Below are 144,179 nucleotides of genomic sequence, written 5' to 3'. Positions count from 1 at the left end.
GTCTTTGGCCAATGTGTAAGAATATGAACAAATATGTCATGTTTGGTTTTCAGAAGTTATAAACAGCAAAATCATAAAAATTAAGTGAAAGTTTAGAATTCTCAGATGCAATAAAACTGTTAAATACAATTAGTAAAGTGTTAAACACTATGGAAAATGAGGGAGTTATACAACTAAATGTGAAACTTGTCAATGTATTTTTCACTTGTGTTGATAACATTGTAAATAAAGGATGTCTGGCTTTGCATGCTAACCAAGAATGGGTTGCCATCACGGGGGTGTGGTTGTTACAGCTTCGCAGAGGAAATCTTCATCATGACTTATGGCTTTGCCCTTATCTTTATTGTTGTTTAGTAAGAACAGCAAGATACCTGGCCCAGTGTACAACGAGTGATTTTAAATATATGTCTTCCACTATTAAGATACTGCAAAAAATTCTAGGCAAGACCAAATGTACCAAGTAGTTCAATTTAAAATTTTGTTAGTTTTACTTCAAATAAAATAGGAAATAAGAAAGTAAACATCTTTATGCTAATATAAATATGACTTTATATTATTTATTATCTGAAATCAAAATATACCCAGGCTATTTAGTCTCAGAGGCTATTCCTGTATTTTTTTAAAAACAATGTATTACGTATGTACGTAATATCTACTTTTAGTATGTATTAAGTGTGTAGTGTAACAAGTAGTGCTTAGTGGTACAGGTGGGAAAAGGTGAATGTGGCACAGTCCCACCCGCAAGGAGCTTACACTCTAACAGGGGAATAGACACAGAAACCTAACGGTAATACGAAGATATGCATATGTGCATTTCAGGTCATTGATGATGCACAAAGGCCGCCATGGCCAATGTGGAACAGGGGCGTGTTCCAATAACGTTTTATTTACAAACTGGATTTGGCCTGTGGGCTGCTGTTTGCTGATCCTTTTTCTAGCTTGTTACCACATCAATTGGTACAAGTTTCAATCTAAGTAACCTTCAGGCGGGGGAGGCAGCATCATTGTCAGTTAAAAAGAAATTGGGTTTGAATTCATACATGTTTGGATCTAATTTTAGTTCCTATTCTAGCTCCTATCTCATGGGAAAATAAATATGATAATGTGTGTCAAAGCAGCCTACATGCAGCAGGTATTCAGATAATGTACGACGTTTTCCCTTCATTCGGTGCCATAAAGTTCACTTCTTTTTTGAAAAACAAGGTAAAAACAGTATTTACTTCTTTCTCAGGAATATATAATGAGTCTTTGCTTACAGAATCAATTTTGTGTATTCAAAATCACGTTCAAGTGCTTCACATTCAGGTTACCTCACTGGTTTTATTTCCTTCTGTGGTCCATTTGCAACTTTAAACCATCAGAGTGGTCGTGTTCATTGTCTAAATGACACTACACCTGTTAATAAAAACAATAGCAGTGGCAACAATCATAATGACTACTGATGGATTATTAGGATCAGACATTGTGCTAAATTGTCCCTAAATCATCTGTGATATGGTTTGGGTCTGCGTCCCCACCAAATCTCATGTGGAACTGTAATCCCTAATGTTGGAGGTGGGGCCTGGTGGGAGGTGATTGGACCAGGGACCCGGTTTCAGTTTCTGATGGATTAACACCCTCAGTCTTGGTAGAATGATTGAATTCTCATGAGATCTCATTGTTTAAAAGCATTTAGCTCCTCCCCCTCCCTCTTGGTTCTGCTTTTGCCATGTAAGACACTGTCATGCACGTCCATGTGAAGAGACCACCAAACAGGCTATAGTGTGAGCAATAAAGCTTTTTAATCACCTGGGTGCAGGCGGGCTGAGTCCGAAAAGAGAGTCAGCGAAGGGAGATAAGGGTGGGGCTGTTTTTTAGGATTTGGGTAGGTAAAGGAAAATTATAGTCAAAGGGGTGTTGTTCTCTGGTGGGCAGGAGTGTGGGGGTCACAAGGTGCTCAGTGGGGGAGCTTTTTGAGCCAGGATAAGCCAGGAAAAGGAATTTCACAAGATAATATCATCGCTTAAGGCAAGGACCAGCCATTTTCACTTCTTTTGTGGTGGAATGTCATCAGTTAAGGCAAGGCAGGGCATTTGCATTTCTTTTGTGATTCTTCAGTTACTGGATGCGATGGCTTGGCTTGGGCTCAGAGGCCTGACAGACGCCTGCTCCCACTTTACATTGCACCATGAGGAAAAACTCCCAGAGGACCCCCGGGAGTGGAAGCTGCCATGCTTCCCATACAGCCTGAGGAGCCATGAGCCAATGAAACCCCTTGTCTTTATAAATTATGCAGTCTCAGGTAGACCAATATAATTTTATTAACTACTTGAAACTCTCCATAATGGAAGCATTATTGTTTTTATTCAAGAGACAACGGAAACAAGGATAACAGAAGTTAGGTTTCCAAAGGTAGATACCAAGTGAGCTGCGGAACTAGTTTTCAAACTCTTTTTGCTTCTCTGTAGTTTTTTAATTTCTCTTCCCTTGGTTTCCCTTATCTGCTTTTCACTCATCCAAATATGATCTAATTCTCTTAAATCTATACTTTAATAAAACCATTCTAGAATTCTTCAGCTCCCTTCGATTTTCCCGTTCTCTGACAGCTTACATCATTTGGAGTCATCGCTCTATCAGTCTCTGTTTCTGGCATGAAAATGAGCATTTTTATCCTCATGGTAGATGGGTCACCTAACCCCGCTTTGTGTGTCCTGCTAGTTGATGGACATTATGGCCTCGCTCATTCCAAAGTTATTACTGTGCACGTGCCAGATGCCATGTGATATCAGCAAGCAGAAACCAGAAGAGATCAGTTTAAAATGAGAGTGAGAGTAGATTTCTTGGGCATCTAAAGGAGCGTAAATCAAACTAGGAAAGAGTGAACTTAATCTCTTTTGGGAGCCAAGAAAAATGATTCCAGATGAAGAGAAATAACCCAGGTCCTTCAGAGATCCATACTAAAGGCACGAAGGAACCAATAGGAATTGTCCTCAAAGTCTAGACTCTTTATTTTTTCTTCTCTTTCCTTCCTTCCTTCCCTCCTTCCTTCCCTCCTTCCTTCCTTCCTTCCTTCCTTCCTTCCTTCCTTCCTTCCTCCCTCCCTCCCTCCCTCCCTCCCTCTCTTCCTTCCTTCCTTCCTTCCTTCCTTCCTTCCTTCCTTCCTTCCTTCCTTCCTTCCTTCCTTCTCTGTCTCTCTCTCTCTCTTTCCTTCTTTCTTTTGCTTTTTGAGACAGGGTCTCACTGTGTTGCTCAGGCCAGAGGTCGGTGGTGCAATAACAGCTCACTGCAGCCTTGATCTCCTGGGCTCAGGAGATCCTCCCACCTCAGTGTCCCAGTATAGGGACTACAGATGTGCACCACCATGTCCAGCTAATAGCTAATTTCTAATTTTTTTTGCAGAGATGAGGGAGGGGGGGTCTTACTATATTGCCCAGGTTGGTCTTGAACTTCTGGCCTCAAGCTATCCTCCTGCTGAGCTCAGCCTCCCAAAGTGCTGTGATGCTAAGTGTGAGGCACTAGACCAGCTGGATGTTCTTTACATAGGTCTAGTTTATGTAGGTCTAGTTACTTGACATAGGTCTAGTGTTTGAAATTGTAGTATGCTTACTCCTCCCTGATCACAGCAACATAGTGGCAAAAAATAAGAATGCTCATGGCCTGGAGCTCTGTTGTGATGATTTACCACACTTATGAGAATGGTCAGAAGAATTAAGGGCCAGGCCTAGAAAGGTGAGCTGGACTCCCAAAGCCACAGTGATCAGGGTCAGCCATCTTCATCCCTCCACTTGCCCTGTGATGAGCATTTTGTAATTACTTAGAATGCTGTGTGAGAACATGTAAGATATAAGTTCTTTACATGTCATCAAAGGTGCCACTGTTTTAGAGGTTACTAGGTGTCCAAAAATATAGGATGCACTTAATGCAATCTTTCCGTATAATGTAATCAGGGAGTCTGAGGAGTGTCTTGCTCTATTAAAGAACGGTCAAGGGTGGTTCAAGACAGTCAAGCTGTTTTACTGTGTCTAACTGTTCAGACTTCAGGAGGCCTTGGGAAACTGTGGTTGGATTTCATGAGTCACAGGTTTTATTACCTGTTCAACAGGTATTTTAAATAGCACTTGTTTTTCCTTTCATGTCGAATGGAAAAAGAAATAAGCAGCTTTGAAAATGGTTACTTGGAGAGACAAAGGGAAGAGTCATGATGTCATCCTTTCAATTGGTTCAAAGATGTGCTGAGGGCAAACAGAGCCACTTCTGGGAGTCACAGGGGAGCGATAGAGATGAGGCTGTCACAGGAATGCTGTCCCTTGTAGGACAGAATTCAGATTACAGGGCAAGTACTAGATAGGCTAAGTAGACTGCCACTCGATATCAGGCAGCTGAGCTCCATGCTTTAGCACACTGCCTCTTTTAATGGGGTCCCTGGAGAGTGTCTTCATGGCTGACCAAAAGCTAGAGGTAGTACACACTCTCTGGAGGCCTTATTTAATCTCCCTGTGTGATGTAGAGAAATCCATAGGCATTGCCAAGGAAACTAAGATATTTGCAAGTTTCTCCCAGACAGCAGGATTTCAGAGGAAACTATTATAATTGGCATTTCTGAATAATGCTGGGGAAGGGAACAATCACCAGGAATGTGGTGAATTTGTCAACGACTCCTGTGATATCAAGGCCTGCAGAAAGCTGAGGTTTCATTTTTAGTATTGTTTAAAAGCTCTACCCAGGCATTATTAAAAGGAAAGGGAATTCTGAGGGAAAAGCTCCGTTTCTCATTGAGAAATGTTTTAGGATACAGGATTAACATGAAAATGATGATGAGGACAGTAGTAATAATGACAGCTAGAGAATTTATCTATATTCTTTCTTTCTTCAAAATTTGATTATGGAAACCACAAGACAGGAAGTTGAATTCCTTTCCAGTAAGAATATATCAAATCTATGTCAAATAGATTTGATGCAGATTATAACACAAAAGGAAGGGAGTGCACATTAATTAAGCACTTACTGTGTGCTCAGTGCAGACAGATGTTTGACCTGTGTTAATGTACTTGATCACTTTTCTGAATTTGGGATTGTAAAGGGGTTGTCAGAGCGACAGTTATTAGTTAAGATGGACCTCAACATTGAAATATGCTTTTGCCTTTGTGGCTACCCATGAACCAGTGAAAACAATGCCTGTGTCTTCCCTAGCATGGGGTCAAGTTCAGCTACTGCTTCTCATGCACCGGGCAGGATGCCGTGTAGCCTTCTGGTCTACCTCCTTTGAGACCACTGAGCATGAGACAAGACTCAAAGTCAAGGAGAGGCCCGATCTGCAGGAAGGAAACCGCTGGTATGACAATCATCTCCTTCTGACCACGAACTGCTTTTGCAGTGTCATTAGCCTTTGCTCAGAAGGGAAAAAAAAAAAAAAAAAAGAGTTTTTTTCTTTTTTCTTTTTTTTTTTTTTTTTTTTTTTTTACACTATGGACAGACAGAAACATTACAGAAGTTCACTTCTGGCAAATGATCTCCTGAATCAGCAAGTAATCTTGACATCTTTCATATCATTTTTATACAAGATAAAGCTGTTTGAAGAGTTTAAGATGAAAATTGGGTGAAGTTCTGCGTTAAGCTTAGAAATGACATATCCAGAGCCACTGCAATCCCTAGATAATGAGGAAATAATAGGAGTGTGGAGGCAGTAAAGGATCCCAAGATTTGTTTCTTGAGTTCTGGAAAAGACTGTGAGTCTTTTAGGGAGATGGATCAGAGCTCACTGTGGGCTTACGGGCTGGCAGGAGCTGAACCCTCGGAGGTAAGCAGCCTGGACTACCTCCATGTGTGAATACAGAGGCAGGCTTATTAGCACCAGGGCAGGTGGGTGCCACAGGAAGTTTATTTTTTAAATGAAACAAATTAAAATGTTTTCCCAGAAGAACAGACTTCTGAGCTAGGTTTATGGAGAGTGGCTCTGGGTACAGCCAGAGGGGTTACAGACCCCCTTCCCCCGCCCACCACCACGTGCGCCAGGCTGGTTTCGGGACTCTGGCTCCTGGGGTAGAGGAGCTTCTATCGGTGGCAGCAGGCCTGGGAGAGATGGGCTGGGTTGGGCCTAAAGGTCTAAAGCGGGGCTGTAGAGAAAACCCTGGAAGGGGGGTCTGAAGTGTTCTACTGGTGACCATGGGCAGGCAGAGATCAGTGGAGAAGTGGGAGGACAGAGATGGGGACCAGACTTACCTCCCTTTCTGGAGAGGTATTCCAAGCATCAAAACTCCTTCCTAATGAAACTGGTACACCATTACTAATGAGATACTTTATTTTTGGGGGGATAAATTGGGGTCAGAAGAGCTCAACTAATATTAAGAAATTCAAAAAGCAGATTTCTTGGTCGACATGGTGAGACCACATCTCTACTAAAAATACAAAAATTAGCCAAGCGTGGTGACAGGCGCCTGTAATCCCAGCTACTCCAGAGGCTGAGGTAGGAGAATTGCTTGAACCCAGGAGGCGGAGGTTGCACTGAGCTGAGATCACACCATCACACTCCAGCCTGAGTGACAGAGTGAGACTCCATCTAAAAAAAAAAAAAGCAAATTTCTCTGGTAGGTGCAGCTATGTAAACTGTGGGGTGCAATAAAAAAATGAAAATACAGGGCCTGCCTGTTGTTCAAAAAGTGGAAGGAAAGTACTATTATAGGTACTAAAATATACATTTTTCTGTTTAAAATATTTTATTACTTATAAACATAATAATAACAGTGATACATGAGTAACAGCATGAACTTACAAATTGTGAAAAAAAATACTTTCGTTTCATAGTTTTACATAGCATGATAAGTAACAATACTTCGTTAATGTGCTGTTTTGATTGATCATATGATTTTTCCTGCTCTATTTTCCGGAACCTTATTTATTAGATCATTGAAATTTATACTTTTAGTAACCTCATTTTCATTACATATGATTGAGAATGTTATCATTTGCTCTTGGAAAATGCAAGATCACAGATAATTTTTTATTTTAATTTTGAGAAGGATCTTTCTGCTGATGCAATTATTACAGTAGCTGTTAAGAATATTTAGTAAGCTTTGACTCCATTGAGATAAATTTTTTGATAAATCATCCCAAAATACAAATTTTAGCATAGAGTTGATGATTATCTTTAAACAATTTTTCTAAAAAGATTTAACTCTTCATACAGATCAGGTTTTTGCAAATCTGAATTTAAGTGTAAATTTATAAAATAACCATTTTAATGTCATTCTTCTGACATTTTTTGTAATTGGTGGCAGTTGTTTGAGAAACTGATAGTGCCTTCATGACTTGGATGTAATTTAAAATGACTGTTTCTGCCTGGTATTGCTGTAGCTTCGATTATAAAGAAGAAAACATTTGTCTTCCTTATTCATAACTGGTTTATCTGAAGCTCTATAGGAAAGCAGGGTTCTTTTCCATCAAATGTAAACATATTCAAATTTAATTTCTAAGAAAGATTGTTCGTGTTGCATATCTGTAGATATTTGTTTTGCAATGTTGTGCTAACTTTCAAAACCAGAGATTCAAAACTCTTTAGAGTTTTCAAGCTTCACAGTGATGCCCATGCATGCACGTTTACTCTGTAATAATCTACAGGTCTCGCTGGCTGCGGCGCTGGTAGTTCCCGTCGCGGAGCTCAGGCTGGAAAGCCAGTGGCAGAGGCTTTGCAAGGATGGGCTCCAGGGAGTAAGGGCAACCAGCCCCGCTCCATGTGTCCTGGCTCTGCCCTCGCGCACATCACCTCTCCTCTCCTGTGGCTGTGGCTGCCGCTATGGCTACCATCTCTGCCACCAGCCCGGGTGCAGGTCACAGCTCCTCCACCCCATCGAGGGCCGGCAATACCCAGGCATCTCCAAGGGTTGGGGGTTCTGCTGTCTGTGCATGCGTATTCACAGGGCCGTGTGCTTGACCCTGCGCATGTGCAGGCCTCTGCTAGGCCATGGCCACCTGCGTACTTCCCACCACGTGGTGCAGAGGCCCAGCTCAGTTCTCCTTCACTTGCAAAATTCAAGCTAAGATAAGACTAGCTCAAGACAAGGCAGCAGAGCATTCAGTCAAGTATAGGGGCCTGTGCCACTGTATTGATTCCACACTCAAGAAGCCAGCCCTATCAGGCAGGAAGATTACCTGGGTGTTTGAAATAATTTCCCTTTTTGGAGAAACATATTCTTTAAGATGCAGGTAGAAAGCATGGAGAAGGACATCTATGGAGGGCTTTCGAGTGGGGAATTATAAAAAGAGCGTCGGAGAGCAACTCAAGTGAAGAGACTATGTTCAGATACATGGCCTAGGAGCCACTGATTAGAGTTACACTTTTTTTTTTTTTTTCCGTAAACCACAATCACAATGCATTATCAACACTTTCCACTTTGAGTTTCTTAAAAGAGGAGTTAGAAGTTAAAGATATTTCTAATACCTTAAAGAAATTGAGTTTTTCCTTCCCTGATATTTCATACTTGCCTTTTCCTTACCTTATTTCAAAGCAACTATTTTTAGTGACTCAGCTTTGTAGTAATTTCTAGAGTATTCAATTTGGTTTCTGGTGAGTTGGTTAAATGGAAATTGGTTAAGAAAGATTCCACTGTAGCAACCTCCTCCATTGTCTATAATGGGGGAACACTTATACTTATCTCCCAATGTCTTTCTATGAAGGTCTGTGCCCAATAACATTCACAGGTGATTAATTTTAATAAACTTAAAAGATGAACGATTGAGTTAAATAGTCCTCTTGTTCTGTCTTTGATGATTCAGACATCTTTCCTCTTTCATTCTTTCTCATTCTACTTCATTAACTTCCTGAATGCTTAGAAGTTCATCTATGGGAGAGTGAGCCGCATGTGAAACTGCTTTTCTGTTGGAAGAGTGCTCCACTAAGCCTGTGACATCATCCTGTGTGTGTTCCTGCTCTGAGGACTTTATGTTAAAAGGATTTAATTTGGTGATGGTATTACCTGGTATTTGTCTAAGCTGAGTGGATTACAGGCTCTTATTCTTCTAGCTAGTCTAAATTTTATTCTTGAACCAAACCAGCAGGTGAGTATTTAGACTGCATTGTTTTAGTTCATAGTTGACTTGTTCCTATCAAATGGTGCTTTGGTGTCATGTCCTTTGTATAAATTGATTGACCTCAAAAGAAATACTAGCAAACTATTTTTGCATTTATTATAGAGATTTTTTGGGACATGGTTCAATAAACTCTAAGTGTCTTTTTAATAAGGATCCAAAATTTAAATCTCTTTATCATCCTAGTATTGGGAAAAAAAGTTGTATTTATTTCAAGCAACTATTTCTTTGTTATCTTGTCTGCTAGGATACTCAGAGTCACATCTTCTACCATCTTCTTTCTTTTTGAGATGGACTCTCACTCTGTTGCCCAGGCTGGAGTGCAGGGGCATGATCTCGGCTCACTCCAACATTTGCCTCCCAGGTTCAAGCGATTCTCCTGCCTCAGCCTCTGAGTAGCTGGGATTACAAGCATGTGCCACCATGCCCAGTGAAATCTACCATCTTATAATGACTGCATAGAAACACAAGGAATGAATACATTGGTTTCACTTGGTTTTGTCCCTACTTGTGTTTTTTCTTTACTCTGGTTTATGTTTATTTTTAAAAACCTTGCTATTATTTGTGTAATGGTATAAATCATGTCAAACCATTGTTGTAATAGAGTGGAATTGAAACACATAAGCACAAACCCTATGAAGAACTCATAAACCTTTTCATCTACTCACTTCATCTTCATGTGCTTAGTTGGATGATCAAGCATTCCGAAGGAGAGAGGCCTGTTTCCCTGATGTTGGCAACTACAGTTTCTCACAGCCAGATGGTACACATCTCAAAACATGGCCTTTCAAACACTCTTCTCATGAAGCTGAGGGAGAGGAAAGGAAAATTTATTGAGAGAGTCATAGCTTCATTCCACAGAGACAAATGTATTGGTGTCATCAAATGCTGCACAGCCTACAACTCTCTGAGGGCCCACGCGTCTGGCCTGGTGCCACAATAAACCAACCGTTATCGTAGGGGAAATTAAGTGTGTCTGACAACACTTCCCACTCTAGTTCATATGCTCATGGTGTTATTGGGATGGCCATCCAGGCCTCAAGCCAAAATGAGGTTACTCCACTCCGCCACATCTCTTGATAGAATTCAGAGGTTCTGATAAAGTGCGTATCTTCAGTCTGCAGACACCCTCCCTGTGTCACCTGTGGTCATGCAAAGTGCTGTCAATGTATTATGGTTAACATTTTGTGAAGAAAACGTTTTTGGATCATCTGCTGTTACAGGCCCAGCTGAGGCCTGGGCCCAAAGGCTTTGTATTTCAGCATAGCCAGCTTGCTTTAATGCTCTACTTCCCAGCAGTTTCAAACTCACAAAGATGGCCAACAGTGGCAGATAGGACCTGACACTTGAACTTGGGGAGCTTTCCTCCAACAGGAGGAATCCATGGACGATACCAGGCACATTCTCAAAAGAACAGAAGTTTAGCCAGTGGAAATGAGAGTAGGGTGGATATAAGTTAACATTGTTGATAGGTAAATACCCTGATTGGGTATTCCTATCAGGTGCTGCCATAAAAAATCTCTTAAAACACTGAATGAAGTGGATAAATGGATTCCATTTAACAGAGCATTTACTGGGGTCCATTAGCTGACCGTTACATTAATGATTATATTATAGGCAGCAATGGGGCTGTCATCATAAAAGGTGAAAATGATCAAGGAGAAAGACGTATGGGCTCAGAAGAGGATGCAGCAATGTGATCAGACAGAGTTGTGCCTGTTGGGCTCCTTCAGTGAGAAGGCTGCATCTGAAATGATCACTGAAGTAGGAAGAACAACGGTGTCCTCACCCTTTTTGTTTATTCAAAAATGCAATAGTGCACTGATGCATATGGAACCTGGGGCTATGAGAATCGTAAAAATTGACCTGGGATAGTTGTGTTGGGGTTATCCAACAGAATGTTGGTATTGGGAGAAACCTGGGACACATGGAGGTGTTAGATCAATTGGGGACTGTGGACTTCTTGTTTCCAGGTGACCCTTTTGAGGTGGGTGTGAGGGGTTGGTAAAACTTGAACTTGACCTTCCAATGAGTCCAGATGGTTTTGACCAACATGTGGTGGGCAAGGCCTAAGAACAGAGAGTGAAGTAACTGGGGAGCCCCAGTGAAGCGGGAGAGTTAGGTGTACTCATGTCTCGGAAAGTAAGACATTGAGGAGCTTCTAAGCAGGTGGTCCATGGTCTCATGTGGCCAGAGACTCAGAGCAGGGGATGGCATTTTGAAGGAGCAGAGAAAAGCTGAATGGGTTACAGAGACACTGGCAGACAGTGCAGATGTGCCAAGTTGCCAATACATGGTGATATGATTTGGCTCTGTGTCCCCAACCAAATCTCATCTTGTGGCTCCCATAATTCCCACATGTTGTGGGAGGGACCCGGTGGGAGATGATTGAATTATTAGGGTGAGTCTTTCCTGTGTTGTTTTTGTGATAGTGAATGGGTCTCACCAGATCTGATGGTTTTAAAAATGGGAGTTTCCCTGCACAAGCTTCTTCTCTCTTGCCGCCACCATGTAAGAAGTGCCTTTCACCCTATTATGTTTTTGAGACAGAGTCTCACTCTGTTACCCAGACTATAGTGCAGTGGCACAATCATAGCTCACTGGAGCCTCAACCTCCTAGGCTCAAGCAATCCTCCCAGCTTAGCCTCCCAAGTAGCTAGGACTACAGGTACAGGCTACTACACTTGGCTAATTATTATTATTATTATTTTTTAAGATTTTTGTAGATGGGAGTCTCACTATGTTTGTAATGTTGTTCAGTTCATTCCTCAATGGAATTTTACAGATTGCCTTCCCTCTTTTTTTTTTTTCTTTCCTAGAGACTTATACCTGTTTTTTACCAACCAAATTTTATAATTTTATGTTATAATAATTTTTATCTTTTCACTTGAATTCATTTGTAAAGAAAAAAGACTTGAAGGAAATGCACTATACTATGTTATTAGTGATTATCCCTGAAGGGTTAGCATGACGATTGATTCTCCACTCTTCTGTGTTGTTTAAATTGTCATTATAGAACACTTACTACTTTTATGATCAGATCTAACTGATGGATGCTATTTTAAAATTTCCTCCAATATCTTTTTTAAAACCATTAAACTTTCAGCTTCCTTCAACACATGTACATACCCTTGTTGAAAAAAAAAGCTATAAAAATTCAAAGCCTTCAGAGATTTGCCATTTATTTATACATGGCATTAGTGTTCACATTATACCAGAGATCACATACTCTCAGAATCATTCTGTACAGTGCCTAGTTGACTACCTATATTCAAATACCAAGGAACAAAGTAAAATAAATTTCTATTCCTTTTTCATTTCTGTTTTCCATAGACAGCTTTATAAAGGTATAAGCAGTTAAGAATATATGTATATTATGCAAATACATAAAATTTTTAGGATGTGTTTTTGTGTAGTCACCTTACAAGTCTTTGAAGTATTTTTTTCCAGCAATCCTGAATCAGCTCTGTATGGTAACAAAAAGGAAGGAAAAATTTAGGTAAAGCGCTTTAACTCTTCATATGGTGATGCCTGTAGCTCTGGCCCATTCTATAATTGGGCCGTGTACTACATATATCTTAGATACGACTCTTATGTTTCATTGTTCAGGTGCAGTTGGCAATTTCAGTAGCTATACAAATGTCTTCATGTTAGAAACATCTCACATGGAGCTCGTGAAGGTGGTCCTTTGCCTGGTGTATTAGTCCCTTCTCGCATTGCTATAACAAACTACCTGAGACTGGGTAATATATAAAGAAAATAGGTTTAATTGACTCACAGTTCCTCAGGCTGTACAGGAAGCATGGCTGGCGAGGCTTCAGGAAACTTAACAATAGTGAAAGGTGAAGGGGAAGCAGGCATGTGCTACATTGCTTGAGCAGGAGGAAGAGAGAGCGAAGGGGGAGGTGCTACACATTTTTGAACAACCAGATCTTGCGAGATCTCACTCACTAGCATGAGAACAGCAAGGGGGAAACCCTCCCCCATGATCCAGTCACCTCCCACCAGGCCCTTCCTCCAACACTGGGGATTCCAATTCCACCTGAGATCTGGGCGGGGACACACATTCAAACCATGTCACCTAGAAGGTAGGAAATACGCTGGTGTTTGACAGTATGCCTATAGTGTGCAGGGGAACTTTCAGTCATTAAAATCATGAAGGATTCTATACCAGAAAGTGTAATTTACATTTTTTATAATTTGTATTTTAAGAAATTAAATGACTGGAGAAGAAAAAGAGCAGTCTTCTTCAGTATATTAGAATGATAGTATACTGGAGGTGAAGGGAAGTTAATATTTTGTCAAATCTCCTTATTTTACAATTCTAAGGAAAAGGTTGAGAGTTAAGCGAATGGAAAAAGATTGCCAAAATTAGCACATGATATAAAACTGAAGAAATTTAATAAAGTATTCGAAAATTGGAAAAAATGTTTCCTGAGAAAATTTTTCAGAAAAAAACTATTTTAATATCCTAGTTGGGGCTGGGCACAGTGGCTCAAGCCTGTAATCTTAGCACTTTGGGAGGCCGATACAAGTGGATCACGAGGTCAGGAGATCGAGACCCTCCTAGCTAACACAGTGAAACCTCGTCTCTACTAAAAAAAATGCAAAAAACTAGCTGGGTGTGGTGGCGGGTACCTGTAGTCCCAGCTACTTGGGAGGCTGAGGCAGGAGAATGGCGTAAACCCGGGAGGCAGAGCTTGCAGTGAGCTGAGATCTGGCCACTGCGCTCCAGCCTGGGCGACAGAGTGAGACTCCATCTCAAAAAAAAAGGAAAAAAAAAAAAATCCTAGTTAGTGCTTTAGGGGTGTTATTTGAGAAATCTTTTTATTTCCCAAGATCATAATGATATTCTGTTTTCTTTTCCCTTAGAAACATTGTTTCAAGATTTTATATTTAGGTCCCTGATTTCTCTCAAATTATTACTGTTTTTTTGAGACAGAGTCTCACTCTGTTACCCAGACTATAGTACATTTGCACAATCATAGCTCACTGCAGCCTCAACCTCCTAGGCTCAAGCAATGCTCCCATCTTAGCCCCCAAGTAGCTAGGACTACAGGTACAGACCACCACACCCGGCTAATTATTTTATTTTTTAAATGTCTGTAGATGGGAGGCTCACTATATTACCCAGGCTGGTCTTGAATTCCTGAGTTCAAGTGCTCTTCCCACTTTGGCCTCCCAAACTGCTGAGATTACAGGGTGAGTCACTGCTCCCAGCCCTAAATTAATTTTTTGTATGGTGTAAGGTAGGGGGATCGCCATTTTATTTTACATTGAATTAATGGATTTCTACTTATTGAAAAGATCATCTCTTCTGTAATGAATTGCAGTAGAGCCTGTTTCTTAAATCTTGTGATGTATAAATTTGAGACTGTTTTTGACTCTGTTTTGTCTATTACATTGGTCTATTTATCCAGCTTCACCCTAACATAGCACTGTATTGTTATAAGGGCTATATATCTCCAGCTTTATTCTTTGTAAGCATTGGCGTGGCTATCCTAGATCCTTCCAATTAATATATACATTTTAAAATCAGCTTGTCAATTTCTGTAAAATAAATATTGTGGAATTCTGATTAGGATTGCATTGAATCTTTGGGTTCAAATATCCAAAGATTTATATTTATTTTTTGTTACTTCCTTTGCACTACAATTATTTATTTACCATAGTTTGTATGTCATGTGTCTGATATAACTGATCACATATGTGGGTGTATTAACCCGGCCATCCACTTGGACATGTTTAATTTTTTTTTTTTAACCAGCTGTATCGAGGTAGACTTGACAAATATTATATATATTTAAGGCGTGCAACATAGTGTTTTGATGTAGGTGTACATTGTGAAATTGTTATCATAATTAAGCTAATTATATATTTGTATATAGCTATATCTATATAACCTTATATAGTTACAACTTTTCGATTGTGTGATAAGAACACTTAAGATCAACTCTCTTAGCAAATTTCAAGTATGTAGTACAGTATTATTAACGATAGTCACCATGCTGTATATTAGGTCTCCAGATTTTATTCTTCCCACCTAACTGAATCTTTGTATTCTTTAAACAACATTGATTTATTCAATCCATGAATGTGGTATGTCTTTTTCTCTTATTTAGATAATCTTTCCTTTCTCTTAGCTGTGTTTTTGAGGATTTAGTATAGATGTCATGGACATTTTTATTGAAATTATTTAATTTTTGATGCTATTATAAATGGTATTTAAAATTTTACATTCCACATGTTTATGGTTACTATAGAGAAATATATATATTTTTGTATAATTGACCTTTTATTCAACCATATTCTATTCATATCATTTTTATTAAATTGTTCATAGATTCTTTTAACTTTCTACATGTATAAGTTTGCTGTAGGGACAGGGCCCTCATGGAGAACCTCTATTAGGGTAGGGTGGAAGGGAAATGTGGGGTTGGAGCCCCCACCCAGAGTCCCGATTGGGGCACTGCCTAGTGGAGCTGTGAGAAGAGGGCCACCATCCTCCAGACTCCAGAATGGTAGATCCACCAATAGCTTGCACCATGCTCTTGGAAAAGCTACAGACACTCAACACCAGCCTGTGAAAGCAGCCAGGAGTGGGACTATACCCTGCAAAGCCACAGGGGTAGAGCTTCTCAAGGCTGTGGGAACACACCTGTTGCATCAGCGTGACCTGGATGTTAAACATGGAGTCAAAGGAGATCATTTTGGAGCTTTATGATTTGATTGTCCTGCTGGATTTTGGACTTGCACAGGGCTTGTAGCCCCTTTGTTTTGGGCAATTTCTCCCATTTGGAATGGCTGTATTTACCCAGTGCCTGTACCCCCATTGTATTTAGGAAGTAGTTAACTTTTTTTACAGGCTCATAGCAGAAGGGACTTGCTTTGTCTCAGATGAGACTTTGGACTGTGGACTTTTGAGTTAATGCTGAAATGAGTTAAGACTTTTGGGGACTGTTGGGAAGGCATGATTGGTTTTGAAATATGAGGATATGGTATTTGGGAGGGGCCAGAGGTGGAATGAGATAGTTTGGCTGTGTCCCCACCCAAATCTCATCTTGAATTTTATGTGTTGTGGAAGGGACCTGGTGGGAGATAATTGAATCATGGAGGCGGGTCTTTCCTGTGCTGTTCTCATGAGAGTGAATCAGTCTCATGACATCTGATGGCTTTAAGAATGGGAGTTTGCCTGCACAAGCTCTCTCTTTGCCTGCCGCCATTCACGTAAGATGTGACTTGCTTCTCCTTGCTTTCTGCCATGATTATGAGGCTTCCTCAGCCACGTGGAACTGTGAGTTCACCATTAAACCTCTTTCCTTTGTAAATTACCTGGACTTGGGATGTCTCTATCAGCAGTGCGCAAACTGACTAATACAAGTATTATGAAAGCTGTTGGTTTTTTTGTAGATAACCTTTATTAGATTACAGAAGTTTCCTTCTGTTCCTAGTTTGCTGACTCAAAAATAAAAAAACTTAAGTAGTTGTTGAATTTTATCAAGTACTTTGATAAGTTGGGCTTAATTTGAAATCAAGAACTTTTGTTGACCAAATGCATCATTAAGATTGTAAAAAGACAAGCCATTGGCAGGGATCATGTATTTACGAGGCATGTAGCTGACAAAGACTTGCAAGAAAGAACATATAACCCAAACAAAATGGGAAAAAAACACTTTCAAAGAGCTTCCACTGGGCAAAACTGATAGAATTTGTGCAGCAAAAGTTTTTACAAAGACCCAGTTTTACCCAGTGAACAAAATAAGTATCTATGAGCCCATACTGATATCAATAAATGATTAAATAAAAATTAGTGAGAAGGAACAAGTATTTCTCATAGAAGAATTACAAATAATATTCTCCCCTCCCGGAGGTTGAGCTTGATTTCGCTTTCCTTGAGTGTCGATTGCACTTAGTGACTCACTCCAAAGAGGAGATAATGCAAAAGGAAATTAGCAGTGTGGAATCATCTTAACCAAGTGATGAAAGTTTACTCACTAGTGATAAGTCATGTCAATATTAGTTATTCACTGAAATGATGCAATGAGATGGGCATTTCACCTCTATGGTACTCTACTGAGAGAGTTACCTTAGAGATCAAGGTAGAGTTAGCTCATGCAGGAGCTTTGAGACACAATAATGATTGCTGGCTTTGTTTGAAAATCAACAGAAAGGCATTCAGGAGAAACCAACTGAGATGTTTGCAGGAGCACACGAAGCAAACAGAGAGGGCAGGAAGCTTGGCGTTCAGGGCAGGGACCAGCAGCAGGCAAGGACTGAGCAGAGGCAGAACGGATGGTGTCACAGAATTTTCCTCATGCAGGAAAAGTCTCCTGCACCCCTACAGATGCCAAGCTTTGTAATCACAGAGACTAGAAACAAATGCATACTGAAGTAAAAAAGATCTAAATATGTTGTCCAAAATTATTATTTTTTAAATGCCAATTACATATCAATGGAGGCAATATTACTTTAAGATCACGTTTTTCATATGACTATAATATCCATTACCTCCTAAGTAAGCAACGCTAATATAGAAAGTCATTTTCTCAGTACATACTCTATAATGAAGTGACTCTTAGATGGGATTGCCTAGTTGATTTATTACTGCCAACTAGGTGATGGGAAGACTTCCACTGGAAGGCTTTTACAATTTATCAAGTTTTCTTGGCCTAAGGAAGGGTAATTACTTTTCTGGGGTTGATGTGATGTGTGAACCAATACAAGCACTGGGAATATAAGCAATAACCAATCTTTTACTCAGGCAAAATTAAACTGCAATGCATTTACTATATGTAGAATAGATATATACAGTAACAGTTTCAAGGGCTAGTTCCTGAAACATCACAATCTTCAAATTCACAAATACAACATGATGTATACATTTGTTCTTCCATGCATGTGACGGCCAGGGGCTACGGGCACTCATTAGTCAGAGGATATGCTTTCACAACTAGGCTCACATAAAATCGTCCTCTAGAAATTATAAATCAGTGCATGTCATGACTTTCAAAATGACTCATGAATAATAAAAATCACAAATGCTAACCTTTTAAGTCCTAATGTATTTTTAAAATTTGTATGGTGGATCAGACTTCTTTTCTAATCATCAGTCATACGTTTTTTATATCATTTCGTACTAATAAGACATGGGAATATTTAGCCTAAAAGACAGAGGACGATGAGGGCACAAGGTAACTGCCTTCAAATGCTCAAAATGTCACCATGTGGGAGCTGAAACGGATTTGTTGTATAATACTGCAGAAAGCAAAATACACAGCAATAGATAGTGACAATAAGAAAGTAAATTTAGGTCTATCATAAGAAGGGTATCTAATAATTATAGTTCAACAATGGAATGGTTTTGTTTTAGGTTTAGATTTTCTGCAAAGCAATGAGCTTCCCATCACTGAGAGAATTCGAATAGAGGCTCAGTTCAACGTCAGAGAGAAGATGGGAGTGATTCCTACATTAGGTGCAGGTTGGACTAGATTACCTAGGAAATGACTTTAGACTCTAAGCATGTGTGTTGGGTGATGTATAATAGTGATACATCAAAGTTCTAGGTAAGATTTCTGTTTCTGGCACATATAAAATTTATTAAGTGAATGAATGTCTTTATACATTTGTAGTGATACATTTTGAAAAGTCTTATGTCAGAGAGCATTTCTTAGGAAAAATGAAAGATGTTTCTAAACCTCCTGAGCCCCATAAGCATGAAAGAACTTGTTTCAATACCGTGTGTTTTCAAATCCCTCTTTATCCCATCAACATTAAAAATCATAAGGCTGTTAAGAATTGAGTTGGGGTTTAAGGCGATGAAGCCAATTGTAGTGAACAGTTACTGGCTGGTCTATTTGCTATCCTCTCCTCTTTTTCTTTTCTGATAAGAACCTCCTCTTTTCCTTTGTGGAAACTATTTTTTCTCTTATTATATCTATGTGTTTCTATTCCAATCCTAATTGTCATACACAGAATTGAATTGAGAAATGCAATAAAATAGATTGCATTATGTTCCACTGAATGCAATCTATTTTACCAAAGCCCTATTATGTGCCAGGAACTGTGAGTGGGAAGAACTAACAATACAAGAGAACCATGAGAGTCCCTTGTTTTAGTGAACTTATGGTTGGAGACAGAAAAGGTCAAGTAATGGCAATTGAGAGCATGAAAAAGGAAGTCGGGGGTAGGTACTAGATGCTGAGGGAGCACACAGGGAGGCCCTTGGCCCCTCTTGGAGATCAGGGATTCATACAGTTTTGTGGCACAGTTCAGAAAGGCTTATATTCACATGTGTGTCTTGAAATCAAATGTGCCCTGAATAATCATGAAGTGCTAGCCAGATAGACGAGAAGAAAGGATGTTCAAGTTGCTTAGGGGCAACATGGCTAAAGCTAAGAGAACATATTTGGGAGGCTTCAGATATTTGCATTTTCATCTCTCCTGTTGTCTTTGGGTTTCCCTGAGAACTCTTCCCGATTCACTGTTGCTGCCAGAGCTCTGTTGGAATGGGGGTGGAGTGGGTGGGAGGGGAAGTGTGCCGTCATCTCATAATTCCATCTAGGTCTCTAGCAGACGTGTCCCCACCTCCAGGTAATACAGGGAGACTCGCGGGTCGGGAGGAGTGTCTGGGAGATGCTCTTTCCCAAGGTTGATGAAGCTCAGGTAGACTTTTACCCTGGAGAGCAGGCCTTTGTTGTAGAGAATGCTCTGCGTGTATTTCGCAGTGGTTACGTTTCCCCTCCCAGTGCCAGAGCCAGGAGGGAACCTTCAGGACTCACGGTGAGACGTGGTGAGGCTCTGGAAGACTAAATGTGAAAGTGTGGCCCTCCCCTAGGACCACACTCTCCCGACTTTCTCTTTCTCAGGCCCCTCCATACACAGCCTGGAGGAGCTCATCAAAATTACAATATTTTTTTTTTTTTTTTGAGACAGAGTCTTGCTCTGTTGCCCAGCCTGGAGTGCAGTGGCACAGTCTTAGCTCACTTGGCTCACAGTCCTGGCTCCGCCTCCCAGATACAAACAATTATCCTGCCTCAGCCTCCCAAGTAGCTGGGATTACAGGCACATGCCACCATGCCCAGCTAATTTTTATATTTTTAGTAGAGATGGAGTTTCACCATGTTGGCCAGGCTGGTCTTGAACTTCTGACCTCAGATGATCCACCCACCTTGGCCTCCCAACAAAATTACAATTGAGATGTTCCTACCAGTTTAGGACAAAAGCAGCTTTTGTTCCATGTCAGCAGATCCTGGCTGGAACTCTCTGGATCTGTCTGTTCCTTCAAGTTCTGGGACAGTATAGTTTGCCCTGTGAACTCGGTTTTCTGACGTGTTCAAGAAAATGCACTGATTTTCAGTCTTTTTGTTTTTTGTTTTTTTGTAGATAGCAGTGATGAATTGCAATCTTTTTCCATGTCCGATCTGAAACTGAAAAGTATCACAGTGGAATCAAACTAGAAATTTTATCAGGAAAAATAGCAATAACCTTTGCAAACACTTGGAACCTGAGTAACACATTTCTTAAAAATCTACAGGTCAAAGAGAGAATCTTGAGGAAAAATTTAAAAATATATCAAACTTAATAAAATAAAAATAGAACATTTTTCTTCTCTCAGTCAAAGCATTGTTGACAGAAAAATTCACAGCAATTCAGTCATCTGATATCCTACCCCAACAATTGAAAACAAAGAGAAAAAAACCCCAATGGAATCAATAGAAAATAAATACTAAGGTTAACAGCATAAATCAATGATATTGAAAACAGAACTAACAGAGAAAATCAATGAAAAAAAGCTGGTCTTCATAAATATCAATATAATTGACAGACATCTAGTAAATCTAACAAATGGAAAAAGAGAAAAGACACAAATTGCTTATATCTGAAATAAAACTGGGGATATCATTACCAACCCTGCAGAAATCAACAGGATAATAATAGAACACTATGAACAGCTTTACACACAAATTTTGAAACTTAGATGAGACGAACCAAATCCTTGAAATAACACACACACTGTCACAACTCACCCAATATGAAATGGATACTGTGAATAGCACTGTAATTATTAATACAATTGAATACATGATTGAAAAACTCCCCCCAAAATGAGGTCTGCAAGCTCAGTTGGTTCCACTGGAGAAGAGTTCTACACAGACTCTTCTAGAAAACGATGAAGAAGGAATATTTTCTAACTAATTTTATAAACCTAGTATTACTCTGTGTGATGGTTAATATTGAGTGTCAACTTGATTGGATTGAAGGATGCAAAGAATTGTTCCTGGGTGTGTCTGTGAGGGTGTTGCCAAAGGAGCTTAACATTTGAGTCAGTGGACTGGGAAAGGCAGACTCACCCTCAACCTGGGTAGGCACAGTCTAATCAGCTGCCAGCATGGCCAGAATACAAAGCAAGGAGAAGAACGTGGAAAGACTAGGGTGGCTTAATCTTCTGGCCTCTATCTTTCTCCTGTGCTGGATGCTTTCTGCCCTGGAACATCGGACTCCAAGTTCTTCAGCTTTGGGACTCTTGGACCTTTGACCACAGACTGAAGGTTGCACTGTTGGCTTCCCTACTTTTGAGGTTTTGGGACTTGGGCTGGCTTCCTTGCTCCTCAGCTTGCAGACATGGCCTATTGTGGGACCTCACCTCATAATCGTGTGAGTCAATACTCCTTAATAAACTTCCCTTTGTGTATATATCTATCCTATTATTTCAGTCCCTCCAGAGAACCCTGACTAATACACTCTGCACATTTGTTGAAAATCAATTGACCATACATGTGTGGATCTCATTCCATTTCTGTCTTGTTCCATAACCTATTTGCTGTCTTGTTCCCAATGCCACACTGTCTTGAAATCCAGTAGTTTTATTTCATCGATTAGACCCTGCAACCCAATGTTGAACAAAAATGGTGAGAAGCAAATATCCGTGACTTGCTCCAGATCTTCAACCATTCATCCCTAGGTATGATGCTGTTTATAGTTGTGGTTTTTTGTTTTGTTTTGTAGATGCTGCTTATCCAGTTGAAGACGTTTCCTTCAATTTCTAGTTTGCTGACATTCACTTCATCAGTAATGATTGCTGGATTTTGTCAAGTGCTTGCTTTTTCTGCACTGATTGGAACGATTATATACTTTTTTCAGTTTATTAATGTATAAATTACATTCATTGATTTTTTAAATGTTACACCAATCTCATATTCCTCGGCTAAATCCAAAGTGGTCATAATGCATTATGCTTTTGATACTTTGTTGGATTCCATTTTCTAAAATTAACAACTATTTTTTCATGTATGTCTATGTGTTATATTGGTCTGTAGTTTTCATTTCTTGTGATGCCTTTTTTTAAACAGCTTTGTATTGATCTATATTTGATATATACAAAACTACATATTTAATGTATACAATTTGATGAGTTTGGATATAGGTATACAACTGTGAAACCATCACCACGATCAAGGTAAGAGAGATATCCAGCACCCAGAAACTTCCTCCTCTGCCTTTGTTTTGTTGCTTTTTTGTGGTAAAAACACTTAAAAACTTAAGTGCATAATATAGTGCTGTTAACTTACAGGCACTCTGTTGTAGAGCAGATCTCTAGAACTTATTCATCTCGTGCAACTGAAATTTTATGTCCATTGAACAACACTCCCCTGTCTGGTTTTAATGTGAGGGTAATGTCTTCATTGAATGGGTTGGGAAGTATTCGTTCCTCTGGAATTTTTCTGGAAGAGCTTAAATAAAATTGGTATTATTTCTTCTTTAAAAATTGGGAGAATTTTACAGTGAGGCAATATGGGCCTGGGGATTTCTTTTTTGAAAGGCTTTCAATTATGCATTCAATTTGTTTAGTAGATAGAGTGCTGCTTAGGTTTTCTATTTCTCCTTGTGTGAAGTTTTGATAGTCGCATCTCAAAGAATTTGTCCATTTCATCTAAATTGTCAACTTACTGGAGTGTTTGGATATCCACAGGACAAAAAAAAAATACATCTTGACCCAAACCTTATACTATATATAAAAATTAACTCAAAATAGGTCACAGACTTAAATATAAAATGAAAAGTTACAAAGTATTTAGAAAAAAACAGAGAATCTCCATGATCTAGGGCTAGGTAAAGTATTCTTCGACTTGACACCAAACGGAGTATCCATAAAGGGCAAAACTGGTAAATTTGACTCCATTAAACTAAAGAACTTTTGCTTTTCCAAAGACCTTATTAAGAGGATGAAACATTACAGAAAATATTTTCAGACTGAGAATCTGACAAAGGACTAATCTCAAGAATATATAAATAACTACTAAAACTCCATAGCAAAATAAGACAATGCAATTAGGACCTATGCAAAGGACAGGAATAGACATGTCACTCAAGAAGAAATGCAGATAGCAAGCACACATGTAAAAATATGTTTAACATCACTAGTTATTAGGGAAATGTAAATTAAAACCAAAATCAGGTATCTCTAAGTGCCTATCAGAATAGCTGAAATTAAAAATAATGACACCACCAAATACTTGCAAGGATGCTGACAAATGGATCACTGCTACATTTCTGATGGTAATGTAAAATGTTACAGTCACTTTGGAAAAGAGTTTGGCAATTTCCTAAATAACTAAACATACAAGCACCATGTGACCCAGCAGTTATCCAAAAAGATTGAAGGTTTATGTTCACATAAAATTTGTACACAAACATTCATTGTAGCTTTATTCATAACAGCCTCAAATGGGAAACAAATAAGATACGTTTAAATTAGTGAATGTTTAAACAAGCCTTGCTATGTCCAAAACATGGAATACTACTCAGCAATGAAAAGGAATGAGCTGTTGATACATGCATGTTATGTATTGATACATGCAACAACCTTGATGACTCTTCAGAAAATTATGTTGAGAAAATGAAATCAATCTCAAAAAGATGTGTATTGTCTACTACCATTTATAAAACATTCTTGAAATAACAAAATTATAGAAACAGGGAGACACAATTGTGGTTGCCAGGAGCTAAGGACAGAGGAGAGAGGGAGGGAAGTGAGTGTGACTTTAAAAGTTCAACATAAGAGATGTTTGTGGTGGTGGAAATGTTCTATATCTTGACTGTATCACTGTCAACATTTGCAAGGTGTTACCACTGGGGGAATTGGGCAAAGGGTATATTGGATCTCCCTGTATTGTTTCTTACAAATGCATGCATATCTACAATTATATAAAACTTTAATTAGTAGAAACCAAGTTCTTGACACACTTGGTGAGAAATAAAAATAGAGTGTGTGAAAATATGCTTACTATATCACTAGGAACAATGAGGCATAGCCAGGTAAAATAACCTGTCAAGTCTGGGTCAGAACACATCACTGGCTCTGGGGTACTACTTGAGTTTGAAACTGTTATGAAATTGCCTTCTCCCCTGCCCCTCCATAAGACATGCATTCTGGTGGAAATGGACTTTCCATTTCTTCCTTAAGTTGCACTGAGATAAGCTTGAGGGAGGAGATTGAAATATGACTGACCTGATCCATGGCATGAATAGTTTGAGACCCATATGGTTTATTTTAAGGGCATCTCTATTCTTTCTCTTCCCTTGCTGAAAAACAGTCCAACATTAGCCACCCTGCAAATTCTATTCACTTGTCAACCAATGTCTCACTTTTTACAAGACGACTTCCCTCTGAGGTGTGGTCTTATGCTAATGTGTAAGAATTCATTTGAATTCATGGAAAACATTGTTTCTTCTATGCCATTCAAAGTGTTAACATGATTAGCATATAAGTGTTCCTATAGACAACTAATAAAATGATGAATGCAGGTAAGTACTGATGGTATTAGAAGACAATATTTTAGCTTCTTCTCAAGGTGTTTCAAGTATCCTTGAGTTTTAGAGAGCATTTTACCAGGTAGCTTACTGAGGCCTTAATCAAAGTATCCTTTAGAATAAAACAGGAATACTTAATTCCTCCTTTCCTGAAAATTATGAAAATGTGTAATTTCAGAAAGGGAGAAATGGGTGAGGATTGAAATTGGCAATCTATCTTTGAAAGCCCAGGAGACACCCGATACCTTCAACATGTCTTATATGACCCTTGCCTCCAGCCTGTAAGGTGAGTTTTGTTTTCCCCACGTAGCCTAAACACACCTACGATAAATCAAAAGTAGAGTTTACATTCCCGCCTTTTCTGAGACCAAGCTTACTAACGTATAAAGCCCCACAGATTGCTTTTTCAGAAGCTAGTTTATAGGCACTCCACCACAAAGTGTACTTTACGTGGTCCTGAGAGTTCCGGGGAATAAGCAGTACTTCCTCCCAATCACATTTTCAACAGTTTTACTCAGCCCACCTTCAGCCACCTTGTCTTGACGTCAAGCTGTGGTGCTGTTGATGATGGTCACTTTCTCGCAGGTGGAAACATGGCTGGCAAGCCTTGCTGATACTTACACATGAGCCACAGGCTTGCCACTGATGGTCTATTTTCCAGAGCTCATCCTGCCTTTCTCATGCTCCTCCTGAGTTTACCAGGCACCTTTGCCTGGGATGCTGGTGGCCCCAGAAACGGGACCCTTCTTATGCAACACCATTGTTGCTTTCCTGGACAGATGATGATGCTTTGTTCTGCTGCCAGCTCATGGCTTGTCATGCAATAGCCAAGGAAGTCTTCCCGCACGACAGAACCATCCCATGCCCTGCTGGCCTCAGGTGCAGCTTAAATACCCCTCCCTCCCTGTCTGTGTTACGGTAGGAGGGTGACTTTCTCCTGGCATGCCTGCTAATTTCCTGCCCCACATTGGATTGCTTCTGGGGTGCCTGATGCTGACCCATGGTTCTATGAGATAATATCAAAACAATCTAGATTTGGTATGTTCCAGAAATTTGGATTAGTTTGTTTGGTTTGTGGCTGCATAACATGCTTACTGGCCCGTTTACCTTGACACAGGCATGGAGAAGAGATACCAGAAGCACCACCTCCTGAGATGACAAAGACTTTGCTTTGATTTCACAGTTTAGAAAATCACACCACTTCCCTCTGCCTCTTGAGTCATTTCAGTCTGAGCAAGGATAACAAAGTTTAGTGAACGCGAAAGCATATTTAGGAAGCACTATAGTGCTAGGTTGAAGCTGAAAATAAGATTGTTTTATTCAGGGTCAGATCCTATTTACTACAAACCTCATAAATTCTTTGCTTTAGAATAATAAGGAGCCTTGGACAATGGCCCCAGATACATGGGTGTGATCACAGTTGAGGGTTAACAAGACTTCTGGGCTTATTTATTTACTTGTTGAGTAATAGCTTTTGTTTCCTCTTATCTAGTTCACCAATATTAAAAGATAACGGTGATGAATTTATATTTCACTGGATCTAATTTGCTGGATTGCTGGTCCCTCAGGAAATGTTATAATTGTTATAATTATTATTTTCCAAATAATCGAATGCAAACATCTCAAGATTATTTCGTTGGGGGCATGGAATTGAAAGTGATCATTTGGAGACAATCTATTTGTAATACAATTTGCAACTGCATTATGCCACTTGCTCTAGGAGAACATGGGTAAGTTGATTTGCAAGTAAAATATTTGGTAGAATTAATATTAGTGCCATTTTATGTGACTTGTAAAATTCCAGAGTTCCTTTAGAGACTGCTTGTGAATGCTAAAATTACTTGTAACTTTTATTAATTAATGGTGAAGCAGAATTGTTGTAGTTGGTTAAAAACGTAGACTTGTTCATTGTGGCCTATAATTTTTTTTTCTTTTTTTTCTTTTTTTTTTTGAGATGGACTCTTACTCTGTCGCCCAGGCTGGAGTGCAGTGGTGCGATCTCGGCTCACTGAAACCTCCGCCTCCCGGGTTCAAGCAATTCTCCTGTCTCAGCCTCCCGAGTAGCTGGGATTTCAGGCACCCTCCATCATGCCCAGGTGATTTAATTACTTTATAGAGCACGTATAGGAGCAACATTCTTACATAAAGTAAACATCAATATACATCTTCATTTTATGTATTTTATACATGCTTGCCCACGTTGTGTGTTCATGTTTTTATCTTTTTAACTTTTTTATATTGGCATTTGAGAATTAGTGTCCTGAATTTGCAAAACTGGAATTTTAACTTAAGTCCAGTTTACATAAATCAGATTTACACAGTAGCACCGGCTTCTTGTAATTAGAACGATAAGACTGACATTTTCCTTGGAAAACTGCTCATGCACCACGTTCATCTCTAGTTGCCTATTTTGCTTCTGGTAGGGTTTTTACAATTGGAATCCAACATTTATTCTCGTGTCACGTAAAGCTTTGCTTTAGTAAATGCTACACAAAAATTACAAAAAGCCGTCTTTGTATTTAATTTGTGGATGTGTGCAGAGACATGTTATCTCAGGTTTTTAAGGAAAGGCATGGAATCAAACAGAAACTCCTGGGAAAATAAGCTGATTCCACACTGCTGTGAGAAACAAAATGTGACCATAAGTAAATTATGTAGAGTTAAAAAACTCCTTGTGCGAAGTTAGCATTCAACATATAAAATAGACCATTATTATTTTACTGATCCCTTTACATCCCTCTCCGACTGCATTCTTTATAGAGTTATCCATTTCCCTGAGTTTTACATGAATCATTCCTTTGTTTTTTAGTGGTATAATAATCTACATATACAGAATGAACCACAACGCTCTAGCTAATTTATTAGTTAATTTATTGTCACTGCTCTTTAGCATTCCACTGAAAAGGTATTTTGCAATTGATTTGCCAGTGCTACTATGGATAGGTAGGATAGGTATTCCAAATCATTACTTCTTTTTGTTATTATGAACGGTGCTACTTTAAACATCCTCATACACGTCCTGGTATACATGAGCAATATTTTCTCTGGGGGTTTGCTTAGTTATAGATGTGCTGGTGTTCAGCTTTGTAAGGGAATACCAGTGCATTTGCATCAGTTTCCTCTGCCACTGGCATGTATTTGTTCTCATTGCTCTACTTCCTTACCAACGTTGGATATCACCAGACTTACATTTTTTGCTAATTTGGTAGTAGTGAAGTAGATTTTAAATTGTGGATCTAATTTTCATTTTTCTGATAAATACTGTTCTCACGTCATACAGAGCTTTGTTTTAGTAAAGGCTACAGAAAATACAAAAAGATAACAGTGGACTCAACAGATTATTTCCATTTGTATTTAATTTGTGGGTATGTGGAGAGATCCGTGCGTTATCGTGGATTTCTAAGGAAAGGCATGGAATCAAACAGAAACCCACGGAATATAAGTTTATTCCATGCTGTTGAGCCTCATTTCAGAAATTTGTGGGCCTTTCATGTGTCTATTTCTGTCTTTTTTTTGTTTTGTTTTCTGTCATTTAAGCCCTTTTTGGGGGCCAATTTTTCCATTGAGTTGTCTTTTTCTTGTGATTAGTAAACTAAATCTGTATATATACACACACACATGCACACATACTTTCTGTACTAATCCTTCATCCATTTTAAGTGGTGAAAAGTATCATCTCTCAGTGTGTGACTTGCCATTTCACTTTATGGTATCTTTTGAGAAATAGAAACTTTTTCATTTTAATGTAGTTATACTTATCCATCTTGTATAATTATCCATTCTTTTTTTGGGGCTCTTAGTTAAGAAATCCTTTCACTTAGAGGTCATAGGATTTTCTGACTTTTTTTCTGAAGAGGTTAATAGAAATGCCATTATTTTCCATATAAATACCACTTACTATACACTTAATTCTTTCCCCACTCATCTGCCACACACGCGGTGTCATACATCATCTGCGCATATGTGGATCTCTTTCTGGACTCCCTGTATGTTCACCTTGGTCTTAATGTCACACTGTTTTAATTACTACCACTTTACAATACACTTTGATTACTATTACTTGCTTAAATATTTATAGCCTTATTACCATTACTTTATAACAAGCTTTGATATCTAGTAGGGCAGTTACTTCTACCTTGTTCTTTAAGAGAGCTTGGCAATCCTTGGTCATTTATTTTTTCTTCTAAATTTTAAACATAGCTAAATGTTTCTAAACATTTTTACGTTTAGATGTTTGTGAAAAACAGCTGAAAAATGTATTGGAAATAGATTGAACTTATAGAACAATTTCTGTAGAATTGATATATGTTCAAATTAAAAAATTTGATGTAATCTCATTTTATTTAGAAATTCTTTAATATCTGCTTTAAAAAGTCTTACACATTTTTGGTGAGATACTATTTTAATAGAATGCTTAAAATATTCTAGGTTCATTCTAAGGTCATGTATGTTTCTTTTCTATTTAAATAGTGTCTTTTTAATCATTTAAATAACTCTTGTTGTAGAATAGAAATGCAATTATACCTCTGTATATTGATTTTGTATTCATAATTTTGCCAAATTCTCTTATTACTGTAATTGTAATATTTTATCTGTTGACTACTTAAGATTTCTTTATAGATGATCATATTTTCTAAAAATAATGACAATTTGGTTTATTTTATTCCAGTTTTACATTGTAACATTTTGTTGGTGTACTTTACTACATTTGTTTATTTTGGTCCTGATCTTACGAAAAATATTTGTAACTTTTCATTCATTCAACATATAGTCAGACATGGCTCAGCATATGCCAGTAAACAACTAGCAAAACAAAAGCCAGCACAAATCTCGTGCTTCATAAAACTTACATTTCACAGAGGTAGGTGTGAAAAGAGAAAATAACCAATTAGTATGACAAATAACTATATTATATAGCGTTCTAGAAGGTGGTGGTTGTCACAGGGGAAATAGTGCAGAGAAAGGTGACTCAGGTCTGGGGAGATGTTGCAAATTTTAAATTAGGTGATCAGGAAAAAAAGGACACCAAACACAGATACAGAGAAGCCATCCAGGAAGCTCCAACCTTGTAAGTGAGACATGGTCATGGCTCTGAACGTGGTGGTCTGGAGGGGCCCAGATCTTGATATTTTCTGAATACACAGTTAATGAGATTTCCTGACAGTTAGAATGTCAGATGCAAGAGGTAGAGAGGAGTTAAGAATTACTGAACAAAGGAAGGCTGAAGTTGCCAACTGGCCCACTGAGATGGGGAAGGTTTCAGGTTTGAATAGGAATAACAGGAATTTGGCTATTGATTCACTGCTTTTGGTTTTGTAGGGGGTTTTTGTCAGGTTTAAGGAGTTCCTTTCTCTTCCTCATACTAACACACACACACACACACACACACACACACGTATATGACACTTCACCTCTTCACATTTAATGTTCAGAAGAACTCTATGACTGCTAGTGTTTTAGATTCTGGTTCTGACCATTCTGTTTTGCTTCTCAGACATCCCAACTGAAGTCGCTTTCCTTTTGCCTCACAAAAATCCTTGAGAATTTTCTTTAGTGAGAGACTTCTGGAACAAACTCAGTTTTGACTTGTCTGAATATATCTTTATTTTGCCATCATTCTTGAAAGATACGGAAGTCTGGATTGACTATTATTTTTCATCAGCACTTTGAAGATATTAATTACATTGCCTTATGGATTCTTTTTTACTGTTGAGAAGTCATCATGCTGTTTCTTCCTGGTGATCTGTCTTTCCTCCTTGGTTCTTTACTATTCTGCAGTTTCACAACTGTGGTTTTTATTTATGTTGATTGACATGAATATTGATTGACATTGGGCTCCTTGGCTGTAAGAATCAGCAGTTCTGGAAAATGTCCAGCCATTATCACTGTCTTTTGAACATTGAGTCTTATCCTTTATATTTATTTTTATTTATTTTATATTTATATTTATTTTATCCTTCTGGAACTCCAGTTAGACAAATGTTAAAATGTTCCACTTTCTTTCAGTGGCATAATCTCTCCATCGTACTTCTCTCTCTTTCATCTGAGCTGCATTCTGGATGACTTCTTCAGCTCTGTTTGCCAATTCGCTAATTTTTTCCTTAACTTTCTCCAACCTGATGTTTAATTCATTAGCTTATTTTCATATCATTTGTAGAAGATAAAATTTTGATGTCATCCTTTTTCAAATTTTCATGTTTCTAAGTAAACTTATTCTGCTTTCTACTATTTCTAGGCTTTTCTTTGCTTAAACATATGAAATGTAATACATGTATATCCTGATCATTGCTGTTTTGTAACCCTTATGGACTTCCTTCTGCTGTCTGCTGTTATGGCTGGCTTTCGTGCATGCTATGTTTGTTTCCTTCTGTGTTTTACGCTTGTTTAATTGTCAACTACTCATTTTCTTTGGGATTCCATGCAGGAATGTTTTTATTCCTGGGTACCCTTAGCTGGGGACGATTCTGATCTGCTTCTGCTAGTTGCCTGGTGCTCTACCAGACTTTGGGCTACACATATTCCCCGCATACAAGCAGTGCCAAACCTGAGGCCATCAATTCCCTTTTGGACAGTGGCTTTATTCATTCTGGATCCCAGCTTTATATGGGAATGCATCCTGTGAGATTCCTCACATTGGGCAGGCCTAGGTTTTATCTCTGGTTTCACTTCAAAGCAGAAGCTCAAGGCCTCCAAGGTTTGGATGAAATCCCCAGACAAAAGGCAGCTTTTGTTGCGGCAGTTCTTGCTTATTTCCCAGGTTCCCCGCTTTCATTTTCATTTGGACCTCTGAGATTCCTTCTTCTGTGCCAACTCAAAAATATGGTGCAGTATTACCATCTATCTCTCATCTCTCTCTTCCAGCATTTTAGTTGTCTCAATAAAGAAGCAGGATCACCACAGTATCTTGTCTGCTAGAAATGCAGGTCCAACTTAACGTTTTAATAAAAAAATTTTGGAATATCATGACCATTTAGATATAAAATAGTCATAAGTGATATATTTTGAATATTGGCTTGAAATTTTTCATTGAGGTATTTATTTTCATTCTTATACTCACTATAATATTTTATTACTTAAGGACTAAAAACTATATATAGCCTATAAAGTTCCCAGTTTCATATTTTGTATTTCTGATACATATTTTGTTTCTTTTAAAACTATTGAAGAGCCTTAAACTGTAGATTCCAAGAAAAGTTGTTCTATGCTAGTATTTCCTAAGGGGTTGTGTTTATGTGTGGGAGAAGGTAAAAACAACTGTTATTTACATTATTTCTTTTTGGATTTTGTTCTATAAATGTACATAAATTATGCTTTTTAAACATCCACATATACATGTAATTTTCATAATTGAAAGATTTTTCTAATAGTATCCACCAAGCACTTAATGATGCTGCTTGATGAGAAGGGATATTCTAAGCAAATAGGCTTCACAAAAATAGAAAAAACACTCCTAAAATTTGTATGAAACTACAAAAGACCCTGAATAGTCAAAGCTATCCTGAACAATAAGAACAAAGCTGTAGGTACCACACCACTGTCTTGAAAAATATACTACAAAGCTATATTATATAAAAGCATGATATTGGTAAAGAAATAAACAAACAAAAAACAGAGCAATGAAGCAAAATAGAGAACTAAGAAATGAGCACACATTTATAACCAACTGGTTTTCAACAAAGGAGCCAAGAACATGCAATGAGAAAAGGACATTCTCTTCAATAAATGGTGTTGAGAAAAATGGATATCCATAACAGAAGAATGAAATGAGACCCTTATCACATACCATATGCAATAAGCAACACAAAATGTATGAAAATCTTAAATGTAAGACGTAAAACTATGATGCTACCAGAAGAAAACATGGGGGAGATACTCCCTGACATTAGTCTGGGCAATACACTTTTGGATATGACCCCCAAAACACAGGCAACAAAAGCAAAAATAGACGAGTGGAATTATATCAAACCAAAAAGTCTTCTGCATAGCAAGAGAAACAATTAACAGACCAAAGAGATAGCCCATGGGATGGGAGAAAATATTTTTAAACTCTACATCTGACAAAGCATTAACATCCAAAACATATAAGGAACTCAACTCAAAAGACAGAAAAAAAGAGCCCAACAAAAACATGAGCAAAGGACCTCAACAGACATTTCTCAAGAAAGGACATGCAAATGGCTAACAGGTATATGAAAAAGTGCTCAACATCACTAATCATCGGGGAATCGCAACTTTAAAAAACTCAATGAAATATCACTTTACACCTGTTAGGATGGCTATTATCAAGAAGACAAAAGATAACAAGTGTTGGTGAGAATATGGAGAAAAGGGAACCCTTGTACATTGTACATTGTTGGTGGGAATGCAATTTAGCACAACCATTATGGAAAACAGAACCACCTGTGATCCAGCAATGATACTACTGGGTATAGAGCCAAAGGAAATGAAATCAGTATGTGGAAGAGATATCTGCATTCCCATGTTTGTTGCAGCACTAGTCACAATAGCCAAGATATGGAATCAACCTAAGTCTCCATCAATAGAGAAATGGATGAAGAAAATGTGCTACATTTTCTTAGATGTATTCATATATTCTTACATATATTTTTGCTTAAATATAGGAAAACATATTTTCTTATATATGCACAAGGAAATACTATTCGGCCTTGAAAGAGAAGGAAATTTTGTCATCTGTGACAACGTAAATGAACCTGATGGATATTATGTTAAGTGAAATAAGCCAAGCATAGAAAGGTAAATGCCATATGATCTCATTCATATGTGAAATCTAAACAAGTTGAATTTATAGAAGCAGAGAATATAATGCTGGTTACCAGAGGCTAGGGTGGTTTGTAGGGGATGTCACAGAGATGTTAGTCGAAGGGTACAAAAGCTTAGTTACACAGAAGGCATCAGTTCAGGAGCTCTATACAACATGGTGACTATAGTTAATAGTAATATATTGTGTTCTTGAATAATGCTAAGAGAGTAGATGTAAAATGTTCTTATCACAAAAGTCATAATTATGTGAGGTAATGGATGTTAATTAAGTAGATTTAGTCACTCCAAAATATATGTATTTCAAAACATCATGTTTTACATGACATATATAATACATATGATCAAAAATATAAAGCCAATATGTATAATGGAAAAAGTACTAGGAAGTTTATTTTTATAGGAGAAAAAGTTTTCTTGGTGGAAAACCAAGTGAAGAGAGAGTTTTTAATCCTTCTGTTTGAAAGCGAGAAAGATTTAGAAGACAAAAGAAAACTGTTCTTTTAGCTTGGTTAGGGCCAGGGGTACCTCCATGACCCTCTCTGTTTTCTCCTGACACACTTTATTAGGAGATTCAATAGCATGTCCCATATCCAAGGATAAAGCTAGAATAAGAGAGAACTGAGAAGTCCAGAAAGGTGAAAGCCAACGTCCCTGTATATTTACCACAGACTGGGATAATACGTCTTTTTATCACTTCCCTTTTCTTTAAAAAAAAAACAAATTGAAGGAGGCTGGCTTCCCTAAAAAATGGTTTCTATTGAAGGAAATACTATAGATTTGTGGTGCTTGCTGCTGCTTCACTGTTAAAAGGGTAAACACCTACAAACTCCAAATTCCTGCTTTAAGTCAAGGCAGGGACGTTCAGCTCTTCGTCTTTCCCCAAACAAAATTCCAAGTCGTTAAAAGTTTGGAATGAGGAGGATGTCAGGTTTGAGGGAGAGAGGGTAGGCCAAGGAGAGGGTTGTGAGAAGTGAAAAATTTCCCAACGGAGGCATCGTGCAAATATTAAAGGTAAAGGTGACCCTCTAAGGCTGCATGACTTGGAGGATACCCCAAATCGAGTGTTATGAGGCATCTCTGGAATGTCTCGCTTTATCTTAAGTATGTTAAAAAGTGAGAGAAATAGGAAGTTTATATGACAGCTTTTCTGTTTTTTATTTTGTTTGTTTTACTGAAAATAGGTAGTACGGAAAGAAATTATTGTTAAGTGGTTCTTAGTATTACTTAAGCGGTTCTGTTCCTTATATTAAAGTATATAGGGTAAAAGCTAAATGTTGCTAAAGTTTTGGGATGATGTTCTGAATGAAATTCCCAAAGCTTGATTAAGTATGCATGCTTTTCAAATTACATAGAAAAGGCAGACTTGAGCTATTCACACAAAGCAAGTTTTGATACAGGGAGGGGCCGAGGGCTATTGGTAGTGCTTCAGAGACAGGCTTGGGAAGGTTCGCACATTCACCTAAGTTAACTCAGTCACTGGTGTGCTTCCAGTTCCTGATTTTCAGCTCACCACTCCATCCCTGTTCGTTAGCATTGAGCGCAGGGGAAAGCAGAGGTTTGGCCTCTCTGCAGCTGGATGCATAAATCAACAGTGTTTGTTAACTCAGCCTGCCCTCGGGGGCACAGGAGCAGGGCAAGGGGTTCGGTTGGGCAGTTTTAAACCTCTGAGGGTTACTTTATAACACAGATTACCTTTCTCACTAGGCTGTGTTGGTAAATTTCTTTTTAATTTATGCTATTTCAATACTCATGTTAAAGAGTAATTTATAAAAGGAGTAATTTATATAATTCATCTATAGCCTCCTAAATGTATCATGAAAGCAACATACCCTTTCAAGAAGAAATTTCTCCCTAGGGCGCAGGACTGCCCAATTAGGTGTATGAATGCCATCTTTCAAGGCTGTCAGCTCCCCAGGGCAGACACTGTTACTGACTGGGCAGGGCTTTATTTATCAGACTTCTCTATATACATTTATGGTGCCGAAAACATGTTAAATAATAATTATGGAGATTATAATGTCTTTCCCAGAAGCATCCTCCATGGGCCACAGTGGAAGATGGACTAGTTGCCATTTCATTTTACCACAGTTCTTTGTATTTTGCGCAGACTAGAGATTGTCTAGGGTGGTAATAATCTCAATGTGTTTTGCTTATGCCAACATCCATTTTCAAAATTGGTAGAATGCCATTTATAAGACCCAGTGATTTATTCGTAATTTTTAAAGCATGTTGGTCACATGATATGAATTTCTTTTTGTGTTGCTTTGTGGCCCTTAGGTTGATGCACACACACTTTATGTGGATATGTATATATGTGCATATATGTAATTTAATTATTTTTAGAAATCTAAAGCACAAAGATACTATACATTTATTTCAGCACCTTATGCGAATTTGAGCACCGAGATCACAAGAGCAATCCAGTGATAGATAAATAAGTGGGTAAACAAATAAATAAGGGAGGAGGGCTAGGTCTTCCTTACAGCAGCATGCCATGTGGGAAATGTGGAGACAGTGCTGGAGTTTTGCATGTGTCAAAATGAAAATGGGATCAGACAAGAATCATCAATGGATGGCAAATTTAAGAGGAAATTTTGAAGAGAAGCATCAAAATAACTCCTCACAATCTGCTTGTTCAATTCAAAAAATAATGAGGTGGAGAAATTGGACAACACCTTGGTTGAGCGATCAAAATGAACACCACAGATGAGGAAGACAGGAGCACTGAGTGCTTCCAGATGTGACTCCCTGGACGCACCCTCGCCTCTGCAGTGTTTCAGCTGAGAATGCACTTCCTGAATCCAATCATCACGATGAAGCAACAGACAAGCCCAACGTGAGGACCCGCCTGTGAACAAAAGGGGAGGGGCACGATGTTCTTCAACAGTGTCAATGTTGTAGAAGGAAAAGGCTGAGGAAATGTTCTAGATAAAAAGAGACTGAAGATGCGTGACAGCTAACTGCAATATCTGACTCTAGGCTGGATCCTGTCCTGGAGGGGACAGAAGTTATAAAGGACGTTATCGGGCAACAGCAAAATTGGAATACAGATGCGGATTAGATGCTGTGCTCTATCAACGTGAAAGTGACTCAAGTGGGGAACCCCACTGTGGTTATGGAAAAAGATTTTCCTGACCGGGCGCGGTGGCTCACACCTGTAATCCCAGCACTTTGGGAGGCCGAGGTGGGTGGATCATGAGGTCAGGAGATCGAGACCATCCTGTCTAACACGGTGAAACCCCGTCTCTACTAAAAATACAAAAAATTAGCCGGGCGTGGTGGCGGGCGCCTGTAGTCCCAGCTACTCAGGAGGCTGAGGTAGGAGAATGGCGTGAACCCGGAAGGTGCAGCTTGCAGTGAGCTGAGATCTGGCCACTGCACTCCAGCCTGGGCGACAGAGCCAGACTCCATCTCAAAAAAAAAAAAAAAAAGCTTTTCCTATTGTTGAATAGTACACACTGGAATGTTAAGGGTAAAAGTATACCCTTTGCAAAATTAATCTACTTTTTGTTTCCATATATATATGTATGTGTATATATCCTTATTTTCTTCATTATTAATCTACTTTTGGTCTTCTTCTGTATAGATATGAATATTCCATATATATTTCATATTCATATGTTTGCATATTCTTATTTTCTTCATTATTAGGCAATCTATTTCCAGTTTATAAAACCTGAGTTAAGTAAATATTTGCCTTGTGAGGGATCTAGAACATATTTCCAGGAGTATAATAAGGATTGTGAGAACAATAACATTTCTTTTTTTAAAAAGTGCTGCTGCTAAAACTGTAAACATTTTTTGACAAAATAAGAGTTTTAAAATATATGTGTATCACGCTCCCTTCTTCCATTCTCTTTTTTGTATCCTGACATGGAGAAAAATGAGCTGTAACTGGCAAATATCCCAGCGATGGCGTCTACGGGTTCCTGCTCAGTCAAGGATCCTGGGTCCCAGAGCCCGTGGGTAGGTGAAGGGAAGGCAGCGAGTGAAGCAGATGTTATTTTCAAATCCAGAATGCCAGACCACTGACAATAAATACAGACTCCTCTCTGCCCTTCTTTTCCATCTTCCTGTCTCCCATGCCTTGGCCAAAGGTTTCTTTATCCTTACCCCCGGCTTTCTCTATTCCGTAGCGTTCTGGTGACTTCATCCCGTGTGTGTAACACAGGCCTTCAATGATCCTGCGAACACAATGAAATGATGTCATTCCCCGGCATCCCGGCCCAGCGCTCACGGTTCCCGATGATGCCTCCGCCATTCCTGACTGCACAGGATGGGGCAAGGCTTGGCCTCTCGCTGAATGGTTTAATTGAAAGACAGTGGATGCCAACGCATCAGAAGCTTCTTTCCTTTTTGTTCATCCGAATGAAATCTCCCAATTATCTGTAAAAGGAATGTTGAGAGGTTTTGTTGGGGTATGGCCCTGAAGAGGGAACAAGATGACTAGTAGGTTAAAAAGGAGACAGATGAAACTTTTGTGTCTAGAATGAAAAAATTCTGAGCACATTCACAGATGGCTTGTGTACCAAGGAAGTCCCAGTGGCTAGTTACAGCAATTCATGCATTAATGTGAACAGAGCTTTTGATTTCATGGTTTAAAATAAAATGACCCAAATATAATTACTAAAGCTTATTAATGTATTTGTTCTGGGTCAGTAACCCTTTACTGGCTGCAGGAGCTTTTTACATAAGGGGCATGAGAATTAGAGCTTTCTATTTGAATACTTTGATTCTTCCTGGAAGCAGGAAGAAATAATCAACAAACTGCTTGTTTTAATAATTGTACCCTATTATGAACCACTTGATATTTAATTTTTAAAGAATTAGCTTAATTTTGCAGAAGAAGTAGTGTCAAAGCAATACTGCACAACTTATCAGCACCCAACACCAGTCAGTTGATATTTTAAAAAGTGACACCGTGGGGCTAACCTAGTTGTAGTAGAAAAGCAAGCAGTTTCAGAAAGAACTTCTCCTTTGTTGGCAAAAATACAAAAGACAAAAATAAAAAGCAAGAGTGAAAAGATGAAAAGAAACATGCCTACAATTTTATTCTTGTACAGAGAAAACAGTTTTTCTTTAGCACCTTTCTTTAGAAATTTGTATGAATTTTTAAAATATTTTGAGAACTCAGGCACTAAAAATAAGGTATCTTTTCATAGAATAAAATTTTAATGTAAGAAGTTTAGAGAATTTGAAGTATTGAGGAAATGTGCTTTTTTTAACGTAAGATCCTGAAAACCCATATCCTACATTAAAAACCTATGCATTAGTAATTAATAGACTTTAATTTCTTTTTCTTGCTGCCTTTTTCAGATGTAGGTACACCCATTACAATGTACAAATGGAGAGGGACTCGGTGTTGAATTTAGACCCATGACTGTTGCAGATGAGGTTGTCAAATGTCATATCCATTGTCATTTGCCTCTTCAAATTCCTATCATACAATTTGAAATCAATCTTTGAGAACATGTTTTACTTAAAGGCCTATTTAAGATTGCTTGAAAACATATGTGAAAAATGAAATAATCAACATTTAAGCATATGTGTATGACTGTTTTCATGCTACTATAATGAACAGAATATTATTGACCCAAAATATGATTATTTTTTTTTGAGACAGAAACCTGAATATGTCTTGTTGTGAGAGAATCTTAGGAGTATTTCTGCTGTAGGGACAGTAAATGAGGTCACACTGACGAACATGCTTCTGCTCATTGCATGGATAAAGAGTAAGTCACTTTTCCCCTTACGAGTGGCTCTCTGAGCATATACTCAGAATCGCTATTCCACACGTACTCCAACTGGTGTATTCGTTTGTACTCATTTAAAAGCAACATTGAGCATCTACCTGGGATCCTGAGTACTGGGATGGAGAGAGGAACCCCAGCAGTCCCTGCCTTCAAGGGGCTCCCATCCCGGCGAAGAAGAGAGACAGCACACAAATGGTTAAGCTACAAGGCTGCTCTTGAGCCATGTGGGCTGGGTCAGGAGTCCAGGCTGTGCTGTGCTGCTGAGAAAAGCTCTTTCAGTCCTGTGGGGAATCTGTCCATGACCTTGCCTCATTAGCTTGTGCTTCCACCAAAAGACTTAACCTGTTCTGCAAGGGTGCTGAGCCTAATGACCTATAGTGTGCAGATGTCTTGAATATCCTAACAGTTTCTACATAGTATGCATTTTAGTGGATAAGTGAAAGCATAGTTCCTGAAGTATAAATCTCATGTGGTGTTTCCAAAGACAGACGTTCCTCCGAAAGTCCAGGGTACCAGTAGATGAGGGGTGATTGGTAACTTTCAGCCTGGAATAGAACTCAAGAAAATATACTGAAACTTTTTGCCATATACCATAATATACCACAGCGATAAGTCTGTGCAATAGTGTTGTTTCTAAGGTTCTAATGTGAAAAAGCCTTTCAGTAAAATAAAAGACTGCTTTTCTCCTTTACTGGGTCTGGGCTATTCGACATAGTGCCAACCCTTTCCTTTTATTCGAATGAAGTTGATATGCTTGTTTATGAGGTAAAAATGACCTTGTGAAGAATTCTTATGTCATAACCCATAGATTCAGCATCCTGGTCAAGTTTAACAGCCCTGCCAGAAAGTCTAAAGTGAAGAACTAGGAGAGCCTCCAGCAATGCTCTGGGGACTTGCCTTGCCATCAGAATCCCCCAGAGTGCTTGTTAACTATACAGAGTACTGGGCTCCCTCCCCTCCAGACCTATTAAATTTGACTTCCAGGGAAGGGGCCAGTGAATCTGTATTTATTACACTTTTATCTTGGAGATAATTGTGAATTCACATTCAGTTGCAAGAAAGTATAGAGTGATCTTTATTCCCTTTACCTGTTTCTCCAGTGGTAACATCTTATATAACTACAGTACAGTATCACAACCAGGAAACTGACCTTGATGCAACACACTGCCCTTTTCCAGATTTCACCAGTTTCATATGCACAGCATATGTGTGTGTGTGTGCATTTAGTTGTATGCAATTTTATAACATTTTGAGATCTGTGTATCCAACACCACAGCCAAGATACAGAACTGTTCTATTACCGCAAGGCTCTCTCCTGGGACTTTTTTATAGCCACTTTCACCTTTCTCTCCCTCCTCTGTCCCTAATCTTGCCAATGGCTAACCCGTTTCCTATCTCTGTTATTTCATCATTTCAAGAATGTGCTATGATGTAATAATACCCTATGTAACTTTTTGGGATTGGCTTATTTCACTTAGCATAATTCTCTGGAGGTTCACCCAAGTCATTGCATATATTAATAGCTCATTCCTGCATTAGTTTGTTCTTACTTTGCTATGAAGACATACCCAAGACTGGGCAATTTATAAAGGAGAGCGGTTTAATTGATTCACAGTTCCACACGGCTTGGGAGGCCTCAGAAAGCTTACAGTCATGGTATAAAGGGTAGCAAACATGTCCTTCTTCACATGGCAGGAGGAGAGAGAAGAATGAGAGCTGAGGGAAGAGGGAAGCCTCTTATAAAACCGTCAGATCTTGTGAGAACTTACTATCAGGAAAAAACTGTCCCTATGATTCAATTACCTCACTAGATCCATCCCACTACATGTGGGGATTATGGGAACTACAATTCAAGATGAGCTTTTGGTGGGGACACAGCCAAACCCTATTAATTCCTTTTTATTACTAAGCGATATTCCATGGTGTAGATGTACCATAGTCTGTTTAATTATTCACTTTGAGAAGGATATCTCCAGTGTTTCCAAGTTAGGGCTATGGATGAACATAAGTTGCCATTTATCCAAGATAATTGCACAATGCTGTTGCTAGGTCATATGTTAGTTGCATGTTTACCCTTTTAGGAAACCGTCAATCTGATTTCTGGAATGGCTGTGGCATTTTACATTCCCACCAGCAATGTATATATGAGTTATCTAGTTTCTCTGCCTCCTTGCCAACATTTGATATTTTTTCTATTTCTTAATTTTTAGCCATTCTGATAGGTGTCTAGTGATACCTCATTTTGGTTTTAATTTGCATTTCCTGAATGGCTAGTAATATTGACCATCTTTTCAAGTGCATATTTGCCGTCTGTATTTTCTCTTCTGTCAAATATCTGTTTAGTGAAATATCTTTTGCCAATGGTCTAATTGCATGTTTATTTCTTTTTACTGTTAAGGCTTGAGAGGTCTTCATGTTCTAGATAGTAGTTCTTTGTCAGATATGCAGTTTATAAATATTTTTACCAGTCTGTAGCATGTCTTGTAATCCTCTTAATGAAGTCTTTCACAGAGCAAGAGTTTTGGTAATCAGGTTCAGTTTATTAAAATTTTCTTTTAGAATGCATGCTTTTGGTGTTAGGCGAGTAACTCTTTTTTTAGTCCTAGGTTCTGGAGATTTTCTCATATTTTTTCAAAGTTTTATAGTTTTTTATTTTATATTTAAAGCTCATCATCAATTTTAAGTTACATTTTGTATAAGGTGTGAAGTTTAGGTTTAAATTTTTTTTTTTTTTGGCCTATAATATTTAATTGTTACAGTATCCATTACTGAAAAGACTATCCTTCTTCTACTGGTATTTATCTTTCTTCTTTTGACTTACTATGTTTTCTACTGCTCTAACAGAATACCACAGACTGGGGAATTTATAAAGAAAATAAGTTTATTTGGCTAGCAAATAAACTTTTAGGGGGCTGGGAAGTCCAAGAGCATGTTGCCAGCATCTGGCAAGGGCCTTCTTGCTGCATTGTCTTAAGCAGAAGGACAGGAGAGTACAGAGACAGAGAAGAAGGTGGGCCGAGTTTATCCTTTTTATTAGGAACCCCTCCCGTGATAATGAACTAATTCCTGAGGTAAATGTAGTAATAACTTCTTGAGGGCAAAGCTCTCATGACCTAATCACCTTTTAAAGGCCGTGCCTCTTAATACTGTTAAAATGGCAATTGAATTTCAACATGAGTCTTGGTGGGGACGTGCAAATCATAGAATTGATTGCTTTTTCTTCTTTTGTCAAAATCAGTTGGTTGTCAAAATCAGTTGGACGTATTTGTGTGTATCTATTTCTGGGGTCTCTATTCTGTTTAATGGATCCATGTGTCTGGCCCCTGCCATCCCCCACACTGTCTTCATTACTGCAACTATACAGCAAGCCCTGAAATCTGGCAGAATGATTCCTCCTACTTCATTTTTGTTTGCAAAGTTTGCCTTTGCATTTCCATATAAATTTTGGAATTAGCTTGTCTAGTGTCTGCAAAAAGTCTCTTAAGGGAAATTGACAAAAATAGCATTAAAACTATAGGTCAATTTGGAGAGAACTGACATGTTTACTATTTTGTCTTTCAATCCACACCATAATTTGTGCTTTTATTTATTTATGCCTTCTTTGATTTCTTTTATTAGCATAATTTCAGCATACAGATCCTATATATTTTTTAAAGTTTATACCTAAGAATTTAATTTTGTTTGGAGAAAATAGCATTGTATTTTTAATATGGTTTCTACATATTTGTTGTTAGTATATAGAGATGCAACTGATTTTTGTGGGTTTTGCAACCCTGCTGAACTCACTGATAACTTCTCTCTAATTTCTAACAATTGGTAGATTCATTTGAATTTTCTATATAAACAATTTTTAACTGCAAATAGGGACAACTTAGGTTTTTTTTCCCTTTAAATATGTATGTTTTTTATTTCTTTTCCTTTAATTATTATATTGGCTAGAACTTTCAATCCTATGTTGAATAAGTGTGGTGAGAGCAAAGGTCTTGCCCTTCTCTTGATCAAAGGGGGGAATTGTTCAGTCATTTGCTATTAAGTATGATCTCAGCTATAGATTTTTTTGTAAATGCTCTTTATCCAATTAAGAAAGTTTCCCTCTATTAGTTTTCTGATTTTTTTTTCATTGTGAATGGGTGTTAGATTTTGTCAGATGCTTTTTTCTGTGTCCATATAATTATGAGAGTTTTCTTCTTTATCCTTTTGATATGATTACATATATTTCTTGATTTTTGAATGTTGAACCAGCCTTGTATACCTGGAATTGCACTTGGTCATGGTGTATAATTCTTTTTCTATATTGCTGAATTTGATTTGCTGAATCTGTACTTTTCACACACTCTTTTTTTTTTTTTTTTTTTTTTTGGTAATTTTTATCATCAGGCCAGATTGGGAAACATTAGGGTAAGAAGTACCAGTCTTGTTGTGGGAAGTCAGGCACCCCAAACAGAAGGACCAGCTGGAGCCACGGCACAAGAACATAAATTGTGAAGATTTCCTGGACATTTATCACTTCCCTAATAATATTTTCATAATTTCTTATGCCTGTCTTTATTTTAATCTCTTAATCCTGTTATCTTTGTAAGCTGAGGATGTACATCACCTCAGGACCACTGTGATGATTGTGTTAACTGTACAAATTGATTGTAAAACATGTGTGTTTGAACAATATGTAATCAGTGCACCTTGAAAATGAACAGAATAACAGCGATTTTTAGGGAACAAAGGAAGACCAACCATAAGGTCTGACCACCTGTGGGGTTGTGCAAAAAGAGCCACATTTTTCTTCTTGCAGAGAACCTATCAACGGACGTGCAAGTAGGAGAGATATCGCTAAATTATTTTCCTAGCAAGAAGTATTAATATTAAGATGCTAGGAAAAGAATTGCGTTCCTGGGGGGAGGTCCATAAATGGCTGCTCTGGGAGTGTCTGTTTTGTGTGGTTGAGATAAGGACTGAAATACGCCCTGATCTCCTGAAGTACCCTCAGGCTTATTGGGGTGGGGAAAAAAACACTCCCTGATAAATTTGAGGTCAGACCAGTTCTCTGCTCTTGAACCCTGTTTTCTGTTGTTTAAGATGTTTATCAAGACAATACATGCACAGCTGAACATAGACCCTTATCTGGAATTTTTTTTTTTGCCCTTTGCCTTGTGATCTTGCTTTGCCCTTTGCCTTGTGATCTTTATTGGCCTCAGAAGCATGTGATCTTTGTTCTCCTTTTTGCCTTTTGAAGCATGTGATCTTTATGACCTACTCCCTGCTCATACTCCCCCTCCCCTTTTGAAGTTCTTAATAAAAACCTGTTGGTTTTGTGGCTCAGGTGGGCATCACAGTCCTACTGATACATGATGTCGCCCCCGGCTGCCCAGCTGTAAAATTCCTCTCTTTGTACTCTTTCTCTTTATTTCTCAGACCGGCTGACACTTAGGGAAAATAGAAAGAACCTATGTTGAAATATTGGGGGTGGGTTCCCCCGATAGACTCTACCTTTTATGTTAGAATAAGCTTATATGTTAGAAAAAGGAGGTTTTCTAGTTTTCAAAATAGAAGATTTTGCTAAATCAGGTCTTCCTTTTATAATAATATTTCTCACAACTATTAGGCATCAGACTTATTTAGGTGATTTATCAATGGACTTCTACTTGTGTCTAACAAATTCACAGAAGAGTCTGTTGCCAATGGATTAGAGAGAATATTTTCCATTCTGAGGTATTCAGGATTTTTTTTTTTTTATTATTAACCAAACCTACCATCCAAAGGTCACAACAGAAAAGCAATAAATTAATTGGCAAATTCTAAATTAAACTTTTGGCTTTAATTTTGCATAAGTATATTTCTATTAAAGAATTTATGCATTCAAAAATTGATTTATTGAATCTCAAGTAAAAAAAAATCACTCTATTGTTTCCTGGGAGGACTGTAAAGCTGAATTAAATGTATATCAATCCTCTTTCATTCTTTCATTACATTGTTTATTCACACAATCAAAAACATGTTTGAGCCCCTAGTGTGCCAAGAACTATCATGGACAATGAGATACAGCAGTAAAGGTAATTGACAAGGCCCAAGCTCTCATGGGACTTTCCTGGCAGAATAGCGTGTGTGCCGGGGTGCATGGTGGCACTGGAGCTTTTAGTATGTAGCTATGAAATGGTGTAGATGTGACCATTTATAACACAAGGCAGAACTTTAAGCATGATCAGAGGGGTGGTGTTTAGTGATTCGGGAGTTTGGGGGAGGACACAATTACTTTCAGTTTAGAGTTGAGTTTCATGGGGAAGTTGCCTTTTGAGTTAATCCTTAAAAGATGAGGCACATTTAGATATGCAAAGAGGGAGTGGGTGATGGGAGGACACAAGTACAGCATTCCTGCCTGAAGGGCAGCATCAAAGCAAGGTGGAGAATGCGAAAGGTGGGAAAGTGTAACTAGTTTCACTAAACTTAATTCACTTAAGTTTAACTAGTTATGCTAGTTATACTTTCCCAGGCTTTCAGTAGTTATGACACCATAACTTATGACACCATAGCTAGTGAAAGTATTATCAGGCTTTGTGTGTACCAAAGAAGAAGAGACTCAGAAGGAGACAGTTAATGCATTTGATTTTGAATATGCACATATGAAAATGCTCATAGATGTAACACATATGTACACACATATCCACATAACAAAACCAATACAATTAAAGTGAATTGAGATTGTAAATAAATAAAATTTATGGTTTGGGAAGGAATGAAAGTGTAGGTCTCATAAAACAAGAACATCTAGTGCAACACTGAACATGTTTACAGTGTCCTTTTCTAAACATACGGGGAAAAAATGATCCTGGTTTCTTCCTGGTCTCAAGGTTTTCGTGGGTTTAGGTAGACAGGGCAGCTGCACCTGACGGAGCTTCCTTGGGAGCTGATCAGGCAAGCCCACCTAATATCTGAGCATACCTCCACAAAAATAAAACAGACACATACACAAATAAGTAAACAAGCAAATAAATAAAAATAAATAAATGTACATTTTAAAATTTGACCATCCTGAAATGTCACATACTTTGATCCCATTATTTCCTACAAAATGAAGTCCAAAGCTTGAGGGGACTCCTGATTCCCTTCCACTTCTTTTTCTGGTTTGACACTCCAGTGTCCTCACACAGGAACCTCACTCCTCTGAAACTGATGGACTTCGTGTCCTAAAGCATGCTTTCTCTTCTTCTGCTGGCCTTAGCTCAGTCCCTGCCTGGATTCAGGAATGGAGTCCTTTCTTATTTCTCTATCAAATTTCTACTGTTTTGCGAAGGCTCAACTCAAATCCTGTTTGGCATATCTTCAGGTCCAGGTGGGAGACGCCATCCTCTTTGGGATTCTGATTTTAAGCTGCTGTCTTGTACATTTGTAGCATCTTGAATCTGCTTGTGTCATGCATTCCTGACAAGGTAATAAGCTGGGGAGGCCAGGCTCATGCCCCACTCACTTCCTGGAATCTTCTAGACCTGTGTCTTTGCACATTAACATTTGTTCCTCAAAACAGTGATCACGATGACAATAGTAAGCCTTCGTCCTTCTCTGCATTATCATTTATGATTGTGGTTTCCTGGCCTTCCCTTGAGTCCCCAGAGAGTTTTCGTGGGTTTGCAAGTGGTATTTTTACCATCGTCATTTCCAAGCTGGAAGTGAGAAAATAGCATGTTCTTCTTAAAAATACAAGGGTCTTCCTCTGTGAGATTTAGAAGATCAGAGAAGGGAAAGGAAATCTCGTTTTACTACAATTTCTATCAAGTAGAGTAACATCTCACCTGAGAATAATACTAGAAAGTTGACTGTGGACATTTCTGTGTCAATTAAGTTCACCTGTCTTAGGGAAAGGCTGCTGACTGCCACTCCACAAGTTTTGATCATTTTTAAAATGCAAACTGAGTGCTAGCACTCACTTTTTGTTTGCTTTAACTTTCCCGAACTAATACACACTATGCTGAGATAATCAGACCCTAGAAGGCTGTGCCCACAGTTGCTGAGGACTCTCTTGGTTCAGCCCCAGTTGGAAGTTGTCTGATTACATCGTGGCGTCTGGTTAATAGTCTGAACTAATCAAGACAACTCAGAAGGAGGGAGAAGCTCATTAATCTGGTTGTGCTCATTTCTTAATGTCCTGAGCCCTGGAGTGTTTGCTATTTTTGTGTATTCTTGAGTGAGTAAATGAAGACAGAAGAGAAGAGCTGTGTCTATGATGCTTAAGAGGTATTTGATGGGAGGCTGCCAGCAGGGTGCTTCTGTGACGTATGTGAGGACAGCGACGTTCCCCGTATCAGTTCTGGTCTTCAGGCAGCATTGCATCAGCGGCAGAGTTCTGGGGTTGGGGGAGTCTGTGAAGGATGAAGGGGAAGCAGCTGGGCAAAGGTGGCATCTGTCAGAGGAGAGAGACAGGGTACTGGGTGGAAGAGCTCAGGTGGCAGCACCACCGAAGAAAGTCTTAGCCGGGCATGGGCACACCCCCGAACCAAGGTCCAGCAGTAGAGGATGCCTGTGCTTGCAGAAGTGGCCTGGTCTGAGTGCCCAGCTGTGCTCATTCAGTGCCTAGGAACAGCCCAGGGGATGTGTGGTCTTGGCAAGATGGCTGCAGTGGGAGCCATCTGTCAGCTGGGTCCCCATGACAGGTGCCCTCCAGGGTCACACAGAACCCCTCTTGCATGTGTGTGTGAGGACACCACTCCCAGTGCTTGAGAGCCTCTTTCAGAAGGGAAACGCAGAAGAGAGAGGATAATGGGACAACCACCACCCACCACACATTGACACACCGGTGTAAGGAGGGCTCTGATTGAATGCACACACTGTGTCCTTGCAGGCTGTTGTCTCCAAGCTGCTCTGTGACAGTGCCTGAAGCAGGCTGTTCCAGAGCTCTGGGGGGCCGCTGTCATTGGGTAATGTGGGATGTAACGTAGCCAACGGATTCCATGGTCATGGGGCTGCCTTACACCTCTGTAGCTGTGAGGAGAGGCCTCCGGTCAGGTGTAAGTCAGTGTCTCTCGGTGCTGGGTGATGCTGTGCTCACAAGAAAGGCAAACCAGTGCCCACAGATCCTCATCAGCCAGCTCCTGCCTGAGGGTCCCGTGTGGCTCATCTGGGCTGCATCATTTCAAGACAAGTTTTGCTGTTATCAACTCAGCAGTCAGAGCAGGTGGGGCAGCTCCTCCGGGACCAGCACTCCTTGCTTTGCAGGGAGAGACCTCTGCAGTGAGTTCCCACGGGCAGCATGCCAGCTCTTACTAGGGAGGGCAGCAAAGACTGCGAGCTTTGAGACTGCAGGGGTTCTTCAGAGCTCAGATGCTCAGGGTCATCCACCCAGACGTCCCAATCCTATGTTTTAAGATTCTCTGGCTTTTCCCGACCAAGACATCCACGTTAGCATAACCCCTGACTTGACTGAGCACGTAAACATCTCCTAAACCTCTCCAGAGCTCTGCACCTGTAGCCATCAAGCCCTAAGGTGTGTCTTCTGTTCCACTGCAGAAGCTCTTAGCAATCTACCCAAGATGCCTCCTGGCTCTCACACCCATTCTCTAATTGCCCATCTGTAGGTCATCGTTACAGCTGAATAAAAGCCAGCCAACTCCGTCTTTCAAACGCTGGTGTCATCACAAAGGCAAAGATCTTCCCTTACCCAAGACAGTTCCTCAGGTCCCTGTCAGACAGTCAGTGGGGGGTGCCACCAGGTGCCAGGCACTACGCATGCCCTCCACCTTCCCCTCAGCATGTGGTCTTCCTTGTCAGGCATGGACTGAGCTGGTTTCCAGACCTCAGCTTCCCACCTGCCTTGTCAGGTCACTCTTGGCACCATCTGTGTCAATTCAGGTCCTCCAAGCAGCAGATTTCCAGAGAAGAAGGCACGTGCATTAGGTCTCTGCAGCTGCCATAACAGAGCACTCGGTCCAGGAAATGCATTGCCTCACAACTCCAAAGACTGGATGCCCAGGATCAAGGCGTCATTGCGGCTGCTTCCTGCTGGGGGAGGTGAGGCCCTGTTGCAGGCTGCCCTCCCTGGCTTGCAGATGGCCCTCTCCTCCCTGTGTCTTTTCTCTTCATCTTCTCTCTGTGAATCTGTCTCCAAGTTTCTCCTTTGTCTCAGGCTGGTGCAAAAGTAATTGTGGATTTTGCAATTACTTTTAAAGCCTAAAATTGGCTTTATGACCAAAAAAAAAAAACCAAAAAACAAAAAAAACAAAACCTGTGGGGGTTTGAATGTGTTGGTTCATGTTTCTGAAAAGCCCGAGGGTGGATCAGGCACAGGTTGATTCAGGGACTGAAAAGCTCCTCCGGGCCCGCCCCTTTCCTCTCTGTTTGTGTCCTCGTGGGCCTTCTTCTCACCCCAGGTGGAGGGTGCGATGCTGCAGTACGCTCCACATTGATGTCCACCAGCCCCAGTGATGACAACAACACAACAGGGCCTGTCCCCGGGGACTCTCATGCAAGCCCAGAGAGCCACTAGGTCTGGACCAGGTGGGTCCACATGACGGCTGCTCCTGAGCCCGTTATGAATTTAGGGAGCTTTGGGGAGCCCATTACTTTTAATGGCAAAAACTGCAATGACTTTTGCACCAACCAATATAAAGCCATCAGTCATATTGGATTAGGGCCCACCCTAATAACTCATTTCTACTTGATTACCGCTATAAAGATTTTGTCTCCAAACAAGGTCACATGTTGAGGTACTGAGGGCTAGAGCTTTGATGTAAATTTTGGGAGAAAACAATTCAACCCACAGCAATGTGTGAGAACTCACTGGGGGGATCTCCGTGGAGGAAAAGGAGAAAGGTTGAGGGTGGCCAGGGAGCACCTTCAGATGGCCAGGAGGGCGTGAGACCTGCGGGAGGAAAGAGGGAAGGAGACGGGGAGGAGAGCTTCAGGCTGCAGTCGTGAGAGAACCTGGGGCAGGCCAGTGGGATGATGGTTCCTGAGCAGAGGTCACATCTTCCAGGAGTCCCATGTGGGGAAGAGATGTCCTGGCTTTAGTCGGCCATCATCGGCTGGGAACCGAGGGGCAGCCCGGCCTTGAGGTGAGCAGCCGGCAGTTAGGAAAACCTGGCTGAGACTGGTTTGAGCCACAGTACTGATATCAGGGAGGGAGAGGCCAGAGCTGAACGGCCATGTGAACAGTCAACAGCCAGAGAGAGGCGAGTCTGAGGGATCACAATGAGAAGCCAGCAAAGGTGGCCGGGCGTAGTGGCTCACGCCCGTAATCCCAGCACTTTGGGAGGCAGAGGCAGGCAGATCACGAGGTCAGAAGTTCGAGACCAGCCTGCCCAACTTGATGAAACCTCATCTCTACTAAAAAAAAAACACAAAACAAAAATTTAGCCGGGCATGGTAGCAAGTACCTGTAATCTCAGCTACTCGGGAGGCTGAGGCAGGAGAATCTCTTGAACCCGGGAGGCAGAGGTTGTGGAAAGCCAAGATCACACCACTGCACTCCAGCCTGGATGACAAGAGCAAAACTCTGTCTCAAAAAAAAAAAAAAAAAAAAAAAAAAAAAAGCCAGCGAAGGATCTGGAGTATGTGAAGTAAATATCTCAGAAGAGACAATCTTCCCACAGTGCGGTGGATGGATTCCAGTCAGGCGGGCAATTTAGAGGTGGTTATAGCCACCGGCGAGGGTCCTGCTCGCCAGTGGCCGTAATGGGAGGAGTGTGATGGCGGAAATAGAGAAGAGGAAATAGAGAACAGTGAGAAAGGAACAGCTGTCCCAGATATTCCAAAGGAAAAAAAAAATGACAGAATTCAGTCATAAGGGTAAAGGTGAAGGACGAGTTAAAAATGACTGAGAATTTGCATATGGGAGAGTTGGAAAATTGGTTCCATTCATACAGAGGTGGTCTAAAATTGACTTCATGAGAAAAAACGGTGGGGGCTTGAATTTGTTGGTTCATGTTTCTGAAAAGCCAGAGGGTAGATCAGACACAGGTTGATTCAGGGACTGGAAACCTCCTCTGGGCCTGCCCCTTTCCTCTCTGTTTGTGTCCTTGTGGGCTTTCTTCTGGCCCTAGGTGGAGGGTGACATGCTGCCAGTATGACCACCAGCCCCAGTGCTGACAGCGACATAATAAGGCCTGTCCCCAGGAGCTCTCCTGCAAGCCCAGAGAGCCACTCGGACTGGACCAAGTGGGTCCACATGACGGCTGCTCCTGGGACTGTTATGTATTTAGGGACTCCGTTGAGCACCTTTGAATCACATGGACAAGCCTGGAGGCTGGAACCCCCAACTGAACGCCATGGATTGAGGCGGAGGGAGGCACAGTTCCTCCAAGGAAAATCCGGATACTGTCTCAAGAAGGAAAGGTAATGGGTAGACAAATGCAAAGAAAGAAACAAACAAACAAAAAACCCCCAGCCACCTGAGGCAGAAGAATCACTTGAACCCAGGAGGTGGAGGTTGTGGTGAGCTGAGATCGTGCCATTACACTCCAGCCTGGGCAATAAGAACGAAACTCTATCTCAAAAAAATACAAACAGCCACCATAGGGAGGGAGAAAGTTGAGCTGATTATTAGGAAAAGAAAATTATTCACAAGGACTGAACTGGGGTGTGGGTTAAGACATTGTCTGTGTGTGATTAACAACTGATGTAATCCTAGAGAAAACACACTTTGAGTGGAAGTCTTGTGTTTCAGAATTTCAGCTGAAGCCCTAGAGCTGAAAACAACAGACAATAAAAACTCCCGCATTCTACAGAGGGGAGCCCGTCACAAATGGAGTAGGGAAAGGAAGGTTCCATGAACATCATCCTGAATACCTTCCCCAAGGAAAATTGGTTGTGTGGAGGGGGAATCAGCCAGGGAATTGAAGGTGTGAGTGTGAGCTGAGCGTTTTCTCTCTTTTTTCCTATAAGATGTGGAGTCAGGATGTTCTTTCTTTCCAATTCTGTTCAAGCTGAATGCAAGAGGGGAGGGTGGGAAGAGACAGCAAGAGAACATAACCATACAGTGTGGGAACGGCATCAAGAAGAGACTAGTCTTTCACAATACACTGGAGAGCTTGCTCAACTACAGAATCCTTAGGCTCCTCTCGGGTCCTCCAGAGCAGGGGCACTGTGGCAGAGTGCATGTGCGAGTCTAAGGCAGTGCCCCAGAGAGAGGGATGCACGGAATTAGGCATTGGTTCCTCAGTCTCACCTCAAGAATGCTTAAGAGGGAGGCTGGCTCATGCAGCAGGGGATGTGTTGGGGGTGCAGCGGGTGGCCTATTCTGATACCTTGTGGGGGTGAGGTTGTGAGGCATCTCTTGGTCAAGTGCAGACTGCAGAAGATGGCCAGTGTGGAGGCCTCTTGAGGGACCCTGTCCAAGAGGACCGCCTGCTAGAAGGAGGGTCCCAGGCTGCAGCACCCTGCTGGGTAGAGGAGTCTGCTGAGAGTGGATTTCCTGGATGAGGGATCAGGTGGGATAGACACTCTTGAAGGGGTCTCCAAAAATCCCAGAGCGGTCTCTGAAAGAGCCCCTGTGTATGGCCACCTGACTGCCAAATCAGCGTGCCCCAGCCACCAATGACACGGCCACCTCTGGGCAAAACTCCCAGATGATGTGAAACCACTCATGAGACTGAAATTTAGGTCTAAACTGGAGTGGAAATTTTACCATATGAAAACTAAAGGCACCTGTATTCCCAGCATTTTGGGAGGCCGAGGTTGGTGGATCACTTGAGGTCAGGAGTTCGAGACCAGCCTGGTCAACACGGTGAAACCCTGTCTCTACTAAAAATACAAAATTAGCTGGGTATGGTGATGTATGCCTGTAATCCCAGCCACTTGGGAGGCTGAGGCAGGAGAATCACTTGTACCCAGGAGGCAGAGGTTGCAGTGAGTTGAGATCGTGCCATTGCACTCCAACCTGGGCAACAAGAGTGAAACTCCATCTCAAAAAAAAAAAAAAAAAAAAAAAAAAAGGAAAGAAAAGAAAAGAAAGAAAACTAAAGAGTCCTAATATTTAATGACTGGAAAGTAATGGCGTGTGCCCCATCCAAGGACCAGGAGTGGGGATCCCACAGCTCATGTATGAGAGAAGCACAAAGCCTTTTCTGGATAGTGTGCCAGTCAGTGAGTTCAGCCCGCTCAGCACCCAGTCACTCTGCACCTGAGCGTGGGACATTCCCTTTCCTCTGTGCTCATGAACAATCTCCAGACCCACCTCAGAGCCCACGTCCTCTCGGGAGCCTGCCTTCGCCTTCCTCTTTGTCTCTTCTTTCCAACTCCTTGGCCTCAGCCATGGCTGCTGGTAGAAATAACATTGCCATTCCCTTCTTGATTGTCTTCTGTGATTAGTGTCTAAGTTTTTCAAAGACTCTTGGCCTGGTGCATTTGTGTGTAACCACATGGAGAACATGGAGCTTGGACCATGGTGATACCATATTTGAGAAGGAGGTCAAGGACAGGATTAGAAGGCAGTGACCCAGGGCCCAGAAACTAGACGGGGCTCACATCCATCAGATGCTGATGCTAATGAGAAGGGGCCCTGGGCAGCAGAAGACCATGATCTATGCCTGCACGCCCAAGTCACCTCACCTGCCGGCCCCGGCTTTCATGGGGGTAGTTGTCTGGATTTTTCAGGAGCTGCTTTCTCAGACTGTTTGCAATCTACTTTTTGATAGAATGGACACAAAACATATCAGAGACTTGACATTCATTTTCTTTCAGGAGTTCAAGGTAATGTTATATTCTCTAGGGAAAGAAAGTACAGTAATGAATGTCTCTTTCTGTTTGTCATCGATTATTTTGAGTTGATTTGACACAGCTGACACCTTCGCGTTTACACTGCGGCCATTTGACAATAGGGAGCTCAAGGACCTTGGGCATTCCAGGAAATGTGTCAGCGTGTTTTCTGCTCTCTTTCTACACAGGTCAAAAGTCCTTTGGAGACTTTTCACTCCTTTTTTCTTCTTCTTTTTGTCTTTCTTTTTGAGAAGGCTAGACAGATTTTTGAAAGCTTCCTCTAAACTATGCAATTGGGTACATGTTCAAAAGCGAGACCTTATTTCTTGTGAGAACTTTGTTGCCCTTCCTCTCTTGTCATCCGTCAGAAGCGCAGAGCTTTTTCGGAAGCTTTGACTGTGAAGGATCACAAATTTGTTTCTCAAAGGCCCCTCTGCTGGCTCCTCCGGCCTCACGAGTCCCGTTCCCCGTGTGCTTCTGTCCTCACCCAGCAGACACCATCTTCGCGCGGGCCAAACTGGCTCTGTTCCCCCTTTCATTCTTGTCCCTCTTTTCAATCTTTCTCTACTTTTTATGCAGAAAAATAAAGTGTACCAGGCCTGGTGTTGCCATGGCAGTCATGGGGCTGCGTGCGGGCCTTTAGTGGATTTGAGCTCTAAACTTGGAAAAAAGTCATAATGCCCTCAAAGAAGCTGGAAGGAGAGAAAAAAAGAGGAGAAAAATAAAACAGGGAAACAGCCTGCGAAGGAGAGATAAGGGGAAAGCAGGGCAAAGCCCCGAAAATACATTCGCGGTGACATCACTGCCTTTCCCACAGAGGCCATTGACTTGGGAGGCCGCCCGGCCAGTGGCTGCCCTAAAGCCGGCTCTCCAGGGCCGGGGAGCCTTCGCTCCCTTCCTGAATGCCTTTTTTGTTGGGAAACAGTGGACTGTTTCTGAAGGCCCGCATAAATGACTGAGTAATTCACTGCAGTTGCCAGGAAGTCGGAGCCACTTGTGAGCTAACAATAGTGAACTTTATCTCCCGCCCCATGCTGGAAGTTCCAGCTGTAGGTCCCGAATTCTAATAAGGGCTTTGCTCATGCCTCTGAGGTTATGGTAATATTTTATCCATCTTTTTTCATGAAGACAGAGTCATTGCTGCTATTGACAACCGGAGGCCAGCACTGAGGATTGAGGTGGGCGGGGGCCGGGGGTGAGGGGGCGTGTGTCGGGGAAGACGGCGAATAAAATTCACAGGAAGGAGGAAAGAAAGCGGTTTTCCTGTGAGCTCGACATGTTTTCTGTTTCAAAGGAGACTCTAAACTGACAGAGAGGAGAGAAGAGAAAGATTTCACTCTGACTCATAAGTGCCTCAGGCGGAAAGATGGCTTCGGACATTTCCCGTGTTTCAGACGCGGATCCTCCTGGCTCCTCCTCAGCAGAGGAATCGGCAGCCGAGGCTGATCGTGTGCTCAGAATTAGTGTCAGGCTGTGAGGTTCCTCTTCGCTGCCCCGTTTGTGGGCAAAGCCGATGTGTATTATTAAGTGATTCCGTACCCAGGTATCAGAGACCCCAATATCTTCTTCACAGGATAGTTCTCCGCTAAGGGAAAATGAAGAATGTGCTCACTTCCGGCCTTGTGGGTTCTGAGGACACAACAACTTCCTGTGAAGTGGGGCCGGGTCACTGACCCCCTGAGCAACCCCGGAAGGACAATTTCTAGGGCCTGGTTACAGAGAGGACAGACTGCTTAAGATCACTGTGTGCCACATGCTTTCATGATTATTGTTTCAGTTTATCTTCATGACAACCCCATGAGATGGTCCTATTTTCCCATTTTGGATGTGCCCTGTTGCCTCTGCAGCAGAGCACCGCACCCTCAGTTACTCAGGTCCACGTTCAGGTTTCTCGTGACCTTAGCTTCTTTTTGAGGGAGAAGTAGAGAAAAATGAGTAAAAAGAGAGTGGGGAATCTCCAGGGTGTGGGGGAGGATGGCATGGACCTGACTTCTCATCTCCTTGCATCTTCTTCCCGTGAAAATGAACCAGTGAAACCACCTGTGAGCCACACGTGCAGCTCACTGGATGACAGAGGACACCACGACCTGCAAGGTCACTTCAACACAGAGAAAGGGACCAAATTACAGCTGTCACCACCACTGGGAGCTTCTGGGCAAAGGGTCGGCAAGTTTCATGTGACTTTGTGAGAAAAAAAAAGAAAGACAGGATGAGGGTGCCTTAGATGAGGCACAGACGATCTGGCCTCAAAAAGAAAAATCCACTCCTGGATGCTGAAGGACTGGTAATGGATGGCTCAGGGCTTGGTAGTTCAGAGCAACAGCCACGGGGAGGGAACTTTGAACATGAGTCAGGCAGGAAGAGGCAGCCCCAGAGGTGGGTTCCTCCTGGAGAAGATGTGCAAAGAAGGAATGGAAACCACCAGGGACATGTCACGAAGGAGAAGGGAGGAACTGAGGGGGACTTACAGAGATGACAGATGACAGCATAGCAGACACGGCAAACCATCTCTTTCCCTCCATCATCACTACCACCATCCACTAAGGAAATCAAACAAAAGAAGACAGATGTACCAAAAAGTGCACTCGCAAGTTAGAAATCACACCCATAAAATGAACAGGAATAGAAAATGTGGACCACATTCACAGGAAACTGTAATAAGAAAATAGAAAATGTGAATCAACAGATAGAAGCTGTGAAAAAAAAACCAACCATGAAACAAGAAAATTGTCACAGAAGTATCAACACTGAATTAAATAGACACAAAAAAGAATTTGAAGATAAGGAAGTACTTTAGATCAAAAATTTAAAAATTAAAAATAGAGGCAGGAAACAGAACAACAACAAAAAAAGTAAAACAAGAGTTAAGAAAAATGCAAGGACAGAAAAGAGTAAAATGTTAGAATCATGAAGGAAATGAAGGCTAAATTACTAAAGATGACCAAAGAAGAATAGACTCAACTAAAAACTTGATAAAGGTCATGGAAAAATTAAGAAACACAATCAAGAGGATAACATAAAGATATAAAGAAGATCAATAAAAAGAGTTAAAGAGAAAATGGTTGAAATGTTGGAGAAGAAAGATGCAGCATGGGTGATGGTTACTTTTATGTTTCAACTTTGTGAGGCTGTAGGAACCAGTCAACCCAGGTTTTGCTGTGAAGGTGTTTTGTAGATGTAGGTTAACATCTACAATCAATTGACTTTAAAGAAAATAACTCTGGATAAGGTGGTGAGCCTCACCTAATCAGTTGAGGAAGTAAGAGGAAAACCTGAGGTTTCCCAGAAAAGAACAAATTGTGCCTCAAGTTTGCAGCATCAACTCTTGGTGAGTTCCCACTTGTTGGTCTACTTTACACATTTTTCTCATGCCAGCTTCACAATCGTGCCATCTATTTCCTTCAAACAAATTTCCATGTATCCTATTGTTTTTTTTTTCTCTGAAGATCCCTAATACGATATGTGTATGAGTGTGTGTGTGTGTGTGTGTGTGTGATTGAAATCCCTGAAGCAAAATATTAAAACAATGTGGTAGAGCTAATATTTAAAATTATAATTCAAAAAATAAAAAAATTTAAAAACACTATATTAAAAATCTATGAGTTACATTTAAAGAAGCAATAATAGAAAATTTATGGCCCTAGCATCCATGTCAATAAAAATAAAAGAATGGAAAAAAAATGAGTTGCAAGTAAAAAAAGAAAACAGCAAAGAAAAACAAAATATTTAACAATAATAACAGAGAAATAAATGTGATAAGAACAGAAAAAGAGTAGACTGCATTAATAAAAATAACTTTTGAAATAATAATGAACAAAAAACTAGGTAATTTAATCAAGGAAAAAAGGGCAAAACTTTACAAAATAAAATATAACAAGGAGTAAATGACTATCCGCACAGGAAAAGAAAAATCTTTCTAGAATGTTAGACTACTTTTATGCCAATACATTTATAAAGCCTGATGAAGTGGATAATTTCTGCAGTCAAATGTTTTACCTCTGAGCTATACTGCAAGCTGTGAAGTGAGTAATTTATTAATAAAATATAGTTTATCAAAATTCACCTTAGTAAACTGAAAGCTTGATCAATTTCCATGGAAGGCATAGAAAAATATATTAAGCGTTGCTCTTTAATAAAACACCATACCAAACAGTTTCAAAGGGGAATGCTGTGACACCTTTGGAGACTCGCTGGCCCCAAATGCTACATACCTTGTTTTAAAATACAGAAAATGAAGAGGAATTTTCCAGTTCCTTTTATGAAGAATGGATGACATTGAGAGCTGAGCTTAATAAAAACAGCACAACAAAGGAAAGTAGAGATCAATTTCACATATTAATACTGATTTAAACCTCCAAAATAATTCACCATGACAATGTGTAATTTTATATCAGAATTCAAAAACAGTTCAATATTAGGAAATCTTGTTAGTATGTTTTACCACACAATTAAATCTAAGGAGAAAAATGATATAACTATCTCCAGATATGCAAAAAATAGCCTTGGACAAAATTTAACTTCATTTTTAATAGAATCTCTAGAAAAAAGTCAAAATGCAAATCCCTAATATGACAAAATATATTATTTTGATAAAAGATTAAGAAAGAAATTAAAGTAAGAAATTATTAAGATTCTGAAATTAGGATTGAGATATGCACAGATATATAAAATATATATACACATATATTTTATATAAATATGTGTGTGTATATATATCCCAATCCTAATTCCAGAATCATTCCAAGTAGGAAAAACTAGAAATATTCCAGTTAAGGTTAGAAACAAGGCAAAGATTCCTACTGTCATCACTACTATTTATTCTGGAAGTATTGGCAAATGTAATTAGATTACAGAATCGAAGGAAAAATAATTGGTAAAAATAAACTATCTTTTGCAGGTGACATGATAGCATACCTGGAGAATCCCAGAGAATTAATGATAAAACGAATTTAAGTGAAAGCATTAATCAATGAACAGAATATAAAATTAGCATGCAATAATCAATAGCCTTTATATACATAACCAACTAAAAGATATAATAAACAATAAAGTCACAATTGCAATAATATAAAGGATAAACTATATAGAAGTATAAAAGTATTACTTAAAACCTATCTCAAGAAAACCGTAAAACAATAGGAGATGATGATGTTTCAGTATTTCTAAACATAATAATTCTTCCCGTGTTAATTTCCAAATATTATGCATTTTCAGTTAAACATGCGCGTGCTGCGCGCACACACACACACACACACACTCACCAAGCTAAACAAGTTGATACTCAAGTTCACAAAAACTTGAAAAGGAAGAGGTAGCATGTATTAAGATTATAGGGTGGAAGGAGTGTGAGAATTGAAAAACTACATATCAGGTACCGTGCTTATTCCCTGGGTGCTGAAATAATCTGTACACTAAACATGCAATTTAACTCTATAACATGCTTGTGCACGTGCCCTCTGAACCTAAAATAAAAGTTGGAAATAAAAAAAAGAGATACTCTAAACTTTCTATAATTAAAGCAGCATGGACATATTTCCAAAAGGACAAGCAAATGGCATAGAACAAATGGTGCGTATGAATATAATATGAAGGCTCACGTCAAATCACTGGGGCAAAAATGGACTTTCTGACAAATAAAATAAGTGATGTCAGAGTAACTGGACAGTCACTGAGAAAAGATAAAATTAGATTCATTTCTACCCTTCATGTAAGAAAGGATTTCCAACAATTCAAAATCCAGGTTTCATAAATGAAAAGATTGATGTTTGCTTATATTTAAAAAAAAAAAAACTATTTGCTTGGAAAAAAGCACCATATACTAGGTCAAAAGGCAAATGACGAACTGTGAAAGAGCACAGATGAAAGGCTATGTACCTATTTATACAAAGAACTCGGGTATATTGGGGGAAAAGGACAAAAAATCTCATAGAAAAGTGGAAAAAGTCATTCATGAATAGAAAATGCACAAAATAGATATTCAAATGGCACCTACATGTTAAACATGTTTAACTTCATTCATAATAGAAGAAATGTCGATTAAACCTGTACAGAAGGGCCATTTCTCACCCATCCGTTGGGAGAAAATACGAAAGCTTGACAATTCACGCTGCTGGCAAAGCTGTCTGGTAACATGCACTGCTGGTGGGAATTTAAAATGGTTGGTGCAAAAGTAATTGCGGTTTTGGCCTTTAATAGCAGTGTTGCTATTACTTTTAATGGCAAAAGTACTGACATTACTTTTAATTAGAAGTAATGGCAAAAACCACAATTACTTTTGCATCAATCTAATACAATTCCTCTGGACGGGAATTTGGCAATTCTAAAAACAACTACATATACATTTGTTCTTCAACCCAGAAATCACATTTCCAGAAATTTACTCTGAAAATATATTTCAAATAATACAAAAAGAAGGCATGTGATTATTCACTGCAGCCATATTCACGTTGCAAAATTCAGCAACTACCTAAATGTCTACATAGTACTCCCTTCTTATGGATGGTTTCATTGTCTGCATTTTCAGTTACCCATGGTCAATAGTGATCCAAATATATTAAATGGAAAATTCCAGAAATAATCCTTACGTTTTATTTGTGCTCTATTTTGAGTAGCTGATGAAATCATGCACTCTCCTGCTCCGTCCTACCCGGCAGGTGAATCATCCCTTTGTCCAGCATCTGCACACTGTTTACGCTACCTGCTAGCCAGTTAGTAGCCATCTCTGTTATCAGACTGACTGTCATGGGGTCACAGTGCTTGTGTTCAAGTTACCCTTATTTTACTTAAACCATGGTCCTAAAGCACAAGAGTAGTGATGCTTGCCTATTCAGACTAGAATGAACCTTCTATCCAGGAAACTGTGAATTGTTGTCATTGTTCTGTTTTATAATTATTGTTGTTAATCTCTTCTTGTGCTTAATTTATAAATTAAAGTTTGTCATAGGTATGCATGTAAAGGAAAAAACATAGTGTATATATAACTAACTGGGTACTATCCATGGTTTCAGGCATCCACTGGGGGGTCTTGAAATGAATCCCCTGAAGATAAGGGATAGGTACCATTCATAAGCGACGGATTTTATAAACTATGCTATATTTACACAATGGAGTGATGTGAACTGGGAAAAAATAAGATACACTTCTAAGAATGGAGAAGGGATGATTTCCTTGTGTTGTGTTAGTGAAAACACAAAGTGTTAAGAAAGGAGAGGAGATCATAAATGACATTAATCTGATAATCTGTTCGAACATTAAAATGTCATGGATAAGCCAGAGAACATTGAAGTTTGTTACCTATATTGAGAGGCACAAGTAGGGCTGAAGAGATACAGGAAGAGACCACCTTTTTGTATAGTTGAAATTTGAAGGTATGTTAATATTCTATGTATTCAAAAATTAAAATGGAAAGAATAATAATCAGGAAATAGAATTGAAATGGGAGCAAATTAATGCGACTGCTTTTAAGACGAATGACACAATGGTTGGGGAGGAGACAGTCAAGTAACTTATGAACAGAATGTTGACTATATACCTAAACTCTTTTCAATAGTTTACTTTTTATGGTGGTATAGGCAAATCAATTCTAAAACTGTTTTGGATCTATTATAGGATTGACCAGATAAGTAACTGGATTGATGTTAAACCATGGTTGTTACAGTGAAAAAATCTTTACTCTATATATATTCTATAATATTATGTATGATATGAAGAATATATATACACTATCTATATCTATCTATCTATTGATCTATCACCTACTATATGATGGTGTTGCTACCAAAGGAATGCAGCAGAATTGTTAATTCATTAAAGTCTACATCCTAGGCGCAGAGCAGCTCTCCAGAACTCTCTATCTGCTACCTTGAGAAGTACATTGATTTCTCAATTTTACTGTTGCTGATTCACTTTTGAATTGAAAGACCTGATTTGTTGATATGTTTTTAGAATCTTAGACTTTTAGAGATGAAATTTCTTGTTCACTCTTTTCTAAAATGTTGGGAAGGATTATCTGTTCCTGAAAATTTAATAATAACCAAAGCTTTATGTCACCATCTACCTGGAATGTCATTGGGGTGTAAAAAAAAAAAAAGACAATCAGTGTCTCTTTTCAGGATCCCTTATAATCCCAAACAGTGGAGAAGTTTCAACCAAGACAAACACCTTATTTACTTTTGGTGCAGGGCTACAACTCTATGGCAGGAAAAAGACAGTCAGAATTAACATCACCATGCCTTAAGAGAAGTACTTTCAGGATAACTGCAAACTAATCAAGAAGTGATTCTTTAACAGTTAAATCAACTTCAGAAATCCAGGTAAATGAGAAACTATGAATACACAGCTCTCCAAACTCCCTGTTGAATTTCCGTGAAGACTGCCAATGTGTGAAACTAAAGAAGGGTTAAACTTTGAAATCCCTTAAGATTGAAGTAGTAACTGATTCATTTCCCTCTCATAAAAATAGGAAGACTAATGAATAATGACCACACCAAGGGGGAATCCTTTTCCTTTTTCTTTCATCAGTTATCTTTCAATGCCCACTCTAGCTGGTCACATTTTGAGGCTTTTATTGGGGTGTGTGTGTGTGTGTGTGTGTGTGTGTGTTCGTGTGTGAAATGGCACATGGGTGTTCATGGCATGTGGTCAACAGCGCAGAGTGGACAGGTGGTTGACACTCCAGCCACAGTATCATCAGACCCAAGGTCAAATTCCACTCCATCCTTAGCGTTTTCTGCAGAATTTCTTTTTCTAAATTGGAGCATTTACCTAACAGAGAGATCCAGATAATATTTAATTTGGAAATCCTAGCCATGCGTATACATTAACATATATGATGCTTCATACAATGTATGCCCATAACCACAGTAGTACATATACCAAAACTTCTCAGAATATGCTGACCTTTTTGTTACTGCTAATTTTTCTTTTAAATTTGATGCAGATCATCACATTTGCCTTAGAGACTCCTTACACCAAGATAAATGAACATATTTATGTTCACTTATTTAACAGCAAAGGATAAAGTTCTTCAGAGGAGAATGGGAAAAAAATATTAAAATTTACAAACTCTATCAAGAAGCACATCTTGCTTTGTGTCTCTTGTGGGAGGGATTATTAACAAAAAATGCTATTAAAATTAATTGGTTTTACCCACAAGGTGATATTATACTAGCTTTTTTTGTTTTGCTGCTTTATCCATGTTTTTTTCTTCTTGGATAGTCTAGAATTTTGCCTCCTGTTATCAGGTTTTTTTTGTTTTTACTTCTTTTCTCCATCTGCTTTCAAGATTTCATATCTTTTTAGTCTTCTTGTTTTTAAAGAGCTTGGCTGATTTTCCCTTTTGTTTATCTTTCTGCCTTTGAATTCAGTCATAGAAACTGACTGAGCTATGCATTCTTAATAATAGCTATGCTAATCATAAAAAAGTTTAGCATTTTCAATTATGCTTTCTTCCTCAGGAAAATCTTGCTCTAGAATTACTGATACTATGAAGTTGCAAAAATAGCAGCCTTGGAATATATATGTGTGTGTGTGTGTGTGTGCGCGCGCGTGCACACACACACAATTTACATACATTTAATCTCTTGGTCTTGGCCTATTTCAGATGATAATGGACTTAGTAATAAAATGGCCAAAAGACAGTCCTTGAAGAAGAAAGAACAGAACATGGGAAGAGACTTGGAGTGTCCTAAACTGGAAATTTGGTTGTTGGCAGTTGATGGAGGCAAGCTCTAGGAAGTGGGTTTATCAAATGGAAAAAGGATGAAATGAAGAATAAAGAAAACCATACATTATTCTGACAGAAATTTACATTCAAAATATTTGTAATTTTGTGATCATCCAGAACTTAGGATATATTCAGAGCCTCAGCAGAGTTTTAGCACATGAGAAATATGTTCTCATCTATTCTGAAAGTGGTTTTGTCTGTGCCCAAGACCATGTGGAGATCGGAACTGAATCACTTGGCCATGGCCTCAGGGTGCAGGACCGTGTGACCCCATTGTGCATTGAGCTGGAGTTCATGACCTGTTGGGATCTGATCTTAGTCATATGTTCATCCATTTATAAAATAAGATTACTCAGCAGACATCAATTCCATGCCTTTTATGTACCACACACTTCCTGATTGCAGGTTTGGCAAAGGTGGTGGCAGATCTTAGAGTAATTCAAAAAGTAGAAAAGACAGTGCTTGATAGTTTATTGGATGTGGGAGTGAAGGAGGGGGAAGGCTTGAGGATGACTGGCTCACCACGGAGATAAATAGGCGGGTGATGATGCCATGCAGGGAGATGGACACAGCAGAGCGGAGGACATCATGAGTTTAGTTTTCAGCCTGCCAAGTGTGAGATGCTGGTGGGATTTCTAATGGGGAATTCTAGTAGGCGTTCAGATATACTGAGCTGAAGCTCTGCGTAGAAAAATAGCAGCCATGAGCAAATAAAGAGTAATTAAAGCCAAAAGTGTGTATACATCTCCAAAAGCAAGAAAAGAAAAGGTTCAGATGAAACCCTCCAGGAAAGCAAAAAAAAAAAAAAATGTTCTCCCTCCTCCCCAGAAAGAAATAAATAGATGGTGAAAGCAAATCCTGTGGATGAAGGTGAGAAAAAATGTAGGAGGACAACCAGGAGATCATGGTGTTCAGGAAAACCAGGGAAGAAGGCATCCAAAGAATAAAAGAGTGGGCAACAGTGCAAAATGTTCTAGGGAGACCAAATAAGTGGAGGCCTGGGAAGGATCACTTGAAGGCTTTGGCTGTCACTGGTGATCTTGTCACAGAGGCAGAGCCTGAGGGTCAGGTTCAGAGAGGCAGGAAGTTGATAAACTGTAATAACTGGACCCAGAAAGCGTAAATGACTCTTTTGAGAAGTGTTCCTTCTCAAAAGCAACACATTTGAGAAGGGTAGCTGTATTAGTCTGTTCTCACACTGCTAATACAGACATACCCAAGACTGGGTAATTTATAAGGAAAAGAGGTTTAACTGACTCACAGTTCAGCATGGTTGAGGAAGCCTCAGGAAACTTACGATCATGGTGGAAGCGGAAGCAAACACAACCTCCTTCACATGGTGGCAGGGAGGAGAAGAGTGAGTGCCCAGCAAAGGGGGAAGGCCCCTAAAACCATCCGCTCTTGTGAGAGCTGACTCACTATCGTAAGAACAGGATGGGGGAACTGCCCCCATCCTTCAATTATCTCCACCTGGTCCCTCCCATGATATATGGGAATTATGGGAACTACAATTCAAGATGAGATTTTTGTGGGGACACAGCCAAATCATATCAGTAGCCAAGCAATAGCATATTAATGAGAGGAGAGTGTGGAATCTAGGGAGGCTGGAGTTTCTGTTGTTGCTGCTGTCTTGTTTTTTGTTTTAGATTTTAGAATGTGGGCTTAAATCCTTCCGCAGGATGGTCAGTTCCAGAAGCCATGTGTTTTATTCACCAACACATCCTCATCAACCTCAGTGCCTGGCACAGAGCTGGTGGCCAATGAATATTTGTTGCATGTGTAGATATGCAAATGAGCACAAGCAAAACAGGGCAGGTGCATAGGAGAAAAGGGTCACTGATGAACATGCTCTAGTGTGGCGGGTTCTGGTTTGCTCTACTCTGAGTTAGTCCATGCTGGTCAATATGGAAGCATCCAGTTACATTCTAGTCAAGGAGGCCCTGAGGGAATGTCTTCCAGCCCAGGATTCACTAGGCAGGCATTCACGAGGCTGATCTTCAAATAACTCACTTCAAAACATTTCAAAACACTCACCGTTGACTCACTAACACAAATTCCTGCAAGTTGGATTTTAGCTTCCTTTACAGATCTGCTGCTGTTTCACATCCTGCATAAACTTTTGTTTTCTACTTTACTTGCATAATGTCCTATATCATTCTGCCCTACCTCTCTCTAATCAAACTGACATCTGGTCCCTTGTTCTCAATGACTTTACTGTAAAGAGAAAAGTCTCCATGGGCAACACTCTGGGAGTCTAGAAACAGCGATGAGTTCCTTTGACTCACTCTTTCCCCCTTCTGCTGGTTTCTCTGTACCTGCTATGAGCTGGCCTTGCACTGTCGCATGGTATGGTTAGGCTCTGCGGCTTTTATAAGCACAGGTTGTTCTAGAATTCAGCCTGTCACATATTTGCAGAGTCTCTGTCGATAGAATTGTAGGAAGGGAAACTTGGAAGTTTAGGCATCTATTTCCTATGGGCTTCTAAGCTCAGCTGTGGACTCCACGCTGGGCCCGATGGTTCCCCACTTTCAACTCTAGGAATCTCTTTCTGGCAGACTTCCTCACAACTCCTGCACACTTCCTGCTCCCTCAACAGGAAGCACTGCAAACGAGCTGTCCTCGCGTTCTTTCCGAGCTTCTGCTTCCCTCTAGAATAAGGAAATGCTACTATGCATAGCAGTTGGAAATTGAACAGAAGGAAATGAACCTAACCAAACAATAGCTATCCATCACATACTCACACACACTACACACGGGGAGTTGGGACTGGGGGTTGCAAACGCACACAGCTTTAATGACCATAAAATAGAACCAGGACTGCTTGGACTATAGTGAGTCCAACTTTTCCAGAAGACAGTATGATGTAAGAATATAGGCTGTGTGTGAGTCATGCTTTGATAATTCAGCTGAGGGACTTTGGACAAGTTATTTGAACTTTCTGAGTCTCAGATGCCTCATATATTTAATGGAGATACCATAATGCTCATTGAAAGGATTAAGTGAGATAACTCCTTAAAAGCTTAGCTCAGTGGCTGGCACACCAGCAAAATGCTTATCATTCAGAATAGTAATTATTAATTACCCTACTTTGTCTATAGGAGACAATGATGCTTTAAGTGTATAGAAAATTTATGCTGAGAATATAAAAGGTCATGCTATCTGAAGTAACACTATAGAGAAGATCATATAAGAACAGAATCTGTGTTGAGTTATTGATCTACACACTATACTGGGGAGTGCAATGGATCGTATCAATAACCATTTGATTCAACTCAGCATATTTTCAGCATCTTCAAGTATACCATTCTGATAGAATTGAGGGCAAAGGTTTTCTCTCTTTTTAATTTATCCAAATATAAAAAACTCTGGGCTTTTTCCTTGCAACACAAACATTGGGGTTTTAAATTACATTTTTCAACTCTGGTCTAGATATTTGGCGCTGTGTAGACAGAGCCTGGAAACTCCTCAAAGGAGTGCAAAACTAGGCAAACAGCTTAGCACGAGGAGGGATGTTGGGTTTGTCTAGCGCCCGTGACAATGACTAATTGTCATTTGGACTAATCCAAAGTCCACACCCAAGGGAATGTGCATCAACACACTTGAAAATGTAGCTGCGAGCTTTGCTGAGCCAGGGGATGTACTGTAAGTGAGCTCAGCGTGACAGGAACGGCAGTCACAAACCCTTATCTTCAGCTGAGTTCACACCCTTGAGAACACCGTGAGCAAGGACAGCTGATGTGAAGCAAGAACGCTGACGTCACTGTTGAGTGTGGAGCACAAGATGTACATATAGAATAGAAATAACTACTTGCTGGCCGGTTTATTCATGCACCCAAAAGCCCTTCGGACTTGGTTGACATTTAATGCTAAATAATGGTGATAATGAATGGAAGTTCTGCCATTTTCCTGTCATGTTTGTTTTGTTCTCCCTCTTTCCCTCTCATTTCCCCTTCCCAATGTTTAAAGCTCTGAACAACGGCCAGACATAAAAAGCCAACTTCAGGCTCATCGGGGTGATCTGCCTGAGTTATCCCCCACCCCGGCACTGGGCACTGTGTGAAAGCAGAGGCCAACTCTCTGACTGAGGCTTCCAGGTGCTGCAACACGCTCCATTCACGGGGACACTCAGTGTAAAAAGAAAGCTGCCCATGGGTAAAAGGAACACAAAACAGAATGAGAGAGTGATCGTTCTGAGAGCCACAATGGGGCCTCTGCAGGAAAGCTAGGCAACACAGCGCAGATGAAAGAAAGGCAGAAAAAACATTTTGGCCAGAGCAGATGCAAAACCATTAGAGTGAAAAGAACAGGCCAGCTCCTGACTTGCTGGGGCAGATCTGGCCGCAGGGCAGCAGGCGGTGCTTATCCAGATACTCTGGGGAGTCTGCGCAGTGTGCTCAGAGCCCCTGGGCCAACACGGGGCACGTGGCTGAGAAGCAGTACTTTGGGTCTCTCGTTCATTCCCAGTTAATCTCTTAGGTTTCCTTCAGCAACAGAACTTATTTGTAATGCCACGTGCTTTATTGTCTCTTGGGGATAAATAATTAATTTCTACTAGGCTATACTGTCGCTTTAAAACATGAAAATCTCAAGGGAAGTCATCAATTTAGAGAGGAAATCAAAATTGGGCAACTTAAGATTAACCTTATTTCAGGGAGTTTGGGATCATATGAACAAAGGGCATAATTTTTTTGTAACTTTTGAAACTTTCTTTTTCTATATTCCTTCATTGCTATCTAAGCATGCTGTGTATATATTTTTATCTCTAATATACTTACATTTCTATGTGTGTGTTAATTTCACAGATTTGATTCATAGGTTGATGTCTATTATTTACACATGAATACATTCATACTCTCAAATTCAGTTTCCTAGACCTAAAAAATAAGCCCAGTTTGCTCTAACTAGAATAGGAGATGGTCAACAACCAAGTCCTATATTTATTCCAATTCCTTCCTTCTCCTATGGTTCCAGACCCCCTTCACCCCCAGCCTGGACCACTGCAATGGCCTCCTATGGGCTCCTGCTCAGTTCACATGCCCCCTGCTCCCTGGTATCCACACAGAGCTATAGTGGTGTTTAAAAAAAATGTCACAAATCATGATATTCCCTTACTTTAAACCTCCAATGAAAGGAAACCTATGGATCGAAACAGACTTACGCCAAATACCCACTAGTTGCAATATATGAACTTTATTGAGATCCTGATTCAAACAAACCGAAACAAAAATTATACACACATCAACCTTTAAACACTGACACAATATTGGATCATATTAATTTGTTGTTCTTAAAATATTCTTCAATGTTCCTGCATGACACATGCAGAATTATTTATGGGTGAAATGAAACCATATTTGGAATTTGCATTAAAATCTGAGTGGGCTGGGGAGGGCTGGGTGGGATGTGGATGAAAGAGGAGGTTCAGGAGTGGTTGACTGTGGGAGCTTGGCAATGCCTCTTGGCTACTTGTGGTACCATTCTCTATACCTCTGAGTATGTTTAACATCAATTGTGTTTTTAAAACCAGAAATATATGAATAAATAGAGCCCTCTGCGGACTTACAACTGAGCTTTGGCTCATCCCAGGCCTGCGGACTCTCTCCTCCACCTGCAGGCCCCTCTCCTCCACTTGCAGGTCCCCCTCCTCCACCTGCAGGATTCCTCCTCCACCTGCAGGCCCCCTTCCTCCACCTGCAGGCTCCTATCTTCCACCTGCAGGTCCCCCTCCTCCACCTGCAGGCCCCCCCTCCCCCACCTGCAGGCCCCCCTTCTCCACCTGCAGGCCCCCCTTCTCCACCTGCAGCCCCCCTTCTCCACCTGCAGGCCCACCCCTCCACCTGCAGGCCCCCCTTCTCCACCTGCAGCCCCCCTCTTCCACCTGCAGCCCCCCTTCTCCACCTGCAGGCCCCCCTCCTCCACCTGCAGGTCACCTCCTCCACCTGCAGGTCCCCCTCCTCCACCTGCAGGCCCTCCTGCGCCCCAGGTCACTACCTTGGTTTCCTTGGGTTCCTCCAGCACTTGCTGCACATCCTGGCTGGGAGTCTCAGCATCTGCTCTTCCCTCAGCCTTCACATCACTGGGGCCTCAAGTCAAAGGCCACCTCCGGAGACGCTTTCCCTGGGCAGTCACCAGGTCATGCTTGTGGTTTTGTTTCTAGCTGCCCTGCTTTGTCCCCTTCCTAGGCATTGTTTTTGTTTTGTGGTTTATGACAGCCTTCCTGCAGAGGACAATGGCTCCTGGGCAGCTGCGACCTGCCCTGAATTTCCACGACTTTACCCCAGAATCTATTATAAAATAGAGCCTGGTGCATTCAATAAATATTTGCTGAATGAATACATAAATGTTATAATCCCCAGTGACAAAGCAAAATCCATTATTATGTGTGTTAAACCTTTCCTTTTCTATGTGTTCAGAATTAGACTGATAGGAACAGAAAGAAAGGGTTGATTGTTTTCTTATTCTCTTTCTCTCTCCCTCTCTCTCTCTCTCTGAAAATTACAATCGGAGAAAAAAATAAGAGGAAACTAAATGTACACTGTTTCTTCTATGAACAGACTCCAATTAGTGGCAATATTGTGAACAGTAGGCAAATGGAGAAAAATTCTTTCCTCTCTCTAAACAATCTTCCACTTTTCCCACTTTTCTTTCTCCTTGACTTCCTGTATAAGAAGCTGGTATAACCATGATTCAGAAAACTCCAACCCAGCTGCAAACGAACTAATCATTTGTTAGGAAATAGACCTTAAATAATGAAAATAGACTTTTTCCCTTCCAACTTCAAAAGTATTTCACTGTTTTTCTCTTGTTCTTCCAACTCCATAATCCTCTGCTCCAGCCATGGCCCCTCCTCCTCCTCCCCAGGTGGTCTCTTTGTATTAATGCAGGGTCATAGCGAAGCAGTTGCTTCTGATGTTCTACCAAATTCCATTAAAAATGAAACATATATGTTACTCCGGTTTTATGTCTTGTCAGTCAGAAGCATGGGACACATTTTGCCTAAGGGGAAAGAGCCATGGAAGCCAGGGGGTTAAACTCATTTTTAATTTGCCTACAGATGGATGCACCCAGCTTTTTCCTTTATCTGAGAAGCCTACATCCATAGGACTGCAATAACAAATATCCAGGAAGCTGCATTCACTGTGAAATTTAACAAAGGGAATTAGCCACAGTATGTGAACAGTAACTTTAAATAGCAGAAGCGACAAAGACAACTGTGGCTGATAAATGGAAACTAGTAATTACAATATTAGTACCCTTTCCACATTAAGTTTCTAAGCCACATTAAAAGGTTGCTCACAATCCACTTTTCCTTTCTCTCATCAAACTAGAGCAAAATAAAATATAATAGAGACAAATTGCCAGCGTAAAATATTCTTACACATAATGCAATTTCTAACTGTAACAATTAATTTTAAAATATTTTTTAAAAACTTAAAAATATTTTTATAAAGATTATTTCACCAGGCCAGCCCCAAGGGAAGAAGCGGAACAAACCTCATTTTTCTCAGCCTTCATCCAGGAGGAATGGGCTATAGCCTTTCTCTTTAATATTTAATCTAAACTTTATTAATTTTTTTTTAAATAAAAAGATTCTGTGTCTAATTTATGCTCACCTCCAGGACTGCTCTAAAGCATGGCTCCTGTGATGTAAGGCCTACATCAAAGGCCATATTATCTGGAGCTTTCTTTATTATCATTTTAGTTTAGCCATATTTTTCTTCCTTAGCTTTAAAAAGCATTGATCTGAAACAAGCCCTCGCACTGAAACTGTCTACACTGCAAGAATGCTAAGGAAAGGAAGGCAGAAAAATAGCAGGGCTTCTATTCTCTGAAGACCCATCACCAGGAGCCCCGGGCTACCATCATTCCACTTCCCACCACCATTCTGCTGACGAGAAAGTAACAAGGGTTCCCCAAGAATGGTTTTCCATGTCAGCAGCCTTCAGAATGAGATGTACTGGACCTCTCCCATCTCGTCCCTCTGTAGTTGATTCTTCTCACCTGATGAACTGTTTTCATTCTTGGCTAAACATTTTAAGAAGGCCAAGAATAGTCGCATGGGTATCCTAGTATAATAAGTGAAATGAAAATCAATAGGAAGCTGCAGATGCTTAGAAAATTGATCATCTAAGGGACACATGGTGGATATTTAATCCTTTGAAGGCCTGTCAAGGAGATGAAGTAGACTTATTCTGTATGATTCTAGAAGGATAGAACTAAGATCAACAGGTGGAAGTTGCATGATGAAATATTATAACCCAACACAAGAACTTTCTCACGATTAGACTTGTTTAAAAAATAAATCGATTTCCTTGCAAAGTAGGCAACTCCTGATCCCTGGCAGGGCCCCAGAGTCATGGACTGATGCCACTGTCAGGTGTACTGCTGAAAAGTTTTGTGCCTTACCACGTGACAGAGATTGCTATTTGTCCACGGAAGTTCAGCCTTTCCCAACCACAGAAAACACTTATCCCTAAGAAATGGCTGCTGAGCTGGGGACCCCACTTCTCAGCCTCGTTTCCACACAGTTGGGGTCTTGTGAAAAGTTCTCACCATTAGAATGTGAGCAGAAGCCACATTGTCATTTCTGAGCCATACTTGTTAGAGAGTCAGTGGCCATCTTCACCCTCTCCTCCTCCATCTGTGGTTTGGATGCCGAGGACTTGGAGTCAAGGAAGGAAGGAAGGAGGCTCAGGCCTTGAAAGCTGCCCACAGACCAAGGACATGTGCACTAGATGGATATATAAGCCAGAGCTAAGCCAGTGTAATCTGGGGATTTATTTATTTTCTACAGCAGCCACCATTATCCTACTAATAATGTCTTCTTCCCAATGTAAACAGAGTGTTGATTCTCAGTAAATATGTGTTGTTTCTGAAATTTATGAATTACATAGGAATTCTAGAAATTTCTCTTTTCAGGCATTGATTTCCAGTAGGACAAATGATCAGGAACCTGACTTGTTTCAGCCCGAGTTAAACGCCTCTGTCGCAGACAGTTTAAGCCAAACCTTCCCAAACAGCAAAAATGGAAGCTGTAATTCAGCAGGCGCATTGCTCCTTACTTCACGGGCCTTCTGAGTCATTTTTAGACCTTGGGCACCATATAGACCTTGGGCAACTTGGGGGACATTGGATCTTGAATTGTTTCCTAATTACTTTAATTTTTATTGAAAAAAAAATGGGGCCACAGACAACAAAAGGGATCCTAATTGGGACTAGGATGGTAATTTCGCTATTGGGTGACAGACAGGTCTATTAACCAGAAGCCAAGACTTTTCCTGAAGGACAACTGCAAACATTTGCCTCCTCAGACTTGCCAAGGCACGACAGGTGTGTTCTGTGAAACAGGGTTTCTTCCATGCACACATCATTCTTTTTTTCCTTTTAAGGGACACTTAATTTCCGTGTAACTGTGAAGGCTGGAGGCACACTTAGCACCAAAACAGTATGGGTAGTGAAAGTGCCACCTCAGTTAAACATTCACATCTTAATACCATGCTCTGTGGCCATTAGGAATTAAGTACTGAAATTGTTTGGGTTGAAAATATGGGTCATCTTTTGTAGAGCAGGGGCCTGAGGCAACAAGAGGTTAATCCTTTGTCAGGGGCTGTGTCAACCCACCGCAAAACCTGGTTCAGAAGCCGACGTGTTTATTTCCCTTTGCCGCGCTCAGTTGGACTCAGAGAATGTTATTGCTAAAAGATCAAACCTTTATCTCAAGCCAAATTCCTGCAGAGGGAGGGGAGGGGATGAACAATCAGCTTGTTTTTCTGTTGTGTGCTTAGTCTAATCTATACATTCACACAGATCCGTATTTAGAACATGTCTGGTAATAGATTTTTGCGTCCAGAATAGCATATGCAGTTCTTTATGAAGATACCGAGAAGGAGAAGGGATATTTTTCCTCCGAGTTATTATCAGGGGCTTTAGTTCTCGCTGCTCCTCTGGATCAGGTGGGGAAGAACCTGCCTGGTCTGGAAATTGATGCTGTCTGTCAGTGATGCAAAGTGTTGGAGACTTTCTCGTGGTTGTGGGGGGCTCTGTCATCGGCAGGCAGAAGTAGAACTCATTTGGGGCCGTGGTGAGTCGATGCTGTCGATTTGGTTTTGAGTTGAGCCTTAGCTTTTCTTTGACTACATAGATGGTTATCCTGGATCATGAAGCCTTCAGAAGTGGAGTCCGCACATTTCCCTTACGGGAAGCGTGAGTCAGGCAGGGGCTGAGGAGCTGAACTCTGTGACCCTTGGAGTCCTTCTTATGCTAACATTCCTCGGGTAGGACTCCAAACTGCACTCACGCTGCCCCAGCCAGAGGCACTGCTAATTTCAATGAGTATAATTAAAAGTTTTCCTCCATTGAGAGCCGCCTGCTTCTTGAAGAAACCCAGCAACTGGGACTTTGTGATTCTCCAGTGGCTGGCCCAGTTGTGGCAAAATCATTAAGCCAATGTCACCAACTACCCGGCTGCCACCACGTTGGTCCTTCACCTAAATACCTACCTCCACTTCTTTGAGAACGGCCCTGGTGGGTCTGGCAGCCCGTGGGGCCCCTCCCTGGGTGCTCAGCCACGTGTAGCTCTGTGTGGCTCTGTGTGGTTGCCCTGCGCCGCCCAGGCTGCAGGTTCCGGGAGGAGCCAGTGCCTCCGGACATGTCCCTCTCCGCTGTGTCTGAGGATGCTGCAGGGGTGGCTGTGCTGTGTGTGAACGTGCAAACGTGCGACTACAGCTGTTGTGGGGGTTCCTCAGTCCTTCTTCCGAGCTGGGGGCCCTAAGACATGCGGACACCCATGCCCCTGGCTCCCTCTAGTGGTGCGTGGACCCCATCCTGAATTTTGCTTCCTAAGCCCTGATGTGGCTGAGGTCCGGAGTCTCTCTAAGTTTCAGGGGCCCTGGGAGCGTCCTGACAGGTACCAGTGTCTTATCCCAAAGGCTCCGTGCGCCAGGGAGTCCTGCAAGCCCTGGAGAAAGGGTTTTGTTCTTCTCAGCCTTCAGGTTCAATTTCCTGCCAGCGCCCTGACCCCAGGATTTTGCCTTGAAGACTGCATTTGGGGTTTCTTGGCTTTGCTGGCCTGCCTGGCAGCCCAAGGTAAGGGGGCTGGAGCTGTACCAGAGCACCCCCACCCCTAGCTCTTGTCTTTGACATTTTGGGTTGAATTTTACCATCACGTCCCAGCAATTGTTCGGCAAATTTTAATCCCTATAATTCTCAAACAACCCTGAGAAACACCACCACTGCCAATGAAATAAACCAAAACAGCAACCACAGTCTCAAAACTGTAGAAGTCATAGCAGGGCATTTGACAGACCTGACTTTTGTTGAGAATTAGGAATTCCTTCATTTTACGTTTTCGCTTAAATTCGAGTTTTGTAATCAAAGAAATAGGGATTTTCTGATGTTTCTAAGACAGCACTTACCAGCTCTTTGTTAGGTTAAGTGGACTCACACCTGGGAAAGAGCACAGTGGGGTGGCTAAGAACACGAGCTGTTGATCTAGTCTACCTGCGCTCAGGGGCTGGCCCTGCTGTTGACTTGCCATGTGGTTTTCAGCAAGTTATTAAACGTGTGCTCCTCAGTGTCTTCATCTGAAAAATGTACCTGCCTGAGATCTCCTGGGAGGGTTAACTAAGATATTACCTGGAACTGCCATTACCTGACATTCAATAAATGTTAGCTATTATTATTAGAATGAAGAGAACACCCCAAAACGTACACTTCTGTGAACTGTTGCTTCAACACGTTTGTGCTTCAAGATCTTGCCAAAGTCAAACTAATTTGGTTTTGGAGATTTAGAAAAAGGTGGTGCGGTCTTGCTGGGACCTGATGCCTGTGTTTGCGGCTGATGCAATGGCTGGAAATAAGAGGCTGTGGAGAACCGAATGCCTGCAGAGTGGAGTCATGGGATGGACTTTATTTGTAGACGGCTGATTAAATTCTGACCCAAGTTATCTTGGGATGGCTTTTAAGTGGCCCGTGTGAGATGCATTTTGGGCTCAAGCCCAGCTCTTAGAGAACAGGTGTCCACCGAGAATGTTGGCACTGGTCTTGGAAGTTTTTGTGGGAGACAAAGTCGGGGATTAATCCAAGGGTCCTTAGATCCCCCACCTCGGGCCCACTGGGCAGTGGTCTCAGACCTAAAAGTAAGGACACTATCTATAAATGGTGGGGTGGAAAAAAATACACAGTGATGGTTTCCAAAGCTTGTCAGTTGCCAATGTTTTAGAAAAGTAAAATATGATGGTGAGGCACTGGGGAATCAATGCTTCCAACAGAAGTGGTGACATTGAATTTGGTGCTTGTGATGACATGTTGAATATTCAGCTCATCCGTCAAACCAAGTCTCTTGAAGACTGAAGTCCCAGGGATCAGAGCTGGTAAGTCTGAGCAGCTTTCCTGAGTCACCTCAGTCCTGAGACCCAGCAGTGACCATGTGTTTCCCGTTGCCTGTCCTGACCCCCACTTCTGTTGGGGTCTATACCTGCTTTATCGCGGAATGCTGAGATGACATACTTTTCCCACGTTGTAAACACACCAACATGTATTTTTCCAAGAGCCTAATTGAAAAGAGTAGTCAGACTTGGAGGAAATGATTACTACATTTGTCTGAATCGGAAATGCATCTCCTTTGGTGGATATGAGATGGAATGTCATAGTTGTTTCCCAAAGGCCTCCTTTTTATCATCCTCCTGACCTTCTATGAAAGAAAGAAGCAAAGGGAAGAATGAACAACATGCCAGTCACTGTTTTACTTCTTTCAACTCCCATCACTGATGTTGACATGGACCAACAGAGATTTAAAATAAAGCCAGCGTAGGGGGAGGAGTGGTGAACTCCAGAATTTAGGGACTAATTCCCACCATCAAGGGCTGGGCTGTGCGGGGCAAGAAAAGCAAGATGTCACTGAGAATCCAGCATTGATCTCCCCCCTCTACAAACACGAATCAAGATGAAGCTTGCCCCTGCACCCCACCTCAGGCTCCTTCTCAACTTGCTTCTCCTTCCAGAGGAGGGGCGTCCCTCGTGCTGCTGGAAGAGGCACTTGGAACACTTTCTCTTTTGCTTCTCTTTTTTTGGGAGGTTGTTGTTATTGTGGTTGCCATTGGCTTCAAGTACGGCTGGGGGTGAGTTGCCCAATAGTTGTGCTACGTCTCAGGCACTCTGTCACCCAAATATGGAACTGTGGCAGCAGAAACACCTTATGAAAATAGCATGAAAACGTGTAATGTGCCATAAATAAACAGAAAGAGACCGCCAGGAAGCTGTGCTAATCACTGCTTTGATGTCGCCTGAATTACTGTATTTTTTAAGGGCCTCGTGTTTCTGCTTGTTTGTTGTGACTCAGCCGCCACTGCTCTATGAAAGGTTGGATCCAGTTTTCCAGCTCTTCTCCCCTTCGCAGTGACAGCTGTTGTCCCTTGACTCATAGGAAAGTGATTTCTCCACCCTTCCCCGGCTCCCAGCCCTTTCCTGGCAGGACTCCTGCGAACCTTACTCTTCGTCCCTGCCCTCAGGTGGCCGAGGGTGAGGACGGCCGCTTGGCCCACGTCCAGGCACTCCCAAAGTTCCTGTGTCATTTGCCAGCCGGTCCCAGGACTCTGCAGCAACGTCCTATTTTTAATCTCTGGTAACCTGGCATTCTCTTACTTGGCCATGTCATGTTGGGAAATGGAAGTCTGGCTTGACTTGTGTAGCAAAGAGCTTGTAGGACCACAAGCCTCTCGCCGAGTGGAGCTTGCAGGAAGAAAGTCCCAGACCCTTCAGTTGTGGGTTGCCAGGGCTTTCTGGCTTTGCCTACACCTGGCAGTCACTCAAAAAAAGTCCCAATCCTGAATTGCTTCTCATAAGTCTCTACACATTCTTAGGTTTGATAAGACCTCAAGGCTGCCCTCCTTGATTTTAAGATTCTATGATGTCACAAAGCACAGGTGAATGCCAGATGCTGTCTCCTTTCTGTAACTACCCAGGTAACCACTTGCACAGGTGACCTCTGGGCAGCCCTGGTGCCAATTCTGTCCATTCCTGGGGCAATCCCGGTTCCACAGCTGGGTCCAGGAACGCCCTCTTGTGGTTGGAAGAGCTTTGACCGACTTTATTTTTTTTAAAAAAGAATTACATTATTCAACATTTTCTCAATTTTTGTGTTTTATCTAATCTTGGGAGGGAAAATTCTAGTTTTTAGTTGAAGATAAGTAGGGGAGAGGGAGAGAAATTAGAAGTAGTTGTCTCATCATCATCGTCGCTGTATTCAAGCCCCAGTCAGCTGAACTTGTCCCTTCCAGCCTGGACATTGAAGACGTCCCTTTGATGGTCTCTTTGCCTTCTGGATTCTCTTCCCTCACCGTTGCTGATAGTGATATGTGTGGCTCTTTTACTACTCACCAGGCACTGGCGAAACTCTGTGTGAGCCTCAGTTTACCTAACCTCACAGAACACTGTGGCGTCCACATTATTAGTTCCATGAGACAGCTGGAGCAGCAGAGGTGTAGACAGGTCATGGAGGTTGTCCTGGTTGCGAGTGAGTAGGAGAGAAGGCCAGCACGACATCCTGGACTGCGCTCCTGACAGAGTTGTCTGTCTTACAAAAGACCTTGTGATATGAGTTTGTTTCGACAGTCATAATCGCAAGCATAATGATGAAAAGTTAAAGTTCTCTGCTTTCAGACATGAATAAAGAAAAAGATTTGGAAAAATAAAGCATATTTAACATATTATACATTATGGAATATACAAGAAAATATATGACAAATGCAAATTAAGATCTATCTCTCTGAGGCACTCTTGTTGGTAGATAAATGATCATTACATCTTAGGAAGCTGCTGCCTCTGAGTAGTAAAGAGCCCAACCAAAGGGGCTCCAACAGCAAGGAAACTGGCCACCTTCACTTGGTGGGTTTTGGGGTTTACTCAACTGATGGCTGCAGCTCCAACAGCTTGCAGTGCTCAGGCCCATCTTCTTTCCACTGGTGGCTTCTGGCGAACTAAGATGTAGGCTTATGAGACCCACGTTTGGGCAGACAATGTTGAGAGAAGGAGCAGAGAGTGTCTCGCAGAAGCTCTTCCAGAGCAGCTGGAAAGGACCTTCTCAGGATTCTCCAGTGGAGCTCACCCTCGTCCCAACCTATCCTCGAGCACCCCGCACAGTCAGGCTTACATAAGGATGCTTAAGGAGGGCTCCCTCCATGGCAGCAACAACTGGGACTTGCTAAAAAGGAGGGAAGATTGCGGTCCAGGGATGATGCTCCTGGCATGGCATGTTAGAACTCAGGGTGTGCTTTTGTTTCTTTACTTGTGTTTCTCACTTGGCTTCTTCACTTGGGATGAATGTACTGTGGGATGGCAAGTTCACGTTTCTGTCTCTGTAAAGAGAAAGAGTTGGTATCTCACTTCAGAGGGACTACCAGTGTGTAAAAAGTGAGCTGGAAGCCACGCACAGGACCCAGCCAGCATCAGCTCCTTTCTGCCTGTTTCTGACTCCTGACTGCACCCCACTCCTTCGTCATGGAGCCGGCCCATGCTTGCTGAGCACTTGCCCTGTGTCTCTGTTCTAGGTGTGGGGACACAGTGGCAAGTTAGGCTGGCCGGGTGCTCACTCTCAGCTCAACTGTGGAGCTGGGGAGCTCACGGCTCAGAGAGGGAAAAGGGCGGTGGACTAAAGAACAAAAGGGTCACTATGAATGGTGGTATTCAGACTTACGAATTTCAAGATGGCCCCAGGAGAACATTAAACCAAGCTCAGGGCCCTTCTGAGTGTGGGCCCCAGGCAGCTGTGTTGCCTTTGCACCCGTGGCAATGGCTCTGGTCAAGGCGCCTGTCCAAGGAGGTGACATTTGGATTAGATCATAGTGAGAGCTGGGATAGAACATTCCAGCAAAGTCCTAATGGGGTAAGCATCCTGGCTTGTGAAGGACCCAGTGAGAGGGGGCAGCTAAGGCAGGTGGTGGAAGGAAGAGCAGAAGAGGAGGCAGGTGCCTGGGATGGTGGGGGCTTTGGGGTGCTTCCCCAGGTTCAACACCACATGGTTCAGGATGAGAGCTGCATGGATTGTATTCTCTGCTGATGGGGTCGCTGATATGGTTTGCTGTGTCCCCACCCAAATCTCATCTTGAATTGTAGTTCCCATAATCCCCATGTGTCATGGGAGGGACCCTGTGGAAGATCATTGAATCATGGGGGCTGTTACCCCCATGCTGCTGTTCTCGTGATAGTAAGTCAGTTCTCATGAGATCTGATGGTTTTTTAAGGGACTTTCCTCCCCTTTGTTCGGCCCTTCTCCTTTCTGCCACCATGCGAAGAAAGTTGTGTTTGCTTCCTCTTCAGCCATGATTGTGAGGCCTCCCAGCCATGTGGAACCATGAATCCTTTAAACCTCTTTTTCTTTATAAATTACCCAGTCTGGGGTATGTCTTTATTAGCAGCATGAGAACTGACTAATACAGGGGCTTAAGCAGAGTTGTGTCCTGATCCAACTTATGCCCTAAGAAGATCCCTTAGAGCAAAAATGCTTTCTGCGGAAGATGATGGCAACTGGTTCAGAGGCTGGTCCAGTTGCTCCGAAAAAGAATTATCCAGCATAAAACTGACCAAAAGTTTTTATATATACTGATGAATGTTTCTACACATGGGCTGATATTTATCATATTTATTAAAATATATATTATACCATGGCACTTGCATGGACTTTGCACACCTACATAAGGTTGATGTGGTTTGACAGTGTCCCCACCCAAATCTCATCTTGTACTTCCCATACTTCCCATGTGTTGTGGGAGGGACCCAGTGGGAGATGATTGAATCACGGGGGTGGGTCTTTCCTGTGCTGTTCTCATGTTACTGAAGGGGTCTCATGAGATCTAATGGTTTTAAAAATGGGAGTTTCTCTGCAGAAGATCTCTCCTTTTGCCTGACGCCATCCACCTAAGATGTAACTTGCTCCTCCTTGCCTTCCACCATGATTGTGAGGCCTCCCTAGCCATGTGGAACTGTAAGTCCAATTAAACCTCTTTCTTTCGTAAATTGCCCAGTCTTGGGTATGTCTTTTTCAGCAGCATGAAAATAGACTAACACAAAGGTTCTATACTGACAAGTGTGTGAAACATGATATTACACAGCACATGCTTATTTAAAATCTGAAAACCAATGGAAATATTCTATCTCAGGATAACTCAACTTCATCGAGGTATATCCACCCTGCCTCTTCTAGTTTGATCCTGCAGGGACTTGGTTGAATGCCACTTCTGGGTCTGCTTCTCACTAACTCAGATGCTACACCCCAACTGGTGGATCCTCCCCAGTCCCCATCAATGCCTCCCTCCAGGCACTGCTGTGTTGGTCCTTGTTTCTGGGAAGACCTCTCACCACAAAAGCACTGAAGCTCCACCCAAAACTGGAGCTATTTTTGTGTGTTTTTCTTCCCCCAAGCGGTGTGTCTCTGGGGTGCCGGGACTGTGCATGCGTGCTTAGGTGTCTGGGGAGAGTGCTTGCCATTCCCTGGGCCCTCCCCTCTGCACATTTTGGCCAATGAAAGAACAAAGGAGCAGCAGCAAGTTACAGGAAGGAATGTGGACTTTGACACCCTGATCCTAGGGTCAGGTCTCCCTTCTGCAGACTTCTTGCTGTTTGATCTTAATCGCTCCACATCTCAGACTCACCATTTATAAATGGGGAGATAACAGTGGCTCCTCCACATATTAATCTGCCAAGGCTGCCATGACAAGGTTCCACAGCCTAGGTGGCTTAAACCACAGAGATTAATTTTCTTACAGTCCTGGAGGCTGGAAGTCCAAGATCCAAGTGTCAGCAGGGCTGGTTTCTTCTGAGGCCTCTCTGTTTGCCTGCAGATGGCTTCACGGGGTCCTTCCTCTGTACATGTCTGTGTCCTGATTTCCTCTTACTGGCTTTCATTCCCACTGCCCCCTCCACTGGGCAACTTTGTGCCATGAATGAGCAAAATTTTTGCCTACTTATTTTTTTTTTTTTTTTTTTTTTTGCCAAATGTAGAAATGATAAACTGGAAGAGTCCTTAGAGTCCTGGGGAAAAACAGAGGGTTTTTCCATTCTGACAACATTGCTTCCTCCCACGGTGGAGGATATGTTGGGATGGTTTAGGTGATAAAAGAACTAGTAATGGAAGAACTGATCATGTCTTCAAGTAGAATTGAAATTTAACCTTTATGCAGAGTATTTGTGAGGCAGGAGGATTGCTTGAGCTTGGGAGTTTGAGGCTGCAATGAGCCATGATTATGACACCATACTCCATCGTGGGCAATAGAGTGAGACTCTGTCTGTAAGACATAAAAAATAAAATGAAAAAGATTAGTATTTGAAATTAATCACCTTCTTTAGAAATGAAGAATGATTCTTTAGTTGACAGAGATTTATTAAGCCCTAATATTCCAGGCACTGGAGAGCCCAAAACAAAACAGAAAATAAAATCCCTGCCTCCATGGAGCTTTGACTGGGGGGAGAAAGATCGTCAATAAAAAAAAAAATGCAGTGTGCCAAATGGTGGTGAGTGCTAGGCAGGAGGATGAGGTGGAAGGATGAGGATGGGGTGGTGGCTTTCTTGAATAGGACGGTCCTGGGGGCCTTTCCAGGGTCTCCATGGAGACTGGGGGTTGGGGCAAGCTACGTGAATATTTCCAGTGAGAGATTCCAGGCAGCCCAAAGGGGCAGCAGTGCCACAGACACAGCTTAGTCAGATGTAAATTGCTTCTGCTTCTGGATTAAACCTTACATGTTTATTTATATCTGTGACAAGTAACAAAGAAGTAAATTTCTTTTATAGGTTTAGTATCCCTTGCTGGGGACAAGAAGTGTTTCAGGTTTTGATTTATTTTTTAATCTTGGAATATCTATATTATTCTTACCAGTTGAGCATTCCTAATCTGAAAATATGAAATTCAAAATTCTCTGTTGAGTATGACCTTTGAGTGTCATGTTGGTGCTCAAAAAGTTTGGGATTTTGGAGCATTTCAGATTTCAGATTTTTTGATTAGGGACGCTCAACCTGTATCTGCAGGTCAGCAAGTTTTCAGGCCACACTGTGAATTGTGCTCTGAACATTTTTCATCTGAGCTTCTAACTTTGAAATGTGACTTTTGTTTATCAGTATTGTGCCTGATCAGGAGAATTTCTATCTTCTAGGGTTTTCGCCTCTTTGATTAAACTACTTGTTACTGGGGCTAAATATCTTCTTGTGATGAGAATATGTGAATTCAGAATCTGTTACTAGAGCTATGGGTATGAGAAGTATAAAATGTGCCAGTCTTGCAGAAAAATATCAAGATACAGAATTTCCTTAATTTTGATTGCCTCTCTCCACATCATGCCATAACAACTGTATTCGCAAAATGCAAAGGGAAGATCCGGAGTTTTTTTCTCTCTTTTTCTTCTGTCTCTGTGCTTCCCCTCTTCCCTATTATTTTCTGGAACCAATTTTTCACGTGCAAAAAGCTCAAGTGAACGTTGTTTTTTCTGAAAGGAATTCTAAAATGTCTATTGGCATCCTTATATCCTCCTAAAATATGTAGAGTGTATTTATTAGTTTTATTGAGGTATAATTGATATTAAAAAGTTACGTATCTTTAATGTATATATCCTGATGAGTTTGGACATAAGCACATTCCTGTGAGACCATCACCACAATCAAGACACTAAACAGACCTATCACCTCCAAAAATTTCCTTATGCTCTTCTGCATGTGTGGTTTTTTTTACATTTTTGTGTGCGATAAGAACAGCTAAGGTTTATCCTTTTAAAGCTCACAATACTATATTGTTAATTACAGTGTTGTTCTGTTATGCAAAATTATTCATTTTGCATAACATAAACCTTGTATGCATCGAGCAAAAAGTCCTTGTTTCCCCCTTGTCCCAGCCTTTGACAGCCACAATTCTATTCTCTTTCTATGAGTTTGACTATTTTAGATACCTCATATAAAATATAATACTGTGTGAGTGAAATTATACAGTATTTGACTCTGGTAGAGTTTGTTTTTTGAAAAGGTTATAGCAATTAGACATCTTGCTAAATTTCCCCACTCCACTTCAATTATCATGCGATTCTCTGGCTTATATCTGCTCACAGATGCATCCATGCCCTCAAGATGAGAGCTATTCTTTGCTCTTTTTCTTATCTACTAAAGATCCTTGCCTCACACATTGTATATGGTAAACCCTCCGTAGGTATTTGTGAATTGTATTTGAACTTACTCTCAAATCCAGGTACTAGAAAACAGCGCTCAAGTGACTGTGAGGGCAGAACCTCAACTTCCCCAGTACTTACGATAGGGCTTTGCTTACAGCAGGTAATCTTAGCCACAAGTAAAATTGCATTATCTCAGCTTAGAGTTAAATCTCTATTTAAGATGTCTCAAGGCTACTTGAGGGTCTGTAATTACCTGGAAGTGCTGAAGGGCTCAAGAGCTCAATTTTCTTTTCAACCTTCGTTTTGAAATTTTGAGACCCTTTTGAGTCTTGGTATTTTGTGAGCTATCACTGAGGGACCTGTCTTGATAACGTGGTGAGGTCTGCCATGGCTGATCTGGTGGTGGTATTTTCCTAGGCGCTGATCAAAAGCCCCCATTACGGATGAACTTAAAGTTACAATGTTTTGTGGGCCAGAGAAAGATAAATTGTTAGACAGAATTTGTTGAAGAAGAAGAAGAAAAAAAAAAACCATCAAATTGTAGGGATGAATACAATTTAGAAAAAAAGGAGTCAGTGACAAGATATTTTGTATCTGGTTGGAAGTTGAAAGGAGAATTTAAAATCCTATGAAGTCCCCAAGGTACCCATTAATAGCCAATTTCATGTGTTTGATTCTTGCAAAGTGTAGATATTATGCTACAGAGTCTCCTAAAATTAAGGAGATATGGCTGGAAAATATCACGTTTGATTTATGCGTTTTTCAGTTTTTCTGGATTTTAAGCCTTGAAGCTTTTCTGCTATTTATTTATTTATTTATTTATTTATTTATTTATTTGCTTGCATTGGTATCAGGAGAGAGATTTGCCTACATTTTAACTTGTGAGAATGTTATTTTTTTCCCTAGGCCAGGAAACAAACAAAATAGTAGGATATTCTTATTTTTCTACATCCAAAAATCCTTGGTTGAATTCTCTTTCTCTCCTTATTCACAATTCATTTTATCAAAGAAAGACAAACCTAGGGAAAATGCTCCCAGGAGACCTCTCTTACCTACGTCTGCGTAAAGAATCTGAGCTCAGGACCTGAAAAAGCTTCTCATGAGGCCAGATGGCCATTTTCCTTTTGTTCTCTCTTGAATCTCCTCTCTTTTAAGTCCTCTTTCTTTTTCTCTTGGGTTCCTGTTTCTGTATTTAGAATTATCCCTCTTCCCCAGTGCTTTCTCCCCTCAGGCACCTGCTCCATTTCCCTTCTCAGGGGAAAATATCAAATGGAAGACGGGCCCCAAGTCAATTTGATAATCTCACTCTTTCATGTATCTCAGCAGATCGACTTTTCTCAGAAATTCCACATCTTTTCCATCCTGGAAACCGGAACATGTATGTGTTCATTTTATTTGAATATAGGGAATAATAATTTCCAAAACCCTTATCCACGTTGGGACCACACATTTTTTATTGATTCCTTAAGTTTTTATCAAAGTTCCCTTTTCTGTTCAGAACATCCCTCCTTCTACGACTGATTCAAAATGCTCAGAATAGATGACCTCAGAAGCAAGCATCACAGAAGCTGAAGCTGTCAGACTAAACGATGGAGAAAACATACTCTTAAAAAAAATTCAAATTAGAAATTGAGGAGGCTCTGGTAGTGGCTATTCTGTTTATGTTTTTGGTATGTAACGATGCAAATTCAAGTGTAGGCTCTGCCACTGAAGAGCCACAAGGCCACGAAGAGCTGGTTATTCACGCTGAGCCCCTGCGCCTCCGCTGTGCATCGGAATAATAATGCCTGCTCACCTGGATATGATCTGGGTCAAGGAGCGGATGCACATGAGAGCAGCTGTGAAGTGCAATGGGTATTCTGTGTGCGAACGCTATTATTGGCATTGCTATTACCATTGACTTGTAAAAATGTTTATTCCACCAATATGCTAAACATACAGATTTCTTTGTTAAAAATTACTTTTCCCCTGGTCATCATTATTCCTTTATGTTTTTAAACAAATTTTGTTTGCGTATGTATGGACCTATTTTATGCCAGATACTGTGATGGGTGTTAGAGATAAAAAAAGAAAAAAAAAAAAACCCACAAAAATATACAAACACAAACAATCTACAAACATTTGAACTGCCTGGGTGAGCATCATGACCTAGTGCAAGAGACAGATGTGTAAACAGATGGTTATTACAAAGTATGATAAGCTTAAGAGCAAAAAGTGGAAGACTCTATATTTACTCTGGTGTCTCAGCATCACCTGGAAGAGACAGGATTTCCTTCCACAAATGTAAAGGCACATAGTCATTATAGGATGCATAATTTTAGGTGTCATATTTGTGACATGGGGATGTCTCTGAGTGTGTGGATACCTTTGGGGTTCTAAAATATTCTTCTACTTTAAGTTGAATTTTTCATTTTTAAGAAACATTTATTGAGCACTATATGTGTGGCCAACACTGCAGCAGCTGCTTGGAAAACAAGTACAGAACTTTCTTCCTTTAATTAATTACACTCTTCTAGAGGAAGTGAACTCATGAAACAACTAACAGGTTTGGGACAATATAAGGTAAAATAGTAGTTCTAGCTTAGACAAGGAACACTTGTTTTCTACTGGACAGGAAAAAAGCTGGAAATACCACGGGGGTAAAGAGTGTGTAGAAAGCTCAGAACTAAACAACCAACACGGGCTGATCCTTTGGAGTATTACTGTTTAATAAAATAACAACAGCTACTCCTCCTCCTCCTACCACCACCATGACCATTGATATTTAATGGCAACCTCTGCATTGGGCTCTTTAGACAAATGTTCTGCAGTCCTCACGATGGTCCTCCAGGCTTCATCCTCATTTCACATGGGAGGAAACAGACTCAGAGGGTTAGGCGTGTACACAGCTCACCCAGCTAACATGTTGCACAGCTGGAATTTGAACCAAGATATTTCCAGCTTCGGAGCTTCCTTCATTCCAGTGCACATGAGTGCAGTTGAAGTCTACGGAGAGCAGATGAACACTCGTAGCTGAGTGTGTTGGGACAGGGGATGTGGGTGTGGGGGAGGCCGTGGGGAGAAAGTGAAGGGAGTGAAGCTGGGCCACAGATGAGGACTCCGAAGCCAGCAGAGGAGGAGGCGATGTCTTTTAACATCATTCTCCTGGACTTTAGAGGCATTGACGGGGATTTCCCATGTGACTTCATAGCTGATTTAAAGTGTCCAGTCACTTGGCTGAAGACTTAGAAGATGTGTTTATCAAAAGTACAGAGATACTGCAATTTCAGCGTAAGAGTTAGGATTTCCAAACAGCTCAAAAATGTGGAAAATGTGCTGACCCTAACAAGATGAATTTAATAGAATGAATGTAAAAGCATGTGCTTGTGTTAAAATAAATTCAACTGCAAAAACACAGGAGAGACATAGCTAAATAGCAAGATGTATGAAAGAGTTTGAAAGATCTTCCCAGCTCCAACCCTGATATAAACTGTGAGTGTGACGGGGTAGCACACAGCAATGCTGCATTCACTCGCATTGATAGATGGAGGCGGCGTGGGACAAGGTTGCCTGGGATATTCCAAGGTCAAGTATATGCAGAAGTAAATTCCTGGGATGGAAGAGTATGGCACATAGGAAAGGTAATAGCTGGGGCCTTGAGTTTGAACAAAAGAAGACTAAGTGGGGAGATGACAGCTGCCCTGAAATACTTACAGGACCACCACAGGGGAGAGGGAGGGAAATCGTTCAGAGAGCTCTAGAGGGCAAGACTGCTTTCAGTGGGGGGAAATGATAGAGAATTGATTTCAGTTCATTCCAGGGAAGAAGAATGTTCTCACAATTACAGCTGTCCAGTGACTGAATGGGCTGCCTCGCAGTGTAGTAATGAGAACCAGGGCCTACCTGAGAAAATTTAATTACCAGGAAGTGCTCAAGTGCTCAGTTTTAGTTCTAATCCCCTTTGAAGAACTTAAAAATAGTGTTGAGCCATGCTGTCTGCTATCTTATTAGATGACAGTGCCTTTCTTACATTATATGATTGGCTTTCATATTACTTTTTAAGTTATTTTCTTTCTTAAAGGCAGAGACAATGTTCTTTCTGTTGATTTATGCATAATTGTATTGAATATTTCCCCTGGAGGGACATGAGCATTTATGTGTGTTTACATGTTGAAAAAAGTAGGGTCATTGCTAAATGCTTCTTTCTGGTGATGAAAGTTGACATTGAGATTGGAGATGGCAAGATTCTCTAATATATATCTTTGCTGCTGCACTGTGGTTGTCTGTTGACTTGTATGTCTCCATCACCTGATGGTAATTTTTGTGTGGATGGACAGTAGGTTTGTCTTAATATTCTTCATAGTCCCAAACATCGGGCCATAGTAGTTATTCAATTAACTTTTTAAAAAAATGAATAAATGATTTACTAGAGACATTCAGGTAGAACATAAATAAATAAGTAAATAAACAAATAAACCTGGGATGTTGTAAATTGATTTATATCCCAGGTGAAAGTTTAGTCTCAGACCATAAGCCATCCCCACCTCTAAGATTGTGCAGTTATGTCCTCAGCTCCATTTTAGATGCTTGCATGTGGCGGGGATGCCAAGGAAAATAGAGATGTTTGTGGAAGCGTCAACAGAGCAAACAAAGAGCGGGGCAGCCCTGGAGAGGAATCTGTGGAAGATGTGAGCAGTAAGCTGGGCAAAACAAGTGTAGAATCTGGGCTGGCAGAGAGTACTGGGGAAGCCAAAATAGCTTAAGTGGATTGCATGGAATTAGAAAGGAGCGGGTTACATGTCCATAAAGAGCTGTGGTTTCTAGAGCAATCCACTTAGGACCAGCGCTGAAAGATCTGGATTACGGTGGGGCCAGGCAGGGAGTGGGATTGAAGCTGGAAGGAGAAAATCCAGTGGATGTTGCCAGGGCTCCCAAGAGTACTAGAAACTGACATACCCATTTTGAAAAATGAGAAACTGGTTTTCTTGCACATGGCACTATCCATGTGGAGAAAGTAGCGTGGTTTGCAGAGTGAAGAAATACATAATTAAAATAGGTAAATATGTGAGGCTGTCTGTTCTGATTTAGAATTGTGTGTTGAGCACTAAATCACAAACAAACCTCCCTTCCTACCTGAGCCTCACTCCGCGTTGGCTGTACCTGAGGACAAGAATGGGTCCAAGCTTTCTAAATATTTAGCATCCGAGTGTGCTAATCATGGCAGACGATTTGAGAATGTCCACTCCACTTCCCTCAGGAAGCAAAGGCCGAGTGTCTGTGGTTAGTTCGAAGTGGAGGGAGGACTCAAATTGAAGCCTCTCTACTTCTCTGTCAGGGCCTTCTCCACACCCATCGATAAAACTGCTGCCCTGAAGCCCTGAAGCTGGCTGAGTAAAATGGTAAGTGATCCCCAGCTATATTAGTCCATTTTCACACTGCTGATAAAGACATACTCGAGACTGGGTAATTTATAAAGAAAAGGAAGTTTAATGGGCTCACAGTTCCACGGGGCTTGGGAGGCCTTACCATCAGGGCAGAAGGCAAAAGGCACGTCTCACATGGCAGCAGGCAAGAGAGAATGAGAGCCAGGTGAAAGGAGAAACCCCTTATAAAACCGTCAGATCTGGTGAGACTCTTTCACTACCATGAGAACAGTGTGGGGGAAACCGCCCCCATGATTCAATTATCCCCCACCAGGTGCCTCCCACAACACTTGAGAATTATGGGAGCTATAATTCAACATGAGATTTGGGTGGGGACACAGCCCAACCATGTCACCAGCTTTGCAGTAATCTGTGTGATGTACATGTAGGAGACAGAACTGCAAAAAGACAGACCCATGGCTGTATAGCACATGCAACACAGGGTGACAGAGAAGGGCCTGTTGAGAAAGGCAGGAGGCTGCTGGAGGGAGCCCAGGGGACTGCTGACTGGCCAGGACTATGCTTGGCACCACAGAGCCTTTAGCTCACTTCAGCCTCAGACCAGCCTCTGAGGTTCAGCTGACCCTGCTTAAAAGTATAGAAATGCAGGTCAAAGAAGTGGAGTCACTTGGCCAGGGCCACACAGCTACGAAGTGGCAGAGCTGCATCCCCAGCCAGGAGCAGTGGTGAGGACCACGCTATGTGTTCTGTCCCCGTGAGCTTCTCGGTGGTGATGTGGGGTGTGGGTGTGGACGTTTGTGTGCTGTGGTGGTTATTCGAGTCTGAATGGTGTCCCCTCCAATCTGCATGCTAATCCCCTAACTCTCAGTACCTCAGAACACGTCCTTATTTGGAGAAGTGATCTCTGCAGAGGAAAGCATGTTCAGATGAAGTCAGCGGGGTGGGCCCTAATCCGATAGGACTGGGGTTCTCATAACAAGGAGAAAGTTGGCTGGACGCAGTGGCTCACACCTGTAATCCCAGCACTTTGGGAGGTGGAGGCGGGCAGATCACGAGGTCAGGAGATCGAGACCATCCTGGCTAACATGGTGAAACCCTGTCTCTACTAAAAATACAAAAAAAAAAAAAAAATTAGCGGGCATAGTAGCAGGCGTCTGTAGTCCCAGCTACTCGGGAGGCTGAGGCAGGAGAATGGTGTGAACCCGGGAGGCGGAGCTTACAGTGAGCTGAGAAGGCGCCACTGCACTCCAGCCTGGGTGACAGAGCGAGACTCCGTCTCAGATTCTCCACGTGAGCCTGAAGACAGTCATCTGCAAGCCAAAGAGAGGGGCCTGGAGCCGGCCTTTCTTCACAACCCCGCTGACACCTTGATTTCTTCGGTTCTAGCCTCCATGACTGTGAGACAATTAGTTTCTGTCATTCAAGTCACCCAGCCTGTGGTAATTTGTAACGGCAAACCAATACCATGGTGTTATGGTGTTATTAGTTTTTATTGGCCTTCTTTATTGAAAAACGTTTTTCTAAGTTCCACATAAAGCTACGTAATGTGAAGTTTTCTTTTTCTTAGGGTGCTAAAGTATATATGTAACATAAAATTTGGCATTTTAACCATTTTTAAGTGTACATTCTGTGGCATTAAGTGCATTTGCAATGGTGTTCAACCATCACCACTATACATTACCCAAACTTTTTATCACCCCAAGCAGAAACTCTAGGGTAGAGCTTTCTAAACCCATCTGCGAAGTTTGTTTATGCTTAAGGTGTCTATTTCTGCATATCTCTGATAGTGCCTGTAAGAAATAGGTTTGTGCTCATCCCAAGTACCACTATTGTTAGCTGGCAACCAAATCAACGGCACATAAAGAAAGGTGCTAGCTATTAATTCCCTGTACTGGTTCCTGTACGGTCTCTCCACTACCCTCTCCCTGCCCCTGAGCTCAAGCCCTCGCACCCCCTCCAGACAGCTCCTCCACTCCAGGCAGGCTCCCACAGTGGGGCCTCTGCTATGGCTGGAGAGGCCTCCTCAGATCACACACAGTGTGCCCTCAGTTCATTGCGGTTTCAGTTCACACATCACTCCTCAGAGACACCTTCCCTGATGACCCACCTCAAATGCCATGTGCCCACTCATGCTCTGCTTCTGTTTTTTTTTTTTTTTTGGTGGGGGGAGGCAGAGTCTTACTCCATTGCCCAGGCTGTAGTGCAGTGACGTGATCTTGACTCACTGCAGCCTTGACCTCCCCAGGCTCAGGTGATCCTCCTACCTCAGCCTCCCAAGTAGCTGGGACCACAGGTGTGTGCCATCAAGCCTGGCCAATTTTTTTTTTTTTTTTTTTTTTTTTTTTTTTTTTTTTTTTTGTAGCAAAGGGGTTTTGCTATGTTGCCCAGGCTGGTCTTGAACTCCTGAGCTCAAGTGATCCACCTACTTTGGCCTCCCCGAAGTGCTGGGAGTATAAGCATGAACCACCATGTCTGCTTTTTAAAAATAATAATGACCACCACCTGACACCATAGTCTGTCCCCATTTGCCACGTCTTCCTCACTAGAATAAGACAGGGACTTTGCCCACTGCTATCTGTTCTCCTTCAGAAGAGCACTCGGCCCCTCATAGGCAATCCATAGATATTTGGTGAATGAATGTGCTTTTTGCACATTGATTCCTACATTTGATACATTCTCAGGAGGGACACTTGGCCTATGCTTGGGAGAGGGGAGCCCCAGCTGACTTTTCATAATCACGATTCCAACTCCCTTCCAGACTCAGCCTTTCAGCATCCACACTACATGGACTTTGTCCTTTGGGAGCCACTCGCCCTATGGATGGGCCTCTGCTTGGTGTTTGTCAAGACAACTCAAGCCTTGGGCAGCCCATGCTTGCTCTGGGCGAAGGGCACCCTCCTCTCTCCCCGCATGCTGTTTCTCACTCAGTGGCTCCAGAGTGCTCCTCACCCCAGATGTAGTCAATCCCAGGGTGCCCAAGTGTGAAGTTCACTCAGGCCTTCCCGAGGGCCCTTCACTGTAAGGGTGCAGTTCTCTCTAAAGAAGTTCTCACTTTCCCATCTGCCTCGACCAAACTTTGAGCCTTGAGCTGAGGGGTGGTTGTCAGGTCTTTGGAGTAGTTTATGTTGGGAGAGAGGATCACTCCTTAAAACATTCTTGATACATGGTCTATCCCTTTCTTTAGAATATGTTGACACTTGACACTCTTGTTCTAAACCTTGGGACCTCAGAGGACACTAAGACCCCAGGACAATTTCCTTTTACCACCTCAATATACTTTCTGTATCCTCACTCAGCCTTTTTTTCTTCACTGTTTACATCTATCCCTCTGTATCTACACCACAGCTGCAGCACTGATCCACTTGGTGCAGCATCCTCAGTGAGTCACTTCCTTGTCATACTCACCTTGCAAATGTAGATGAGGCTCGAATCAATCCAGCTGTCCACCTTATCCAATCTTCCATGGTGCTGGGCGCAGCTGGAGAGAATTGCATCGTTTCAGAGGCTAGTACTGCTACACCTTATGTGGAATCCACAACCTGGTCAACTTTGTATGTAATTTCCTATGGTGACTTTTTAATGTTGTACTATTTTATTATTTTCAGAAGCTTTTTTTATTTTTATTGATACACAATAGTTGTACATATTTATGGGGTACAAGTGATATTTTGATATATGCCTTCAATGTGTACTGATCAAATCAGAGTAATTGGGATATCCATCACTTCAAACCTTTATCTTTTCTTTATGTTGGAAACATTCTAATTTTTCTCTTCTACCTATTTTGAACTGTTATTGTTTACTGCAGTCACCCTATTATACTATCTAACTCTCTCTTCCCTTTTCAGTCTCTGGTAACCACCAATCAACTCTCTACCTCCACGACAATGACGTTTTTAGCTCCCACATATGAGTGAGTACATGCAGTATATGTCTTTCTGTGCCTGGCTTATTTCACTTAAGGTAATGACAAATGACAAGATTTTGTTATTTTTATGGCTGAATAATATTCCATTGTGTATATTTACTGCATCTTTTTTATCCATTCATCTGTCGATGGACACTTAAGTTAATCTATCGTTTGGCTATTGTGAATAGTGCTGCAAAGAACATAGGAGTGTAGATGTATTTTTGATGGATTGATTTCCAAATAGACTTTTGCTCTGTCTCCCAGGCACAGTGGTTCAATAATAGCTCACTGTAGCCTTGAACTCCTGGGCTCAAGTGATCCTCCTCCTTTAGCCTCCTGAATACGTAGCACTACAGGTGAGTGCCACCACGCTGGGATATTTTATCTTATTATTTGTAGAGACAGTGTCTTGTTATGTTGCCCAGCTTTGTTGCCTTGCTCTGATCGAATTGCCTATCAAAGCTCCACCTCCTAATATCATCTTTGTTGCAATATGCATCTTGGTTGCAACATACGAATTTTAGGGGGACACAAGCATTCAGTCTATGGTCTTAAACTTCTTGCCTCAAATGATCCTCCCCCTCAGCTTTTTGCTGCTTTTATGCCACTGCCATGCTATTTTGGTGATGATGGCTTTGGCTGTTGAAGGTCTTTTGTGATTCCATACACATATTAGGATGGCTTTCTCTATTTCTATAAAGAATGTCATTAGAATTTAATAGGAATTGCACTGAATCTAGATATCACTTTGGGTAGTATTGACATTTTAACAATATTAAATCTTCCAATCCATGAACATGGGATATTTTTCCATTTTTAATGTCTTCTTACATTTATTTCATCAATGTTTCAGAGTTTCTCCTATAGAGATTTTTTACTTCTTTCTTAAATGTATTTATAGGCATTTTATATATTTTCATAGCTATTATTAAGGGGATTGCTTTATTTCTTTTTCAGTTTGTTTGCTATTGGTGTATATAAATGTTACTGGTTTTTGTATGCTGATTTTTTATCCTGCAACTTTACTAATTTTATTAGTTCTAATAGTTTTTTGTGTAGTCCTTAGGTTTCTCTAAATATAAGATTATGCCATCTGTGAACAAGAATAATTTGGCAGTTTTCTTTCCAATTTGAATGCCCTTTATTTCTTTCTCTTGCCTAATTCCTCTGGCGAGGACTTCCAGTACTATTTTAAATAAAAGTGGTGAAAGTGGGCACTCTTATCTTGTTCTAGATCTTAAAAGAAGGGCATTCAGTTTTTCCCCACGTTAGCTGTGGGTTTGTCATATATGGCTTCTGTTGTTTTGAAGTAAGTTCCTTCTATACCCAGTTTGTTGAGTTTCTATCATAAAGGGATGTTAAATTTTGTTGGTGCTTTTTCCATATTAATTGAAATGATTATATAGTGTTTGTCTTGATTCTGTTAATGTATCACTTTTATTGAATTGGATATGTCGAACTACTCTAACATCCCTGGATGAATTCCACTTAATTATGGTGAATGATTTTTTAAAATGTGCTGTATTCATTTTGCCAGCAGCTCTTTTAAATCTTCAGTGCCTTCTTTAAAGCATCGTCACACACTGACACCCCACCCCTGCCTCTGCCTCTGCAGCTGATCAGTGCTCTGACCAGGACCATTCAGATCATTTATGGAGCCCACTGCAAGATGAAAACTGATTCCCTCATTTAAAAATCAGAAAAAAGTACCAGGGAAAGTAATAAAACATAAAGCCTGTTTCTTTTCTTTTTGTAGTCTCTCAACTTGTTATGATTTTTAAAAATTTAATGATATTCTAAGTAAACTAAATAAAATTTTTAATTATTTGTGTGAATTTTCCTGTTCATCTTTATATTGTGCAACCACAATGTTAAATATAAGAGGATTTAACCTGTATGCAGAATCACAGAAATTACATGTCTTATTCTGTTCATGGCTTTTACAACAAAATGCCAAAAACTGAGTGGCTTATAAACAACAGAAATTTATTTCTCATGGTTCTGGAGACTGGAAGTCTAAGACCAAGGTGCTGGTGTAATTGGGGTCAAGTGAGGGTTGTTTCCTCATTCATAAACGGTGCCTTCTCCATCTAACCTCACATAGTGGAAGTGGTGACAGGTCTCTGTTGGGCCTCTTTAGTAAGATGCCAGTCCCATTCATAAGGCCTCTGCCTCTGTGATCTAATTGCCCATCAAAGCCCCCACCTCCTAATATCTTCTTTGTTGCAATATGCATCTTGGTTGCAACATATGAATTTTAGTGGGACACAAACATTCAGTCTATAGCACCACATATTTGTATTTCATAGCTCACATATACATATTTCATAGTGTATTCATACAGATGTATTTCATAGCTCACACATACATATGCATTTCATAGCTTACTCATACCTATGCATTTCAGAGCTCACACATACATCTGTATTTTAGAGCTCACACATATATATTTATTTTGTAGCTCACACACACATACATATTTCATAGCTCACTCATACATATGTATTTCATAGCTCACCCATACATATATATCCCATAGCTCACACATACCTATGTGTCTCATAGCTCACACATACATATGTATCTCATAGCTCACACATACATGTGAATCTCATAGCTTACATGTACATTTGTGTTTCATAGCTCATACATACATATGTATCTCATAGCTTACACATACATATGTATCTTGTAGCTCACACATACATATGTATTTCATAGCTCACACATACATATGTATCTCATAGCTCACATATACATATGTATTTCATAGCTCACACATACATATGTGTCTCAGCTCACACATACATTTGTGTTTCATAGCTCACACATACATACATATCTCATAGCTCACACATACATACGTATCTCATAGTTCACACATACATATGTATCTCATAGATCACACATACATATGTAACTCATACCTCACACATACGTATGTATTTCATTCTTAGCAGAGCAGGGGAAACACTGCACCAACTACTCAGTTGATTTGACCTCACTTCTTGACACCCATTTATTCTACCAACACTGTCTACCTTTGGTTTACTGATGAGAAAGAAGGACCTGAAAGGAAAATGGACTGCGGATTCCTCTGTCTTTCCTGTCCTTCTTTGTCATCATTTTCGGCACATGTAGTCATGTAATACAGGGAAGTAATGCAAGTCAGTAGAGCTCTGATAGGGCTCTTAGTTGTCCTTTTTCTCATAATGACATTATCTTCTTTCTGTGTTTGAAGCATGTTCTGGAAGGAAAGAAAAGCGTGGCCTCTGGGGGCTGTCCGTGTGTGGACGTTGTAACCTTAACTCACACATGGTGGGTGCACTGGAATTCTCTGCTCATGGGGCATCAAGAACGCCCTGTATTGATAAAGCAGCGGGCAGCCACCGTGGTGGGACACGCGTATTGCACATATCTCCTCTGTTCACCGACACGCTTCCTCGTTTCATTATACTCCATGTACAGACCACAAGATTGTAGATAAAACTATCAAGGATTTCAAGACGGTGAAAGCAGAGCATTAAACAACATGCGGGTTCCTTCTGGGCTCCTGGACTCATGTGGCTACGAAGGTGGTGGACCTGTGATGCTCTCCTGGCCCCCAACAAACACTGTTGTATATGGGCTTCCATGTTCTTGCATGGATTTCATCTGGGTTTTTAACTGGCATTATCCCCACACTCTATAAGCTTGCTCAAATCTTCCCCAGGCAATGGCAGTAACAATCACCACAAACAAATCTGTGGCTTCTTATCTCTGCTTCACCCCATAGCCAGGCACCTCACAAGATGCTCCTCAGTCACTCTGTTCAATCCTGTAATTCTTACATGCTCTCTTGAAAATAACTGAAATACTTCGAGGATAGAGAAAAAACAGGTGAAGCCCCTGTTCTTTTTTGGGTCACCGTCTCCTTCCTGCAAAGTCACACCAGCCGGTTCTAGCGCTCATCATAATGTTCACAGTATGCGGACGCACCAGGGAGCCAGTGTGGAAATGTTCTCAACGAGAGGTGAGATTTTTTTTATTCTGAGGGTGTCACTCAGGTTCTCAAACTTGAAATGTCTGCAGTGCATCGAGGACAGCCACTGGCTGCAGTGCCTGCAGCAAAACAATGACAACATGTGGGTATCTGGATTTTAGAATATAATAAAAATCATGAGCCTACTTGGTGTCTGAAAGGGATAATTAGTTACCCTCTTATCTGTCTATTTTTCAACCGTTAAACGGGTATTTTGAATCCCCTGCCCCTGCGCTGGAGCCCCTTGGAGTCACGTGCCTCCAAATCGGAGAGTCCCTCAAACTTCGTGCCCTAGGGAAGTGGAGCTTTATCCCTCAGGGATCCCAGTTTCACAGCTCAGCCTGCACAGACTCCCAGGTAAATGAGAAGGTGTCCTTTGGTGGGAAGGCGAAGGTGCCTGTGGATCTGCAGGAGCTTCCGGTCGGGTTTTCTCGGTGCTGTGCCAGCCCAGCTGAAAGGAATTGGAGCCAAATCTCAGGTGGGTGTCTGTAGGGCCCCTGGGTCCTGACAGAGCCTCAGGGCAAATAGGCTCTGAGTCCAGCAGCTTTGATCTCACCTGCCCACACCCCCAGAGAGCAGCCACAGGCAGATCAAGAAGCTCCTGGAGGGCCAGAGGCAGCACTGGGCCTCCTGTGGGCCTGAGCGTCATCTTCCCTGTCAGGCCCGTAAGACCCTTCTTCCTGAGGCTTCTCTCTCCTCCTTGGGAAGGAGGTGGGGGTAGGGTCTCTGACTTTGGAGGAGATGCAGTGGCACCTTAATCGGGGCACTGGATAAATTCATTGGAGAGGTTGCTGTGTGGGGATGCTAAGAACGTTCATGACAAAGAACATCAGTGGGCACCAAGCCAAGCCCTGCAGAATGTGACCTGCCAGTCACATAGGCATATCATGTCACCCACACCACCGAGCAGCTGAGCCAGCTGGCCCTCTGTTGCCATGGCAGGAGCTTCCTACCACCACTGCTCACACTTTCCCTAGGGCTCCTCATCTCTTTTCACCTGAGGACACTCTCCACACTGCCAGCGCAGCACACGCATCCGCCCTTGACAAGCCGATCTCTCCGTGACTCCAGAGGGGAAGGGAAACCTGTAGCACCGACCTTGGTTGGGACCAGACAGCTGGACAATCTACACCTCTCATCAGAAAAACAAACGGAGCTCACGTAGATTTTCTATTTCAAAAATTTCTTATGTCCCGAGAGCGTATTATAGGATAGGTTTTCTGTTTGATTCTTCACAATCCCAGTCCTAGGTCCGAACAGCACTCCATTTTCTCCTCTGCCAGGCTCTTCCCCCTCAAGTTAGCATTCACTTTGTTTGAGAATACTTGATCCAATTGTATTGCACAATAATTGAAGAGAATATAAACTTTTTCTAACATTTTCTCATGAGCTCATTTCTTTGGCAATGCTAAGGGTTGAGATAACCGAATTTCCATCTTGCTCATGTTCAGATTTTAATCCACATCTTTTGTTTAATTCTATGGATTCATGGGTGTCTAACATGGGTATTCTATAGGCCTCAAATTCTTGGTATTTAGATAATTTGCTTATTTGGTTCTGTGTGTGTTCTGTCCAACCAGTCTATGATTCTTAATCATATCGGAATTCTTCTGCCTCCAACTCAAAGGATTATATTAGCGAAAAACAAAAACTTCTTCCTTTCCGTAGCCACTGGCAAACTAGCTTCTGTAAAAATCGTAGTATGTCAGCCCTCTCCACTTGCTTTTAAAATGTAAAATAATGTTAATACTGAAGATTGTCATAGGAGATAGGGCATTAAAGGAATATAAAACTAAATGCTACAGCCACAGGCAGCTCACATATTTCTGTTAAGATAGCCACATTGTTTTGTGTTCATTGAGTGGCTAATTCTAAGGTAGTTAATGTATTTCCAAATTCGATGATTGCGATGGTTAATGCTGAGTGTCAACTTGATTGGACTGAAGGATACAAAGTATTGATCCTGGGTGTGTCCGTGAGGGTGTTGTCAAAAGAGATTAACGTTTGAGTCAGTGGGCTGGGAGAGGCAGATCCACCCTTAACTGGGGTGGGAAAAATCTAATCAGCTGCCAGTGAGGCTGGAACATAAGCAGGCAGAAAAATGTGAACACAGAGACTGGCCTAGCTCCCCAGCCTACATCTTTTTTCCATGCTGGATGCTTCCTACCCTTGAATGTCAGTTTTGGAACTTGGACTGACTCCTCAGCCGGCAGATGGCCTGTTGTGGAACCTAGTGATCATGTGAGTTAATACTTAATAAACTCCTTTTTTATATGTATGTCTATTCCATTAGTTCTGTCCCTCTGGAGAACCCTGACTGATACAATGTTTTACATATATTTCTGCTTAATTTTCACAGTACCAAAGGCAAAAGATGATTTCTTAATCATACCTTAAGTCTTTTCCTCTTGAACCTTTGTGACCCTTCGTCTAATAAACAGAGGAATCCTTGTCTAAGATGGGAACTGAGGTGTGGACAATGAGTTGAAAGAGGTCTAACCAGGAGTCTCTGCTCTTCCTTCATTCATGGCTCACAGTTCTGTGACTTTGGGCAATGCTTTTGATCACCTTGGCTTTCCCTAATCTGCCAGAACAATGGGCTTTGATCTTTAGGGTCTCTTCCCATTGGAAGTGACTCTGAGACTCTTAGCCCGGGAGTGTAGATCATTACACTTTAACGTTTGATGTCATGGGAAATATTAGGCCTCTCTGCATCTATGCCGGGGAACGCTCTAACAGCTTGGTGTCTATATGTTGATTCCACAGGGCATAGACATAATGAGTTTAATTCTCCATTGAAGACAAGCATTTCTAAGCTGTGTTTAGAACTTCAGACACAGCTTTACTGAACATTCTGGAGGTAGATTGGGGCGGTTTCATGAGTGTCCAATATGTGTGATGACATAAATTCCCTACTTCCCCCCACATCTCAGAAGGGGGCCACACTTGGTTTAATGCTCAGTTGTTGCTGAAATTCTTGATAATTTTAGCTTTGAACTTGCACTTTGTGCATGGGCAGAGGAGGTGCAGGCAATGTGTGGTCCTCCATGCCTGACTGCCTATGCGCATACAGCATTTGTGATGTGTCACAAGAATTCCCGTGGACCCATGATGTGTGTGAAGTTTAAGATAAACCTGTTGAGTCTATGAATGTGTCAAGGGCACTGGCAGCTCCAGAGGCCATGCCTTCCTTTTTAACTAGAACTTGCTTTGAACAGAGAGGTGGCAGTGGCATCCTAATAACCACAACAGCCATGGGACCCCCGTCATACCCTTTCTTACTCCTGTCCCCATCATATCCCTTGTTACTCATGTTTATTCCTGTATTAACCAACCCGTTAAGCTCCAAATGATAGGAGCTTAACTCCTATCATTTGATAGGACTGGGTGATCCATGATTCCTTTTTCTTTCTGCCCTTCCTTATGCACCAGTGACACACTGTTGGTAGAACGTGCGCTTACCAAGACCTGAAATGAAAGCAGGTAGTTAGTTTTGTGTAGTGTTTCCACAGCTCCAATAAGAAAAAAGTTCATGATATGGAATGCCAGTGTGTAATTTCAGTGATTCTGCCTACAAACTAGATGCTCTTAGAGTTTCATTTAAAACTGGCATGGTGTGATATAGAGGTGAATGGTGAAATGTATGCTAATAATTAAAACATAAATGCATATTTACTTACCATGTTGTTGAAAGCAAGTATAGTAAACACCATGCCTATTCAAGAGAGAGACCAGAGAACAAAGGAAAAAGGTTCATGTCTTGGTACCTTTCACAGCTCTTTTGTTCTTTTCACCTTGCACTGGGTCTTATGAGGTGTGTAGCCAGTTCCCTGGGAAATATTGGCTGCTCTCTGGGAAGTCAAGTTATGACTCATCAAAGTTGACCACGATTAAGTCCACCCTTGCTGCATCTTTAACTCAGTGTATAACACAGAGAGAGGGCAGATGTTAGACAGATGGTCTGTATAAACACCAGCAGGACCACTGGAGAGGCTCCTAAGATAGAGCAGGAAACCTGGAGTTGAGACCCCGGTCTGCTAGTCTAGTTGGCTAAATGGTTGGGACCTTGGCCTTTTCCTTGGTGAATTTTCCCACCTGTAGTTTGAGATTGGATCACGAAGGTCATTGTCAATTCTCAGAGAGCCAACATTAGAACTCAGTGGGTGGAAAGACCGTGAAACACTGGAAAGTATCTCCCCACCCCCAAGTCACCCTAATCAAACAGAGGACCTTGGTAAACATAATGGACTCATCATGCAAATGTGTGACAAGGAGGGTTCCCTTTTGTATCCTTAAGACTAGATTGCGCCTCTAGATTCCCTCCTGTGTAGATTTTTTCAAGTCTCCACTTGTCCATTGCTGTCTTTCTGTTGGACACAGGAGGGTGGAGACTGCACACAAATATTTTATTTTATACACTGATTATCTAATTACTGGGTCCAGAAGTCTCTAACTTAAAACTCACATGCATATGCCATGCCTTGGACGTTAGCAAGGTTCAGTCTTCTTGTCCTGGGACAGATGCGTCCCACACACAGCTCTGCTATTATTTTTCTCTTTCAACAGATCTACCCTTGGGGGAGAAAGATGGGCTTTTGATATAACCCCACTCTTCTGAAAGAAGAGTATTCTGCCCCATGGAGGACCATGAGCAGCTGTGCCCCTGCACTACTTTCCTCCTCAAACTCAACCGTGTTTGCTGCCTTCAAAACAGAGGTCAATATTTATGCTTTACCCAAGTGTCCATTTAGCAGTTTCTAGCATACCCATGAATTAATAGAAAAACTTGTGAAGAAATCAAGAAAAAACTAATTAGTTTGTTGATGTAAATTGTTACTCAACTGGAAGTCCAGACAAAATAATCACACAGTTTTACCTGTTGACAGCTGCATTTCCTTAAATCAATCATTTCCATTATTTTTCTATAGTTGACTTTGATGATTGGTTTGTTAGAGCCTCAGCTAATTCTGTTCTATCTCTTATTACTGATATTACTGGTTTCCTTTTTTACAAAAATGGTATAATCTTCTGAAATAGGAACATTAACTGACCTTCAATCAAAAAGAAACCCTCCTCCACGGTAGCATCTTCTTAATTGAAAAGTGCTTTTTTAATGCAATGAAAGAAACACTGCCTTCTATTCATTTAGCCTCACATAAAGACCTAACATAAATGAGGTGTTTTCCTTAAGTCTGAGATTCTCAAGGTAAGTGCTAAGAAAACACGGAGGAGGAAGCTCACTGATACAAAAATTGACCTGGGCAAGTAAGGATCTTGCAGCTATTGGATAGGAAAGGTATCTAAGTGTGGCTTCACCTGGGTCCTGTTCACTGAAGCAGGAGCCAGGGGAACCAGCCCCTCACCAACTCCCATGGTGGCATGGTTTGGAATCCTTGAGACCTCAGGTCCACGGAGGGAAGAGTACCCTCATTTATTTCCTGGGAAAACTACATCCCAATCAACTCTGTCATATCATCTTTTATGGTTTGTTCTTTTTCTTTCTTTTTTTTTTTTTTTTGATTGAGTCTCACTCTGTCACCAGGCTGGAGAGCAGTGGCACGATCTCGGCTCACAGCAACCTCCGCCTCCAGGGTTCAAGTGATTCTCCTGCCTCAGCCTCCCTAGCAGCTGGGACTACAGGCTCCTGCCACCACATCTGGCTAATTTTTACACTTTTAGCAGAGATGGGGTTTCACCATGTGGGCCAGGCTGGTCTTGATCTCTTGACCTTGTGATCCACCTGCCTCGGCATCCCAAAGTGCTGGGATTACAGGTGTGAGCCACCGCACCTGGCCGTTTTCTTAAGATTAATCTGAGATCTTCTCTCCTCTATGTCCTCAGGGGCTTCTCCTCCTTGTTGTGAGCTCCGATCACCATTCTCCCTCTGGGCGCTGTGCAGTGCTCCCGCCTGGCCTGGCTTTTGCTCCCCTTCTGGTACATGCACACTTCCCTTCTCCTATGTTTGCCAGAAGCATCGATGGGTACATAGTTGCTTTGTCTCTTTCTCCTTTTTTGGCGTGAGTTTAGGATGAATATTTGTTTTATTTGAGCGAGTCAGGGCTTCTGTTAGAGAGATGAGCCCCACCCCACCCCTTGCCTGGCATAGTGAATGTAGGCATATTTACTCCTGCCACAAGGAAATACGACCACATTTATGATTTTGAGGAGAGGTTGCACGTGGTAATGTGACTTTGCTGCTATGGAGCAAATGGTAACCTTTCCGGGAAGAAGAGGAGAGGAGGCTCATATAACAGGGTCCTTGGCCCACAGCTCACTTGCCTTTCACCCTCCATCTCCCACGTGCATCTCCTGTAGGCTCTGCCACTATTTATTCTTGTCTGATGCTTAGCCTATCTCCCTCTGATGAGTGTTCATAATGAGGAGAGTTCACACAGGAATAATTTATTTAATAAGTTGTTACCAGAAAACATTGTTTGTGATGCTGAAAGACCTAAAATGTGGGAAATTATCTGCTTGATTTATGAAAACTGTGAATACTCTGATTTAATCATGTTGGCAGAGTAACTGTCCATTGTATTTGAATACCAGTAGATAAATGTCCAAAGAACTCATGGCTTACTCAGTCCTTAATATCCCACAAACATTAGGCCGACATCCTCTTCTCATCTCTTCCTTGACTTTCAAAAATATTTTTGCAGACTTTTTTTTTTTTTTTCAGGATAGAAGATGCTGAAGAACATACTCTGTCTAAGGTGAGGTGAGTGAAAATAACTGGAACATGTATTGCTAACTTTTAAAAAGGAAACATGACTTGAGTAGGTCTCCCTGAAGACATTGAAAAGATGCTTTGCCAACCGAACAATTTTCGAAGGTAATTTATATCCATGCAACTCTATTCCTGTGCGTAAGAGTGAAGGCCAAATGGATATTAACACTTCCCTTTTCACACTTTTCTCTTTTTTTTCCTTTCCTGTAATTTTTCAACCACCTAACAAAAAACCGATAACAGGTGCTTTTATTGAGAAGTACAACTGCTTTACTAGAATGTATTTTAGCCAGGAAATAAATTTTAAATAAGGGCAAAACGCCAACAAATTTAGAAAGTAAGACTAGCTAAAATTAATTGAGACTACCAAGAGCTTCCAGGGGCATCACGATTGTGTTAGGGCTCTAGTGAAGAAAATGCTTCAAGATCTGTAACAGCAAGAGACCAGGTGAGGTCTAGGCCTCAGTCAGACCACTGTAATTGGTATAGTATTATGATGCTGTGATCGTATAGTATTACTTGGGCAAATTTGCTTCACTTCTTCAGTCAGCACTTTTGTATTCTCCATACTTTGTGCTGTGAGAATTCACGTAGTCAGTTTTCAGAATGAATAAAATATATGAATTCTTTCTTTTGAAGCTTTTCTAATGTTCATATTTTAAGGTATTAATCCAAATAAAAATGTTGTGGTGTTTTACTTTATGCCTTAATAAGAGGTATATTTTCATGAAGATAAAACACACACTAAGCTTTATTGCTTGGAATCCAGTAAAAGATTTGTAAAATTTAAAAATGTGTAATTCAAAATAGCTTATTTGAAACAAGATCTTGCAAAAATTTTATAGTTATAAATAAATGCTAATTCATGCCCCTCCTTTTCTACAACTGTTATTTAAACATTTATGTGTATTATTTATATTCATATTTCTGTTTTTATTAAATATCCATTTATCAACAAATATAGTATTATATTTAAATATGTGCATAGTTTAATGTATTAAACATAACACTCAGAAAATGAACAGGCTTGTTGAAACTATAACAAATTGAATAATTTATTAATTTGTCAATTGTATCCCCTGGCTATAAACATTAGCTATTGTTTCAAAGGCTGCCATCAATAGACATCTACAATAAGAGGAAAGTTTGTGGCTTTACATATGTGCTGCCCAATATAGTAGATATAGATTAACTATCTCAAATCCAAACATTTAAAACCAAACATGTTGCAAAATCCAAAAGTTATTCTAGTGCTGACAGGATGCTCAAAACAAAACATGCTACTTGGAGGATTTTGAATTTCAGATTTTTGAGTTTGGGATGCTCGATCAGTAAGTACATAATGCAAATATTCCCAAATCTGAAAAAATCCAAAATCTGAAACACTTCTGTTCCCAAGCATTTTGGGTAAGGGATACTCAACCCAGATCAGCCACCTGTGGCTGTGGACCCCGTGAGATGTGACTCGTCCAAATTGAGATGTTTTGTAAGTGTAAAATACACACTGATTTTAAAAACTTGGTATAAATAAAGCATGTAGAAGACATGAACATTTTTTACATTGATTATGTGTTGAAATGATAACCTTTGTATCTATTGGGTTATATAAGATAAATTATTACTGTTAATTTGATTTTTTACAAACTTTTTAATGTGGCTACTAAAGATTTAAAATTACGTTTGTTCCCCACATTGCGTCTCAGTGGGACACTGCTTCTACACCTCCTGCTAGGACCTTGAGCCCACCTGCTTCTCCATATTCCTTCCTGATAAGCTTCTCCATATCATTCCTTCCAGGGGAGTTTCTGACACCTGCATGATTGGCTGCTACTGTGTTGTGAATTCCGAGATTTCACAATGCTGATGGCATTCCAGAGGCTGGAAGATCTCCAGAGATCAATCATCTCAGAAAATGGACCATCCGTGATTGGTAGCCATGGCCAGGTTGAATAATCCTGATTGTGAAGCCACCCTGTGCAACTTTATATTGGGTTTGTGATTAGCGAGTGTTTGCATTTATTGAAAGTGGGCACGCTTAGGGAATTCATGGGGTTTAATTCCAATAATATTTCAACTCACAATTATTATGAACAGTAGTTTTAATTAAAAGTCTCCGGCACTTGTGTGTAGGCCTTCTTGACATGAGAGATTGCCTGTGCAGGAACAAAACAAAGTTCCGCTATTGTTTACTAATGGAATGTGCCTAGTGGAGCAAGAGCTTCTAACTACAGCGTTCTGGAAATTAGTCACATATTGCTGTGTATTATGTTTATTACTTAGGATCTTTATGGGTGTTCTTAAAGTTTCTAAGAGTCTGGGTAGTAGCTTGGGGAAAAAACTGAATTTTATGTATAATGATATCTTCCTCAAAATTGCTGTCACTCAGTCTTTATTCTAAAAAGTGTTTAGTTTTGACTAATTGATATGCTGGTGAAGGCTAGGCGTGGTGGCTCATGCCTGCAATCCTAGCACTTTGGGAGGCCAAGGTGGGCAGATCACTTGGGGTCAAGAGTTTGAGACCAGCGCAGACAACAGAGTGAAACCCCATCTCTACTAAAAATACAAAACTTAGCTGGGTGTGGTGGTGGGCGCCTGTAATCCAGCTACTTGGGAAGTTGAGGCAGGAGAATCGCTTGAACTGTGGAGGTAGAGGTTGCAGTGAGCTGAGATAGTACCACTGCACTCCAGCCTGGGCGACAAAGCAAGACTCCACCTAAAAAAAAAAAAAAAATTGAAAAAAAAAAAATTTTATCTCTCTCTCAATTTATTTAACACTTGTTGATTCTTGCAATTTTATCTTTGAGGTTTTATGCTCATTTAACCCTCTTTTGGGAGCTTTGTTGCATTGTTCAGGATTATGTATTTTTATTTCCTGAAAGCAATGTACTTTGTGAAATGACTTGCAAATTGTAAATTAAATGTAGTTTAATAAATAAAACTATTTATTTATGTGGAGAAAAAAAGATTGACTGTAAGAGACAAGCACTCTAATACCACTCATTCTTCATGCCTCTTTAGCATTACAAGAAACTTTCAAAACAATAACAGTGGCTAAATACAAAAGGGTATTTTTTAATTAAAATGTATTTGCAATTGCTAATATTCTCATGAGGGAAACTATTTTCTCTTTGGGGCCTTGTTTCATCTTATAAGTGTAAAAATTTAAAAAAAAATTGTGGTGGGGGTTTCCACTCCTGCTATAGACGTAAGGCTTATAGTATTCCACAATTTCCACTGACAAGTAGAAAATACAGATAAAATACGAAACCATTTGTTTGAAGGTTTGACATGATGTCAACATACACAAATCAATTATATATATATGTACATGTATATGTATATGTGTGTATCAGTAACACTGAAAAATGTTAAATGATACTATTTAAGGTGCATCCAAAAAATCAAAGGGCTGGATTTAAATCTAGAGAAACGTATGTAAGAGCTCTACACTCGCCTGTAATCCCAGCACTTTGGGAGGCCGAGACTGGTGGATCACAAGGTAAAGAGATGGAGACCATCCTGGCTAACACGGTGAAACCCCGTCTCTACTAAAAATACAAAAAATGAGCCGGGCGCGGTGGCGGGCGCCTGTAGTCCCAGCTGCTCGGGAGGCTGAGTCAGGAGAATGGCGTGAACCCGGGAGGCGGAGCTTGCAGTGAGCAGAGATTGCGCCACTGCATTCCAGCCTGGGTGACAGAGTGTGACTCCGTCTCAAAAAAAAAAAAAAGAGCTCTACACTGAAAGTTGCAAAATATTGTTCAGAGAAATTAACTAAGTAAATAAATGAAAAAATATACCATACTCATGAATTTGAAGATCCAATATCATTAAGCTGTCAGTTCTGTAGAAATCTGTAGATTCTGGTTTTGTCTAATAAAAAGCATGTGACTCAGATGGAAGCATGCAGCTCCCTACACCTAGAGGCTGGTGGTGAGTACCCTGTAAGTAGGACCAGCATTTTATTCAGAACATAAATTTGCCTCTACTACAATGTCTTACAAGAACTGTAGCTCTGTGCCGTGAAACACACAAGAAAGAACCAAAGTACAGGGTTACCCACTTTCTGAGTGTGAATAATAAGGCTGCCTGATTGAGGGGCTTTAATGAGTCCCTACTCATCTTAATAAATTCAAAGGTAAGATTCTTTTAATGCTAACATTAGTCCGTGGCATAATACACTCTTTCAAGCAATAATATGGCTGATACTTAATGCTGTACTTATTATGTTCCAGACACTATTTTAAGTACCTTCACTGTATCAACTCATTTAATCCTCTCTGGAACCTACAAGGTTGGTAACACCACCACTGCCACTTCATAGGAGAGGAAACCGAGGCATGAAGAGATGGTCACTTGTATAAGATCACCCACTGGTAATCTGGGCAGTTTGGTTCTAAATTCTGTATTCTTTACCCCTATACCCTGGTGCCTCTTCTTGATTGGAATTTTTAATAGCTTTTATTTTCAACAAAAACAAAAACAAAGCCTTCTATTTTCAAGGATTTTTGTCCCAGTATGTGATTCCTCAAGGATCTAGAACTAGAAATACCATATGACCCAGCCATCCCATTACTGGGTATATACCCAAAGGATTATAAATCATGCTGCTATAAAGACAAATGCACACGTATGTTTATTGCAGCACTATTCACAATAGCAAAGACTTGGAATCAACCCAAATGTCCATCAGTGACAGACTGGATTAAGAAACTGTGGCACATATACACCATAGAATACTATGCAGCCATAAAAAAGGATGAGTTCATGTCCTTTGTAGGGACATGGATGCAGCTGGAAACCATCATTCTCAGCAAACTATCGCAAGAATGGAAAACCAAACACTGCATGTTCTCACTTATAGGTGGGAATTGAACAATGAGATCACTTGGACATGGGAAGGGGAACATCACACACCGGGGCCTATTGTGGGGAGAGGGAAGGGGAGTTGGGATGGCATTGGGAGTTATACCTGATGTAAATGACGAGTTGATGGGTGCAGCACACCAACATGGCACATGTATACATATATAACAAACCTGCACGTTGCGCACGTGTACCCTAGAACTTAAAGTATTAAAAAAAAATGTTTTCATGATAGTGTCTTGTAAACTGAATGACTACTCAAAACCTTTCACGTTCCATTATTGTAAAAACTGTGTCTTTAATATATGCAGAATCTTAGTAAGGAGGATGGGAAAAGTAAAATCAAATCAAACTGAATGAAATTATCCACACTCAAGTTAAATACAGTCTCCCATTATGACACTTGAAACTGGACTTTTTCTGACAAGACTGTTCTGTCTGGACCTGCATGAAGGCTGAGTTTTGAGAATGCCCCACTGGCCACGATGAACCTGGAGCCTCATCACTGAGCCTGGAGAGTCCATCTTTTTGCATCATATAAGTCTGATGAATGGGCTTGGAGCAGTGGCTCACACCTGTAATCACAGCACTTTGGGAGGCTGAGGCAGGTGGATCACCTGATGTCAGGAGTTTGAGACCAGCCTAACATGGTGAAACCTCATCTCTGCTAAAAATACAAAAATTAGCTGGGCGTGGTGGGTGCCTGTAATCCAGCTACTCAGGAGGCTGAGGCAGGAGAATCACTTGAACCCAGGAGGCAGAGGTTGCAGTGAGTTAAGATCACACCATTGCACTCCAGCCTGGGTGACAAAGTGAGACTCCATCAAAAAAAAAAAAAAAAAAGACTGATGAATGCTACAAAGATATCTTGATTGTTATTTAAAGAGATTGAAAACAATACAACTTTTAGGAAATTTCTAATTGAATCTACACACAATTTGAAATTTTCATGCTTTTACATTTGTTTTTTCCATGGGCTAGAGAAGAGCAAGGGTGGCAGCCCTGGGTCTGACAGAGGCACCAACAGAAGGAGGACAAAAGTTGACACTTTACTATGTTAGTGTTAAAGCCAGCCTACAAAGTTGATCTTTGCCTAAATTCCATTTTACTCCATGTCATTATGAGATTAAGAGAGAATCCTCCCATGTCTTGGCATGGGATTATATAATATGTGTAGTAGCAGTAGCACTAAAAATGATATAGGTAACAGTGAAGTTTTAAGGGCTTGCTATATCCAGGTTAAGAGTTTTATATGTATTGCTCACGTAATTTTTCCCAAAACTTGAGAGGGTGAATAGCATTATGTTGCTCATTTTCCACATAAGAATCTTGAAGTGGCCAGAAGCTAAGATACAAGTAGCAGGGCTGGTAAGTTGTTTAGTTGGGTTAATGTCGGAAGCAGAGGGTTTAGCTTGGATCAGCGACTGTGGCAGATAGGAGTCGCTCCCTTTAGATACCTTATATCTATCTGATGATCAGTGATGAGAAAGTCAAGAGGTTTTGATATGTGGGAGGTTTGGAGGCAAACTGCAGAAGTCTTCATCACAGGTAGGAGCAGACATTGCCATACTAGGTTCAGGCTTCCTAGAGGTTTCAGATAAGAAAAAAGCAATTTTACTGAAATCAAAACTATTTTCTGACAGATGCTCAGAAAGCATATTAAGTGTTATAAAACCAGCTGCTTTTATTGAGATTGGTATTTAAGGATATTTTGAAAAATGCCTTTTGAATCATATATTTGACGTCTTGGTATGATTGGAAATGAGTCATAAAAGTCAAATTTAAACAATAAAGAATTAATTTTCTTTGGATATACAGATGCAAATGAGAAGGCTGGCACTGGGTTCATGCCACCAAGGGTAAAAGTGTGTCACCTGGTGGTGACTTAGAGCCAGCGTAGGCACATGACAACCAGAGCAAAGAATAATGGCCCCTTAGAGTAAGGGGTGCGAAACTGCAGATGGAATCACAGTGGACAAAACTTGCTTAATGGGAGAAAGTTGGAAAACATTGTCACTAATAATAGTGCTGCCTGATAGTGATGGTATGAGGATAAACGAGAATGTCTTTAAGAATTTTGCACGGTGCCTGGTCTATTTTGTGCTTGCACATTGTAAGAAGGTGTTTGTTTTTAGTCTACATGGGTTTGAAAGAAAAATTTAAAAACCTGGGAAAGAAAGTAATTTGTATTAGGATTAGGGTTACGGTTAGACATTGAAGATTGAGTGCTCTGCAGACGGAGCAGTTTCTGTAGCTTTTTCCAAGGATGCCTAGGATGCTTAGAGCATGAGGTTGGAGGGTAGGAGCCAGCTAGCCCCAGATTAGTGCAGGATCTCTACCATGCCAGCTGAGGGTCTGGGGGAAGGAAAGGACTTTTCTCTTGCTAGACTTTTCATCTCAGCAAAGGCCTTTAAACCTAGTCATGTGTTTTATACAAATCAGTTAATTAAACTTTCTTTTTAAAAGAAAGCCTAGAACTTGCTTTCATTTAAAAACATTTCAAAATTAACTTTATATCCTATCTCAGTGGTCCCCATATTTCTATTCTTGCTATTTCACAGCCTGCCCAAATTTGTGCCTATTTCCCAGCTTTTTCTAACACAATATTTTGAAAAGATATATTAACATATAATAATGTTGAACATAAGAAAAACTAGAAAAATAAAATCAGGTAAATAAATATTTCTTCATTTCCAAATGTAAAATGTCAATATAGATGCTCAAAAAAGCTATTTACCTTTACACTGATAGTCCTAATTGAGAAGAATTTCACAAAGGAGCTTTTATTTGGAAAACTCTTAACTCTGTGACCTTGAACAGTGCAGAATTATCCATGGTGCCCTTGAATTCAGCAGTCTTGCCTGGGTCATTCTTAATTAGTAAGTCCTTTAGCGGGCATGCTAGGAAATGAAAATGAAACTTATATTCTGTACCCACATTCTAAGAATAATTTTTAAACAATATACTTAAACACTCAAACCTAGTTTAATTATACATTTTTCCAATATAACAGTTCTTAAAAATCATGAATGAATAATTTCATTCAATTATGAGTTGAGTAACACTTCTAACAGCTCACAATTATTAAAAAGACACACTTTAAAATAACCTGTTCCAAGGACATATGATACTAATTATTGTGAAATTAATGTTTTGAGGAAAATTATATCACATAAAATCTGATGTTAAAATACAAGATTTCATAACGGTCACAAATGTTATAACATCATTGAATAGCATTTCATGTGTATTTACATGACTTATTTTTTATTTCAAAGCAAAAGTAGTCCAAATTTATAATACACTTAATTGGGGAGAATTCTAACATGAATGATAGATTTGGGAGGTTTTAGAATATCTAAAATTCACTTCTTTGCAGTTGATCCACATGATTCTATTTAAATTGGCCCATCCTTTTCTGATGTTAATTTATTGTTCTGACTTATTCTTTGTAATGTACTTTAACTTCAAATATTGTGCTGTTTGGCATTTTCTTATGAAAAATGAGATTCCATTTTGCTCCGCCGATGTTTTACAAAATGTCATCAAGATAATATTCTCAAGGATTCCATGTTGAATAGTAATATTTTGATTTTCCTTGCATTATTACTTGAAGGCAATTTTCACAATTGGTGGGTTCCTGCCTTAGTAGTCTGTGTTTCCATGTATTTGCTTTTCCTCATGATTCTACCTTGTTTCTGGCGATTTTGTTTCGAGATTTCCGTTTTGAATGGTTTAAAACGGTGTTGGGTGACCAGAAACTGATGCAACCCTTGACATACCTTTGAAAATATCCATGGAAACACGGTGGAAATTCACAATAGTGCTGAAACTGAGGCACACAGTTCGTCTGCGGGCCAGGATCTGGGAGCATGCCACCAGCTGCAGGGCTGGGGGCGCTCGGCTGCGGTCTGTTATCCGGGACTGACTTGTATATGCCTTTTGGAGAGGACTGGGGGGCATCTTTCCTCCCAGCATGCATCCTGCCAAAATGGCGGGTCAGCTCCAACCAGCAGGTAGATGAATGACAGCTACTCTATACAAAGCCAGCGAGACGTTTTATATATACTAGCTTAGGTAATGCTTCTAACTGCCGTATAGGCATTAAGCTTATTCCTATTTTGTGGATGAAACCGAGGCTTGGAATGGTGAAGTGATTTTTCCAAGGTCCCGGAAGTTGGAGGGACGGGGTTGGCCTTTAAGCTGCGCATGTCAAGGTCATTTCAGCCCTCTGCCTGTTACCCTCTTCTCCCAGCCCGCTCAGGAGGGCAGCTTTGGGAGGCAGCCAGAGTCCTCTTCTCATTCTCCATCCGACATCTCCTCCTCCTTCTGTCAAGAAGCTCTACCTCCAGGAAACTACTGGACACACGTAGGGATGGACACGCAAGGATGAACCTTACCCCCGGAGTCAGAGACTCCACAAGTGCAGTTTGCAGGTAGAAACGGAGCCGGTGAGATTCTCAGTAGCCCCATGTGCGAGAATGCTACCTAAATTGAAAGAGAAATAGGAGAGATAAGAAAACAAAAAAGTGTGAAATTATGGCCCCAATCAAAGTCAGTAAAAAGTAAAACAGACTTTGAAAAACCCAGGCAATGTCAAACGGGGGCTTGTAAAGATCTCTCACGGCTTAGGAAAAAAGAGAAAAGAGATGAAGAGGTGTTCCCAAGGATGCGGGGCAACTTGAACAAAAGCAACGATCACGTGAAGTGCTGAAGAAAACGCTTCAGAGATGAAAAAGATGCTGAGAAATGGAGATAGAGTTCAACCTTTATCTGAATTGAAAAGACAGCTGTACTTCCTTCCCTTCCGGCATGTTTTATGATTTACAATGATGAAGAAGAAGTATTACAAATACCCAAGGAAAAACAATAAGCTTTTCTCCAAATGGGGGGAGAGTGGGGGAAAGACTGGCATCATACTTCCTTACAACATGAAATACAAGAGATTTTAAGGCATGCCATACAGATATTTGTGAAGAAAAGTTCATGAAGTAGGAATAGCTTTTAGCTTCCTAAGAGAAGGTGACAGAAACTTCTTCTTATACACATGGCATCAGAAACATTCAATAAACATGCAATTTCCAAACAATCTGTTTGGAAGATAAACTCCAGGTAACCAAGGGAAAATATAAAAATTGAAGACACACAACAAAGGAAAGACAATGGGTTTAAAAAGTGATGGACATATTTTTAGAAGTATTAATGCACAGGACAGGGCGTGGTGGCTCATGCCTGTAATCCCAGCACTTTGGGAGGCCGAGGCAGGCAGATCATGAGGTCAGGAGTTTGAGACCGGCCTGACCAACATGGTGAAACCCCGTCTCTACTAAAAATACAAAAATTAGCTGGGTGTGGTGGTGTGCGCCTATACTCCCAGCTACTCAGGAGGCTGAGGCAGGAGAATCTCTTGAACCCAGGAGGTGGAGGTTGCAGTGAGCCAGGATCGCACCACTGCACTCCAGCCTAGGTGACAGATTGAGACTCCATCTTAAAAAAAAAAGAAGAAGTATTAATGCACAATGAGCGAATGATTATGAATATCCAGAGTAGAATTCCCCTCAACAAACCAGGAAATACTGCAAGAAATTTTTATTGTTTTAACATATGGTAGACGTAGAGTGCAAATAAATTGATTTTTATCCTTGAATTACATTGTATTAATTTGAGTTCAATGAATACAATTAAACACGGTTATAATTGTGGTAAAAACTCTGAAAAATGTAAGATTCATTACTAATGTTGTGATTCAGTTACTTTTTTCTTTTCACTTTACTGTGTTTCCTAACGGCATATGTCACTTTTAAAAAGCATTGTATATACAAAGGGCACAGACCAGCAAATTTCCATGAATTAAATGCACCTGTGTAACTAGCACCCAGGTAAGGAAATGGATCATTAACTGCATTTGAGAGACTTCTGTCCTCCAAACCAGGCTTTACCCACCCTCTCATCAAGGGCCCTAATCCTTGTTTTCTTACTTCTATCAACATAGATTAGTCGTCTTGATTTATTAGTTTATATAGTATATATTCTTTTGTGTTTAGCTTCTTTCTCTAACATTCTGTTTTATTCAATAGTTGTTATGGTTTAACATTTATTTTCAGTCTTGCATAATGTTCCAAAAGTGCATAAACCACAATTTATTTGCCTATTCTATGCTTGATGACTATTTGGATAGTTGAAAGTTTTTGGCTGTTCTGAGCAATGTTGCTATGAACATTCTAGTTCATGACTTTTGGTGGATGAATGTGTGCATTTCTGTGGGGGATAGAGACCTAGGAGTAGAAGTGCTGGATTATGGTGTAGTCCCATGTCTCTTTCACATGAAAGTGCTAGATGATTTTCCAAAATCGTTGTGACAGTTTACTCTCTTACAAGGAGTATATGAGAGATCCGTTCACTCCACATCCTTTTGACACTAGTATTTACATCTTTTTCATTTTAGTCATTCTTGGGGTATGCAGTCTTGTGGCACTGTGACTTTAATTCGCATCTTCATGCTGACTGATAAAGTTGAGTAACTTTTCGTTTGCTCATTGGTTTTTCAGGTACTCTCTTTTTGAGAAGAGTTTATTCATCGCTTTTATTTAGTTCTTCATTGGGTTGCTGGTATAGTAGGCCCTCTGTATCTGTGGGTTCAAAGAAGCACAGATCAAAAATATTTGGAAAAAGTAACAATACAAAATAATACTCACATGGTTTGGCTCTGTCCCCACCCAAATCTCATATTGAATTGTAGCTCCCATTATCCCCACGTGTGGAGGGAGGGACCCCGTGAGAGGTAATGGAATCATGGTGGTGAGTTTTCCTGTGCTGTTCTCATGACAGTGAATAAGTCTCAGAAAATCTGATGGTTTTCTACATGCGATTCCCCTGCATATGCTCTCTTGCCTGCCACCATGTAAGACAAGCCTGTGCTCCTCCTTCCCCTTCTGCCATGACTGTGAGGCCTCCCCAGCCATGTGAAACTGTGAGTTCATTAAATCTCTTTTTCTTTAGAAATCTCCCAGTCTCCGGTATTTCTTCGTAGCAGTATGAAAATGGACTAAGGCAAATACAAAAAATACAGTATGACAATTGAATAGCATTTACATTGTATTAGGTAGTATAAGTAATCTGGAGACGATTTAATGTATAAGGGAGAATAATCTAGAGATGATTTAAAGTGTATGGGAGGATTGTATAGTTATATGTAAATACCACTCCGTTTTATATCAGGGACTTGAGCACCTGCAAATTTTGGTATCTACTGGAAGTCCTGGAACCAATTCCTTTCTGTTACCAAGTGACAACTGTATGTTTTTTTCTATTCATTGGTAGGAGTTCTTTACATATTGTGGATATGAAGTCTTTTGTCAAATATATATATTTTTGAATCTCTTCTCGCACTCTCTACCTGACCTTTTCACTATCTGAATGGTATCTTTTGACCTTAACTTTAACATAGAACGATTTTTCGGTTTTCTTTTATTGTTAGTATCTACCTACTTACCGTTTAAGAAATCTTTTCCTACTCCAAGGTCACAAAAAACTTCCTCTATATTTTCCTCTAAAAGCTTTATTGTTTGCTTTTCCCAGTTGGATCTGAAATCTATCAGAAATTGATTTTTCTGTATGGTGTTCAAATACATTTTGCTTCCCACTGGGACAGCCTATCGACCCAGCCTTTAGAGGCCAATCCTTTCCTTGCCACACCACAAAGGAGGCCTTACTTTAAAATAAGACTCCTGCATGTGGGGTCTGTTTTTAGACTCTGTTCCATTCCAGTGGTCACTTTGTCTATCCTGACGTTTCCAAATTAAAAATGACTTTCTCTTTCTTATCCTTCCATTCATTGCACATGTATTAGGTGGTGGAGAGAGAGGGATTTTCTTTGGAATTGAGAAGAAATGGAATTGAATTTCAGCTTAGTGGGTGGTGCTTTGTATATTCCAAGAAAATGCAGATATTTTGGGTTTGAGGGATGCTGCTAATTTTAACTCCTAAGTATCTGGTGACAAGGTCAGAACTGACTAAAAGGAAGAGGGTAGAGGGCTGTATCTGTCTGCCTGCATATTTATGCACGGATGCATGTGCATAAGTCTATTTCGGGAAGATGACTTGTATCAGCATGGGAGGGATTTATGACTAGACCTCCAATGACATCAGTTTCTTTTATAGCCTCAGGCAATTTGATGTTGTTGTTATTCATCTAACTAATGGAGAGCAATGACCAAAAGGACATGTGTTATAGTTAAATTTTAGCAAATGTGTACCAATGTTGATTACAGCAGGAGGGTCAAAAAAAAAAAAACAAAAAACAAAAAACAAAAAACAAAAAACAAAAAACAACCACACAGACCAGCCCAGGCCTATGCTTGTCACAAGGAAACCAAACAAAAGTCTGTGAAATCAAAAGGCTTGGTTTGATTTCCTAACCTTATATCATTTGGGGGCACTCTAAGAGTCCATAAAAGTTTTTTACAGACTGCTAAAAATGTCCTCCAAATGTTCATCTTAATAACACAGGTGAGAGTGTTGCTTGTCACCTACTTTGAATAAATCAATGCAGACCTTACCCAGGAAAAAGTTTAGAACTTTCTCCTCAAGGTTAAAAACAGTACTGATTGCCAGGCAAGGTGTCTCAAGCCCGTAATCCCAGCACTTTGGGAGGCCGAGGTGGGCGAATCACCTGAGGTCAGGAGTTTGAGAGCAGCCTGGCCAACATGGTGAAACCCCGTCTCTACTAAAAATACAAAAATTAGCCAGGCATGGAGGTTGGCACCTGTAATCCCAGCTACTCGGAAGGCTGAGGTAGGAGAATCGCTTGAACCTGGGAGGCAGAGGTTGCAGTGAGCTGAGATCGCGCCACTGCACTCCAACCTGGGTGACAGAGTGTGACTCTGTCTCAAAAAAATGAAAACAAAAACAAGAGAAACACAGTACTCATGAAAGGTAGATAAAACTCTGTTGCATACACTTTACATGGTTTTACAATGGCATTTTAGTACTTTGATATATGTAATTTTAAAAGCTTAAAACCATAGAATTCTTATTCTACAGTCTGTTGGTCTGTTGTTTAGATTTAATTTATATTTGATTAGATATAGTGTCTATGATCATTTGGTAAAAACAATGATCATTTGCTAAAATAGAAAGGTTAAGCTATTAGACTATGACCATGATGTTAATAGAAATATGTGCCAAGCCAGTGGGTTCTCTGCCTCTCAGTCTCTCTACCTCTCTTTTTGTCTTTCCCTGTCTTCATAGCTGGGTGTGTTGCATTTTTTTTCCCCCAATAGAGTTACAAAAACGGAAGAAGATTGAACCAAGGAGAATCTTAGTGTTCCTGGTTTAGACTCAGACACCGATGCAAGGGCAGCTGAATGAGGATCACAGGAATCTGGGGAAGGGGAAAGCTTGAAATCCTATTTTTGAATGCGACAGAGTGCAGAATGGAGAGCTTGTTTTCCTTAAGAAAGTCCTGCCGCGGGATGACAGCGGTGGCAGACGAGCGCTTGCCACAATCAGCAGCTTCACAGGAACTGGTAAATGGGGAGAGGTCTTAACTGGGGTCTCTTAGCAGCGTTTGACAATCAGCAGTGTCCGGCTTCCCAGGATAAGGAAGATCTGGTGGCCAAAAGGACTTCGAAAGAGCGCATCTCCGGTGCTAATCAGCAGTGAGTGCATTTGTGGAATACGCTTTGTGAAATGGAAATGCCTACAGGTTCCTTTTGTTAAGACATTTTATCGACCTTTCGCTTTCTTTCCCTTTCGCTTAGGAGCGGGCAGATCAAGAAACCCAGACCTGCACACTTCCAGGCCCTCTTTCTAGGGCGGCAGAGCCTGGCTGGTGGGGGGCTGTCAGCTGTCTCCGTGGGAAGACCTTCCACCCCAGCCATCAGGGTGTGGAGGACTTTCCAGACTCCTTTTAACACAGAAGGAAGGAATTGAGTACAATTCACATGTAAAGACAGAGATAACAAACCAGAGATGATCTGGAAAGTTTGAGGTCATCCAATCATCTCACCAGTTGTTTCATTTTATATTTTAGGGAATATATAAAAACTGCAGAGATTTCATATAACCATGATATTTGCAATGGCTTTGTGTGAGGCTACATCCAATTCATACTAGTTCTACTCAGTATTAGCTCCTTTCACCCTCGGGCACCTTCTCTATACACACACCCCCAGTTATGAGCCATCCATGCTGGTGTCTGGCCTTTTGCTCTGTGAGGGCAGAGCATGGAGTTGGTCTTGCCACGGCTCGGTATTCCTCCGTGTGGTGGACAGGGAAGGCTGTTTCACTAGAGCAGTCAGATAATATGATCAGGAAAGCACTATGTTGAAAAAGAAGGCTTTGATGGAGGGGAAGGTGGGGGCTGAAAGAGCACTTCCTGCCTGGGGTGCCCAGGCAAGCCCAGGGGCTGTGGACAAAGGGATTGTTTGCTATCTCTTTACAAGGCAGGATGGCTGCTGGAGCCAAATTCCCCGCCGCAGTTTGCAGATGGCTGCCAAAGTCCTGTCCCCTTCTTAATAGGGATGTTTGTCTTCGGGAAACACTTGAAGTTCTACTTCTGGGGTTTCTAGGGCATGAGAATTTTCAGTCCTGGAAAAAGAATTTTTAAAAAGTCCTTTTCTTTGCTAGCAAATACAGAGGCTGACTGCCCCCAGCCTAGGGCTAGCTTTGTTTTTAGCTCAGAGGTTGTCTTTAATCCAAGCCAGTGGAACAAAAGCTGATTATCTCACCTTTAAATAGAGGGATTTCAGTAGAAACAGTGAAGCGTTCTGGGGAGGAGAAGTGGGAGGCAGCCAGGATGTCCCTCCACGGTCCCCGGGCACCCTGCCACCAAGGAAGCGCATGAGAAAGAACACACGCACACACAGAAGCCACCATGGCAGACACTGGACACATTCTTCATAGCTGCTTGTATTTATAGAACAAGGAGACGAATTAGACAGCTATATTAATTCATTTGTGAGGACCGACTCTGGTTTCTCAGCTAACAGTTTATCTGTTTGTGCATGCAGAATGTCATCCAGATAGTTAGGTTTGCTAAAGGTAATTTTCCTCCTGTGTCTTCACAATCTGGCGCCAAATGCTGTGGCTGTTTTTCAGGAAGGCGCTATCCTTGACTGTTTCTGAATCTTTGCAAATCCGAAGCAATACCTGTCTTCAAAAGAGGAGGTCGACCCTTTCAGCGAAGCAGGGACTGAACTAGTGGCAGGTCGAAACCTGTATGTCTGCTTTGGTCATGATACAACTTAACACGTTCTTTAACTTCAACCTTGGACCTCATTTTATTATTAAAAACACTAACAGAAAACTTTCTTTTGTGATACCGGGAAATTCACTTTTTGTACTTCAGGTTCTCCATCTGTAAAACAGAATGGACAAGCACCTCCTACTTGAAAGATTGGTAATATCTATCAAAATTTATTATTATCTCTGAATTATGAAAGATTTCTTGTTAAAATATATTTTATACATAAGCACACACTTGGCTTCCAAGTTATGATTGAAAATATGCAAATTTATCTTGTGTGCATTTTAATAATAAAAACTGATCATCATTTATTGCGAATCATAATAATCACAGTACTAGCTACTTTAAATACATCATTTTCTTTCATCTATATAGCCCTCCTATACGTAGGTATATAATCCTCATTTTATAGGTAAGAAAATTAAAATCCCAAAAGTTGATAGACCTATCCACATGCATGTAGTAAGTGGTGGCCCTGAGATTCAAATCCAAAGATTCTGAAGCCTGCCCACTTAATTGTGACCGTGTACTCACAGTGAAAAATCCCCTGTACCTCCATGACACCCAGTGTTTGCATGGCTTGCCTCTGTGAGACATAGATAGAGCTCATTAATGGCGGGCACAAATTTTTAGGTCCACAGGCTTTATTTCCTGTTGACATTGCAACAAAAAGCAAAATGCACCTATAGCTTGGCCCAAGAGCACAATTTCTGCACAGTAATTAAGTGAAACCACAAGGCATGTGGCTCACCCCACCCACAGAAGGATGATGAGTTTTTCTGTTCAAATGATGGTACTAGACCTGTTCTTCAGGAATCTCTGCCTTGGATAATAAAGTTGCTCCTTTTGAAATACCAAGCTTTGTGCCAAGAGAAGATAGATCCCTCTTAAACATGGAAATGTTGACTTTGAAGCATGGATACTTGGTAAAATGATTTAAAAACTGCGAGAAAGAGCAATCAGGACAACCTCAGCAAGTTGAGAGAAAGCCCGTGTTGTGATCATACACGGAAATATGATGAGCTCAGCTCTTCTGACAACATGTCACAGTAAATAGAGAGATGCTCTTGTTGGGATTAAACTTTTTTGGGTACTTTCTGCATTTTCTTGATTCATTGTGTACCATTAAACTTTTTACGATGCTGCGCTTATTTTAGGCACAAGACATTACATTCAAATTACATCTTGAATTTGCATTACATTCTAATTACATCTTGATTTACTCAGTTCACATGTCATTGAGGGAATATCTCATTATCCAAGTTCATATTTCTAATGGAGATGAATGAACCAGACCTTAGCGGCAGGTTAGAAAATGTTAAGTTGGTTCTGTTGTCCAGAAATATCCTTGTGTCAAAGTTATTTTTTGATCTTATATATTTCTCATTGCTGGACATTTTTCTGGAAAAGGGCCTGAGAAACATTAATGTGTGTGTATGTACATTTCCCCAAGTAATAAAATTGATAAAGAGTCCCTGTTCAGCCCCAAGCCATAATTTAATATTTCACTGTTGATTACTGACACTACATTTTCAGTGAAACTTGTACTTGTGTCACACTGGGTATAAATGGTGTTTCAAGCTCTGCCAGAAAATCTTGCAAACCCTGACTTGCACCGAATCTCAAATTGGGCTGCCTACAACTCCCCGCCTCCTTGTCTCCCTGCTATTGGCTACATCTTTTCAAGGAGAAGTCAAATCTGTATAGAAACAGAAAGCCTTTACTTGCCATTAATTTGAAAGAAAATCGTATCACTCGATTTTCTTCCTTCATCTGCTGATAAGCATTTTGCAGCATTTTTTTTTAAAGTGCAAAGGGTATCTTCTCAATGGAAGGTCTTGTGCAGTTCTTCCAGGCTTCCCACACAGGAGCGGAGGGTTTTATTATTAGTTTTTAAATTGACATCCCCTTGTGCTCCTCTCTACTTGAGGTTAGGGTTCACTGTTTTCTAAGAGTATAGTGTACCACTAAAGAAAACTGAAAGGTGGTATTTTTTAAAGTGATAAATAACGATTTTCAATCTAAATGAATTAAATGATTTGGGTTTAAAAAGAAAGTTAAAAAAATTATAACTTAAGATTGATATTTTCATATTGGTAGAGTGTTAGGGAACCTATACATTTGTTTACTAGGTATGTTCTTTAGAGAAGGAGACACAATTAAATTCCTTAAGTCATATAATTTGAAGTCAGGAAATAAAATACCTCATGCTTTTATTCTTTTTGCTTAGAATTGCTTTGGCTATTCAGGCTCTGGTTTTTTGTTTTTTGTTTTTTTTCTGTTCCATATGAATTTTAGGATTGTTTTTTCTAATTCTGCGAAGAATGATGTTGGTAATTTGATAGGACTTGCACAGAATCTGTAGATTACTTTTGTCAGGATGGCCATTTTAACGACGTTGATTCTTCTGATCCATGAGCATTGGATATTTTTCCATTTGTTTGTGTTTTCTATTATGTCTTTCACCAGTGTTTTGTGGTTCTCTTTGTAGAGATCTTTAGCCTCCTTTCTTTAGCTTCCTTGGTTAAATGTATTCCTAGGTATTTTATTGTATTTTTGTAGCCATTATAAATAGGATTGAGTTCTTGATTTGGTTCTCAGCTTGAACATTATTGTTGTATAGAAATGCTGCTGATTTTTACATATTGATTTTCAATCCTGAAACTTTACTAAAGTCTTTATTCAAATAGAGGAGTCTTCTGGAGGAGTATATAGGGTTTCCTAAAGTATAAGATCAGGTAATCAGTGAACAAAGGCAAAAATAGCATGGCATAGTATAAAAACAAACACATAGACCAATGGAACAGAATGGAGAGCCCAGATGTAAAGCCATGTGCCTACAACCAACTGATTTTTGACAAAGTTAACAAAAATATACACTAGGGAAAGGATACTCTATTCCATAAATGGTGCTGGGGAAATTGGAAAGCCATATACAGAAGAATGAAACTGGACCCCTGTCTCTCAACATACATAAAAATTAACTCTAAGTGGATTAATCAAAGACTTAAGTGTAAAGCCCAAAACTATAAAAATACTACAAGAAAACCTATGAGAAACTTTTTCAGACATTAGTCTAGGCAAAGAATTTATGCCCAAGTCCTCAAGAAAAAAGTAACAAAACCAAAAACAAGTGGAACTTAATTATACTAAAAAGCTTCTGCATAGCCAAAGAAATAAGAGAAAAACTAAACAGACAACCTACAGAATGGAAGAAAATATTTGCAAACAATGCATCTGACAGAAGGCTAATATCCAGACTCTACAGGGAACTCAAACAACTCAAAAACCCTTCCCCCAAAAATACCTCCATTAAAAAGTGGACAGAGGACATGAAGAAAAATTTTTCAAAAGAAGACATACAAACAACCATCAAACAGATGAAAAATGTTCAACATCACTGATCATCAGAGAAATGTGAATTAAAACCACAATGAGGTACCATCTCATACCAGTCAGAACAGCTATTATTACAAAGTCAAAAAGCAACAGATGTTGGTGAGGGTGCAGAGAAAAGGGAACACTTAGATGCTGTTGGTGGGAATGTAAACAAGTATAACCTCTATGGAAAACAGGATGGAGATTTTTTAAAGATCTAAAAATAGAACTGCCTTTTGACCCAGCAGTCTCACTACTGGATATTTCAAAGGAAAATAATTATATCAAAAAGATACCTGCAGTCCTATGTTTATTGCAGCACTATTCACAATAGTAAACTTGTGAAGTCCATCAAAGTGCCCATCAGTGGATGACTGGATAAAACAGTCCAATTATCCGTTTATGATCGGATGTAATATATATTTACCATGGAATACCACTCAGCCATAAAAAAATAATGAAATCATGACCTTTGCAGAAACATGGGTGGAACTGGAGGCCATTATCCTTAATGAAATGACTCAGAAAGAGGAAGTAGAAAACCACATGTTCTTACTTTTAGGTGGGAGCTAATCATTGGGTACACAGAGACATACAGAGTGGAATAATAGACATTGGAGATTCCAAAAGCTGGAAGGGATGGGTACAGGATGAAATACTACCTATTGGATACAGTGTACACTGTCTGGGTGATGGGTACACTAAAAGCCCAGACATCATCCCTATGAAATACATCCAAATAACACAACTACAGCTGTGCCCCTAAATATATACAAATAAAAAAAAATTTGTAAACTTGTTGGGTCTATTCTATTGCACATTTAGCACATGGCAATAATTTTATACCTGAAATTGCTCTCTCCAAAAGTTATTCATAACAACATGGCATCTTAAAGAATGCAATTTTTAGTTTCACATATCAAATTTTCACAGAGGACTATATTCTGGAATAGATCACACATGGGTGAATGTTGGTTTTTGTTTTACACTTCCTGCAAGTCCATTAGAAGTAAGAAGCAATGAAACCAGGGGGAAAATGTGCTGAATGGAGGCTGAACTTAACAGTCGTTATCTTGAGTGTTTCCCAATGTAAACTTGGGTTATAGTTTTGTATTCAGCCATTCATTTTTTCATCTAACATCTATTTATGTATGCAAAGTACAGGTCTTAGCGCTGTACCCAGAGTTAGTAAAAACGTGAAGTTAGGAGCACAGTCCCCAGATGGCCAAGTGAACCTAAGACTTCTCACCCCAACTACAAGGAGTTAGATGGAAGAGCACACAGAAGGCCATCTTCACTCCTGACACCAACTGCAAGATTGGGGGTTTCCTGCAAACACTCATGGTTTGGATAAGCACTAGAATGACTCCCAGAACTCATGGGAACCTATTATACCCATGGTTGTATTTGTTATAGAAAACAGGTACATTAAAATCAGCCAAGGATAGAGATTTATAGGACAGAGTCTGGGAAGATTCCAATAGTGAAGAAAGTTTCTGTTGTTCTCAAGACTTGTGACTCTCCCAGATCAATGTGTGATGATATGCATGGAGTATTTCCTACTGGGAAGGTCACCCAATCTTTGGTCTCCAGAGTCTTTAATGTGCTTCATTATGTAGGCATGATTGATTGATTAATTTTCCACATGGTTGAACTCTTGGAGGTGAAGCAGATATCATATGCCTGAGAGGCCCACCTCTCAGGTAACAAGAGTCACCTTGTTAGCTTGAACTATTAGATGTGATCCACGGGGCCTATCATGAATACTAAAAACACTGCCATCACTTGAGAAATTCGAAGGGTTCAGAGGTTACTCTCAAAGAGCTGGGGCTTAAGGCCAGACCTCTCTTTGGGCCAAATTCCTTTACTACACAGACGGGGAAACAGCTGTAAACAAATTGAAGTTCCGGCCTATGTGTGGTTCATATTCTAGGGTGGAGATGCACAGTGACTAAGTGAAATAGATGAAAATGGTTGCACACCTGGGTACATTAGAGAGTATGGGGAAAGTAAGGAGAGGAGACAGAGAGTATTGAGGTGGTGAATGGTAACATTTTAGATCTGGTGACCAAGACAGGCTTCAGTGAGAAGAAGGGATTTGGCAAACATCTGAAGGAGGTGTGGAAGAGAGGCAGGTGGACATCAGGCATCAGGGAAGAACTTTCAGGACACAGAAATGTGCCTGCGGTGTTCCAGGAGCAGCATGGCACGAGGACAATGGAGAAGGAAAACAAGACTGGGGAAGCAGCACTGTGCATGAGGAAAGCAGACCCCATGGGGCCCCATGTGTCACTGTCATTTGGCTTTTGGTCTCATAGATATGAGAAGCCATGAGAGGACATCCTCCAAATGACAGTGGATCATAAGCCCCTTGGAACTCTGCTGGAAACAGACCTAGAGGGAGGCTGGATAGGCACAGGACCCTTGGGGACACTGCAGTCTGCAGCAATGGATGCTGAGGGCTTGGACTAAAGAGGAGGACGTAGAGGGGGTAAGAATCAGCTAGATTCCAAATGTAATTTGAAAGTAAACCTGGGAGAAGTTTTTGATGGATAAGATGTGGTACCCAAGACAAAGAGAAGAGTCAGGTGTAGTATTTTTAGCCTGCGAACCTGAAAGAAAAGAATGACCATTTGTAGGGATGCTGAGGACTGTCGGAGAAGTAGCCTTGGAGGGGAGAGTGAAGAGTTTCATTCAGGAGTGTTGAATTTGATGAAGATGGAGGATAGAGGATGGAGGCAGCAGGATTTCAGAAGGTTGGAAAGAGGTTCAGACTGAAGATATCAGCTGAGGAGGCATACTGGGTCGATGATATTTAAAGCCATGAGATTGGGAGAGATCACGTGGGGAGTGAGGGTTGACAGAAGAGAGCCCAGGAATGGAGTCCAGGGGCTCCCTCATTTTGAGTTTAAGAAAATGAGGATGAATTATAAAATATGTTCGAGAAAGAGTAACTGAAATGGGAGGAGAAGACGCAAGAGTTTGGGGTGTCCTAAAATCCAAGTGAGGAAAATATTTTAAAGAACATGGTGCCCTCGACAAGGCAGTTTGGGAGGTGTGGTATATTAGTTCATTCTGATACTGCTGATAAAGACATATCTGAGCCTGGGTAACTTATAAAGGAAAGAAGTTTAGCTGACTCACAGTTCTGTTGGGCTGGGGAGGCCTCAGGAAACTTACAATCGTGGCAGGAGGGGAAGTAAACACGCCCTTCTTCACATGGTGGCAGCAAGGAGAACAGCATAGCCAAAGGGGGAAAATCCCCCCTATCAAACCATCAGATCTCATGAGAACTCATTCACTATCATGAGAACAGCATGAGGAAACTGCCCCCATGATTAATTACCTCCCATTGGTTTTCTCCCATGACATGTAAGCATTATGGGAACTATAATTCAAGATGAGATTTGAGAGGGGACACAAAGCCAAGTCATATCATTCCACCCCTGGCCCCTCCCAAATCTCATGTTCTCACATTTCAAAATACAATCATGCCCTTCCAACAGTCCCACAAAGTCTTAACTGATTCCAGCATTAACTCAAAAGTCCAAGTCCAAAGTCTCATCTGAAACAAGGCAAGTCCTTCTGCCTACGAGCCTGTAAAATCAAAAGCAAGTTAGTTACTTCCTAGATACAATAGGGATACAGACATTTCATAAATACACCCATTCCAAGTGAGAGAAATTGTCCAAAACAAAGACTCCATGCAAGTTCAAAATCCAATAGGGCAGTTATTCAACTTTAAAGTTCCAAATGATCTTCCTTGACTCCATGTCTCACACCCAGGTCACAGTGATGTGAGATGTGAGTTCCCATGGCCTTGGGCAGCTTTAGCCCTATGGCTTTGCAGGGTACAGCTCCTCTCCTGGCTGCTTTTCACAGGCTGGCATTGAGTGTCTGCAGCTTTTCTAGGTGCACGGTGTAAGCTGTCTGTGGATCTACCATTCTGGGGTCTGGAGGACGGTGGCCTTCTCTTCACAGCTTCACTAGGCAGTGCCCCAGTGGGGACCCTGTGTGGGAGTTCCAATCCCACATTTCCCTTCTCCACTGCCCTAGCAGAGGTTCTCCATGATGGTTCTGCCCATACAACCCACCTCTGCCTGGACATCCAGGCATTTCCATACATCCTCTGACATCTAGGGGAAGGTTCCCAAAACTCATTTCTTGTCTTCTGTGCACCCGCAGGACCAACACCATGTGGAAGCTGCCAAGGTTTGGGGGTTGAAGCCACAGCCTCTGAAGCCATGGCCTGAGCTGTACCTTAGCCCCCTTTAGCCATGGCTAGAATGGCTGGGATGCAGGACACCAAGTCCTGAGGCTGCACACAGGAGGCAGGGCCTGAACCTGGCCCATGAAGCCATTCTTCCCTCTTAGGACTCAGGGCCTGTGAGGGGAGGGCCTGCTGTGAAGGTCTCTGACACGCCCTGGAGACATTTTCCCCATTGTCTTGGTGATTAACATTAGACTGCTTGTTACTAATGAAAATTTCTGCAGCAGGCTTGAATTTCTCCCCAGAAAATGGGGTTTTCTTCTCTATTGCATCATCAGGCTGCAAATTTTCTAAACTGTCATGCTCTGCTTTCTCTTGAACACTTTGCCGCTTAGAAACTTCTTCCGTCAGATATCCCAAATCATCTCTCTCACGTTCACAGTTCCACAGATCTCTAGGGCAGGGGCAAATTGCTGCCAGTCTCTTTGCTAAAGCATAGCAAGAGTCACCTTTGCTCCAGTTCCCGATGAGTTCCTCATCTCCATCTGAGACTACCTCAGCCTGGACTTTATTGTCCATATCACTATTCAGCGTTTTGGTCAAAGCCATTCAACAAATCTCAAGGAAGTTCCAAACTTTCCCACATTTTTCTGTCTTCTTCTGAGTCCTCCAAACTGTTCCAGCCTCTGCCTGTTACCCAGTTCCAAAGTTGCTTCCACATTTTCAGGTATCTTTACAGCAATGCCCCACTCTACTGGTACCAATTTACTGTATTAGTCCATTCTCACACTGATAATGAAGACATACCCAAGACTGGGTAATTTATAAACAAAAGAGGTTTAATTAACTCACAGTTCTGCAGGACTGGGGAGGCCTCAGGAGACTTATAATCATAGCAGAAGGGGAAGCAAACATATCTTTCTTCACACGGTGGCAGCAAGGAGAGATGCAGAGTGAAAGGGGGAAAAGCCCTTTATAAAGCCATCAGATCTCACCTGAGAACTCACTCACTATCATGAGAACAACATGAGGGTAACTGCCCCCATGATTCAGTTACCTCCACACTGGTTCTCTCCTATGACGTGGGGATTATAGGAACTACAATTCAAGATGAGATTTGGGTGGGGAAACAGTCAAACCGTATCATGTGGCAAGGGCCAAAGTCTCCTTGGAGAGGGGATATTGGAGAAGATAAATTGAAGATAGGAGGTGGGCAGCTCTTTTAGGTAGTCTGACCATAAACAGAAGAAAAAATAGTGCAAGCTGGATACGTGGGCATCAAGAGAGTTTTTCCGAGATTAAAAAAAATAACAGCGTATTGTATACTTTTGGGAAAAATCCAGCAGAAAGGAGCGATGTCCTTGCTTAGGCAAGAAGGGATAAGAGCCGGTGCTTGGGTGGCAAGGTTTCCCTTTGCTAGCAGTGAGGCACTGGATCTATAGGAACAGGAGAGGAGACAGAGTCTGCAGCACAGAAGGCATAACTGCAGGAAATACATATGGGGTACATTGTGCGCCAGGCTATTTATACGCTTTGCATGTATTACTCCTTTTTCATTCTCAACAACTACTCAACAAGGTAGACAATATCATCGTCTATCCCTGTTTTACAAATGACAAATTAAGCACAGGATGACCTGCAAATGGAGTAAGACTCTCCGTCTAGCAGAAGCAAGATTTACATAGGTAGTTTAGCTAAAGTCTGGACCCTAAGCCACGGTAGCATGGTGCCTGTGACGGAGGCTGGGGTGATGTAGAGTGTGAGTGGGGCCACTTGGAGGGACTCCTCTAGTGAGTTCTATTTTTCACTGACATAAGAATTAAGGTTATTGAATAAGAGAGCTAATGGTAGAGGAAGTCAATGAGATTTGAGGAGAGAGAGAGGAAGCTATGAGATATTAATCTGGAAGAGTGGGAGGTGGGATGGACTCTAGTAACTTCTATTTTTCACTGAAATAAGAATTAAGGTTATTGAATAAGAGAGATAATGGAACAGGAGGTGAATGAAGTTTGAGGAGAAAGAGGAAGCTATGATATATTAATCTGGAAGAGCTGGAGGTGGAATGGATAAGATCATATAATGTTATTATCAGTCATTACTAAGGGCCTATAAGGTTACTGATGTGTGTTTTTTTTAAACCACGTTCAACTGCAGATGTACAGGTTCAGTGTAGGTGTCCAATTGGTCTTGGCCATGGTTTTGATTTAGTCTAGAAAGAAAGGAAATTTAGGAACTGATTCAAGGGAGTGATTATAACAATTGTCTATAAAATTAAATCTGTGTAAGAAAGAAAGTTAAGACACTAGGGAAGTGAAAGACAGAACAAAGATAGGCCTGAAAATCCTTGTTAGTAAAAACTAACAGACCAGTCAGTGTGCCCTCCAGTGTAGAGACTGATTTGGAAAAATTGGAGGTGGGGAGGGGAGGGTAGAATCCTTGAAATTTAGATTGTAGAAGGGTTGCTCTTACTGTCATGAAAATATCTGGGGTTTGTCAATTGAAGTGAATTGGCTGAAGTGTAGCAAAGATCATTGGAGAAGGGGTCAAAAAACAGAGAGACTGGGCTATAGGAAGGACTGTCTAGGTGGATACCAATATCACCAGAAATCACAGTGGGAACAGAGCTGGAGGGTGTGAATGAGTCAGGAGCCAACTCTTCAAGGAAGGAGGAGTGCCCCTGGGTGTGACAGATGATGGCCCCAAAGAGAAGTGATGGGCAGTGTTGTCTGATGGCTCAAGACCCAAAGGCTAAAACATGGGGCTCAGGTGTCACCTTTTGGTCTACTTGTTACAGCTCCTCTGTAGCATTTATCTGGTAAAGCACGACTTGGCTGGGAAAGGAACAACTATTTACCTGGGTTTGTGGACCTCTTGGGACATTACAGTTTGTCAGGACTCAACTAAATATAATTTGACCCTATTTTACAAATTGATCAGAAATGGAGCCATATCTGATTGATCTTCCTAATTCTTCCACTGCTTTTGTCATCAGACCCAGATAGAGCTCTTCTTTTTCAAAATTCTTTTATGACGTTGTTCTAGAATACTTTCTAGGAATGCGGATTCCAAACTTGGGTTGTCAGATCCTTGAGGAATTATGAAAAAATTACTAGAAGAATTCTTCGAGTCATTATCAATTTTCAAAAACCGTGATAGAAATTATACATTTACCCCAAATAACATTGCGTAAGCTAATTGAAAGTCTCTTTTGCTGTAACTCTTAGGATTATACCAACTCAAAGGGGTTTTCTTATGTCTGAATAAATGAATCCCGTATGAAAACACAACTCCTTGGGGAATCTGAGGCATGTTTCATTACCTTGTTAATCCAGTCACTGGCCATCAGTGCAAAGGTAGTCCTCGAAGGAAACTATGATTACAGACAGATAACAAACTATAGAAAACTAGTAGAAGTTAATTCTATAATATTAATCATAGAAATAAATTATTTGAGAATTTGAACGCATTTAATCAAGGTGTCAGAGGCATTTGAACCAGAGTGACGCCATCTTGAATAGGAGCTGGGTAAAATAAGGCTGAGACCTACTGGGCTGCATTCCCAGGAGGTTAGGCATTCTTAGTCACAGGTTGAGATAGGAGGCGGCGCAGGATACAGTTCATGAAGACCTTGCTGATAGAACAGGATGCAGTGAAGAAGCCAGCCAAAACCTGTCAAAACCAAGACGACAATGAAAGTGAGCTCTGGTTATTCTCATCGCTCATTATATGCTAACCGTAACGCATTAGCGTGCTAAAAGACACTCCCACCAGCGCCATGACAGTTTACAAATGTCATGGCAACACCAGGAAGTTACTCTGCATGGTCTAAAAGGAAGAGGAACCCTCAGTTTCAGGAATTGCCCACCCCTTTCCCAGAAAACTCATGAATAATCCACTCCTTGTTTGCATATAGCCAAGAAATAACTATAAGTATTCTCAGTTGAGCAGCCCATGCAGCTACTTTGCATATGGAGTAGTCATACTTTTATTCCTTTACTTTCTCAAGAAAGTTGCTTCCACTTTATGGAATGGTCCTGAATTCTTTCTTGTGTGAGGTCCAAGAACCCTTTCTTGGGGTCTGGATGGGAACCCTTTTCTGGTAACAAAGGGATAGCACATAGATTTTATTTTGCCTGATAGCTTATTGATAGGCTCTGTCGACATCTGTGTTGAGAAAGCTTCTGGGTTCAAGCCTGATCTCAACAGGATGGTGCTGTGATGGATTAGCAATGTGTGTCAAGGGCAGACCATACCTAAACTAATCTAAGGCTTCATTTATTTATTCATGTGATTAATTTAAAGGACTTGGTGATATAAATAGGAAGTTGATGAGAAAAGCTTGTCCAGAGACATTAAGAAAATTGCCAAAGTCACGCCATAAGTTAGTGGTAGGGGAAGGACATCAGATCTGTTCAGGACTTCATGAGAATCACAGAATCATGTTCTCAAAGCCATGTCCTAGGGGAGTCAGTGAGCATAAAAAGCTAGAGTAGAAATAACATTACATGAGAATCAGAAAATTCTGGACTTCATTTCATATTTTGCCACTATCTGAGATGTGTGACTACTCAGGATTAATCCCATAAAACTTAAGTTTTCAGATGGTAAAATGAGATATTCGTTCTAGATCACATCTATGACAGTTCCAGCTTCTAAAAGTCAAAATGAACAACCAAGAAAACCAACCAAAGAAAAATAAGCATGCAAACAAAGAAACATGAAGCTCTCCAAAACAGTCTTATACGGCTTTTGTCTCTTTCTTCATTGTTTACATCATATGGCAAAGATAACTTTTTCTCTCTCTTTTTTTTTTTTTTATCTCTAGACTAATTTGATTGCTTCTTCATTATTCTGCCTCACCTTCCTGTTCTTCAGAGTTAACAATGATTATGGAGAGGCTCACAAGTTAAGAGCAAAGGGAACTTCTCTGAGACTACACGGTTTAAGATATTTTTACATCTCATTTAATCCTCTCAGCAAAATAGATATTATAAATACTATTATGACCATTGTACACTTGAAGTTACAGAGGTTCAGCGATGTCGAATGACTTTCTGGCAAAATGCTGGAAAATGACTGAGCATAGAATAACTTTAAACTCTGATCTCTGATTGCCAAACAAATGCTCTTTTATCACACTGCGCTGCTCTTTTCACCAAAACATAATGAGCTCTTAGCCTGTAAAACCTGAGTTCTAGACTTGGCATGGTTAATTTAGGAAGCTGTTTTATTTCCTCCTTAAACTCCAGCTAGGCCTTGGGTTAGGAAGCTAAGTGTTTTCCCATGACTACCTTGTACTTTGCATAATAAAATCCAAGAATTTGGAACCCCAGTCACTGAGATGCATACACCTCCTCTTCACAGGAAAATGCCTATTGCTCTAACTATCACATTTGAGACTTTTCCAAGAGGTAGGCTGTGAGCTTTTGCAAGTCATTGTAGGAAAAACATTTTTGAGCAAAGACTCCTGAGGAGAGCAGTCATTAGCTCCTGCACCATGCAAGCATCTTTTGAAGCTCTCCAGCAGGAAGCTTGATAGTGACTCAGTGAGCAAATGCAAATGGTCTTTGCTACGAAAGTACAGAATTCCTCTAAGGGAATCTTGGGCTAGCGCAAAACAACGTTGAATTTAAGCAATGTATATTATGGAAGAAAAGCTGTTTATCACCCCCACACTTTGGTTTGCTACAGCAGGAGGAAGCTTTTTCCTCCCTATTAAGAAAATAATTGAGGCTAATTTCATTCTTGCATATAAACTCTAGGGCTGTTTAGTTCTCTTGTTGAGTTCTTGGACACAGGTTGTGCTAGGAGCCTGTGGGACAGTAAACAAGTTGTTCTCTGACACTTATTGGTGGCATATGAATCAGTAAAAGTCTCTTACAATAGGGTAGCAGAGCCAAGGAGGACAATTGTAAAGTTGCAGCTTCAGGGTGAACTAATTTTGGTTCTTATTTCTGGATTTCATTTTTAAGAGTTGGCTTCTGGTTTAAGAGATTTAACACACATGCTAGAACATACATGCATTTTTTAAAAATTATTTTTGGAGAGGAAGGTCACCATAACCTCTCAAGCTACCCAGACCTGTTAGAAATGTAAGTTATGCACAATTTTGTCTTTTCCCAGACAGTAGAATTTCTTCAAATGCCAGAAACACCACTGTTCTTTATGCCCTTGGCTTCTAAGAAGATGTGATGTTCATATACCCAAACAAACATCTAAAGGACAACTTCTAAACAGCAACTGAGGCAAATCCTCTTGTAAGGATGTCCAGGAAGCAAAAGCTATGTTTGGAAATATCTTTCATTCCTATCCGCAAAGCCCATGCCATCCTCCACATTCTCTTCTAGCTGAACAAAATCTTTGCAGGAGATTTCATAATGAGCCCTGAGTACTCAGTTAAAAATCCCTAGGAAGAATGGCTGTTGCCTCTGTGTTCATCTTTGTCTTTTCCCTTGGAGATTGCATATGAAGCATTTCAGTACAGCACCTGGCACAAAGTACACAATGTTCACCGCTCTTTTTTCCATTTGGTAAATACATTTTGATCCCATTGCGTTCCAGAGCGTCTACTACACACTGGGGAAACAGAGTGAAGCTATGAGGTCATCTCCAAGGAGCACACATCTTTCTTTCTTTTTCAGCATTTAGCACAACGTCCAATGTCTCACACTTGGAAGATGCTAAATAATATGGAAATAAAAAAATGAGTTAATTGCCATCTCCCACTTCACTAAGCTCTGTCTATGGAGTCTGCAGATTTTTGATGCATCTCTTGAGATCCCCTCCCAATGGCTTGAATAACTTGATTGTAGCCGAAATGGCTCATTCCAGACTTGAACATCACATTCTTTCACCAGCATAGGCCATAGTCATGCAATCGTGCACGGCGAATAACCTGGGAAGCAAGAGGCCTTCCACCCGATGTTGGGGCTTCTTAGCGTTTCCCATTTGCTCCCGCTTCTGTTTCTTCCATTTTCTGTTCTTTCAGTACAAAACTGGCTTGGTTGCTCCTGCAGAAGTTGTCCCGGGAAAGCCCTGGCTGAGGCTCTCACCATGCAGTGTGCTCCCCTTTCTCAGATGGAGTCCTGGTAGCCGTCACTGCCCAAGTCCCTCTCCTCTCCTCATGGGCCTGTGAACACCTGCACCTCCTCTGCACATGCTAGGGTGTCCCTGGCCCCAGAATGCTGCTCAGTTGCCTGTGGGCTCTCTGAATCATGCTGCTGCCCCTGAAGCTGACTCCAGCACCACTGCACCCCCGGCTTCCTTTGCTTTCGCTTCTCTTGTCTCTAAAGTCGGGAGACTTGACTTTCAGGCTTAAGAGCAAATTCTAACTTTGCCTTCTGTTTGGAGTGAGGCGAAATGATCAATGCAGCATACAGGAGTGTGGAGCCCTTTGTTTCTGGACAACTGGGTGCTTTTGTTTCTCATGACTTCTCTGGTGGCAGCCTCTTGCGGTGCCACCAAGCGACAAGCTGTCCTGGAGAAGTTCAGCTCTCGTTACACCTGATCATGAACTGTCAGGAATTCTGGCCAGCACCATATTCATGCAGCACGCTGGCTGGGAAAAATCCCTCAGACTTGGGACTTGAAGGGCACAGGTAACCTTCCAGCATTAGCCACTGCAAGTGTAGTCCCCTGACCTACAGGACAGGGGCGCTTGTTAGAAATGCAGAGTGAGAGAGAGACAGACTGAGAGGGAGCCTGTGCATTAGCCAGAGCCTATGTCTGCTGCCTTTGATAAGCATTGCGTTCTCTTTCACTAGTTCCTGCGTAGGAACCCGGCTACCTTCGAAGCTGTCAGAATATTTTCTAAAATATATTGTACTTTGTGTGTGTGTCACAAACTATTGCTGTCATTGTAGACATGTTTTGAAAAACTATGAGGTTTGCTACAAAATTCACCAAATGCTGTGGAGAAAAGGCCCACACCTCCATAGAGTAAATATCAATTATAATTCCCATTGAAAAATTAGCATTGTTCCTAACTGCCCTGAGGGAATTCACTTCTAATAGACTCAAACTATATAAAGTACATAATTCTCTGCCTTCACAACAAAGCAAGATGGACAGGGATGGCCAATACTTCTCCAGCACTGCATGGGCCATTGGTGGAACTCGCAGTGAACAGTTAGGCTCAGTAGAGCATCTCCTGAATGGGCAACTTTAAGAATAGCAAACACTTTCAAAGTTGCAGCTGAAGGGCACCCGAGTGAGGCAGCTGTGGGCCAAGGTGCTTTACGAGGGTTCATGCAAAAACAAACTGGTTCCTGTTGTTTGGTTCTGTAGGAAAGTGCCAGTGTTGACTTTGCAGAGCAGGACTCTGGAATGCAGGCCACCTGGGTCCTGATGGACGTGTGAGCGTCAGAAGGCCAGTGGCTTGTGTCATCCAGGCTTCGGGTCAGAGGCCAGCGCTGCGTTGCTGGTGAGACTCAGGGACACAATGAAGCCCTGGCTGTAGCTTGGTGGGTTTCCCTTCAGAAGTCGAAGAGGCTGCCCGTTGGTCCCTCAGGCAGCACTGCCATCTGGATGCCAGGTTCATTAACCTCAGACCTCCACTGACCAGACAGCACTGAGCTTGTCACCAGGGGCAGGAAAATGTCCTTTGCTTACCTAATATTCCCCATGGCTTTGCAAACAAGCCGTGCTTCACGGTTGGTCTTAAACCTTAGCATAATGTTATCCTGATTTGTACCCAAGTCCCCACGTTTCCCCTTGAGGAGACTGTACACTTTGGTGCTGTGTGAAGTGATCCCTATCTATGCTGTTTCTAATCCATTTGTAAAACCATTTACAAGCTGATTGGGGAGGCAAGGTGGTCCATAAATGCCTGGTAATGATGATTGGGATGTTCCTGAGTGATGAAAGATAACTCGCCTCGCAGCAGGGCAGACGCTGCCTCCTCTCAGATGCCTTTCCCTTTCCTCAAATGCTCTCTGACTAATTGGTATGAAAGAAAGGAAACCTCCCTCTGGAAAGCTTGATGTCTGATTTGCTGGGACTAATCAGCACAGAAAAAGCCCGAACCACTCCGAGAGGGATTACGGTTATGAACGGTGAGCTCTGCTGGTTTTCAGTTCGTAGTGCTTTTATGTCTGTGGAAGTGAGCCTGGCAGTGCGCTGACTCCTTCGTGGACGCCACACGCAGTTCTGAGCAGATGCCCAGGAATGAAGGCCATTGTGCACTTGGCACTTACAGAGTACAGCTACGGAAACATAGGACTTCGAAGTTTTTGCTTCATTTTATTTTGTTTTATTTTATTTTATTTTATTTATTTATTTATTTATTTATTTGAGATGGAGTTTCATTCTGTCGACTGGAGTGCAGTGGTGTGATCCTGGCTCACTGTAACCTCCGCCTCCCGGGTTCAAGCAATTCTCCTGCCTCAGCCTCCTGAGGAGCTGGGATTACAGGCCCCGCATCCCTGCACCCGGCTAATTTTGTATTTTTAGTAGAGACGGGGTTTCACCGTGTTGGCCAGGCTGGTCTCGAACTCCTGACCTCAGGTGATCCTCCTGCCTTGGCCTCCCAAAGTGCTGGGATTACAGGCCTGAGCCACTGTGCCTGGCAGCTTCATTTAAAAAATATGACTCTTCTCTGTTATTCATATTGCTTTCCTTGACAGCTACGGTCGAGGACAGGCTGAGGTGGTGGGTGCTGTGGGAGCAGACGGAGTGCCCTGGGGGGGTCCTCGTGATCTCTAGTGATGCTGCTCACTGTGAATTCACGTCTGTGGCAAAGCTCTTCTCCTTCTCAGATCTATCCTTCCTTCTTTCTAGTGCAGTCTTTGGAGTTCATCTGCCCTGTTATTTCCCTTCGAATGTAACTCTACGCTAGTTGTAAGAGGTGGGAGCGCTACAGGAAAAGGCGGAGGAGGACTGGTACTTGTGCAGGAAGGTCCTGTTGCTGAAATCCCACTGGAGTAACTCGGAGGAAGTGACTTGAAACGGTGGATGTGTTTCCCGTGCTGTAAGTGTGTAGGAGGGCAGAGCTGAGTTTTCGCTGCCTACAGGCTGTAATATATGACTTTTATTCCTACAACCTGCTAACCAAAAATACGCCTTCTTCAAGGCAATGAGCTTTTTTGAGTTTCATTTTTTTTTTTTACCAGAATATCTTATATTGGTGTGTGAGTATTTTACAAAATTTATAATCTGCCATAAATATATTTTGCCGGAATACATTAAACCAGATTGCATATCTTCCTCATGGTGACTTCAGGGGAAACTCTTTTTATTCTTATAAATTAAACAAAAAGGTATTCCTAAGGCTCTAGTGCACAGACATACACTCGTATTACATATGCACACCTACTGTCTTAAACTTTGTAGTTATAAATAAAGCAGAATTCAGCTTTTGAGTTATTTATTTATTTATTTACTTACTTATTTACTTACTTACTTGAGATGGAGTCTCACTGTGTTGCCCAGGTTGGAGTGCAGCGGCGTGATCTCGGCTCACTGCAACCTCTGCCTTCCAGGTTCAAGCAATTCTCCTGCCTCAACCTCCCAAGTAGCTGGGACTACAGGCATGTGCCACCATACCTAGCCAATTTTTGTATTTTTAATAGAAACGGGGTTTCACCATGTTGACCAGGCTGGTCTTGAACTCCTAACCTCAGGTGATCCACCCACCTCGCCTCCCAAAGTGCTGAGATTACAGGGGTGAGCCACCGTGCCTGGCCAAGCTTTTGAGATTTTTATGCCATTACGAGTATTTCAAATTTTCCACTGTTGTGAGTGCATACTCCCCCTTTTCCAGTAACTTATGTTTCTTTAACATAAGGAAAATATAGAAGGCCAACAGCCATAGGAAATATTTCCTTTTCCCCTGCACCCTTTGTATACTTTTGAGATTCTCCTTTTTTTTTTTCTTCAAGAACAAACTATTGAATATCTGTCTCTTTACTTTCTACTCCAACAATTAAACTCATGTCCAACAATGCTCTTCCTTTAGATGCATCACTGGCTCTCAGACTGATGGCCGCAGATGAGCACCTCCTCATTGCCTGGCCTGTGCTATTCATTGCGCCCATAGCATGGCTCACAGCATCATATTGTCCCGTGGAGGCATGAAGTATGGGATGACCCTGCACAGGCGGCGAGGTGGGGACAGAAAGGAAGCTGAGGCGTCCTGACAACCACTGACGCTCAGGAGATTATGCCCAGAGATTTCAGTGTTATTTCACTTTAAAAATGTCACTATCATTATTTTAAAAATGAATACAAGTGCATGAAAAAAATCAAACGGTACAAAAGATAGACAAGGCAGTACCATCCTCCCCATCTTCCCCAGGTCTCGTCCCCCGAGGAGAGGAAACAGGTTTTACATCCTTCCAGCGATAGCCTGTAATGAGTGGGCACACGACAGATGCCTGTTCAGTGTATGTGTGTGCATTTTCTCGCTTCTTTATTGCCCAGAAAGTAGCGCGCCAGGTACGTTTTTCTGAACCTCATTTTTTTTCACTTTATATAACCTTGTGCATTGCTTTATGTCCATGTATAAATCTACCTCATTATTTTTGATGACTATATAATCCTTATGATTTATTTAACTAATTTTATCTGTTGGGGTTTGATCAGGCAAGCGGGTCCACTCTGAGCGATCTGGAAGAACGAGACCTCACACAGTCGAATTCTGCTCTGGGCGTTGGAGCCAGCAACCCGTGTAAGTCTTGACTCGGAACCTGGTGCTCTGCCTGAAGTCCGCAGGGTGGGCTGTTGGCCATAAAGCAGGGACGGGGGTGGGGCAAGGAAAAACTAGAACCTGTGAGGATAAGCGAAAACCGTGGCTTTCTCTCACCACATCTATTTTTGACCACTCAGGGCACCTGCCAGGTAAGCTGGTGCCCTTTTCCATGGAGCCAGATGCACACCTAACTGAGATTCAGAGACGAATGCAGTAGGAGCTGCACAACTGGCTGCTGCTCTGCCTGCAAGTCAGTGAGCAGCATGCTGGGAGGGGCAATAACACCTGCCGTGCACCAGCTTGCAAGCTCGACAAATGCTGCAGTACTGTCTTCCAGCTCTTGCACGTGTCTCTTGTGATGAGCTGCAATCCAGAAACTTATAAGGAAGGGAATTCTGGGAAACCAGCCTTAATACTGAGTGTCAACTTGATTGGACTGAAGAATGCACAGTATTGTTCCTGGGTGTGTCTGTGAGGGTGTTGCCAAAAGAGATTCACTTTTGAGTCAGGGGACTGGGAGAGGCAGAACCACACTCAATCTGGGTGAGCACCATCTATTCAGCTGCCAGCATGGCTAGAATAAAAGCAGGCAGAAGAATAGGGAAGTACTAGACTGGCTGAGTCTTCCAGCCTTCATCTTTCTCCTGTGCTGGATGCTTTCTGCCCTTGGACTCCAAGTTCTTCAGTTTTGGACTCTTGGGCTTACACCAGCAGTTTGTCAGGGCTCTCGGGCTTTTGGTCACAGATTGAAGGCTGCACTGTCAGCTTCCCTACTTTTGAGGTTTTGGGACTCAGATTGGCTTCCTTCTCCTCAGCTTGCAGACGGCCTATTGTGGGACCTCACCTTGTGATTGTGGAAATCAATACTTCTTAATAAATTCCCTTTCATATATACATCTATCCCATTAGTCCTGTCCCTCTAGAGAACCCTGACTAATACAGTTGGTTCCAGCTGAGCCTAGCTGGGGGAGACAAAGCCCCTATATGCGTCCAACACTGGTGGAGACAGACTGGCCCCATCTTTGGCGTCTGCAAACAGTGCTGTGATGAATAGCTTGGTATGTGTGCCTTTTTCACTTGTGTATGTATACCTAGAAAATTAATTTCTGGAAGTAGAATTGCTGGGCCAGAGGATATGTGCATTTTTTAATTTATTAGATATTGTTAAGTTTCGCTCCAAAGAGGTTGTACCAATTCATATTCCTGTCAATGATGCATGAGAGTTCAGATTGCCTCACATACTCATCAACAGGATATATTACCCTACTTTTCAATCTCTTTGGATTCAACAGGTAAAAACAACAAAAACTAACATATTTCAATGCGGTTTTAATTTGTATTTCTTTTTACAAAGTATGTGGCTGAGCATCTTTTAAAAATGTTGAATCTGCTTGTTTGTTTTTCTCTTACTACCTTTAGCTATTTTCCTATTGCATTCATTTTCTAGTTCTTTATATTGATTAATAAGAGTGTATTATGTATTATAAGGTTTATTTATTGTGTATATGGCAAGAATGTTTCCCAGTGTGTATTTTGTCTTTTGGGCTGGTCTAATGGTAGTGGGTTATCAGAACTTATTAACATTCGTGTATTTTGTCTTTCCCATTTTGTCTATGCAGAAATTTAGTTTAATGATATTACACTTATCCCATTTTTATTATAGAGAGTTGAGCTTCCTGCTTGTAGAAGGGATTCTTTGTTTTGTTTTTCACAAAACTCTCAAAGATAAGTAATATAATTCCCATTTTACCAACGAGAAATATCTTTCTAGAAGTTAACTAAGTGACATAAAGTCACACACTGTATTAGTCCATTTTCAGGCTGCTGATAAAGATATACCCAAGACTGGGTAATTTACAAAGGAAAAGAGGTTGAATGGACTCACAGCTCCACGTGGCTAGGGAGGCCTCACGGTCATGGCGGAAGGCGAAAGGCACTTCTTACATGCTGGTGGCAAGACGGAATGAGCGCCAAGAGAAAGGGATTTCCCCTTGTAAAACCAGGGGATCTTATGAGACTTATTCACTACCATGAGAACAGTATGGGGGAAACTGCCACTGTGGTTCAATTATCTCCCACCGTGTCCCTCCCACAACACATGGGAATTATGGGAGCTACAATTCAAGATGAGATTTGGGTGGGGACACAGCCAAACCATATCACACACTAAGGGGTTATGTCTGCCAGGGTCCCAACAGGAAACATGCGGCACAGTCAAATTTGGTATTTGAGGAAAGTTTAATAAAGGGCCCATTTCCCAAAGGTGTGGACACAGTGTTGGAAAATCACAAGGAACAGTGTAGTTTCCCAGGACTATTAACAGGGGGCAGAGGCATGAAGGGTTGGAGTGATGACTGAAATCTGAGGGTTACACTTGAGGGGCAGGAGGTCACCAGAGAGGAGCTGTCCACTTTCATGGAAGGACATAGCCACTCCACAGGCAGCGGTGCACCTGTGAGAAGCTGGAGGAATAAATACCTTCCCTCCATCTTTTTTTCCAACAGATCTCTATTGATAAAGCCTAACGGCTGAGGCTTTGTGGAAGCCAAAGTCTGGGAGGCCTCTGATGCTTGGATACAAATCTGCCTCCCAGAACCTAGAGCAGGTGGAGATTGGGCCTGGAGGAGCCAAGAGAAGACACAAAACAGTAAAGTGACCTCAGTCCTGGCACTCTCCAAAGGCTCAGCTCCTGACAGAAACCATGCCTCCTCGCAGAATCACACATAACGCTAGAGAAATGGGGAATTCGTCTTTTAAACTGGAAGTGGGTTATGATCAGGGTAACATTTTGGTACTGATGGAAGGTTTAAAGATGATTTGGGATGCAGCTGGCTAATCATAGTTTAAAGTATACTTATGACCTTTAGGACCATAAAAAATCACCTGGCCCTTCAGGGTTATGATGGAAGGAGAGGAGATCAATGAAATTCACTGGGCATAGGTAAAAATCTCTGGTCAGTGTGATGATATGTGAAGGGAAAACACGGAGATACAGGGGAGATGAAATTAATGTACAGCCTGGTCACTAGAGTCAAAGGCTTTTGTGCATTTGAGTTGGGGGGTGTGTCATTTCTAATGGCAGTGGACGTGTCCACTAGAATTGTGATATCTTCCGCCCACACTGGTCAATTTTTTGAGAGGAAGTAAGCTAGCACCAACTTCTGCTACACAGGAGAGCCATAGAAGACTGGAGATTCAAAGGCAGATCTTGGAGCTTATTCTCAGTTTGAAAAAAATAAGGATAGGAGGAAACGGGTCCTGAGATACAGTTGTGATCTAGAAGGAAAGAAGGCTGAATGCTCTACTGAAACACTTTCTGGAAATGCCACTTCTCTTTAGCAATGAGACTTGTGTTCGGGGGTGAATTTGTGCAAGGAGAACCATGAATAGGATGGCGTTTTAGGAGATGTCGAATTACTCCAATGAGAGATGAAAGCCTAAGCCAGGAGCAACAGGGAAACAGAGGTTGGAGTTGGGGATCATGAGGAAGAAACTATATCCAAGACTCAAAAATCAAGGGAAAAGGCTGGGCGCGGTGGCTCATGTCTGTAATCCCAGCACTTTGGGAAGCCGAGGTGGGTGGATCATGAGGTCAGGAGATTGAGACTGTCCTGGCTAACACGGTGAGATACCATCTGTACTAAAAATACAAAAAAATTTAGATGGGTATGGTGGTGGGTGCCTGTAATCCCAGCTACTCGGGAGGCTGAGGCAGGAGAATGGTGTGAACCTGGGAGGTGGAGCTTGCAGTGAGCTGAGATCGCGCCACTGCACTCCAGCCTGGGCAACAGAGAGAGACTCCATCTCAAAAAAAAAAATCAAGGGAAAAGGAAACATGGCATCACGCAAACTTAAGGTTTTAATGATGGAGAACATTGGTTTACTACAGAGAACTACAGCATCAGGAGTAAAGCCAGCAGAGGTCATGAGTTCAGCAGACTGTTCGGAGTAGATGCAGATCATTCTGGTGGACATATCCTTCAGACAACTGGAAATATGAACCTGGAGCCTGATGGAAATTGGATACTAAATTATTATCTCCCTAGAACTGAGAGTTAAATTTTTGATAGTGAGATAAGAAAGACATGGAGGAAAAGAGAGGAATGAGGATGGAAATGAGGAGCGACTCATTCATTTGAGAAACACGCAAATGCATACCTCTCTAAGTGTTAGGTACTGAGCTAAACATGAGAGAAATTTATATTAGTAAGGTGAGGAAGAAGATTCAGCACTAAGGTTAGGGAAAAATCAGAGAGGAAAAGATGCTACTGTGTTATCGCTGCAACAGACGAGGTATAGTATCTTTCAAGATATTGGTTCATTTCATCTGTTATCAAATATGTGGGCATGGGATTGTCCTTAATATTTATTCCTTTATTATCCTCCTAACATAATGAAATCTGTAGTGATGGCCCCTCTTTCACGTCTAATATTAGTAATATGTCTTTATTCTTTTTTTTCTTTGTTGGACTGACTAGAGGTTTATCAATTGTATTGATCTTGCCAAAGAAACAGCTTTTGATTTCATTGATTTCCTTTATTGTTTTCCTGTTTCAATTTGATTATTTTTCTAATATATGTTTTCTGTGCTACAAACATTCCTTTAAGCAGTGTTTTTTTTTTTTTTTTTTTTTTTTTTTTTTTTTTTGCTGCATACTGCATGTTTTGACAAGATGTATTGTTATTTTTATTTAGTTCAACATAGTCTTAATATCTCTTGAGTGCCACTGGAGACACGAAGCTGGAGTTGTGATGTGAGTATAAAAGTTGCTCTGTAATTTGCTAACTAACTCTATAGCTTCCCCCACAACCACAAGCACCACAGCC

The sequence above is a fragment of the Chlorocebus sabaeus genome, chromosome 13 (genome assembly GCF_047675955.1).
Source record: "Chlorocebus sabaeus isolate Y175 chromosome 13, mChlSab1.0.hap1, whole genome shotgun sequence".
Classification (NCBI taxonomy): domain Eukaryota; kingdom Metazoa; phylum Chordata; class Mammalia; order Primates; family Cercopithecidae; genus Chlorocebus; species Chlorocebus sabaeus.
This window is presented reverse-complemented; position numbering follows the sequence as displayed.